This window comes from Nymphaea colorata, chromosome 1, assembly GCF_008831285.2.
Source record: "Nymphaea colorata isolate Beijing-Zhang1983 chromosome 1, ASM883128v2, whole genome shotgun sequence".
NCBI lineage: Eukaryota > Viridiplantae > Streptophyta > Magnoliopsida > Nymphaeales > Nymphaeaceae > Nymphaea > Nymphaea colorata.
Window position 1 is genome coordinate 15,339,200 of NC_045138.2, and position 118,828 is coordinate 15,458,027.

The 118,828-nt window shown below is 39.5% G+C and overlaps 12 protein-coding genes across 14 annotated transcripts; 6 read left to right on the forward strand and 6 right to left on the reverse strand.

Moving 5' to 3' along the window:
- Window positions 1-5,083: 5,083 nt before the first annotated feature.
- On the forward strand, window positions 5,084-7,955 carry LOC116249785 (protein SMAX1-LIKE 3-like). The gene is made up of 3 exons (XM_031623052.2): window positions 5,084-6,387; window positions 6,517-6,703; window positions 6,793-7,955. The coding sequence occupies exons 1-3, from the start codon at window positions 5,222-5,224 to the stop codon at window positions 7,879-7,881; spliced, it is 2,442 nt and encodes an 813-aa protein (XP_031478912.1). The 5' UTR covers window positions 5,084-5,221; the 3' UTR covers window positions 7,882-7,955.
- Window positions 7,956-23,555: 15,600 nt separating this feature from the next.
- Window positions 23,556-25,150, reverse strand: LOC116247590 (probable aspartyl protease At4g16563). Its single transcript, XM_031619776.2, has one exon. It carries the CDS (start codon window positions 25,133-25,135, stop codon window positions 23,762-23,764), a length of 1,374 nt encoding a protein of 457 aa, XP_031475636.1. The 5' UTR covers window positions 25,136-25,150; the 3' UTR covers window positions 23,556-23,761.
- Window positions 25,151-31,198: 6,048 nt separating this feature from the next.
- LOC116268142 (2-Cys peroxiredoxin BAS1, chloroplastic-like) lies at window positions 31,199-35,452 on the reverse strand. The gene is made up of 7 exons (XM_031649938.2): window positions 35,137-35,452; window positions 34,000-34,074; window positions 33,503-33,584; window positions 33,318-33,397; window positions 31,841-31,966; window positions 31,619-31,732; window positions 31,199-31,507 (listed from the first exon to the last, which is right to left on the reverse strand). The coding sequence occupies exons 1-7, from the start codon at window positions 35,344-35,346 to the stop codon at window positions 31,391-31,393; spliced, it is 804 nt and encodes a 267-aa protein (XP_031505798.1). The 5' UTR covers window positions 35,347-35,452; the 3' UTR covers window positions 31,199-31,390.
- Window positions 35,453-39,965: 4,513 nt separating this feature from the next.
- On the reverse strand, window positions 39,966-44,862 carry LOC116262925 (cytokinin riboside 5'-monophosphate phosphoribohydrolase LOG7-like). The gene is made up of 7 exons (XM_031642465.2): window positions 44,600-44,862; window positions 43,709-43,806; window positions 42,805-42,835; window positions 42,168-42,267; window positions 41,954-42,024; window positions 41,299-41,442; window positions 39,966-40,422 (listed from the first exon to the last, which is right to left on the reverse strand). The coding sequence occupies exons 1-7, from the start codon at window positions 44,708-44,710 to the stop codon at window positions 40,324-40,326; spliced, it is 654 nt and encodes a 217-aa protein (XP_031498325.1). The 5' UTR covers window positions 44,711-44,862; the 3' UTR covers window positions 39,966-40,323.
- Window positions 44,863-50,236: 5,374 nt separating this feature from the next.
- LOC116250492 (uncharacterized) lies at window positions 50,237-51,997 on the forward strand. 3 transcript variants are annotated; one of them, XM_031624153.2, is made up of 2 exons: window positions 50,237-50,373; window positions 51,575-51,997. In XM_031624153.2, the coding sequence occupies exon 2, from the start codon at window positions 51,577-51,579 to the stop codon at window positions 51,808-51,810; it is 234 nt and encodes a 77-aa protein (XP_031480013.1). In that variant the 5' UTR covers window positions 50,237-50,373; window positions 51,575-51,576; the 3' UTR covers window positions 51,811-51,997. The 3 variants fall into 3 exon arrangements, with proteins under 3 accessions (XP_031480013.1, XP_031480005.1, XP_031480000.1); XM_031624145.2 differs by having other exon boundaries at window positions 50,242-50,373; window positions 51,488-51,997; XM_031624140.2 differs by having other exon boundaries at window positions 50,262-50,373; window positions 51,478-51,997.
- A 1,162-nt stretch (window positions 51,998-53,159) lies between these two features.
- Window positions 53,160-57,236, reverse strand: LOC116264140 (2-Cys peroxiredoxin BAS1, chloroplastic). Its single transcript, XM_031644174.2, has 7 exons — window positions 56,853-57,236; window positions 55,442-55,516; window positions 54,932-55,013; window positions 54,747-54,826; window positions 53,797-53,922; window positions 53,562-53,675; window positions 53,160-53,445 (listed from the first exon to the last, which is right to left on the reverse strand). Exons 1-7 carry the CDS (start codon window positions 57,057-57,059, stop codon window positions 53,329-53,331), a joined length of 801 nt encoding a protein of 266 aa, XP_031500034.1. The 5' UTR covers window positions 57,060-57,236; the 3' UTR covers window positions 53,160-53,328.
- A 4,302-nt stretch (window positions 57,237-61,538) lies between these two features.
- Window positions 61,539-66,073, forward strand: LOC116246058 (transcription factor E2FA-like). The gene is made up of 15 exons (XM_031617747.2): window positions 61,539-62,070; window positions 62,778-62,967; window positions 63,076-63,135; window positions 63,219-63,304; window positions 63,379-63,467; window positions 63,570-63,624; window positions 64,134-64,186; window positions 64,261-64,311; window positions 64,439-64,487; window positions 64,603-64,668; window positions 64,774-64,850; window positions 64,936-65,164; window positions 65,452-65,515; window positions 65,669-65,836; window positions 65,935-66,073. Exons 1-14 carry the CDS (start codon window positions 61,873-61,875, stop codon window positions 65,806-65,808), a joined length of 1,407 nt encoding a protein of 468 aa, XP_031473607.1. The 5' UTR covers window positions 61,539-61,872; the 3' UTR covers window positions 65,809-65,836; window positions 65,935-66,073.
- An 18-nt stretch (window positions 66,074-66,091) lies between these two features.
- LOC116246059 (uncharacterized) lies at window positions 66,092-67,542 on the reverse strand. The gene is made up of 3 exons (XM_031617748.2): window positions 67,148-67,542; window positions 66,570-66,758; window positions 66,092-66,432 (listed from the first exon to the last, which is right to left on the reverse strand). The coding sequence occupies exons 1-3, from the start codon at window positions 67,430-67,432 to the stop codon at window positions 66,268-66,270; spliced, it is 639 nt and encodes a 212-aa protein (XP_031473608.1). The 5' UTR covers window positions 67,433-67,542; the 3' UTR covers window positions 66,092-66,267.
- A 3,802-nt stretch (window positions 67,543-71,344) lies between these two features.
- LOC116265015 (uncharacterized) lies at window positions 71,345-72,362 on the forward strand. Its single transcript, XM_031645530.2, has one exon. The coding sequence runs from the start codon at window positions 71,668-71,670 to the stop codon at window positions 72,199-72,201; it is 534 nt and encodes a 177-aa protein (XP_031501390.1). The 5' UTR covers window positions 71,345-71,667; the 3' UTR covers window positions 72,202-72,362.
- Window positions 72,363-81,145: 8,783 nt separating this feature from the next.
- Window positions 81,146-82,262, forward strand: LOC116264347 (transcription repressor OFP8-like). Its single transcript, XM_031644494.2, has one exon. The coding sequence runs from the start codon at window positions 81,192-81,194 to the stop codon at window positions 81,939-81,941; it is 750 nt and encodes a 249-aa protein (XP_031500354.1). The 5' UTR covers window positions 81,146-81,191; the 3' UTR covers window positions 81,942-82,262.
- A 13,247-nt stretch (window positions 82,263-95,509) lies between these two features.
- LOC116266425 (uncharacterized) lies at window positions 95,510-96,893 on the reverse strand. The gene has a single exon (XM_031647650.2). It carries the CDS (start codon window positions 96,788-96,790, stop codon window positions 95,591-95,593), a length of 1,200 nt encoding a protein of 399 aa, XP_031503510.1. The 5' UTR covers window positions 96,791-96,893; the 3' UTR covers window positions 95,510-95,590.
- A 17,670-nt stretch (window positions 96,894-114,563) lies between these two features.
- LOC116258562 (probable CCR4-associated factor 1 homolog 9) lies at window positions 114,564-115,745 on the forward strand. The gene has a single exon (XM_031635754.2). The coding sequence runs from the start codon at window positions 114,726-114,728 to the stop codon at window positions 115,563-115,565; it is 840 nt and encodes a 279-aa protein (XP_031491614.1). The 5' UTR covers window positions 114,564-114,725; the 3' UTR covers window positions 115,566-115,745.
- Window positions 115,746-118,828: the final 3,083 nt, after the last annotated feature.

Sequence of the window (118,828 nt, forward strand, 5' to 3'; positions counted from 1 at the left end):
GATATCCATGAGACGATCATTTCCCCTTTATTCCTTCTCCTTTTGGGGTACACACTTCCCGAACACCGTGACCGGACCTCCCAGCGCCCCTTTTCATGTACCTGACCAAATGGAAGTGGGTGAATATACCAAAACAGCCCTCGCCTTTGCAGTCAAAGACATTTTTCAGATGGACGCACTGGAGTCCAGCCAGGACCATGGAAGCATGCTAACTGTCTCGGCTTTTGGGCTTTTGAAATTTGGGTGTTGGCCCACTGTCTTTGCGTTGCGGGTCCTCCTTTTCCTCTTTAAGATCAACGGTGTTCCGATAGAACACACTCTTAGGAGAGATTAAAGGTCAAGTTCCGATATAATGTCTTTAACCTTTTGGTTTATTTGGAGTAGTTTAGTTGCTTGATTAACTTGTCTATGAAGATGAGAAGTTTGTTCTCTACAAAAGCTATTCAATTGTAGTAAAAGGATCTTGGAGAGCTTCGACATCAAGATTTTGATTGGATTTGGAGAGGTTCAACGGAATTTTTTTTTTAAAATTTTGCTTGTACATCATCCCTTTGAAATAAATATATAAAAAATCACCCCAAAGGGCGTAGCATAAATGACTGGACAGACAGACACTGCGTTTGAAGTGTGTCATCGGTTTGATTTCTATAGGTGATATTTCTTAAATCCGTAAATGGTGGTGGGATTGAGATACTTTTTGATAAGTGTACCATACTTCACTCAAGTCGTGTTGGCTTGCGTGACCAATTGTTGCACACAAACCCATACGATTTGCTTATTGATACATTGTTGCTTCGTAGTGAATCATTTTCTTAATGTGCATACTGATGCCTCTTAAACGTCAAATATTTGATGTATTGATGGTCGTTAGTGAGAAATTTTTGGCTGATCTGCCACTGCTTCGGCGGCGTGTTTGCATGTTGATTGGATGTCATGACAGACATGCTAGTCCCAGACTTACAGTCATGAAAAAAAGTTTCGCTTAAAGCACTCCTTCCGGACACCTATTTCTTGCCTTACCGTCATGAAAGTCAGTCTTGCATAACTGTCTCACTCTATAGCGACACTCCGTGGTGTTTGATTGTGGAGATGTACTTTTTGAGACAAAACGTCTCCAAAGTGCGTTACTAAACACCTCCATCCACCCCCATCAAACATGCCCTTGCTCACACCTAATCATGTATTTTTGAAGTAGATGAATTGCGTCTAAGTGGGTAATTGCCTTAAAGCATATAAACTAAAAGAAGATTAAAGCTCCGTAACTACGATATGCATCCGTTTCTTATAGTAAAGGAGGGGCAAAAACTATCGATCGGATTCACATCTATCGGTGTAAACGGTTTGAATATAGGTTAGACTTAAACTCAAGGCCTTTTCTTAAAAGATCGAATGTGAATCCAGCTAACACAAGATACCGACATTGTTAGGCAATTGGGTCAAATCTTTATAAAGTTATAGACTTATGCTTAGCTCGGATTTGAACTCAATTGTGAAATTGTGTGTCATACCTAATCAATAATCATACCTGGTTTTCAGATCTGCTAAATTATTTCATTCCAACTCATTCACAACCCTTATATTTCAACATTTAACAAGGAAATTCACCAAAAATGTCATTAAATTTCAGCACCGCCCTGTACGGCAATAGTGTGTGTATATATATATATATATATAACACCCAAAACATTTAGTCTCGTATTGAACATTATGAGAGATCTTCAAGAGCTTATAGAGAGAGTTTCTGAATAGATGGTTGTCCTGATTCCTAACCTTTTTGAGGTTGGAGCCAAAACTGCTAGGAGACAGGTTGGGATCCGCCGAACCAAGCACCTAAGCCCAAGAGTGGGTCAAGTTGTTACTATGGTATCAGAGTCGGTTCAACACTCGGATCTAAGGTCTCACACATGCGGACGCGTGTGCCTTAAGGAGGGTGGATTGTAACACCCCAAAAGTTTAGTCTCGTATTGAAGGTTGTAAGAAATCTTCAATATGGGATCAGGCGCCCGACCCCAGGAGTGGGTCGAGTTGTTATATTAGCTGGGTTCCTCATCATATAAAATAAATTAATCACCCTTAACTTGTCCCATCAGCAAACCATGGAAGAGCCACTGCGGCAACCATATGTACAAAATTATCAACCTCATGTGGCCAATGCGGAGCAGTCTACAATCTGAACACCAACACACCAAATTAGAAAACTGGTGTTGGCAGAAAGTAACTTATGTTGATGTGATACTTATGAGAGATAGTCTATTCAAAGCAAATTCACTTTGGAAAAGCTTCAAAATTCATTTTAAACTGGTCATTATTTAACTTTTTAAAAGTAGAAATTTATTAAAACCAGATGCCCTTGTCCTGTTATACATTAATGCTTGTCCTGTGGATATGCCCTAATGCATCCCAAGTGGGGGATGAGGAAATCAGGAAGGTGGAAGTCCCAAGTTCAATTGGCAAGAAAACAAAATGGCATATGCTTTCTTTTCTTTTATAATTTTTTTGTTCATATTAAACAAGAGATAGAGCCAACCGAAGAAGGACCCAAGCTCTCCCTCTTTCTCTTAGAGTTTAAGGCTGCTTCTAGACTTGGGTAGATGTGTGTGTAATATTTGCAATTTGAAGTAGTGTGCTAACAAGAAAGAAAGAGAGAAAGGGATAGAGAAAGAAGCAATGATTGGAATAGAGAAGAGTAGGAAGAGTACCAAGGAGACGAACCATCTCTTAAAACACTCTTCTTCATGCGCAGCAGAGCGAAAATCAAGCAAAGAATATAAACGATCATCTCAATCAATTAGAAAGAGATAATATCTCAGCTGGTCATAAAAACCTAGTAGATATTGACAATTGCAACAGAAAATGTAAAAATTATTTGTGTTGTATAAATGAAGGTTCTGCGTCGCGAATTTCAAAATTTTCACCTTCATCATATTAAAACCTTAATCTTTGTTTCTTACTGTCACTTAATTTTAACACATTAAACGAGAGAGAGAGAGAGAGAGAGTAGATTTTTCACGTACATGCAAGTGCGTGTGTGGTGGAGGGAAGGAGGGTGGCCCAGCAACTAAGTGGCGCGTAAGAAGCCATGAAATGCGGTGGAAATTGCCACAACATTTCACTTGGAAGGCAATTGCAAGTTAAGTTCCTAAAGGGTGAAGGCTGAATGGAGCCACCAGCACATCCATCGTCACATTCCATCCTTGTGCCCATCAGGGAAAAAGATGGCGTACGTACTGTCCTCATCCTTTTAATGGGGTTATGGATTATGGAAGCCATGAGAAAGTCTATCGGAGTAGTTAACTACATAGCTTCTGTTGCAAAAAGCCATTTCTGTTATATATATATATATATATATATATATATATGTATATATATATACATATATATATACATATATATATATATATATACATATATATATATATATAGAGAGAGAGAGAGAGAGCATACCAAATTAAACGTAACATAGCTCTAGAAATTGAACAAATTTTCGACATTCATACATAACAAAATTTTGGAAATTTGACACAAAATTCAAGAGGTTTTAACCTTTCTGCTTTAGGAAATCAAGAGTATGGGTTTCTATTTGAGCGTCTGTCTGAGAAGATCCAGTATAATCTTTCAGCCCTTAATATTTCTTCAATCTCTGACCGTTTCTTTTTTTATGATGAGAAAAACCAGTAAGGCTGCCTTCTAGATGTATTGAAATACAAATCGAGTAAAACATGTTTAGCACAGTCCCGTCTGGTTGACTTCCCACGAACACAGACCTAATGCTCTTCAATATCGTCAAAGAAGTAGAAGACGAACAAGAAGAAGAAATAAAGGCTAAAAGATGATGGAACTGTGAATTATACTGTTTATGGAAGACGAAAACGCACTAGGAATTATGGAATCAGGCAAGAATCAACTCCTCCTTTTTGTGAGAAGATTGCCTTCAGTGGTTTTCTCTAACATCATTGGGTGTTGATCACAACTTGAAACTTTCGAGATAATTTCAAAAGAAGGCGTGCTTTTTTGGCTAAACTCTAAACGCGGGCCTATTTTGAAAAGAAAATGAAGAACCTGGTTTGTTTCTTGTTTTCTACATCTCTTCAAGAAAGATCAACACGCTGGAGGCTGATGCTGATTCATGAAGTTGGTGAATTCTGTATGTATTACTCTTGCAGGTTAAACGTGCAAGGAATCCAAGAAAATAAGTCCCTTGTTTGAGAAGTCCCGCCTTCATTAGTTCTACCAAAATGAAATCACTTGCATGAATTAAGAACCAACTTGAGGTTTTTAATCATTTTCTGTCAGATTGTTCCGACGGGCTTTTTGACTGGCACAGCGTAATGCAGTAAATACAGGATCTTTTCCATTTTCATGATTAACAGGAGATGAGAGGCAGCACACAGTGCTTGAAAAGATTGAAGGTAAAGCCACCATCCAGGAGCTTCTTTGGATACTTTGAGTTTCAAACTGGTTTTCATGATAAGCAGGAAAAGTTTTTTCCATTTTTCCGCCTAATAATGGCCGAAATTTGCAGGTCATTTTTGACAATTCAAGAAAGCCAAATTGCGGAAACTTTTTCCTTTGCATATCATCTGTCTTTGATAATTCTGTAGTTCAAAAGATGGCACGAGGGTACTTTTATTTGTACCAAGATGCATAAATGTCATCATGTTTTTATGTCATAAATGCAACGCAAACCAGTGTGCAGATATCAGACACTTGAAATGCTAAAATTTTCAGGGAAAACTTTCTGATACATAAAGATGAAATTTTCTTGATTAATAAGTAATAAAGAACCCAATGTCTTCTTAAATACATCATTTATGTTTTTCAAAAAGAAAACAACAATATTTGTCACTATTCTAGAGAGAGAGAGAGAGAGAGAAAAGAGGGCAAAGAAGGCAAAGTAGCTTGTCCTCACATGCCTACCACTTTCCACTACAAAATCAACTTTGGACCCACATTTTAAAGGAAAAATTGAAAAAGGCAAAAGATGAGAGGGGAAAAAAAAAGGTAGAATCCTTCTCCTCTCTGATGAAGAAAAGCACACACTCCCACAAATCCAAAACCCACTTAAAAGCTCCTCCAACACCAACATCCTAGAAACCTTCAAACTCTCTCCCTCTCTCTCCATCTTCCATTTCCCTCACCTAGCTCATGTCTAGGCGATACGCAGCCTGATCTCTCTCTTTCTCACATGTCCGAAGATCAGCAACAACAAAGACAGTGAACCATGAGAGCAGGAGCAAGCAGCCTACAGCAGACGCTCACCCCGGAGGCCGCCTCCGTCGTGAAACAGTCGGTGATGCTGGCCAGGAGAAGGGGGCACGCCCAGGTCACCCCACTCCATGTGGCCAACACCATGCTCTCCTCCTCCACCGGCCTCCTCCGCACCGCCTGCATGCAGTCGCACTCCCACCCCCTACAATGCAAAGCCCTCGAGCTCTGCTTCAACGTCGCCCTCAATCGCCTCCCCGCCACTTCCTCCACCACCACCTCCACCACTTTCCACCACCACCACCCTTCTCTCTCTAACGCCTTGGTTGCTGCATTCAAGCGCGCTCAGGCCCACCAGAGGCGCGGCTCCATCGAGAACCAGCAGCAGCCGCTGCTTGCAGTGAAGGTAGAGGTAGAGCAACTCATAATCTCCATCCTAGACGATCCTAGCGTCAGCAGGGTGATGAGGGAGGCGGGTTTCTCGAGTACCCAAGTGAAGAATAACGTGGAACTGGCTGTCTCTCTCGAGATCAGTTCCCATCCTTCTCTCTCTAAGCCAAAAGAGCCAAATTTAGGGTTCCCCATTTTGAATTCTGGCCTTAAACAGACTCCTTTCTCTAGCTTGGACTCTGTGAATAATGAAGACGTACTTAGTCTTGTGGACGCACTCTTAAGTAGGAGAAGGAAGAGTACTGTTGTTATAGGGGAGTGTCTAGTGACAGCAGAGAGCGTAGTGAGAGGGCTTGTAGGAAAGATTGAAAAGGGTGAGATTCCTGACCCTCTGAAGAGCGCTCAGTTTCTATCTCTCCCACTTTGCTCCTTTAGTCATCAGTGTAAGGATGACGTCGAGCAGAAGCTGGGAGAGCTGAGGTGTGTGTTGAATAGGTGCATAGCAAGAGGGATTATCTTGTATGTAGGGGACCTGAAGTGGACAGCAGAGGTTACAGAAAGTTATGATGATCAAAGAAGGAAATATTTTTGCCCCATAGAGCATATAGTCCTCGAGATCGGAAGATTGGTGTCTGATTTTGTGGAAAGCGGGAGATTTTGGCTACTGGGAGTTGCAAGTTATCATACTTTTACTAGATGTAAGATGGGTCATCCTTCTCTGGAAAGTTTGTGGGGACTTCACCCCCTTCTCATTCCTGCAGGAAGCTTGGGACTTAGTTTGAATTCAGAAAGGTACTGTTTATCCAAACATTCTGTAAAGAATTTTTGTTATTCCTATACATGTTTTGTTTTCTTTTTAAATTTGTCTCAAGCCTTTGGTTTCCAGGTCTTAATTCTTTGAAGGGTTTGCTATTTTCTCAGGGACATGCTGGGTAAAGGACATGATGCTGGTGCCGGGAAGCAGCTTACTTGCTGTGCTGACTGCCTCAATAAGTTTGAGATGGATGTACAAGCATTAGCTAGAACCATCCACGGCAACCCTACCAACCTACCTTTATGGATGCAGCAATGCAAAGATCAGAAATTGGATCCCCTTAGCAATGATTTGGTGAGTACAGCTCCTTTCTTGAATTTGATGCTGCGGTTCAGTGGAATTATAAATTGAGTCTCATTGGTGTGAGTGTTGCGCTTTGGCAGGATCAGTTTCAAATAAGAGAGCTTTGCAGGAAATGGAACGGTATATGCAATTCTTTGCATAAGCAGCATAAGCAGCAGGCAGAAAACACCATGAGCTTCTTTTTTTCCTCTCCATCCTCTTCCGTTAAATTCTCGAGCAGCTGGAACCATACTGAACTAACCTCAACAAATCACTCCTGGGAGCAACACTCCATCTGCATTCCAGGAAGGCAAGCTACCACCCTCTTGGATCTTCCCAGCTGCAACTCTAGCCCTAACTCAAGAAATCCTGACGCAGACACAATGAAATTCAAGCAGTTCAATGCCGAAAGCCTGAACAGCCTCTGCAGTGCCCTTGAGCAGAAAGTGCACAGGCAGAAGGTCATCATTCCTGAAATTGCAAGCGTGGTCTTGCAGTGCAGGTCAGGGATGGTTAGAAGGAAAGGGTTGAGAACAAGGGAAAGAAAGGAAGACACATGGCTGCTGTTTGAAGGTGGGGATACAGAAGGCAAGGAAATAATTGCAAGGGAGCTAGCAAACCAGATTTTCAGCTCGGAGAAAAGTTTTGTTTCCATTGGGTTGAGCAGCTTCTCCTCAGTAAGAGCAGACCCATCTGAAGATTTCAGAGGCAAACGATGCAGAGAGGAACAGGATGGTTTCAGTTACTTTGGGAAGCTCAGTGAAGCCATAAGGTACAACCCTCACAGGGTTGTATTCCTAGAAGACATAGAGCAGGTGGACTATCACAGCATGATCAACATAAAGAGATCCATAGAGAGGGGGATGGTGTTTGGACCCGACGGTGATGAGGTTAGTGTTGGGGATGCCATCGTCATCATGAGTTGTGAGAGCTTTAGGTCCAAGTCCAGAGCCTGCTCTCCCTGTGTTAAGCAGAAATCAGGGGGCAGCAGTGAGGAAGTAGAGGAGGAGAGACTTAGCAGCGTTGAGTCTGGTGAGAGGGACAATGGTAGCAGTCCATGCATTTCGTTAGATTTGAATCTGTCTGTGGAGGATAATGAAAGCGTGGAGCAGTATTGTGAGGTAGAGCTGCCCAAGTGTGTGGACAGAAGTTTTGTTTTTGAGGTTGAAAGAGCCGAGAGATTTGTATAGAAACGTTTTTTTTTTTGTGGGAATTGTGGATTGGTTTTTAATTAGTATGTAAAAATTGGAACTGGTTCATGGGATCTGGTCCCTCTCTCTCTCTCTCTCTCTCTCTCTCTCTCTCTCTCTCTCTTTCTTGCATGCAAGTAAAAGTTTGCAGGTAGGCAGACTAAGGTGGCTAAACAGATAGAGGGCCATGCAGATAGCAGAGCTGAGATGGGCTCATGATCACGGTCATGTCTCGATCTTGCTTTGTGTTCTATTTTTTAATGTGGTTTTGGCAACGTCGCCATGAAAATTGGCTAATTACTATAAAAGGAAAGAGTAAATATTTGTTATTGTTTAAGCACACGTTAATATTGAAGCATATAATGAGTGTTTACCACACCAAAAGAAAAAAGATTGCTTAAAGAACCTACCAAACGAATTGAGATCATCTCTCTCTCTCTCTCTCTCTTTTTGTTTTCAAATGATGGGTAGCAACTGGTCAGGCCGGATGGCTTCATGTCCTAGTTCTTGTCTTTGGAACCTCATTTTTTGGTTTGAATAAATTTGGGGCAATTCCCCAACAGGTGTTATCCTGAATGTTTTCCCCTTTTTTTTTCTCTCTCTCTCTCTCCACAGTCCCGGCATTTTAGTTCTCCTTCAAAGACATATGTCTTTACTTGATTAATTGACGCTAATTTGAATGTTCGTTCAATGCCAATTTATCATTGTGCAAACACGCAAATGAGTTATTTACATGAGAACCCAAAATAGGATATGCTTTTAATGCTCACATATATATGTATTTGTCCGTTTCTATGCTTTTCCATACCTACAATACTAATTTAATTTGAAAACCTAAAGATCTTGTCGATCGGACAGCACGTCTGTGACATTCAGCGTGTTTTGTTGAAAAGATGTATGGAATATCAAGTCATTCAAATGGAAAAGATGAATCAATGTCAACAATCAGATGGGAGAATATATGAGTTTAAAACCTTCAGAAAAGCATGTCTTCGGATCAGAAATTAGTTGTGTCACATTTAAAACACTTGAGCAAAAGAATGTAACAATATATCAACAAAACAGTGGCAAATTCTTCCACGTCAGCCTGATTGCCTTGTTTGACAAAAATGTACACACGAGAATGAACAATCTTGTAACTAGTTAACAGTACAATATGAGAACTTGTTCTCAACCACAACTGCATGTAGATGAAAATTGATCCGACGGCTAAGATATGATCTATAGTCCCAGTCGATGTCGATTAAAGTTTTGGCAATTATTTTGATGTTTATAAGCTACCTTCCATAGGTGCTGCAAGTCAAAAAGGATATCGGAATCACCGGTAGTATTGACCGGAATGTTGGTCGGCGATAGTTGAGGAAGCACTCTCAATCCATACGTATTCTTTGTCTTCTTTACTGCTTGATACAACTTTGACGTTGTGTTCATTAAACAAGTACCTAAATGGAATTTATGCTTGTCCTTAGTTCAACTTTAGCTGCCTTTATGCTTCCTCTTGCTTCGCTATATTCTTTCCTTCCGTCCTCCATTCGGCCGATCAATGATTCACTTTATGGCGATCTTTTTCATCGTCATAAAGTATATCAGCAACTCAGAGAGAGAGAGAGAGTGAGTAGCGACCATATGAACTAAAGTTAATCTATATCCAGGGATTGGTGCAGTGTGGCAATTATGTTCAGTTGTTATATGGTCAGTGATGTTCCTGGTTTTAAGTGTTCTGCTTTTAGCAAAAGTTCAAGCAAGGTACACCTGCTGCATCAAGGTGGTACTCCTGAAGGATTTTGCCACTGTTCCCAAGAGGGTTCTGGTTTCCCTTCAACTTGTGCAGAAAAGTGGACATAAAGAGACTAGCAAGTGAAGAGCCGTCTAAATCTTGCCTTAAAATTGCTTTAGTTGAAGCTGTGAACCTCTAAAGGAAGGAATTTGATCAGATAATCGATTTTAAGTCATATTGAAGGTCGCATATATCCCACATTCAATTTGGAATGATCAGTCTTCACTCATTATGTAATATGGTAAGAATACGTAATCTGCAATGTTTTTCTCGTTGGCTGTTTGCTTGCATGCCTCCACCTTATTCTAATTACAATTTATACTCTTGATTATATTGGGCGACCTCGACAAGGTGGCGTTGGAGATATGGGAGGACCTCAAGCCTGTGATATAAGTTGAGATCCCCTATTTTAAAATAGATTTCATCGGCCTCATTAGTTTGGGGTGCACAGAGAAACCCACAGCCTAACTGAAGGCCAAATTTGCTCACCTAACCCTCATCCTTTTAAAATATAAGGTCTGCTTGTAGTATCTTGAGATGCCGCCCCCACCATGCTGAACCCTGTAAAGTTGAATATAATGTGTAGAGAAAAAGAATTCAACTTCATATCCGAATCTGAGATAGTCGGTGATCGAGATCACTCTAGCACCACAACCTCTTTCTAACCAGCTAGCTTGCATCAATCTTTTTCGAACAATTAACGCTTGTATTAATACGTCGCACAAGGCCTTTTCCTAATTAACCATTAGGAGCATATTCTTTATCTTTTATAGTTTTAAGTCCTTTCTTTCGTCTCGTTTAAAAAAGAAGGTCCTTTCTTTCAAATCATCAGGATGGAGCTCGACGACTTCATGTCCTATCGATGCTTTGCTTTCACTGTTATGGATGCCATTAAAGAATTCTTAGTGGCCGATATGAAAGAAAGGGGGCGGCTCCTGGTCATGTCGCGGGGCATATGCATGGTGAGTGGCAGGCCCAAAATAGCTCGTATCAACGGGCTCTATGAACGGAGATGACTTTGAGGTCAGACAAATTCATAATATATAACTGCCTCTGTGTAGGCCAACCTGATATCCTGATCCACATCTGTTACAGCAAGTTTTCTCTATCAACCTAGCTAGGTCTGCATAGGTCTGGTTTTGGTCTTATACCTGCCATTAGATGCATATTCAATCTAAAAAATGCATTTGGGCAGTTTCAGGAATATTACTTTTCTCTAGATTTTTGGTTGGTCGGTTACCTTATTGATGATGTGTCTAATTATCGTCATCATGTAGCTCCACGCACAAAAGTGTATGACTTTTGAACTCTGAGCACTTATTGGTACCAAATGCTCTTCGCAGGAAGTATCTATATAGACCATGTTCTCTATATGTCTAGACTCTTGGAAAAAGAAGTTTTTAAATGCCTAAGAATGACGCTAGAATGTTAACATCTTTACTGTATCAATACCTTCCTCTTTGTCTCTCTCTCTTCATATATATAGTTGGCAGGTCCCAAACCATTAGGTCAGGGACAAAACCAGTTTGCTTATCATTCAAATATGAAGGACGAGCTCTAGGTTTTTTATGGCTTGACAAATTCTTAAAAGATAGGTACTCGAATCACTTGGTTCATTACCAAACTGTTTATCAACCGGTTTATTGTCAGACTGTTCCTTATATGGTTCATGTTCAGTTGATTCATTATCGAACTTTTTTTCAGTCGATTCATTGTCAAACTATTATTTTGAATAGATCAGATCGTCCAGTAAATTGGTTTGATCTTTAGATCATTATTTTTATTATTGAGTTTTTTTATGAACTTTACATCCCTACTTTCGATTAGTCTCATAGTCGAGGTAGTAATTATGGCATATTTTTTGCGAAGAGAGCGAGAAAGAGAGCATGAACTAAACGCAAGTATCTTTGCACTTTGGCAAAGAGCTGGCTGGTTGGTGATTTGCAGAGCAGAGTGTAGCTAGAATTCGACAGCGAATGTGATGATGAGGGTAGGGCCAGCAACCGGCCGATGGATGAGCCAAAAAGTCCCAAACGAAGGTAGAAGATGGATCACCAAATGCTCGCAGCAATTAGGGACAAATAAATTCGGGCATATTGCAAAAGGCAAAATTAAGGTATGATTCATAACGTAAGGGCAGAGCAAAGGGAAACCTACTTTGGAAGCAGAAAAGCGAAATCTTCCTTAATAAATTTCAAAAGAGCACTCCTTTTAATGCACCTTGATGCGTTGAAAAGAATCCCTTTTTCCTTCTTTTTGATTTCATAAGCAACATTCTCTCCTTTGGAAAGTGAGTCCCCCTAAACAAAAGAAAAAAATTAAAGTTTTAGTTCAGAAAAATGCGAAAGGGCATCTCCCCTTTAAGCCTCACAAGAATGTTGGCTTTACGAGAAAAGATATCGCCCTTCTTCCAAACAAATTAAATTACCAAAATCCACCCAAGGCAGTGGAAGAATGACATTGCCCCATCTTTATCATAATCTATTCAACTGCATATAACTTCTTACGTTTCTCTCATTGCCCTCAGATTTTCTCGAAATTCCAGAAACCACACCAGACTTGCATTATTGGCCAAGACAACCCCAAACTTTCAAGGAACCCCTTGGCTTTTACTTTTCAGAGGCAAGTGTGCACCAAGTTCCTTTGTAACATTCCATCATCCTGAGTTTTGAAAGTAAGATAAACCAATGCTGAAATGACTTAGCACACTCCTCACCAAACTCAGCTGATAATAGATTCCAATCTGTCCTCTAAAAGTTTTTCGGTTTTAACATGACGAAGGTTAATGACAACTAACTACTTAACAATTTCCTTTATAAATCTTCAAAGATTCTCACAGTTTTCAATATAGGACTAAACTCTCAAAATACAATGGAAGTTATAATTTACCCCCCTTAAGGCAGCATCTGTGTGTGAGGAACCGTAAGTCCGAGCATTGAACTGACTCTGACACCACTGCAACGACCTGGCTCAGGATGGATCCCAACTTGCCCCCTAAAAATTTCAGTTTTAGCATACCTGAAAAAGGTCAGGATCCAAAACGACTAACTACTTAATACCTTCCTTATAAGTCCTTGAAAATTCTTCATTGAAAGTGAAGCATTACAAATATATCATTATGAAATGAGAGTCTGATACTCCTCTTCCTAGAGCTTCTTGCTTCGAATGTGTACGACTGCATCAATTTGTGGAGGAGATTAAGGCCCACGAGAATCCAGTTATATATAGGGGACGCCCCACAAAAACCCAACCAGATACTCACTTTCTACCAATCGGACCAGCTACATATGTCAAACCTCTTAGAGCAAACTGCACCAATATGCTCGTTTAGGGAGCCGATAGAGAAATTTATAAGGCTCGATGACTCCATAATATCCTGAAAGTGATTATATTATGCTGTTTGTAAGTCTGGAATTTGTCGCTTGTGACTTTTAACGAAACTGTGTTCGGAGAAATAACGAATGTTTTGTAAAGTGTAAAAAAGGAGGGGGCTGAGCTCATTCATTCCCCACAGGCCGCAGGCCTTTTCCCCTTTCAAACTCTATTATATATTCCCTTCCTTTTGAGGCTTCCCTCCTTCTTTTGGGGGCTTTTCCTCCATCAGGAAAAAAGGAAGAAACCTGTCTCCTCCCACATGGCTGCTTTTTCCTCTCTCCTTCTTGCAGATGCTAATTCCACTGAACGGCAAGCACCATCGGATAATTTATCTCTTTCTAAGACATTGGTGGGACCGAACGCGTCGGCCACATCCTCCTTTTGTTAACTTTACTGTTCTTGTTTACTCAGTTTTATTTTCATGTCGTTGGAAACTATTTAATTATATTCCTATGCGTGTATACAAGTATGACAATGATTGCATTGCATCTTATGTATATAAGAAATAAGATATGATTGCTCTCCAGTCGGAACACGACACTGGAATAACTGGGATATCAATAGTAAGTTGAACCTTATCATTTATATTTTGTTATGATACATGAGGACGCACATGTTTGTGTTGGTTTGTGTGTGTGTGTGTGTGTGAGGGCGTGCGTGCATGCAATGCTTAATTGAACAAGTGAGTGCATGCATGCATGGCCGATAGAGAAATATTGTCCATGATCAATCTCAATGCATCACGTTTTACTTCTCTCAACAAGTGCCTTTCCGATATTCTCTAACTGAATATGTTATATAATTGATGTTTGAATATACCAACATGTTTCTGCCGTAAAACTAAAATTGAGTGATTTCGTAAAATTGTATATAATGCCAACGGGTCGAGCTCTCTAAGTCATACAAGCGTCAATCATTCAGTACTTCTCAAGTATCTTGTTGATAAACCCAAAATTTGTATTGTGAGGATTAAATTTTATAATTTACACATTGAAAATTCTCATAGATTCATCGATTGACTATATGTCAAGTTTAACACGTACAAAACAGCACATCCAACACTTGCAAACTCAAGGGCAAGCGAGGATCAACATAAACAACGTAATCTAACTTTCTCTCTCTCTCTCTCTCTCTCTCTCTCTCTCTATATATATATATATATATATATATAGATAGATAGATAGATAGATGCAACCCATGTGTATTTGGAAGAATAAATCTGTGCTTGAAGGTCACATGCATTGATTGATGATAGGTATGATTTGGGTGGGACAAGAAGTTGGTGCTTGCCAGTTTTCATGGTAGGTTAGCAATTTTTTTAACATATACTTATAGAGAGAGAAAGAAGGATATATATATATATATATACATAGATAGATAGATAGGTGAGCAGGGGAGCACAGCAATCCAGGGTGGGTACGGTTAAGGAAGCACAAAAAGAAGCGGCCGCATCTGCAGAAAAGAGAAAAGAAATTAAGAAAGAGTTCAGTGTAAGGGGATGAAGGAGGCAGGGGAATATGTGAGTGTGGGAATTTGGGAGAGATTCTCTCCTACCTCCTCCCCTCTCAAAAGCCGGGGACAAGGAAGATGGGAATGGCGATGCAATTTTTAATGCAGAAAGTGGATGCTGCTTTTTAAGCATAATCTCCTTTCCCTTTTCCCCCTTCCTTTCGACCCTGATCCCAAAGCTTTTCCTCATCATACAAATTCATAATCTTCCTTGCTTTTCTTATGTTCATCCCAAACCCTCTCCCTCTCTCTCTTTCTCGATATATATATATATATATATATATATATATATATATATATATATATATATATATATATATATATATATATATATATATATATATATATATATAGAGAGAGAGAGAGAGAGAGAGAGAGAGAGAGAGAGAGAGAGAGAGAGAGGGAGAGAGAGAGAAAGGGAGCTGTAAACAGCATTAGACATGCTTAATTTTCATTAACATGTTTATCCACCAAACCGTGCCTGAATTAGTTTGAACGCTACAGAAAACTTCATTCGAACCATCAATAATTAATGATTTGTTGCTCTTTTTGGAGCCATGTAAGCATGAAAAACGCTTAATTTCTTAGTTCCTTACTAAATCCACTGTAAGATCATATTTAGATTGTTAGTTTATGCAAGAATGCATACAAATTATGACGCCAAATCATGCAACTTTGACTACTGTAACACTTTTCTCCACTCCTTTTTCTAATTGAATCACGATGAAAAGGAAAATGAGGGACAAACTTCGTTGTGGGGAGTTAGGGAGTTACAATATAGTTTTGTGTGTGGTGTGTTTATCAAAATTCAGAACGAGAAAGTTCTATGCCAAATTGGCACAAATATTTTGAAATACTAAACAGTAAGTCCGTCAAGCAGCTACAAATAAGCAAACTAATCAGGAGGTATTCTGAAAAATAACAGTTGAAAGAGATTAAAGCAAAGAATGAGTAGCACAATAAAAGAATAACTAATGAAATATATTTCAAATTTCAGAACTCTGCTTCATTACTAATGGACCGTAAGGTTTTAAATGGAGGAAAGTTGGATCAATGAATTTGGATACAGTTCTACAGATCTACGTCTCTTTGGATTCAATTATACAGGTCTGGATCCCTTCACTTGGATTCTCACATTCTGAATCTAATAGATATGTTACATAATGGTACTAACTGCATGTGGCAATTAACCTTCTCATCACATGGAAAGATGTCCTCAGTGAAAAGAAAGTAAAAAGTGAGATATTTCTAAACATAGTGAAAAATACTCTTAAAAAGGAAGACAAAATGAAGATTTTTTTTTTATCAAAAGCATTCAGTCACACATTTTTCCATCACAACCTTTCCGTGGGTCTCTACAGCAACTCATTTTGCATTTTTGCCTGGTTATATATATATATATATAGGCGGAGAGAGGATTTTTGTAAAAATTAAACGGTCCAATGAACTTATCCTAGTAGGGTCAAACTAAACCCGAATCTAAAAAATACAATACCCAAATAAAAATTTTCAATTTTTATAATGTAAATATATATATAACTTGTACTTGAGGCAAGATTTTTTTCTTGACACATCCTACTCAGATTCAGATGCAAGGCTTGGAAAGGTTCCCTCAAATTATTTACTATATCTTGGTGATACGTGTGCATTTTTTGTACCACAATGGCCGTCAACATAATGTATTCTGAGCCCCAACTCACATGAAGACAACGCCTCTATGTTGGTCATAAATAATTTTCTTTTGTCTTGGCAGAAATGTGGTCAGAAAGGTGCATATGGTTGTATTATATATAGTGCATATATGTGGAAGCACACTCGTTATGTCAATATCCCCAACTTTGTGACAACCAATAATAAGCTTCATTTATTAACAAATCTTTTTTTTTTTAATTTTTGGTTTAATAGACTATATTATCCCTTTCTCCTTTCATCAAATTTGAGGTTCCCTTTTAAAGAAAAATGTATATTATTATGTTAAAATTTTATTAAAAAAATAAGCTACGGGACCTCAGAATATTGGATTGTTGGGTCGGCGGTGCTTGCACACATACATGCCTTTAGTTGCCACTTTATATGGTGTTTCTAGAGCATATCCAACATGGGGCGGCGACATTATTCCAAAAATGTTAAATAATTTCTGCTTTTTTGGGGTAGTGTAAAGGGAAAAAATATGCAAATCTTGAGCTGCCTCCTTTTTCTTTAAAGAGAAAAACAATAAAGATCTTTTCTTTTTGGGCTTTATCCCTCGCATTTGGAGGCGGAAATACTCGATCTTAACGAAAGTTTTTGCATTGTTGGTGAAACATTTTGACTACCAAATATAATTGATCGGCCGTGTCCAATTGAATGAATTGGTCTACTTCTTATTTTCAACTGAAAAACGAAAGATAATTGAATATCATCAATCCTTCTCAAAAACAAGAAAATGATCAAGATTCACATGGACCCTCCTTGGTGTCACTTGGCTCTTGCGTTTTTAGTATTTGAATCCTTGATAGGCATAGTTCGTCGGACCAGTAACTTAATCTTTCAATTTATAATTTTTAATACAGATTCATGAAACAGTAGCAAACTATTGTTAATGTTAAACTGACACAATTGTTTGCTCATATATTGGATTGCAAACCTGCTGCCTCACGAGGCGCATCTTGCTATTTTCATCTTTTAGGGCGTGTTTGAATCAGTGGACGGAGTGTCCACAAGTTTTGATTGAATACTCCATCTCAACCGTATAAGGTGTTAATCAAACACAAGAAGCCACATTGCAAACGAGGCATCTTGGACAGAACAACACAAACAGCCACCCAGTTTCTTCTTTTTCATAAATTACAACAAGAAAACCCTAATATCTCTGGCCTGCACACAAAAAAAAGTATGTTATCTTGTCCCTCAAAAATTTTTTAAAACAAAAATGCATACTCACTGGTATTGAACTCTAGACCGCTTTCTACTATAAGTTTGACAACTCATATGACTAGGGACAGCCAGCCAAAATATTTGTAAAGGAAGGGGTCACATTGCGGTTTCATATAAAATACGAAGGTAGCATTTTTGAAAACTTTCATAGAAGAAATTCAAAAACTTTCATACTTTCTTTATAATAAGTTAAGTATACATGGGTACTTGGACACATTTGGATACTTTTTAGATCGAAACAAACCCAAACTGCTTAATTTACTTGATTTATTTTTTTCAACTCAGTTTTTGTTCTGTTTTTATAGTTATTGTTCATCAACATGTAACTTATTTATTTATATCACTTGTTTATTTAAATGTTGCTTATATATATATATATATATATATCTTCATACTCACTTTTTTTTAAAAGTTGTAGTGTCTACACCCATATCTTGTACCAATGCCCCGAACCCATGTGATTTAGATGATAAGTCACACAAATGGTAATGTAATCTTCGTTTTTTTCTTTTCCTTTTTTTATTCAACCTATTCTTATATACGTGGAGATCTAGGGAATGTTCTTATTTGGGATTGATATATAACCTCACATTATTCTATCAAGACAAATTTGTAAACTGAAAGCATCCCCTGCTTTTTGTCAAGTGTAAAAATCGTTCCTTACTATTTAAAGTCACTGCTGGCATCTTTCAAAGATATTAAACATGGAGACAAAGTTTCCACAGCTTGAAACTTTTACAGACTTTAACAAAAGGCACTGAGAAGGAAACGAAAAGAAAGGGGCTCTAAGTCGTTTTTTAAACCAATAAGGAATAATACCCATTAAATCAATCTCCATTGTTTGTCAAGTACAAAGGAGACATATATACAGAGAGCACTTATACCCACTTATAAAATGTTCGCCATTTTTCTACAAATGATATGTTTTTGGTTCATTCAACTTTATAGATACGAACTGCATACTTGTTTAGAGAAAATCAATTTAAACACATGGTTACAGCATATAAGAAATTAAGTATTCTAATGTGTTGCAAAATCAATTATTCACATTGTTAATGTCTATGACTAGAAAGTTCAAGTCAAAACAACATTATCTCAAAGATAAACACTTAAATAAATATCGTTCAGCATATATAAAGTTTAGACTTCTAGTTATGGTTTTGACAACATTAAAAAAAAAAAAAAAACTTGAAGTATAAAAGTAAAAATGGGAAATTTTTGTAGAAATTTTTTTAAGAGCTTCCATTTGTTTCCCTTGTGTGCACATAAATTGTGGTAAATTCATGTATAGCAACCTCAGTTTCTAAAGGCAAGTGCTCTTCCTTTTGATCATTTGCTAGGCTGTCCTCTTATGTTGATCTTGCCCTCTAAACTTGTAGAATTAACTGACATTATATAAGTAAACATTAATGTCATCTAAAATATTTCAAAACTCAAGTGGTTACGCATAAATTTGCCATATATTGACTTGGATTTGAGAGTTTCTCTATTTGAAGAAAGAAAGTTTTTTAACTTAATTATTTTAATTAAGAACCATTCAAAATGACATGCTAACTAACATTTGGCATAAGCGCATATAGCTCCCACAAAAACTTTATGTATTTCATTACAGTTCTTTTTTCTTTGGGTTTTTTCCTTTAAAAATGATGCACCTTTTATGGGGTGCTTCGGTCTTAAGCAAGGTAGAAATTGGTTTAAGTAAAAGCGAAAGGAAAAGGGATTACAAACTGCTGAGTCACACTGAGTTGTGGTTTTCAATGGCGATAGAAGTTATTCAAGTTTGGTCAAAAGTTGGGTAACAGCAAAAAGCAAAGATAGAAAAGAGAAAAGGAGGAAAGCTTGAACCGCACAAGGCAGATTGTAGATCACAAGAGACGAAAAATTGAATGATTTTGAATAAAGGTTTTGGAAATGATGACGATGCTTTTCGCCATTTGTAGGAGCTTTCCAAATTTTTTTTCTTCTTCTTTTTTTGGGCTTATCATGCATCCAATTATTGGATTTTCGAATGGAACATCTACTTTTTGGCTATGCAACTTTTAAATAACATTTCACACACACACACACACATATATATTCATTTATTTTGTTGATTTAGTAAACAACCTTCTTTACATTGACTACATCAAATGATCAAGACAAGGGTGTGGGATTTTTTCACACATAAATGCTATTCAAAGGATCCAAAGGACCATGTTAATGGGTGTTGTGGCAAACCGTCATGCATAATGGTTGAAGCTTAATTTTTGGTAATTTGCTCATAGATCAAAGCCAAAGGTCTGAATTTTATATTATGAAATTAGAGTTGCTATAAAATCTTGATGTTATATGCAGTGGAGCAGAAACTGCGTGTAAACAGATACAGTATATCGGATTTCCAATCTGATTTCCGATTTTCGATCCGTTCCAGATGGATCTAATAAAGAAATCAAGATACAATCACCAATCACGAATCAAAATCTGCGTCCGATACTGAACTGGGATTCGAAAATGATCTGCAGTGTTTATACATAAATGCCAAGTCAGGTCTGGATTCTGCTTAAGAAATGGGGTTGGAACCCAATCCAATTATGTAGAATGCAATCCAGTTGGTTTCAGTAAACGCTGGATCCAAGCCGAATTCGAACTGTTATCAGAATCAAGAAAAAGAAATGAACAAGACAAAACATGTAGAGTACTTTTGCATGTATGTAGTGGAAATGAAGTTCATTGTCTAGAACATTTGAAAAGGGTCATCCACATTCTTAGTGGGTTATTAATCTTGCATTATTTATACAAGTTTGTGGATAGTCATAGATCTAAAGAAAGAAGTCAAACCATTATATGTAAAAACAACTCCATAAATAAACATGGGGAATGCAACTTTTGATATGGCAGATATGAATATTAGGAAATCTTGCTTTTGTTAATATACCATGTCAGCGAATAAATAGCACGCATGCCGGTTGGATTCCGGCAAGTCGAATTTTGGAAAGAGTTGTAGGTCCGAACTCATTGTTGTATACCTAATAATCAAATCTATAAAATCTGTTTTATTACAGAGAGCACAAGGTTATGAGATCCAGATGGGACGACCATAAGGGATGCACATGCATAATCGCTTGCTAAATTCTAGGTCCGAATCTTGTTAGCCACTCAATTTCATCATGCTAAGCAAATCTAGTAAGATGGAACAAAAGTCAAGGAACTTGATGCAAAGAATAAAACTCGATTTGTTAGTGATAGAAATCTATTCATTGCTCATATGCGTTTCCATAGTGGAAAATCACTAGCTAGTTTGCTTTCTGTCAGCATTTTTCAGTAAAATTATCCAATGCCACAATCGCGATTGCACCGATTTCATTGGAACAACTTCTCAATATTGTGGCATAGAACAATTAGAACACGGCAATAAATGATTGTTCCTGTGACTACCTTGATGAGAAAGATATCTGTAGCATACCTCTTTCATGGAAACCTGTAACTGTGTTCATTAGCAACTCGCAAGAGAAACTCTTTGGAAAATGAAACCGATACATATCATGTGAAAATTTTCGGGAATTTTTCTTTTTTGGTTGGATGGTACCAATACTAGTACAACTACCTGCGTCTTGCAGATGAAATTTTCTTAATGAAGAGGAAAATCTTATCGTCTTCTCTCAGATTCATGTGGTGGGATGGCAATGGCTTCAAAAGTATAACAAAATACAGAAGAAAGTCACGTGAAAGGATAATATATAATTGATACTGCAAACCGTTTTCCTTTTCAAATTGGCAAGAATTAGGCAAATCCGTGCCAGTTTTATGCAGAAAGAAGCACACTAGGCTACTGTTGACCTCCTGCTGGTTGAAAGTTGAAGGGCTTAAGGGCTAAGAACAGTTCTCTGGCCAGATGTACCCAGCTCTTGTTGTGGGCTCTGATTTTGGTATTGCTATTCCATGAAGATCTTTCAGGTCTTCCAGGAAAAGAGGCAGTACCTGCTTATTGATATGCTGTGTCCAGCAACTTCTGTCACGGTTTACACAATCAAGCGTAAAACTAGATGGACATTTCCACCAATAAAATTGGTCGTGCAGTAATGGGATTCTGTAATCATCATCGATGCTAGTCAAGAATCTGCCTTGTGGCAGAAGAGTTGGGAGCTTCTTTTACAACTTTTCTTCAAAGTCTCTGTCATTACCGTTAATAAGTTTGATCTAAAAGACAATTTCATGGTGTAGCATGTTTTACTTATAAAAACTGATCATGATTTTAAGGAAGTCCAATTGGTTTTGAACGTTGAGTTGAGTCGAATTTCAAAGAATAGATGTCTAACCATGAGTCCCCTGCTTTATCTAGTTTCTCATGTTAGGTTACCGACTGGTCTAGTTGCACTTAATATCTTGACCATTCTGGTCATGCTAATGAAGAGGGTTGTTTCAATTCCTTTGCAGTAAGAGGAAACGAAAGCTGTTCCAAACCCTGCTCAATTCAGTAGGTCGATCTTTTTTCTTGGACGTTACTGGAACTTAAATAGAACCGTCGTGTTGAAATTCGAGTATTAGACAGAACAAGTAAAATATTTTTTTTGCACACAGCGAGAATCTTGTAAGGAAATTTTGATCATCTCTTCCATGACAAACTCGATTAAACAGAGAAATTTATTGGTTCGTGAGATCTTTCTAATCAACATATGGATCCAATATTTGCTATTGACCAATAAAAAGGCAAAAGCAAATGCTGTGTTCCAATGACTTGGGAAACAACCTGACTGCTGCTTGCATATTTCATAGCTGAAGAATCAATGAATTACAATGAAACGATTGTGGAGGATTAAGCTTCAGTCGTATTTCTGAAGCTTCTAACAGCAGGCATCAAGATTGAGAATTGACCGCAGTGATCACGGATTAGGAATTTTATCAAGCAGTATTTTGGTACCACAACCCAGAAGCTCCATTTATAAAGGTCTAGTGAAGTTCCAATCCTTAATCCTTCGAGCACAGTAACCCAGTAAGAGTGGCTGCTAGAGTTACCTCCAAATAATGAGCTAGAAGGCTGCAGACAGAGAAGAACAAAATGGCAATAGGAACACAGGCTTCAAGACATCTACAGCGCAATTGATTTCTCAACGACAAGTATACATGCTATTTTTCCACAGTGAAGAAGCAGCATACATGCATACGAACTCTTCTTTCAGTGGAAGTCACGCTTATGTAGTTATAGGGGTATGAATTAAGACCAGGAAGCAATATGAAAATCTCAACTTTAAAGGAGCCATTAAAACTTTTTCTAGACCCCAGAAACAGAAACCAAGTATTTTCTGCCCCGGATTGTTTGGTACTGGAATCGATGATTTCCATAACTGAGGATTGCGCATCCTGATCCACTCTTGTTCCGGTCTCCGGGAAAATGACTTTCCGGTGGGAAGGAACCAGATAATATTTGCAATAGTTCAAATGCGAGCAGGCAAAAAGACAGCACATGGTCCAGACTATGCGCAATGCAATGCTTGTACGCCCTTCCAAAGAGGGGAAGTGGATAATTAAAGCTTGGTCCTGTGACTTCGATGTCTACAGTGAGAAAACTTCCAGAAAAGGGGAAAAAAATTCCAAAGTTACATTTCAAGACATACTAACGGGCATATTATTATTTGGTATACTTAAAGTTCACATACATAAACCAATTTGGCATATCACCAAAAGATTTTGTTTAGGTGCATGTGATACTTGTAGTACAAAGATGCCATGCACTTCCCAACGAGCTAGATGGCACAGCTCTTCTTTAATAGGATAGCATGTGACTGGAGACGGAAAACTTGGCAGCAATTCCGTCTAAAGAGAGTCTAGTTAAGGAACTTCTGTCAGGGAAAGCTTCATCAACCATCAAGGTGGAAAGATAAGAATAAAAAAAGGAAGATGATGACAGGAAGCTGCATCAATTTGGTATCGAAGAAGTGTAGTACTGTCGGAGAACACGCAAAGGATCGGAATGCAGCTTGACTCGAACAGTTTGATGAAAAGCAGAACTCGTGGAACATAATGGAAAACGAGCTTGAAGCTGCTTTTACTGTCGCTCTTAAAAAGACTTTACGGTATGGCTCGGGTTTGGATGCTTAAATGTTCATCAATGTAAACGAAGTATATAAAACATGAGACTTTATAAATAGACGGCATTCAAATTACAGATTTTTCAACTTCAAAAATTACTTTCATGATCAACCCATTTGGCCCTCGAACAAGAAAAATGAACCCAAAAAAAAAAAAATGTACCAATGTTAATAATTTCGTGAACTTAGTCAAGATAAGAACATTTTCGGACGAAGAACGTCCTGAAATTCAGCAGATCTACTGCTGACACGTCTGCGGCCTGAATCCGATCCGCTCCTTCACGATGTCGTACGTTATGTAGTAATCCTGCTGCTGATAATTCCCGAGGATGACCGCAGGCCCCACCGTCCCCTCGCCGACGGCGCCGATGACCGTCAGGCAGATGGCGTCAGTTTCCCCTACGAACGAAAAGTAGTTCTTCAGCGGCAGCGTCAAGACGGCGCCGCCGTCGAAGTGGAGCGCCATCGCCGGCAAGGCCACCGTTTTCCGGCGGCCGACCTCGAAGCACGGCCGCAGGCCAGACTGCTTCTCCACTGCCACCGCCCGCCGGTATCCCCTAACCTGGCTCGCGAACGCCGCCGCCAGCCGATCGTGGGTGCCGCCCTCCATGACGGTGAAGCTCGTCCCGGAGTCGATGATCGTCCCGCCGTTGCCGTCCGGCCGCAAAGGCGGCACATCCACGGCGACGCTGCCCACGGTGACCTTCCTCAGCCCGACGTAGTAGTAGGCGCCGAAGCGCGCCGGGCTCCTCAGGAACGGCGTGAAGGTCAGGCCTCGCGAGGCAGCCGGATTTTCACCGAGAACCAGGGTGCCGTAAGCCCCGCGAACATCGTCGAGGCGGTGGGAAGGGAGGCAGTAGGAGAAGGACCCGACGCCCAATTGGGACGGGAAGGAGGGCTGGCCGCGGCCGAAACCGGCAACTCCGGTCTCCTGGTGGTCGGAGAACACGGAGCAGCCGACAGCGAAATTCGCCACCGGTTTCCCCGGGAGAGACAGGGTCTCCGACAGGAGGATGCCGCCGGTGGCGGCGGATCCGTAAAGGACGAAATAAGGTGGGCAGACGGAGGAGGAGGAGCAGTTGGAGGGGAGACGGCTGTGGATCCAGCGGCACTTGGGGTTGCGGCAGCCGACGAGGCGGGCAGATGAGGAGGACTTGGGGATGAATGGCGGGAATGCAGAAACTGGTGAGCGGCAGTTTCTGCAACGGAAACTGTGGGAACAAGGGAACCAGACGAGGGTGCTGCCGGTGTCGAGGACGAAGGGGAGCGGCTGGGCAGGGGTGCCGAACCTCAGCCCGATGACGTACTCACCGGAGCTCCGGGGGGCGACGTTCGTGGTCGCGACCTCCGAGGCGGCGATTGGCTGCCCATCGCCGTGGTAGTGGTGGCGGTTCTTCAGGTGGTGGGCTCGGGCGAGCGAGAACTCCGCGAGCTGGGAGAGCTTGGCCCATGGGTCGTTGGCTGGGAAGGAGGGCTGCTTCTGAGTCAAGTTCAGGGTTAGAGTTTGCGGGGTGGCGAAGGGGAAGAAGAGGTGGAGGAGGAAAAGGAAGACGGGAGCGGACATTGTGGCCGTTGGTGGTGAACAGAGTGGGGATGGTGGCGGTGCGGCCATGAAAGCGTTTAGAGAGGCGTTCGCCTGATGGGTGGAGCCCTGAAGTCCTTGCCCTTCAATTTCGCTAAAATATCGTGAACGCCATTCCGTCCCTCCAAACGGGTTTCGGGTCGACTCGGAGAATTTGATATTTATAAAAGCGATATCTCATAAAACAACCGGATCATGAATCAGGGAAAACGGTTTAGACGATCCGAGCCATGGGGGATAGGGCAAAGGGGGGTAGCCTAGTAATTCTACTGAAGAGCTCGGGGTGAAGAAGCGACGGCTGCTCTCTGTGTGTGTGTGTCTGTGTGTGTGTGTGGACCACGGATGGCGATGACGTGACGGTGACGTCACCCATCTTCTACGTTCTTTTGTCCGTACGCGGCCGCCGGGAGCAGGAGCATGTGGGTTTTAGAGGGAGTGGTGTGGCCGGAGGCAGTTCGGGGCATGGGGGTCCCCATCCATGTGGATCTAAGACTATAGGATACGCCGGATCCAAGTTAGCCGCATTTTAATATAGATCTAAGATTATAGATGTCTGAATCTCAATCTCATATGGAGGAGCTGGATCTGCTTCACCTAATCCTCTAAAAGTAAAAGTAAAAGGAGTTCCAAATTCACCATGGAAAGTCGGTTCACATTACGGGTCCACAACCTTTTGCCTCCAATGGTTTAAATAATTGCTGGTTAAGTTAATGCCACCTAAACGGCATCATGTGGCTAGCGGGCTCCGACCAAGGTGAGTTCTTGTGTCATTAACACCAAAATTCAACGATTTATTATTATTATTATTGTTGTTGTTGTTATTTCATAAATTTACTTTTAAATTCATGAAATACTTTTTAATGTGTTTCGGGGTAAATTTTGAGGACAATACCTAAAATCCACTTAATCAACTTATTCGAATCGAATATATGAGAAATCAACAGTCTTCCACAGCCGATTTTCTAGAACGCCATGCATTGATTTTTAAATTTTATCTTATAGTTAATGATTTTATTATGTTAAAATATTTAAAAAAAATCTTTTATTTTCCTAAAAAAGTATTTTTTTTTTGTTTTTATCAATAGGTTGGGCAGTGGATTGATCAGCCGATTCGTTTCATGAACCGATTTAGACAACGCTGGGTCACTCTATCGATTCAAATAACTAACTGATGGCACCAATAAATCGGTTAGAGAATCAGATTGATTTGTGGCAGTTTCAATTACAATAAGCCAATTTTGACAACACAGAGAAGAAAAGGAAGAACAGGACAAACCTCCGGCGTCTGTTCCTCCTTCAATTTACAAGTCTTAATTATGGCCATACAAATGTCCGCAAGACCTACGCGTGTTCGGCAAGCTTGAATGATAACATTAATTGATTAGGTCAATGCAGTGAATTTTTTGCGTATAGTTGCACAGTTTATAGAGACCTTTTTAAGAAATTTAGTTTTTCCTCGATGGGTCACCTCGAGTTAAGAGAGATGCATTCACTGAGCTGTAAGTAATTGAAAAATAGATGTCTGCTCTTGAAATTGTAAGCTTTTTTCCACAAGCATAAAACTCTCAAGATCATACCTTTATGCTTCATAAGGTAAACATACATATGATACATCTTTTAAGTCTAGCATTGTGCTTGCTACTATTGATAACCCAAATAACTAATAAAGACAATTAATGTCTAAAAAGATTCGAGCTAAGCAATCGGACAGTGATGGCGGAAGCTTCGTGAAACCAGCGAATGGAAGATCCAAAGAAAATAAGCTCCTTCTTGTACGTGCAGAAAGGCAACGAAGTTAAGGAATAGCGACGGCCAAAACTTTTGCATCAAAGGCGTACGATGTGTCGAGGAAAAGTAATCAAGTCTCCAAAACTTTCAGGTAAGGTTCGTTTTCTTTTTGAATTTTTTGTTATTTTGATCCATTTGCTGATGAGGCTCTGGTAAAAGAGAGATATAAAGGGTGCTATGATAAATCTTTTGTTTGTGATTTTAGTTGCCAAATGTATCTTGAATGTATCAAGATCATCCATGTTTTTTCGAAGAAAAAATTGACAGAAAACTTAAAGTTTTATAATGTTTAGGCTTCTATTTTTAAAATTTTGAACTTTTTCATAATTTTTTCGACTAAAGAAAAAAAAAAGAAACTTCACAAATTAATACCTCGAAAAAAAAACACCACCAATAAAAGCTTGACAAAGACATTTGCTAGCGACAGTGATGTGAACTAGCTTCCAAACTCCGGCTGCAGCATTAAACTGTCATAAAAGAGGGGAAGAGAGAGAACCAAGCCATCTTTACGAGTACTGTGTCCTCACCAAAAAAAAAAAATGAAAGTTTTCTTGACTCATTGTAGAGATTATACGATGAGAGCCAGCAGAAGAGTTAAGTTATAAGACCATCTCATACTCGAGCTGACATTTTCTGATAGTTTTGGAGTTCCAGAAAAGTTACCGATCTGGATCTTAAACGGATTTCGCAGCGGATTTGTTACCTGCCCTACTCTATTGACAGGACATGAACAGAAGATCCATTTTTGTTCCGTATACTGTGTTGGATCTTGATTCTGAACTAGTTAAGGCCATTTCTTCTTCTGCGTAATTTTCAGTTCAATCAATGTTGTTTGGATATCCAACCTCCGATTTCAGTCTTTTGGAAAGGCTCAAAACCTTATTAACGACTGAATGTGTTAGCGACACAGCATCTGCAACGCTTTTTGTGGGGTTGTTTTTTCTCAACTCGATACCGTTCAGGCTTCTCCTATTATTTTCTTCAAATTGTGAGACTACATACCAAGTTCAACCCAATATTTAAAACTACTTTTTTAGATTTTGAATTCTGCTTTTATTTGGCACCTACTCCACACAGGTATTAGATTTTGAATTCTGCTTTTATTTGGCACCTACTCCACACAGACACAGATATGAGGTCAGGGTATGGGAGCTAAAAGTGACAAACCAACATGCACCCACAGATCCACAAGCCACAGACATTATATATATATATATATATATCCAACTCACTCACTCACTCTTAAATGTAGTCTGATCCATTGTCATTGAATATATGTACATATATATTAAGGTGGTTCAATCTATCATAATGGAAGTTGAGATAAAAACGACAAGAAAAACATGTAAACTAATATTAGATAATGAAAACTCATCAATCTTTTCTTTTTATTTTCTCTTAACTATTCTTTATAATGGATTAAACAACTCTCTTGAGTGAACTAGGTGACTAGATAGTTAGAATCATCATCCAAAATCTATATATTTGCAAACGCTGGTTGTGTTCTCCTGTGTCTAGAGTCTGTATAGTCATTTGCTTTGTTATGTATTTCATTTGCTTATGTTGAGTCTTTGATTTATGTTTGAGTGTTCACCTACGAAGCACCCTCCAATCTAGTCCCAAGTGTATGTAATGGGATTCTTCGTTTGAAGTGGTCGGCAAGAATTTTGTAAGTAGCTTCAGCCAACCTTATGTAAGCAATTTGAGATTATTCTCATTTCTTACATCCCTCATTATGTGTACGTTTTTCAAGAAAAATACATTGCGAGTTTTCTTTATTAGCACTATGTGTTCTTTATACACTTTGTTTTCCAAATGATCTCTGTGCCCCTTTTAAGGTTACAGACTGAAGTTGTCAGCTCGTGACAGTCTGTGTCCTTCGACAATATTGGGCCATCCAAGCATCCAGATCCTTTTTTTCTTTTGGGCTCCTAGACCTCTCTTTCTCTCTCTAAAAACATGTAGCACATGACCTATGCATTCACCCTTTCTCTCTGAGCTCTGAGCTCTTCTCTCCCTAGGAAAAATTTACAGAAGACAACCAAACGTTTGAGCCAATAACAAGCTGGCCCTCAACCTTTCAACTACCACAAATAAGCACTTAACTTTTTCAGAAAACTCACAAACAGCAGTTTTACATAAAGAAACATTAAAATGTAAGATTAATTTACAAATCTAACCCTCTATTTTTAATCTATAATCGTTTCTTAAGCAGTTGGAAAACAAGATGTTTAATTTTTTGTTTAGTTTATTGGAAAACCAGATCTAAGCATATGAAAAATCAGAAACCTGCCGGAAAATTGTGCAATGGTGATTCTAAAGCAAAAGTCTCAAAATTTTCTATCGGTTTTGATTCATTTTTGTACTCAATGAGTCTTAAGATAGGTTTAGAAAGATTTTGAAACAGAATTTACAAAAAAACGTTGAGAAATCGATTGGATTTTCATCAAAATCGTGGTTGTCTGTGCCGGATGTGCTCTTCCTCTTTTCTCTTGGCAATTCATGAGTTTTGATGCAACCATGGGTCCATCTTGATTAAATTGGTGCTTTTCCTTGAAGACATTTTGGAATGATTTTGAACCAATAATTGATAAAAAAAAAAAACAACTACAACAATTGACTAGATTTTGGGGCAAAGCTGAACACTGTTACCACCAGTGGATTTTCTCAAAATCCAGGAAAAGAAAACTTGAAATTACTAGCATTATTCCTGTTTGGCTTATCTCTATTTAAGTATGATCTCTAGTATTTTGGAACCATGTTTCTTGAGTTATTGAGTTGATTTGGTCCACAAATTTCATATAATCCCCTCTATTCTTTCTATGCAGCATGGACCGCAAGGTTGGCCACCACACCCTTGATGCCCTTGCTGCCCTGGTGAGAAAAAGTCCCAACTCTCTTCATCTGGTGAGGGTCAACAGCTGGTCGATTTTCCATCACCAGCGACGGGATTGATGATTTTTTTTATTTATTAAAAACTAATTTTGATTTTAAGGTTACATTTGTAAATTGGGCATATATTTTAATATTTCTTTTTGAAATGGAGCTTTTTTGTGATTTTCATGATAGGGCTTGTTTGTGGTAGTTCAAAGGGTGAGGGTCTATTTGTTATTGGCCCAAAGGATGGGTGCTCCCTCATAAAATTTTATGAATTTTCGGATTGAAATTTGGAACATGACCAATAATTAATTGGAGAAAATTACACAGAACCGCCCAACTATTGGACAAATACTAAATGACTGCCCAACTTTTCATGTCTAACGCTTCTCAAGTTTTCCCCATAGAGATCGAATGACTACCTCCAGATAGAAAAGAAAACATGAAGTGGTTCTGCCACTGGTCCACAACAGCTATGGATGTGGATCCAGATCTGGGCAGGCAAAAGGTGTCACACAGGCAGATCGAAGAGACTGATATATCCATTAAGGAACCAGCTATTAACCAGATTAAGTTGGGAAGACAAAAATCAAATTCAATTGATCATTCATCGATCCTGTGAAAACAACGAAAGCAGCCAGAAGTCGTTCACAACCCTACCAGCGCAGTGGAGGAAAAATCTTTCCAAAGGGAAACTCTTGACGAGGAGTTTAAACTTTAAATCAAATAAACGAACACATCAAATTGTAGCAGAAATTTTACTACATACATGAAATGAAAATGGTTGTTAAGGGAAGAAGTTCGGTATTCACTCGTTTCTAAGGTAAGTATATCCCAGCAGCCATACAGGCAGGAAGCACTATCCCAATCTAACATGGCATTAGGATTTCATCATGGATTAAAAACACACACTTCACTCTAGCTAAAGGAGAAGGCGCACAAACAAATGTACCCCAGTAACAATCTGCCACAAACAGATACCCCAGTGAGAATCTGTCTCATATGCGCAGGTTTGCCCTGTTCTCGCATGACCAGATTTATTCTCCTAACAAAGCGTCTCAATTAGAAGGCCAAGAATGAAGCGCCCTGTGGCCATAGCCTTTTCGCCAGACGTACTTCGTGCTGCCCAATCCAGTTGCGACTCGCTAATAGAACCAGGCATTTTCTGTCGAGCAGGCTAATTTCAATAGTTGGATAGTAGCCCACGGAAAGAAAGAAAGTGGCGGCAGTCAGATCTAGGGAGACCAGTTTATCCAAGCCGCACAACACTAAGAACAATCATTGAGCGAATGGGACCAGCATTGCCGTGAGCCCCACCATTATTGCCCATGACACTTTATTTCATTTCAAACTTTACCATCGGATTTATTGAATGAACCACGAGAAGACAACAGCAAATCATCCTCAGTGAGGTCACACATTCTCCCATAACAAAATTCTTCTTCCAGAGTAAAGAGAATTGAAATGCCGATGCTTAATAGCCCAAAGTGTTCACCAGCTATCAAAGTTATTACATCTAACAGCCTGGGGATTTCGTGACAGCCATTCCCTATTGACAAACGAACTGGAAGACAACAAAATTCCTCGGGGACTTCAAGATGGAACTTTACCAAAGTGACATTAAATTGCTGCAAAATATTCCTTACTGAGCTTCGGGTCTGGCTTCATAGATTTCTCTCCAGGCTTCCACCCAGCTGGGCAGACCTCATCAGGATTGTCTTGGACATATTGCAGCGCCTGTATAAAGAAACGGAGGACATAACATTGGTCCAATGTAACTAGCGTGAAAATCAATTTGAAGCCTTAACTTCAAGGGAAAGAGGAAGAAGAAGAACCGTTGATCCTAACCTGCAGTGTCCTCAGTGTCTCGTCAACACTTCGACCAATAGCAAGATTGTTTATTGTTGAGTGCTGAATAACACCCTCCTTGTCAATGATAAAGAGCCCCCTCAGAGCAATGCCCTGGCAATTAGAGAAAAGGATTATCAAATTTATCCACGAACAGTGCCAGAATAATGATGGCATCTGAACACTCCAAGGTGCCATAAAGCAACACCCACGGCCCAATACCTGATCTCGGATTAGAACCCCGTAGGACTCTGAAATCGATTTAGTTACATCAGAGATAAGAGGATATTTCAGATCACCAAGACCGCCTGACTTTCTGTCAGTCTGAATCCATGCAAGATGGGAAAACTGTGCCAAAGATGAAAAGAATCAGGAAGTAGAACAGGGCCAGACTAACATGGGCATGCCCAAGATCAAGTTGAAAAATGTAGAGTATGCAGAATGCATCGGTGAGAGAGAGAGAGAGAGAGAGTTTCTTCACAAACATGATTAACCAAATCTCAATGTAGGCACAAACAGAATAGAAAGCTAAGTGCAGAAAATAGGTTCTTATTAAAACCAAGAACCGTCTTGCCGACTGGTGTTAAATTTTGATATAACTCATATACATGGTGTATTTTGATATAACTCATATACATGGTGTCAGAAACGTTCGTCACTAAATAAGCAGCCAACTGTTTTACGCTTCTGCATGCATAAACTTCTCATTCCTTAAAAAAATTCTCAAAATTCAATAGCAGGAGGTAACACATAATTCTTTTACAGCAAAACCACGTCAAAGTTCTGGAGTATGCAGAATGCATCGGTGAGAGAGAGAGAGAGAGAGTTTCTTCGCAAACATGATTAACCAAATCTCAATGTAGGCACAAACAGAATAGAAAGCTAAGTGCAGAAAATAGGTTCTTATTAAAACCAAGAACTGTCTTGCCGACTGGTGTTAAATTTTGATATAACTCATATACATGGTGTCAGAAACGTTCGTCACTAAATAAGCAGCCAACTGTTTTACGCTTCTGCATGCATTAACTTCTCATTCCTTCAAAAAGTTCTCAAAATTCAATAGCAGGAGGTAACACATAATTCCTTTACAGCAAAACCACGTCAAAGTTCTGTTGCAGACAATTGACCAAGCATTTATTAACAAATATAAACTTATTATCAACGTCTCTGAAAACATCAATCTTTTTTCAAAATGTGTTTTTAGAAGAGCTATCTCATGGCCACAGCAAGACAGTGAGGATGTAAATAGATCAAACTTGAGTCAGGTCTAGGCCTTACATAGCTTCACTTAATCAGATTTACGTTCAGGCAGACTTTGATATGATATTCTGAAGCCACATCCAAGTTAGATAAGCTTAGCATCCAACATGCACATAATCACATGCACTTGAATCTGGTTCAAGCTCAAATTCATATCTAGAAGTAAAACAATATGACATACAGAAGAGGTTATTGATCAGAAACTATTTCTTTGCCAAGTGTGTCTAATCAGATTCAGTGCAGGTGCCTGTCCAACCCAAACCTATTCAGCATAGCCCCAAGTAGGAAGACTGACAAGGACACACTCCATTTAGTCAAAAGCCAAAGCTTGACAAATCCAAGTTTCCAACCATTTTTATTTCACAATCACAAAGTTACTGTTCAACAAAAAAAGATTGAGATCCATAAACGTGTGAAAGTTGAGATTTTAGAAACTTACCACGCTGTCAACTGAAACACCCAGTACTTCTGTGTTTAACTTCTCAAATTCAGAGTACCGGTCACTGAATGCAGTAATTTCTGCAAAATGGATAGCGTAAATCCTTCAGTATGATGTGCATACCCTAGCACGGTACTTGTCAAATATAGACAAGTGATTCCAAAAGCAAGGTATGCCAAACTTGCCTGTCGGGCATACAAATGTGAAGTCCAATGGATAGAAGAAAAGGATGACATACTTCTTCCCAATGTACTCAGAAAGCTTCACCTGATGACATAACCACGGTCTTAATTAGTTCAGATACAAAACAGAAAACAATATCTTGGCCTTATTTAAACTAACCAGATATAGGAAGGCAAAAAAAGCAAGGAAAGAAATATGGAAATGTTTAAAAACCAAACCAAGAGCCAGAAGGCCTGATAGTTTTCATCACTGGATGCTGTTAGACAATGATCGTTGAACTTTTTCACTCCACATGAATAAATTCATTAATCAAAAATTATATTTGCTGCTTTTAACCTAGAAAAAAAAATGACAAAGCATGTGAAGAAATACGACAATGTGATAGATGACCCTTTTGATTCTGACTAATAGTCTAATACTATACACTTAAGTCTCAAGCAGCATCTTGATATCCTTTAGACTTTTAAAGTTATCGATACAAAGTAAGAAGGTAGCTCACATTGATAAACTCCTGGTCAAAGACAGCCTCAGCTTCAAAATCTGGTGCTTTGTTTCCAACTAGTGGAGCCTGGCTCTGTCAAAATTCCGACCTTAGCAGGTTTAGTACAATAATATGTGATCATATGATGATAATAAAGTAGAAAAAGACAGAGATACACGAACCCACAGGAAAAAGAATATAGCGATGTGCCTAATATTAGATGTCCGCCGCCATCAGGGAATATCATGATCAGGAACGTTAACTTAAAACTTCCATTTTTCATTTAAATTAGAACAAGAGGAGAATAGAAATTGAAAGCCAAAGTTTTACATTTCCTTTTAAGCATTTTCTTCATCTCCAACGTTTTGGTTATTATCCACTATCTAAAGTTCCGACTATCATGATCTCCCACTTCCTTGTTAAACCATATCAAAGTCCAACTTGTGGATACGTAAACAACCACAAAACAAGCGTTACCTTCAAAAAATGTGCAAAAATCAGATAATGGTTCACATGGCACTCGATGACAATTTCAGCTGGGATGAACTCAAAAAACTGAAGGTGATAGAGAAGACCTGCTACTATACAACCTTAAGTGGCAGTAGAAAGATGACCAGCCAACTAATGCCAGACGCTATTGATCACTAATTCTGATGAATAGAAGTGCCGCTTAATAAACCTGGCCGTAGTAAAATTTCTCGATTTTGTATCAAACCAAACGAGAATAACGTCCGCTCAAGCGAACTGCCTATCGCTCATAATCCAGAGGGTCAGCCCAAGATTATCCTGCTTGCAGCAGGAGAAGGGCCGTTTTCAGTTGCGTATCTTCTTCTCTCCCACATTCTCAGATGAAATATAGAAAGGCAAATTCAGATATACAGGATACAGTAGTAAGCAACTCTCAAGAACACACATTTCCCCAAATTCGACACATGAGCACCGCAACAATCGGCGCCGCGCAAAATCCACCAAATCCAAGAAATTGAATTCGACACGAAATAACCAGAAAAACAGGAAGACGGAATTCTCAGAACCAGACTAAGATTTCCTACAAACTCCAAATCCACATACATTTACTATGAACTACCAGAATCAGGGGCAATAACGCTCAAAAAATCGACCTGTATAGAATGCGGAAAGGAGACCGATACTCACAGCCTTCACCGAGAAGCTTCTCCGCGAAGATGTCGAGACAGGAAAGCGGGACCTGACGGTCTTGGAACGTAGGTCGACGGCCTTGCGAAGGCCATGGAAACCCTGAGGGATGACGGAGCGCTGAGGAAAGAGCTTGTTGGAGGAGACGGCCGCAAGGGGATTGGAAGAGAGGAGGGAGGAGGAAGCCGGCGCCGCCGCCATTGCCGCCATTTCGGGAACGCCCGTAAAACCCTAGTAGCTGGCTCCTACTGGCTAGGCTTCTCCGCCCTTTGTAGCGACTCCACTCTCTCCCACAGTCCAAGTGAAAGGAGGGAAATGCCGGTAAGAGGATAAGGAGGGGAAAGGTTGGTGGGACGAGGATCAGCGGCCCTATGCCCGATAAATCAATTACCAATCCTACCCCTCAGCTTTCCTGGTAAAGGCATCGAGATGGTAAAAGAATCGTTTTACCATCTCAGTAAATTGATTTCCTTTCCGATTAAATTAGTAACAAAATTAATAGATGTTTGATTCCGAACTTTTTGTATACAGAAGAACATGTTTCTCGTATCTTTGTTCCCTTCTTATGGTTAACATGTAAACTGCCCTGGGTAATTTAGAAGGTTATAAAATGATAGAAACTTATCCCGATCGGGGGTGGAAGGTGAACTACAAGCTCGGGTCGGGTTTATTCAAGGCCCCGGACCACAGTCAGTTCTCTCGAGCAAGCCTACCTTTTACTAAGGCCGTAGAAAAATGCCTACAGTTTTCTAACTATGACCTGCCCAACCATGTACCACCTTTGGTTAATATCCGATTATTTAAATGCCACTTTCAGCTGAAATAAACCGTGGTGATTCCGTTCCAATAATTTAACGTAGAAATTTTATCAACAAAAAATATGTGTTAACGAAAAGGGAAAAAAAAAAGTTTTAATTTCTTAGACCGAGATTCTAGAAGCAACACATGGTAGAATCGCGCAGATCCATAAATAGTTTAATTTCATTCACAGGATTTAGATCCTTACCTTCCGCGTTCCACTTCATATGACAGGAACATTGGGCAACGGGTAATAAAAAAGGCGACAATCATTTCCGTGCCACCAAGTTATGCAATGTAAATAAATACTACCATGAATGTTGTTTTAATAAAATTTCGTCACATATATGTGATCTACCAAGACTAATTTGATAAAATTGGCCGTTTAATTATCCGTTCACAATCCAAAGATATGTTTTTCTACATCACACATTGTGTCCTTATGTCAGGATCAATTTTGCGCCTCATGCCACTAATTTAGCATTAATTTTATTATATATATATATATATATGCGCATAAACACTCATGCGTTCCCTCATTAACTGAAAAAGGTTGGCTTCCAACTACCAGCTATCTAAATTACATCTGTATGAAATTTTAAGTTTGTTTTTACAAAGAGATTGCGTAAGGATGGGAGACTTTTGTTGCTCACCTAGTGGGGCGAAGCTAGGAATTTTTTAGTAAAAAGGCCAAATTATATATTTCAAAGTCATGACTGGGATCAAAGTATAACAAAACAAATCCTTTTTTTATCAAAAAGAATTTTTTTTTTTTTTTTTGGTGATGAGGATCCTTTGCTCACCCAAGCGCATGAAACCGAGAGGGTAGTGCTGTTTTCATGTTTCATAAAGGGGTCATTTGGAAATGAAACACTTTGTGAATGTTTCATGAATTTGCTCAAAAGATTATATTAGAATTGTGGACACCTCGTTCTAATGCTCCGTGAATCTAACAAAATCTTTAAGGTAGATTTATAAAACATTCAAAAAAGTATTTTAGTGTTTCAATTGCCAAACGACCCTAAAAAAAACTGAATTACATTGAATTTGGACGGTGACTGCGTTCCAGACTTGCTTCAACTGTGCCAACTTCCTTCTGCCATTGAATTATGGTGTGAGACTTAAAGAAAACAACTTGTACCTGTACAATTCATGGATTCTTGTAGGAAAGGCTTTCCCTAGAGCCCTACTGATGTAATTGTCTCAACATGCCTTCGCTTAATTTTATGCAACCTAGTTTTTTTTTAAAAAAAAATTGCAGCTAGGTGTAGGTGTGCCAAACAAGAAAGTTCTGGATTCCCCTGAAACTCAATAAATACTAAACTCAATAGGTCTTAGGCCTAATCGTAAAAGAAGAATCCTGATAATTAAGAGTTCAGTTGGATCGACCGACTCCAATTACGGAACAAGTGGGTGCCGGTTATGAAATATTTATGAAATTAAGCAAGTTCAATGGCGTAACCCTAGTTTGGACCCACAACATTGTCATGTAAAACAAATCGTGAAAGAAATTTTATAATGCATGGATAAGTTCTAGCTTTTTGCGAAGTGAACAAGTCTTCTCTTGTGAGAGCTCCTAATGGGTCTCCGATTCTAGATCCAGTACCAGCACCATCAACCCAGTTTGCGATATAAGCCTCTTGGAGGGGGGAAAACTTGGTGCTGAACTTGATTAATTCTTATGTAATTAGATTAGCTCGTATTCGAACCAAAACCATTTATAGCATGAATGGTAGATCCAGATCTATCCATTTAAGCACTTTGGCAATGATTGTGTTTGCAGAAAATATTGCTCCATTGGATGTTCTCTACAGTGCAACCCAGCTGGGCTCTTGCATATATATGAACTTATTCCATGGAAAGTTATACTGTTGAAGTCAGCCTTTCGACTCTAATACCAAAGTTAGTAACATTCTTCAAACTTGTTTTTCTGGACCTCACATTTCCTCAAGTTGGAGAATAGAGGCCTTTACATAACACCATTATCCATTCGCTTTTACTAAAGGTGAGCTAATTAATCGAATCAAACAGCAACAATACCTTTGATGTGAGCCACAAGTTTGAAGCTTGCATTGCCTTAGATGGAAGAATGTTCCTTGCTTTTCTTCTTAATGGCCGTGAATCCTTCAAGGATAAAAAAGGATCAGATGATTTAAGCAGATGATCTCCACCTTGAGCAGTCAATAACAAATGAGGACGACGCAGAGGAAGAAGTGAACTCAATTTCGTGATAGAGTGCGAACTTGATCCAAGGTCTTCGATTTAACGCTATCTGCAACTTCGGTGCTGCCTTCACCATTTCGAAGAAGAGAGTGCTGTCTCCTTAGGCAGCGTTATCAGCGTCGGCTTGCATGAGCACAAAGCCGAACGCATATTCCCATCTTCAAGGACCAGACATTCAAAAGCAGTGCTGCCATGTTCAACTATAGTTTGATAAATACAAATGAACTACAATCATATAAAAAGGAACATAAAGGGGGCCACATCCTCCTTATTAAATAAGTAGCAGAAGAAGTAGTAAAACCTTTAGCTAAAGTTCCACCTACCAACCCTACTTGACCAAATTGGTAGATCAATTAATTGCATTAGACCGGCATTACGCTGCAGAAGATGTAAAAGGAAGTATAAATCAATCAGACCTAATCCACATCTAGCATGGTGAATAATGCCTTTCCTTGCTAGTTAAAATGCATCACATCGTATAATTGAAGTTTGTTTGTTCAGGTCGCTTTGTGCCACAAAGTCTGGGCTTCTAATCGCGGCCTTCGAAAACGCCAAATGGAACTGAATATTTTGCATCCGGGAATTGAATTGGATACATGAAAAGAGTGATGAATAATGTCCACTAAAGCCAAGATTTCCGATCTGCTCAAGCTTTGAGCGATTGTTTCTCTGCCTGTTTGGCATGTAGCATGTCTTCCTTCTAGAATATGTCTCTATTCTTTGAGACAGACAATCTTATTGTTTGATTCTTTGTGCCTCAATTTTATCCAAACAGTGGATGGCACACCATAAGAATAAGTGGCATCTGACTAGGAGCTACATACATGCAATTGTGAAGCTGTGCCATTATTGGACTAGGAAGACCCACATATTTCGACCAGGTAGATCCATAGGACACTGTTCGGGATGCCCGTGATCGGCGGGTCCTAGAGCATCTTTTCCAATATTCTAACAGCAGCATGTCCACCTCTCATGAAAAAGGAACCGGTTTTCCTATGAAACAGGGATAGGGGAACGAAACAAACACCCTTCTTGAGAAAATTTCAAGAGCTTTTCTTGGTGATGATGGGCGGTTCTTGCGCCCACCCTTCATCATCGCATGCTCTATCTTTCATATACGATTTCGCGTTTGCAAATTGGTTCAATCCAATCTACAATCTGCCATCTCAAAAGTGCAGCTATCAGATCAGAATAAATAAAAAAAAACTTCACTAATGAGATGACGACTACACCAATCAGTGGATCTGGATCTTGCAGCTTCAAGTCACTCCGATTTCACAAATAATAGATAAAACGAAACTCTAAACGTGGTTGGCAGGTTCAGCACTTCCCTTGGGATGAACATAACATTCAGCCAATGAAACCGTTGGATAGAAGCTGGTTATGGGTAATAAAATCCAAACCAAGCCTAACATGGGTCGTTCTCATCTTGCATTATATCAAACCTCACAATGGGATATTGAATATTCATGAGCATTTGACAGTCCCCTACAAAAGCAGATAAAGAAACAAGTAAGAAGATGCAAGATCTTAAAGATAGTCGGCTTTTGCCCCGAACCCACAAGAATCCAAGATCTTACATTATGTATTAGCCGACTCACAAATTTTTGTTTTTCCTTTTCATAGATAAGGTACAGATACAGTCTGGGAAAGTGCCAAACTTTTCCCTAAGCGTGCTAATCTAGGTTAGTTAGGAAAGAAATGGACATGGAGTAGGCCCAGCCTCGCTAAATGCCAAGATGACGCATCGATTGTCTTTCTTATTAAGTAATCCATCATGCCGCCAAGTCAACAACCAGCTTTTAGACATAAAATTAAATAAGGGCTAGAATACAAGAAGAAAAAATCCAAGAACAAACACCCATGTACAAGAGCAATAAGTCTAAAGGGCGATGAATGTTAGACCAAATAAAATGGATTTATAATGCAGAGAGCAGACAAAATAAGGCCCAAGTTGACAATGTTGCCGACATTGATTCTATACCATTGACAAAATGTTGATCTTTCGATATCAGTTCCCTTTCTTCTTTGAAAACCATCTCCCCGTTTTTACATGCCATGTACATAGATGACCAAAATGTGTGAGTTTTTTTATCTACTCATGAGATTGGTGCAGGGAGCGAGATGAGTGCAACCGTTAGTCATGAGCCATGGCTTAGTTTCCGATCAGCTTGCAACGCCGGACTGCTGCCGCGCGTCGTAGCCAAGAGGTTCCACTTCCCAAATTAGCTTGGACACGAACGGATCGAGCTTAGGTTCGTACTCCTGCATGCAAAAGATAATGGCAGTCGTCATTCACTGACAAAGCGGTAACTGAACCCATAATAGATTAACGCAACTGAGCTCGCTTAAGCAAGTGAACGACCAAGTCTGAAAGTTTTACGATAACTCAAGATTCGAACAAGAGACAACATATGAAAGTTTTATGGTAACTCAAGATTCGAGAAGAAACAACATGCAGCCAACTATTTACGTCCGGTTTAACTGAACTCAGCTTTAACCCTGCAGCAAGGAATATCCATACTTCGTATTTCTAACATCTTGTCACTTGGTTATGTTTTATCTATAAACAGGCCTCCATCGGTTGGGTAGACCCCTCAAGGGCGTCAGAGCTTTTATCGGCTAGAAAAAAAAATGTGAGACGAATTGAAGAAGGCTTCATCAATAAAGAGAGATGGTGGAAAAGACGCACCGTTGAGGAGATTCCTTTTATATATATATATATATAGAGAGAGAGAGAGAGGCGCTGATAGGTAATGATAACTCGGTGGCTTGACGATGTGAAGGAATGTCTTGGCTTTCCTAACAAATAACAAGTGAACGGTGAGGGAAAGGCGATGGAGGTGGCGGATCTCTCCGTCGTCGGCGATCTTCACTTTTAGACGTACCAACGTCCACTCACAAAAGTGACATTGCTTTACAATCTTTTCTTTTGCATGTCAATGTCATTTTCTTGCAGAATCTTACCTCATCCCCCTCTTTCTCTCGCAGAGTTAGAAAAGGAAAAAAAAAAGAAAAAAAAAATAGAAAGAAAGAAAGAAAGAGGTTCTTCTTCTCTTTCCCTTCATCTGCATGACACTGCGACACGCACGAAATTTTCTGTTCATTGCTAGGAAAGAAGGAAAATGATCTTACTCTTACCTCTAGCTTCCTCACTAATTCTTTGGCCGTTGGTGCAGAAACGATTATGTGACGTGCGGATTGAGAGATGAAACCTTCGTCCACTGCTTTGTCAACGAAAGACAGTAGAGAGTTGTAATATCCGTCCACGTTCAAGAGCCCCACCTGTTCCAATATGAAAACGCAAACTTGTTCAACTCTCAGTTGTTCCTTTTTGACCGGACATATATATATATATATATATATATATATATATATATATATATGCACACGCATATGTGCAGCAACAAAGGCTTGCTTGTTGCTTGCCGTAGATGTTTGTCTTTCCGGAATTTCTTAAAGAAAAGGCAACGCACGAGTTGCTACCCGAGTCAATGGACGTGATCCAAAGCTGGAAAAAGAGAGTCTGATTCTTCACGCATTTGAACAAGAGAATATTTTAGCCATTTCAGCCATGCAATCTAAAAACATACTGCCTCCTTAAGGGTTTCTGCCACCCATTTCCTTGCAATTTCCTTTCTTTAACAAATAAAGGTGTCGTACCATCTCAACTTGCATTCTTCTCTCCTTATATTATATATATACATATATACAAAAAGTTCCTTATATATATATATATATATATATATATATATATATATATATATATATGAATGAGAGAGAGAGAGAAACCTACAGGTTTATTATGGATACCAAGTTGTGCCCAAGTGATGACTTCAAGAAGTTCCTCCAGGGTACCATATCCGCCTGAATGTTATTGTTTTACAGCAATAAAAACAAATCAGGAAAGAACTCATTTGAGATTTTTGCGTGAGCGAGTTTAGAAACTGAAAGATACAGAAATGGAGGGAGACAATAATCAAATCGATAAAAACTATACGTAGGAGTACCAGGGAGTGCTATAAAGGCATCAGCTTGACGAGCCATCTCTGCTTTCCTTTGGTGCATGTCAGAGACAGTTCTCAGCTCCCCTACTGTCTCCCCACTTATCTTTAAAAGAAAGAAAGAAACAAAAAAGGAACGGATCAGTGCATAAAATAAACAGCAACTAGCGATGAATGATTTAAACAACGCTGTCTGAACTTCGTTTTTTTCTTTTCTTTTTTTTACTGCTCCCTACTGTTCAACACTTTTTTTCATGTTTTTGTCTTATTTGTTTCTCTCTCTTTGTGTGTTTGCACTCGAGTGGCACCGAGTCAAGAACTGAAGTCGACTCGGTTTGATCATTTCCATTTTGAATCATTGCAGACTTGAAATCGTATTGATCTCATCTACCTAGGCTGAGTCTGCTGAGTTGTGACTTGTGAAGTTGTGATGCTCAGAAATAGTACCGAACAAATACACAGACATTGGTTGTTGCCATATGCTGGCTGCAGAGACAACCTGCAGTTATTCCCAAGCTGTGTTGCTGAAAAAGAAGGACTGAACCCTACGGCTGACTCACTGAGATTTCGTGAGACTATGAGAAAAGATTCAAAAATCAAAGAGAGCAGAGAGTCTAGTCACTAGTGCAGAAGGAAGTGTTACCTCTCTGGGCATCAGCGTCTTGGGGATAACTCTGCCAAAAGAAACAACAACCACAAGAAGAAAATTCATAAGTACATGACAATCAGTGACTCCCCACCAGCATGATCAGCAGTCCAGAAAACCCATCTTGTTTCAATCAGGCAAAGAAGTCGAGCCATGATAATGATGAACTATCTGATGCAAGACTGTGAAGCTCAGACTGAAACAATTGACAGTTCATAGCCCAACATTCATCGAAGTTATCAGCTTTACATGAAGGACACATGAGGAATGCTTTGTGACCAGCAGTTCTTGGTCAACAAACAGCAGAAAAAGCAAAAGAATTTTGTCATTTTATGGTTGGCTTCTCCCTTTTTATTTCCATTTCATGGCTAAAATGAGATAAATTTCGCAAAGATTGACAGAACCTGCGTATGATGTTCAAAAGCAAGATCCTTCGTGCAAAATGATAAACGAAAAGAAATCAAGTACTTTTAAGATAATCATCGCATCAAAGTTAATTCTTTACGATTGTACACTTAGAGTATAGTAATCTAATTATCAACGTTGTTAACAGAAAAACATATGTCAAAGGGGTGAAAGAGGCAAACTCTACAAGTATACACGGATTAAGGACCAAAGTAGTTAATGGCAAACTCCATTAATGAACTACCAATGGCAACAAACATTGTTCAATTAAACAAAGAAACCAGAACTGGCAAGGTGGTCGAAGAATATCCCTTATTGGTCCTTCGATTTTTTTCTTCCTTTTTAAACACAAGGACTTAAAAGCCAAATATATTCCTTAAACTTCACATCCATAAGAAAACCTCTCGGAAATTATCAACACAGTGGAAGAATACGAAAGCGGTAACTAATTTTTCTTGGAAATTTTTGGCATGTCATAATGAGACTCATTACTCACCCCAAAACATGGCGCCCTCCATCATGCACAGCTTGTGAAACGAGCCCCATCAAACCCACGCTTCCACCTCCATACACCAAATCGATGCTTCTCTCCACCTGCAAAAGCAATCAAACACGTGCCAACGAAGCTCAATAAGAAGTCTTTCTCACAGAACTCGCCAATAGGCAAACCTCCTTTATGTGTATCCGAGTGTGCCTTCATGCTCATAAAACCCTAGAAATATTTATAATCCCATGGCTTCTAGCAACCCATAATTGAGCAAAGCACGTTTGTTTCCTAGGGAAGAGCAGAAGGAGAGGATGGGGTGCCTCAATTGTGATTCCCCACAATTTTTTTCCTTTTAGAAAAAAAAAAATGGGTCATGCGAGAAGGGTGTGGAATCGCCAGGCAAGCAACAGCTAGCCAAGCCCTCATGCCAAAACTCCTAAAACCAAACTCGCCAATAATAAGCCCACGTTGAAAGCTTGTTAGTTACATCGCCAAGTTAGAACCGGACACGGAAGATGTAAAAAAAAAAAAAGAACAATGACAGAAGGAGGTGGCAACAAAGATGAACGGTGGGAGATGAGAGAAAGAGAAGCAAAATTAGATTGAACCAGCTTGAAGACCTAATTTGGCTATCAAAGAAACAAAACCAATTTGAAGGAGGACGATGAAAAACCAGTTTTAGCAGAAAGAAGATGAGAACCAGTGTCGATAGATAAGAAACTATTTATCCATGGAACATTAATTACGAACCAGGAAAAAGAGAAAAACAAAAAGGAACCGTCGTTTTGTCTCCCTTACATGCCTAGAATTGACGTGAGAATCAGAAATGGAAAAAGGAAGGAACTTAGATGTGGTTCGAAAGAACCTCTGAAGAGAACAAGTTGTGGATTGCAGACATACCATCTCCTTGCCCAACTCCACCGCAGCCTCCTGATAACTCATTTTCTTTCCCGGGCTGCTGCCGCAGAAGACACAAATCCTCTTGAATCTGGACATGTGAAGCTCTTCCATCCCGGCCTGCCTCTCCCACTCTCCCCGCCTGCCTCTCTCTCTTTCTCTGTATGGAGGGATATTCCTGTCCAAGAAAGGAGGAAAAGGTATATTTGGAAACGAATACTCCTTTTCGGTGTGCACAACAATGGAGACCAATGGCTATTTATACAGTAAGCAACTGGACGGATACAAATCATATTTAAAAGACGATCTCCTTTTTATAGGCCAGAAATAGTGCCCCTCTCCCCTACCACACTACCACCTACGAGCTATATGGGGCCTCCCACAGCAGCATTTCCTAAACTAAGCAACCAGTTAGTACGTAATATTAAAATGGATAGCCATTCGTCTCCTTTGCCTCCGGGCCTAATTCTTTATTCCTGTTGAAATCAATTTCAAGTCGAATGTCTTCACTTCTTTCTTGCCTGGATGAATATCAGTGGGAACTGAAGTGGGAGTACTTCCCCATCTACTGCTCCTCTTTAGTCTCCAACAATTTTCTATACAATTTGCCTATTCCTAGTCAAGGGCATGCTGAGCAGTTTATATATATAAATATTATGCATGTTCTCCTTTTCTCCTTTATTTAAGCACCTAACTTCTTACTTATCCTATTGGAATAAGGGCCCCAAGGTGAAATTGTCATTGAACTTCCTTGTAGCCTCTCATGACATCCATACCGACACAACCCAAGTTGTATTATGTCAATACTTTACCATTACTTGGTCGGGGATGCATTATTTTCTTCCTTTTAATAATTTTGTGTGTGTGTATGTGTAGAATAAGGGAATGAATATCCTCTCAGCTAAAGACCATAAGAAGCAAGAAAGATAGCCCGTGGGAGATCCACGCGTACGTTCTTCATTGATATGGGAAAAATATGGGACGTACAAGAATATAATGCATTAAGCAAAACACGCGTAAATAAGAAAAGAAAGTCATGGCAGATGCTCCTAATGAACAGGAAAATATGTTCCTCCTTTTCTTATCCACCTGTTAATAGATCCAAATAGATCCAAATTTTAATTAGTGGGTGTTGGATTAAATCTGACTTGTAATTTTGATATTAGATCTTTAGAATTGAGATTCATGGGTTTAATATCTACCTCTTTTTACCCCAGCCCTCTTTTCGGCTAATCACAAGTGTCGATCTTGAGTCAAATATGAGATGAACAGTTTGATGAATTATGAACTTTAGTGTGTATCTTTTGCTAAAATAAACGAAAAAAGGCCTCATCAGATTCATGGATTGAAGACAAGAGGCAATTAAATATCCCCCTGAGTGTTGTTACGGACTGCCTGTCATGGATGTGATACTTGGATCTGAGATAAAATAGATCCTAGCTAATACATTTATTCACCAAAAACTTGAGATGTAAATCGCTCTTTTGTTCAGTCAGCATTGATCAGATGCAGATCTAGATCCAGATCCATATACAAATCCAACAACACATATATATATATATGGAGAGAAAAGGTCGAAAACTAATTGGGATAAACTATATTTCTTTGGGAAATTGTTGGTTCATGGTGGGGACTTGTCCACCATGAACATAAGTGGTTCCTCACCACTCTTTGTGATATCTTACCTAATTAATCTGTCACTAAGTACCTTGTTCGATATTCTATTAAGATTTCTCCAGCCAAGTTGGAAATGGGCATTCATTGGAAGTTGGAACTGGCGTTTCTGGTGGCGTTATGTTTCCTAACACATTGCGTAGAGGGTTCAATCGAACCCAAGTACTAAATTGGAAGGGGACAGAAGTTGAGTTTGTCGATTGGCAGAATTTAAGCAGGACCATTGCACCAAAATAATATGGTATTGTTTTTTGAGATTACCGAAATCAGCAGGCAGTGGTTTAAAAATTTTCAAACCTGCCGCTTATGTTTGGTTTTCTACAAAGCACATTCTTGTTTATGCTAATCTGAAGTTACCAAGGGAACATAATTAAAGACCAAGCTATCTTACTTGTAGTTTCTCTTTTTGTTTTAACATTTTGCTTTAGGCTCAGGCATGATAAGCGCTTCTTTCCCACTATACAGGCACAGCAGCCAATGGTCAGTGCAATGGGCTCATTAATGGCGCAAGGAAGATTAAGGAGGGAGGGAGTTTGGGGGAGCAAAGTGGTGATTCTCTCGACAACCTGAGACCCTGGTAAGGAGAAAGGGCGATGTTGGCTGGCCAAGTCTGGTGGGGGTAGAAAGGATGATCTCAATGACTGTTGGCTCCCAAGAGAGTGCTTAGTTGGGACGTCAGGGGACTAGTAAATCTGGCTAGTCAAACGGACCTTTGGATCTTGATGCTGCAGTTTAATTAACCCTGTTATTTCCTTTTCACTGATTTGATGCAGCACAGGAGAGATTAGATGGTATTGATAAACGTTCTGTTAACAGAAGATTCTAGAGCCACTTTAGATAGTGCAGCCCTGGAACATGAGTGCGGTCGGTAGACGTGACAAGAAATTGTTTAGGTTCTATCTGCTTTGGGATAACTATCTAGGCTACAGGAGAATTATTGATAGTGTGTTTGGCAAGTGGAACAAAATTAGTAGACTACAAAGATTGAATGAAGGCCAAGAATGAGAATTGACATGCCTGCAAAGAGGTTACCCTGACAAATGATTAGCATCCGGAGGGAAGGGAGGCAATTGGTTAGCGGTTGTGAACTGTGGGTTTCAGCCCATGTTGGAGATTAGAGAGGGAGAGCGGCTGGGTGAAGGAATTGGCATCAGGTTTTATGGATGAGCGGATGTGCTGCGGGTGTGAGGTGGATTACTGTTGAGAAACAAAGGCTGCAGGATGCTTCTGGTTGGGTGATATTATTGCATCAGCTATTTGAGAATGTTATGGTGGGTGTGGCATCCTGAGTTGAATCTACGGATCAGTAGAAGATTTAATGATCAAGGGAGTAGTGGGAGGGGCTCCATGCATATGCATATGTTGAATTTCAGGAAGATTTTCCTTTTCGGGGGCAGCTTTCTCTGTTGAGGCTATCTATCTGCTGGTTGTAGCAACATGATTTGTTTGGCTGTTTGGCCTTTCCCCTTGGAATGTCGATGAGGCTGAACTTCTTCACTCAAGGAGACCTGAAAATCAAGGAAACTGTTGTGGAAGACAATAAAAGCAGATACCAACTGTTGTTTCCAAGAGAATAGCATGGAAAATCGTCCACGATTCTAGAGGGTTGATGGAAAGCAACCCTCTTCGAATGTTGAGGAGAGTTGTGATTCCGTGGACTTAGGTGATTCACACACGTGAACGTTTTGGCTTCCTCTCTCCTCTACGGCAATTTTGAACTCCTATGCGGCATACCAGACAGCCTTAGCTTCATTTTCCCTATATAATTCGTATTTTATAAACCTTAAGTTAACAATTGAATAGATGCACATACCATTGAGAGACGGCCACCAATCCGAATTTAATCGAATCGGCTGATTCTGATAACATTGATTAAAAGATGTGAAATAGTTCCAAAAGGAACACTGCATGCAAGTTTTAGGCAATTGTTAGGTCGACATAAAAAGAAAAACCGTGTAGGTGCGATCTGATGAACCTCACCTATTCGTGTCTACAATAATTTAACACAAAGAACCTGCATCACATTAGGCATGTTACATATGCCATATTTTTTTAGTACGATCAATAAATTGAATCATTAATCCATTCAGATCGCATTTATAAAAAGTCGGCTGATTATGACTCGCCACTCACCAGTCAAATATCACCGAACCCATGGCCTAACCTTCCTTCGACTCGAGTGAGGTCCGGAGTTCGAAACTCAACCATGGGTAAAAATGAAAGGAAGGAAACGGGGTGAATATGGGGTGGGCCCCACAAGGCGCCATTCACTCGGTATTAGGAAAAGGAAGAGGTGGTCCCGTACAGATGACGTGTCGAAGAGGGAGATTGCTGGCTGGTCAAGGTCGACGGGTCGTTGTCCGTTGAGCGGCCTACGTGGACTGCCCACTTGGCAGGTGGCGTGGAGCCCACACGCGTGCTTTTTTTTTTTTTTTTTTTTTTTTTTGAGAAGAAGGTGTTGTCGCGATCGCACGATGGCAATCATGAGGGCCGTCCGCACGCCGACCGCTCTCTCTCCTTTTCGGAGACTGGGAAGAAGTTCCCCACCCCCTCTCGAACTTCGCATCTCAGCCGTACATCATGCCTGGGGATCTTCACCCTGCGGGGGGAAATGAATGGCCGCCGTCGGGTAACATGGACCGGACCCAGTTCTCGACCCCATACCCGATTCCCAGTTAACCATACCAAGACTTGTTGGTTTGGATCTGATCCGGATCCAGAACCAGAAGCATACTGCCTTATCCGGGTTCGGGTCCGATAGATCCGGTTGAGGGTAGGCCGGCCGGCCGGCCGGCAGCAGACGTGCCGTACATGTCGGCACGTGGGAGTGGGGTGGGGGGAACACGAGGCCTCCCACACCCCACGTCTTTCCCGCCGCTTCTTCGTTCTCTAGGGCCTAGGCTTTCTCCTTTGGCGGCAGCGACGTGGTTATTTTTTATTTGATGTCGTTGGTGTACTTAAATCTGGATTTGGATTTGGATTTGGATTTAGATTTAAACCCATTCATTTCACTGAGAACGAAGATGCATCTCGAAATCTAAAAGATGCGAAAACTACAAAAACAAGGAACTATCAATTTACAAACATATATTATACCTTATAAAAATATAACATTGGCAAATACATTTGTGTATAGTTACAATATTTTCAATAGGAGCACATACTTTTGAATGTACCCCCGATTCGAAGCACGACTTATGTGCAAGGGAATATAACAGGGGAGAGGGGAGTAGAGGCTACACATTGCTCAAGGCAGGACTTGGCTGCTCACATGTATATAACATAAAATATTGGTTAATGTCCACCCTTGGACCTCGGCTTACATATGCCTCCCCAGCATTCTACAGCAGTCATGGGCACGTATTCTTTTCTAATTTGCCCAAACCACCTCTACTACTCCATGCTCGCTCTTCAATTTAGACTCGACTATCCATTTCCTTCCTGTTATCGGTTCATCTTTAATATATTTAACTGCCTTAGATCCGACCCGTATTTCTCGCCCTCCTCCTCAACATTTCCAGCCTTATGGCATTAGAAAACAGCGTTGGAAGGCTTATCGAGAAATGAGAATTCATTACTGAGCTTCATGTAACGCTGGACTGTCGATGGTGCCCTTACTTTTTTATCGGTTAACTTCACTGCAGAGCCCAAGGTTTAGAGAAATTGAAATATTTTATTGAGCCACTGATATGGTCTCTACCAAATTTGGTTAACTCCATATGACCTGGAATTGCTCTCACCTGGCCCCATTTGACGGTGGAGATTAAGATCCGACTTTGAAAGTTGAATTGGATATGCAAAAAAATTGTTATCGCTATCCCATTTTCTGACTCTGTGTGATGTTGCTCGAAACCATTCTGTTCCAAGTTGTATTTGGATTTCAATTTTTTTCCCCCGTCTCGCTGATTAAAAGTGATTGGATTTGGATCCGTGTCAAGTCAAACCGGATCCGTGACATCCCTCCATTCACTCCGCGTTGGGGATCGGACTTCCAGCCGGTAACGAACTCGATCCAAACCGACCCGCCTCTTGCCGTAAAAGGATTACGGGGCGAGAGATGGAGAAGGGGAGGTGTGTGTAGGGCATCGTTTCTGGGCATCGAGGTAAGCGCTTCCTCGATTCTTGTTTCTTCTCTTCTCTCCTCTGCTCTCTGGTTCCAGTAAATCTGCTCTCTGGTTCCAGTAAACAATCTCAGGTTTGAAAAATTTTTCCTCTCTCTCTCTCTCTCTCTCTTTCGCGTCCTCTGGTTAGGACTTCTTCTGGTGGGTTCGTATCGGTTTCAGGCCAAATGGGTGAATTCTAGTGGATATGTTCCTGTTGCGCTTTTTCTTTTGGTTCTGTTGGGGAGAAATAGTTTCTTTCGATTGCCTAATGGGCACCAAATATTCGACAGAATGATCCAGTGAAATGTTGTACCACGTTCTGCTTTATTTCTACTAATTAATTGAACTCTACGATTCGAGGGACGGTATTGAACGCCTTAATTCTTCTTATATGGAACTCTTGAGAAACTGCTGTCGCTTTGCTACTGTTCCACGAAAGAGCTCGGAAATCATGCATCAACATGACCACTTTTCCTCCCATTTGAAGGTCAATTTAGAATATGTGTGTGTGTGTCTCTGTGTCTGTGTCTGTGCCGGCTCAGGTTTCCTTTTCCACTACTGAACAGGCCTTCCTGAATTGAGCATCTGTAAAGTATCCCTTAATGTGGTGCTTTCCAATTGTTATGTCATAGATGACCAGCCCATCGATAAAATGCATTCTAAGTGTGTTCCTCACAGTTTACCGGCATTTACTTGCCATGTCTTCCTCTTATGCTGTGTGTTGGCCTTGTTGGGACTTCGAAGAACGGGAATTGATCTATGACTGGTTTTTTTCCATTAATCAAATCACACGGATCACCTGGTTGACTGCCTGCCTGTCGTCCTGAATTTGTTTTTCACCTTAGCTAATGTTTTTCTTTCCCTTTTGAATGAGTTGTCAAGTCTTTCATGCGTGAATTGAGCATCCTGTCTTTTTGTTAATCTGAAACATGTTGCACTGTAAGTGATTCAAGTTGTTACTCTCGTAGATGCATGTCATGTGTTCTCATATGCGTGGGCTTATCTCATTTGTTCTAACTGCTCAATCTTGCCCATTTTAATATTCACTGGTGTTAATTTTTTAGTTTATTACTACAGCTTGTGATATTTTTAATCCTTTGGTAGCAATTGTCAGGGAAGCTTCTCTGAATTTCTGGTTTTTAAAAGCAAGTCTTCTGACTTGATGCTTACTCATGCTGCACTATTGAGTTGATCTATTTAGACATGGGGAACAAACCGGCAACACCAAAGAGGGATGAGATTCTTGTCAAAGTCATGCCTCCGATTGATCAAACTTTGGTTCGATGGATTGCTCGGGATGTTGATAGGATTTATGGGTTTGTTCCGAAGAAACCGCGTGCAATAAAACCACCTGAGCATTACATCGAGTACATGCGATTACAGGGATGGTTGGATGTAGATTTGGATGATGCTGAACTGGCTCGCTTGTTAAAGTAAGAAGCGGCATTTGCGTCCTTTGGCAGGATTTGTCGTTCCTTTCTATTAGAGTTTCCAGAGAGATGTAGTTGCAAGATGGGTGAACCATGTTACACCACTAAATAGAAAGAAACGCATTGGGCAGCCTGAGGTTTGCGAAGATGACTTGCATTAAATTGCTAAGAGAATATTGTTTATTTCTTCCTCATTGCTGAGTTGTTCTCTTCTTTTTCATCTTTCCAGTCATTATTTACCCATCTTGGCCGGAGATGTTTATATTAGACAATAGCGTATGTTTATATTAGACAATAGCGTATCACTCGCTAGGGATGTCCCGGCTGTTACGGCCTTTTTATGGCCACATGCATGGCCACATGCCTAAGGATGTGAAAGGGGTAGGTTCTTATTTGGAGCCCGGGCTGCAGCGTTCATAGTGGGTTATATCCATAAAACAGAACGATCATATGAAGTATCCCTTCGAAAATCAGGATTCTCTCTGATGTTCTGCTTATCTGTTTCGCATCATAAGAGGATGTGAAAGGCACCTGGGTATACTCTAATTTCTGTTGTAGCTCATTATACCAACTGCAGATCATGTCATCCGATATTGTAGATTTCCGATTACATGTTTGGTGTACTATGCATTGATTCTGGTTCCTACATTGGAGGCAAACTAAAATCAGAACTGAATTCAGAGAAATAGAAACTTGAAGGTAATCAATAAGCAGGTTGTAAGTTCGTATCTCTGGGCTGAAGAATGCGATTGCGAATAATTATAAGCAGTTACCAGACCTTTTTGTATGACGTATAAGAACCATGTAAGAGGCGGGAGGGGAGCAGAAGGGGCGGAAGGCAAGTATTTCTAAATGTATTTTAATTTTTAAATGCCCCAAGGGGTATAGCTCAAATGGGTGGGCCAAGATGTTTTATGTTCAACTCGCAGGGACCTATGCTTTTGTACGAAATAGAAGGGTAGGCCTCTACAAGCTTGGTATATATTTTCTCATAAAGAAGCATGTCAGGTAGAGGGACCAACAAAACAAGGCCCTGACGACCTTTTGAGTTTGCCAGACATGTACTAACCGCCCAGTGCACATTCTTAGAGCTACAGCACGTACTTTGACTCGCTTTAAGAATCAAGCATCTGGTGCCAAGCAGGCCAACTTGGATATCCTGAAGATAATCCATCGAAGGAAATGTAGCAGTTAAGCATCGGCGTAAAAATGGGGAAAAAGTCCCTTCAAGCTCATGAAATTATCTGCATTCAAGCTTTATTATCGATTTGTAGAATGACCAAGAGAAAAGAAAATACTGGATCACCTTAGCGTGTGGTCAGAAAAACGAAATTCTTCTTCCAGAGTGGAGCAAGCTAAGGAAGAAAAAAGCGATGCTTGATATATCAAAGAGTGGAATAGCTATCAAAAGTTACAGACAACGCCTGGTTGATACATGGCTCGAAATCCCCATGAACATACGAAAATTGGAAATGAAACAAAACTTCCACAGGGATTTTGGAGATGGAAGTTTACCAACGTGTCATCAAATTGCTGCAAAATATTCTTTGCTCAGCTTAGGGTCTGGCTTCATGGATTTCTCCCCAGGCTTCCATCCAGCAGGGCAAACCTCATCAGGATTTTCTTGGACATATTGCAATGCCTGTTAAATGAAATGGAAGATATGAATTTTGTTCCATGTAACTAGCGAGCAAATAAAGTCGAAGCCTCAAGGTCAAGGGAAAGAAAAGAGGAAGAACAAGAAATCTTAAACATAACCTGCAGTGTCCTCAGTGTCTCGTCAACACTTCGACCAATAGCAAGATTGTTTATCGTTGAATGCTGAATAACACCTTCCTTGTCAATGATAAAGAGCCCTCTCAGTGCGATGCCCTGGCAATTAGGGAAAATTAGAATAATTTCTGTAAGCCACAGACGATCCTAAGAATTATAGTGTGAAAACATCATAAGGTAAATGTTCAGGGGTGCCGTTAAGCAACTCCCATTCCCGTACCTGTTCTGGGATCAGAACCCCATAGGACTTTGAAATTGATTTGGTTATATCAGAGATAAGAGGATATTTCAAATCACCAAGGCCACCAGACTTTCTGTCAGTCTGAATCCACGCAAGATGGGAAAACTGTAGCAAAGATGAAGAAAATCAGGAACTAGTAGGTCAGAATACATCAAAATAAGAATGCGGAAGATCAGGCTGAAAAATCTCCCAGAGAGGCCAGACAGCTATCATGCACACGTTTTATTCAGATTTCAAAATAGAGAGTAGAGACCAATTGCAAAAGATACTACACTTCGGAAATTTGGATTCTTATAAAAGACTAGTGCATGATAGCTAATGGTGTCAAAAACACTCGTCTCAAATAACCAGGTGGCATTTTTAGGCTTCTGTAGATATAAAACTCCATGCTCAGAAAGATACAAAATCGTCTCCTTCAAAAAGTTTCCCACATTCAGTGGAGATAAGGGACATAATTCTTTATCACAAAACTACATCCAAATTCACATTATTAGAGTATGTACTTGACAACAACAAAAAATTGACTACATTTCTGCATTTAAAACATCAATCTCTTTCAAGATATGCCTTTAGAAGAGTCAGATCACAATCCCAAGCATGACAGAAAGGATGTAGATGGATCAAACTGCAGTCAGATATTGGCCCTACCAAGTTTGACTTAATTGGATTTAAGTTGATGGACTCACAAATGATTTTCTGAAGCCAAACCCAATTTTCAAATGAGTCTAATTGGATTTGGTCCACGGGAGCCCAACCAAAACTCACAAATTCCTGGTAAGAAGACTGTTAAGACTTAAGACAGACATCATCCAGTCAAAAGCCAAAACTTCACAAATTAAACAGTTTCTAGAACCACAGAGAAAATTATAGTTCAGAAAATAACAAGTGAGATTCATAAAAGCATGAACAGTGAACTTTTAGGAACTTACCACGCTGTCCACTGAAACACCCAGTACTTCTGTGTTTAACTTCTCAAATTCAGAGTACCGGTCACTGAATGCAGTAATTTCTGCAACATGGAGAATGTAATGCTTCAGTATTACATGCATACTCTTGGAAAGTTCTTGCTAAATATAAATAAATGATCCTGGAAAGCGATGGATTTGAATCTTGCCTGTTGGACAAACAAATGTGAAGTCCAGTGGGTAGAAGAAAAGAATGACATACTTCTTCCCAATATAATCAGAAAGCTTTACCTAATGACATCAATAAGTTTTTAACCGATTTAGACATAAAATGCAAAATAATGCATGGGCTTTATGTAGATAGTGAAATAATAACACTTAGAACGACGATAAAAAGCAAGTAAATATCATTATGTTTGAAAGCCAAATTCGTAAGAGGCCTTTCACTGATGCTGATAAATGTTGATCATTGAACTTTTTGACTCCATACTGAATATTTATTTACATTAATCTAACTGTACATTTACCTATTCTAGGCCTCAGGAAAAAAAAAATAAGTAAATGATGAGCAATATCAAACCGCAAAGGTATAATAATGCGATGGATGATTGCTTGAGTTCTGAACAATATTGCTCCACTTAAGTTTAAGCTTTAAAGCACTACCTTCTAAACTTTTAGAATTTTGAAGTTATTAATAAAACCATAAGTAGGTAGCTCACATTGATAAACTCCTGATCGAAGACAGCCTCAGCGTCAAAATCTGGTGCTGTGTTGCCAACTAGTGGCAGTTGGCTCTGTCATAATTGCAAGGTTAGCAGATTTAGTACAATAATAAGAACATGATCATCATAAATAGAAAATGACAAACAAACATACATACACACAATATAGAATATTTTTAATCGGAATTAATGAACTAAACAATGTTCTAGATATTTACAACATTGCTTAGTTCAATAAATGAGATGGAATAAAACCAAAAAGAAGTGGAGAAGGTGAAGACCTCCTGCAACCTTAAGTGGCACCAAAAAGCTGATGATGGTTTAATTAAGAGAAATACCGAACGCTGTTAAGCACTAATGCTTATGAACAAAGAACATCTGGTTTCACCACAAGCTTGTGTACTGGACCAAATGACTTGCATTAGTTTATTGAGCTTTAAATACGCTCGGGTTTATTCATTCACTACAACTCCAGAAGTATTCATCCACTCATGTGGTCGCATTTAAAAAGGAAAAACAAGGAAAAGATAAAGATGAGTAAGACGGAGAAGTTCAGCAATGCAGCTAACATCGGTGAACAAGAAATTATCGCCATCAATAACATCGTTGAATCTCAACGATAAATGAAGATAGATTCAGCTTGTCCTTGTCTCCGTTAATTGCATTCTAGGGAATGTTGAGAGTAACACTTGCCAAAATAAAAGGCATCCTAGAAACAAATCTGGACAAGGTAAAGTTGTCCAAATCTGTACACTCTAAACGAGAACATCAGGCCGCTCAAGCAACTTGCCAACTTAGGGTCCAGAGTTTGGCCAACCCGTGAGGCCAAGACTATCCTCGTATTCTCCTTCCAAAAGGAGAAAGGCCGAGGGCGTTTCAGATGTCCACACTCACTAAAATAACTTGTTTAGAAACCAACCCAATCCACCGATCATTCAAAAATAAAAGAAACTTCGACGGTGAGTAGCGTATATATATATATATATATATATATATATATATATATATATATATATATATATATATATGTATGTATGTATACGCGGCACGTCAACCTCTCAGCCCCTGATCCTTCTTCTTCCCCATATCATCATCTTAAACTTGGACAGCAGTAAATTCAGATATGCTGAACCCATGTAAGCAACTCTCAGAACGCATATTTGACAAATTCAAATTACTTCCGCAACAATTAACACACACCGCACAAATTTTATGAATTAAAAAAAAAAATCCAACAAGGAAACGAATTCCACAAGAATTAACACTCAAAACATGAACACCAAATTCAAAGCACCAAACTGAGTACTCTGAACTCTAAATCAGCATGCATTTCCTAGCTACCGAAATCAAGGGAAAGAAGCACACAAATCAACCCTGTACACAGAGCGAAAAAGGGACCGATACTCACAGCCTTCACCAAGAAGCTTCTCCGAGAAAACCTTGAGACAGGAAGCCGTGATCGGATCGACTTGGACCGTAGATCGATGGCCTTGTGGAGACCGTGGAAGCTCTGGGGGATGACGGCGCGCTGAGGGAACAGCTTGGTGGAGCAGAGGGCGCCGACGGAGTTGGAGAAGATGAGGGAGGACGAAGCCACCGTTGTCATTGACGCCATTTCGGAAGTTTCAGTAGAACCCTACCACCACTCCGCTCCGTAATTCCAAGAAATGGGGAGCGTGAATCTCACTATCACCGCGCGCGAAAGAGAGAAAAGGAGGGAAACGCTGGTGGAAGGACAAGCGGTCGGACGGAGAGGGAGATATTGCCAACAATGCCCCAAATATTTTACTGATAACGAATAGAAAACGAAAATGGTCCAAAATCAATTTTAAAACATGTGAACACCGCATCGGCTCGCGTTAGTATTAGATCCGACTGGCCATTTCACCGCGATCATCGCATGGGTTCATATTATTGCGTTGTATTGGTGGAGGGATTGTTAATGTATTTGGGCAGGATGGTGGCGCATTCACTTTACATCATCAGTTTCATTATTTTTTTGGGCATTATTCTTGCACCTCACATTAGTGCGTTATAAGATATTAATATATCTGATTTGGATTTGAATAGCATAGTCAACCAAATCATTTAGAAAAAATCAGATACGAAAAAAAAATAGTATTTGATTAAAAAATCAAATCAGATTCAAATTTAAGAAATGACATCTGTTTAGATTCAATTTTGGATTCCGCATACATAATATTCAATCAGATTCAAAGTCAGATCCATATCGAATTTATCACACATTCAATGCTCTTGCATTTTAAAAATGGCCAAATTAGGCTCAAATCGGATTCAGATATGTATGTAAAAATCAAAGTTATATCATATTTGGATTGTGAAACCATATTTTAGATTTAAATATGGATGTCTTTTTTTTGTTCGTATCCAAATCCGAATATGTGAATGCACAGATCCAATTAAGAGTATATCCAATTCAAATTAGATCGAACATCCCTAATCCTTTTTCTCACCTGTGAAATTGATGGACGGCTTGTTTTGATTTGAAAATGGGCTTTTAGGATTAATTTTGCCTCATTAAAACTATTTGATGTAACTGGTCGTACATCTAGCACCAGAGTCTAACGTTGCCTTCTAGCAATGAAGTCTCTCGATAGGGCATCCAAAATTCACAAATAATTTTTACAAGTATATAGTGCTTTACTCATGGATTACAAATAATTTTTACAAGCCATTTTTTTCAAAACAGTGTTCTCTTATTTGCTTTGGTAAATATTTCAATAAAACTTAATTGTAATTGATGCTCTGAGCTATTATCGTGTTTTGATTGTCAAATTAATTCACAGATGTGATTCATTATCAAATTAATTCACATATGTGATTCATTATCAAATTAATTCACAGATGTGATTATTATTCTTTTCACTATCGAATACTTCAGATGGTCTTTATGTGCATCTCACATCATCAACTTCTATTGAAATTCAAGCGTACTTCAGGTGGTCATTTATATATATATATATATATAAAATGCTCCTCACATATTCAAATTGTATTGAATTAAAATTGAAGCATACTATAGGCAAATAAATTATTCACGGACTAAAACCCACTGGTTGGTCAAAATCTAGCCAGCAAGGGTTGAGCAGCTGGCGCAACCCAACCATTTGAAAGGGTGAGTAATGAGTATCGTTGATGGTTTATCGTCTCCGTGGATTGCTCAGTGGAAATACCATTTGTCGTTAAATCAATGAAAAAATCATGATTCAAGCAGCTTGCAAATATTTATTTGACCGATGATTAAAGTGCATATCTAAAAGCATATAGTCGCTTCAAAAATAATAAACATCACCATGGCACTTTTCAGCTTATTTTCAGTTCTTTTCTTTTAAAACAACAATAATAATGTTAATAAGTGCTTATAGATAATATTAATGAAAGTCTCTTATGGTTTACAAAAGAACAATATAAAACTCTTTTGTCATCCAAATAAAGGCAGAAGTGGACTCTGCACTACACCAACAGTCGTAGGTTGAAGCTGGCCAATAGTTGGCAGTACCAAAAAAAATTGCTAACAAATGACCTCATAAAAAATTAAAAGAATATAGCAGAATGCATGCACTCAAAAATTTTACCAAGTTCAAGAAACAAGTGAAAGAATGTGTAGTTCAATAAAACCCACCTTGAAATGAACAATAAAGGAGTAGCAATTCATCTCAATGAAAACCCAAGTTGAAATAAACAACAAAGCACTAGCACTTCATCTAAGTATACACCATGTCTTATCCAAAAGAAGATGCTCAGTGGAGTACTTCTGAAAGGAATCCCACGAGTTCAGTGTTCATCAAGCTTTAGTTTCAGGACAACATTACCAGCGACCAATAAGACATTTTCAACACAGAAAACCATCTATCAGTACACATGCAAAGGAAAAACAAGCACAATGGACAAGCAATGCATTTAAGAGGCACTGTGTCTTTATCCAAAGGCAGCTGCTCATCTGTATACTACTAGAAGGAATCACGAGTCCATCGTTGTCCATGTTTATCATGGAGGTCCGACATTAGTAGAAACCTGCAAGAGATCTAAAACATAGCTTAATAAAAGCTAAATAATAAACATTCAAGCACATAAAATTAATTGGAACTCATCTATAAACATGGAATTGGCAACATTCCAATTACTCAACATACTGACTGAACAAACTATAGTTGCAAATACAAATGTAACCTCCATTCTCATGAGCACAGGTATCAATTCATCTCAATGAAAACCCAAGTTGAAATAAACAACAAAGCACTAGCACTTCATCTAAGTATACGCCATGTCTTATTGTCCAAAAGAAGATGCTCAGTGGAGTACTTCTGAAAGAAATCCCATGGGTTCAGTGTTCATGAAGCTTTAATTTCAGAACATTACCAGCGACCAATAAGACATTTTAAACACAGAAAACCATCTACCAGTTGTTCCACCATTCAGCGTCAAGAAACCACTCTCCTCCTCCTTCAGTTTGATCGCATCGTACTAGCTTTCGAATTTCTATAATCCCTTATCATTCTTCATCGAAAGCTCAGGGCGCCATTGGGCGGTGGATTCTGAGATCACAAAGAGATAAAAGGGCGGGAAACAGAAGAAGGCGGAGATCATCTGCAGCAGATCGGTGGATGGAAGAAACAGGCAGGATCAACTAGTGCCCGATCGGAGAAGAAACGGAGGGGGATTGAGAAGGAGGGGAAAGCGAGGGAAGGATGGAGGGAAGAGTGGGGAGGTTGAAAAAGGCTAAGAGAAGAAAACAAGGGGAAAAACGCCGAATTAAAAGTCCACTGTGGAGGGAAGGTGAGAAACGGCCCAAGCGGGAGAGCAATTTAAAAAACGCTTTAGAGACTTGTATTTATCTTTTTAACGTTAATTTTACCGAAAAAGTGTCTCCTTGACGGTCTTCGCCTTGGTTTTTCTCTCGCCGAAAAAGCACCTCTTTGCCTTTGCAAATTACGAAATATCATCATGTGGTGCAGTTCATACTTGTTCCCCAACTGCTCTTCTAGTAATTATCGGCTTGAAATACGCTTTAGTTCGGCAAAAATATCGTGATAACGTCCTTTCACATCCGATTTTTATCTTACAATTCTCTTTCTAGATAATGGCTTTTATTTGAGAGATTAAATTTAGAAGTTTAAATTGAGATATTAAATTTTCCCAGCATAAATGTCGTTGTACACATGGAGGAAATAAAATATTTGTTTGGTAGATTTGGTTTTTGTGTCGGTCCCTCAAAACAAGTATTCATGACGCCATTTTAGATAAAGATTTTATTTCTTTCGTGTATAAAACAGCATTCCATTTATGAAATTGCCTGATAATAGGAAAATGAACGTTAATAAAGCAAGCACATCTCAAAAACAAAGAGAAATTCTAAAATGTTTTAATCTAACTATCATTAAGGGGCATCCCCAACAAATTAACCTGAAAGCACATTACAATGTTTGAATGCTCTTTTTTTTTTTGCAATTAGACAAACATGATAAATAGCCAGGATTCATTCACATAAACTTAAGAAACATCACTTTTTCCTCAAATCAAGCTGGGGCAAAGAGTATTGACTCCAATAATAAATTAAATTTCCAGAAAATCTTGAAAGATTTTTTAGGAACTCCAGTAATCATGTCCCTGTCATACATGTAGAGTTACGAATCCAATTATCGAGACAAATAATTCCAAATCTGCTAACTCATAAGCTGGAAAAAAGAAAGAACATCTCACACAGTTAAAATTTCATCTCTCAAGTCAAACCTTCTCCTTACTGGGAAAGTTTTATAAAAGTCAATCCACAGAAAGGAAATTGTAAGATACATTTTGGATGTGAAAGGGCATTTAAAAAAGCATCACGATATATTTGCGGAACTAAATCGTATTTAAAAAAACATCACTAAAAGTACCATCCGCATCACTTGACGATAGGATGGCATTTCGTAATTTGTAGGCAGACGAGGTGGCTTTTTCGGAAAGATAAAACTCCGATGTGGGGAAGGAAGAAAACTTATCGGTAAAATAACGTCAAAAACGTTAAAGAAAAATACATAAAACTTTTTTGTTTCCCACTGCTCCGCGGTTTCTCACCTTCCCTCCATGGGCCTTGACTTAATTCGGCGTTTTTTCCCTCGTTTTCTGCTCTACTCCTTTTTCAACCTCCCCACTCTTCCCTCCTTCCTTCCTTCGCTTTCCCCAACCCTAAATCTTCTCCGATCGGCACCGATCGATCCTGCCTGCTTCTTCCACCAACCGATCTGCCGCAGACGATCTTCACCTTCTTCCGTTTCCCGCCCTTTTTTCTCTCTGTGATGTCATAATCCACCGCCCAATGGCGCCCTGAGCTTTCGATACTAAGAATGATCAGGGATCCTGGAAATTCGAAGGCTAGTGCGATGCGATTCAATTGAAGGAGGAGGAGACGGGTTTCTTGACGCAGGATGGCGGAACACCGTGGAGTCGGTCCCCTTCAGCGGCAGCAGACCGGGCCCATTGCGCAGCCTCTCAAGAGGCACTTTCCTTTCTCGTCTTCGAAGCCACCATTTGCAGGGCTGAACGATTACCACCGGTTCCCTGACGGTAGTCGCAAGGGAGTTGCAGAAGAGGAGGAGGCTGATGCGATCATCGTGAGGACCCCGGTAATTGGTGAATCTGTAAAATGGGTTGTTTTTGGGTTTTTTCCCTTTTTTTTTTTCCTTGGTCGTGCCGATTCTCTGTTGACTGAAGGCATCCGAGTTCAGATATCTACTTGTTCCCCAGGCTGGACTAGGTTTGGTGGAGACTATCTTGATACGAATGGCTATGATAGTTGTGTGTCCAGCAGCTTAGATGGTAGCCGCGTATGTAGAACTTACGCACGTATACATTTTTCATTGCTTGTGTAGTTATTGAATTAATGGCACTTCACGAACGAAGTCCATGAACATGATCTTCTCAGATTACTAGGTAATTAGGAGGTAGAAGAATTAAGAAGTAAGGATGAAAATAGAGATAGGCTCACATTTGAGCAGGAAGCTTATTGCAGCATTTTTATCTCTTTCGCCGCGCAATGTCTAGGGAGAAAAAAATAGGAAAAAGATAAACAAAAATAAAAAAAATTAAACTTTACTGGTTCAGGTTCAATAAATTAATTAAAAGGTAGCATTGCCGTAGTCAGGAGTTAACTATCTTTAGGTGAAAACATAGATACTGAGACAGCCATCAGAGCTATTTCTCAAAAATGTTAGCCTTTATATTCCATTTGAAATATGAAGTGGTTATACCTAGCTACATTATGAATAAAATCACCTGAGATAATTTCTATCCTTTGATTTTGTATGTTTGATAACTTTATTGATTCTAGCAGCTCAAACGGAAAGCTCAAGTGGAAGAACATGAAGCGGAATCTAGTGATTACACAACTGGTCAAGGTTACTCTGCGGTCAACAGTCCCATGCACACACCTGTATCAGGAAAGGGTGGAAAGATTCATGTTAGGGGAAAGGTCTCCAAGAATTTGAGATTCGGGCCACAGACCCCAATATCTCCAGATGCTGGTGAATCAGACCGACATTCTCATTCTACCCGATGCTTTTTTTTTTTTTTTATCAAAATTAAGAATTATAATGTGTCATTGATGAGGAGCCTTCCTCCATTTCTTGTAGGATCACCATCTACCAGTGGACTAACACCTGTGGGGACATGCCGTTATGATAGCTCTTTAGGTAATCGAAGAGGCAAAGGCTGAAAATTGTGTAAAAAATTATCTCTTGGTATTCTCCTGGTTTAGATGCCTCATTGCTTGTAGGTCTTCTAACGAAGAAGTTCATCAATTTGATAAAGCAAGCTGGAGATGGTGTCCTAGATCTTAATAAGGCAGCAGATACCTTGGAGGTAACCAAGACTAACTGTGACTTCTCATCTGCTTACGGAAAGGTACTCAACCGACATTTATTCCTGATGTACAGGTTCAGAAAAGGCGGATATATGACATCACGAATGTGCTAGAGGGAATAGGACTCATAGAGAAGAAACTAAAGAACAAAATATGTTGGAAGTAATAAGTCTTTCATTTTTATTTTAAAACTTATTCTGTCTTCCCATATTTCCTTATTTCTCACCATAAAAGAATGTCAGCTTACTTCATAACAATACGCAGGGGTTTTGACGGTTCCAGGCCTGGGGATGTTGACAGCGACATTACATTTTTACAGGTTTGAGGAGTTTTCCAAGTCATTGTTTATTTACTCGACACCTGTCAACTGAGTTTGTTTTGAACCACCAGCCTATAGAAATGCAGATGAAAGGTAGAGGTGTGGATAGCATTGCGGCATGTTGTCCTCCCCTGAAATGCCTTACCAATTATTAGTGACTTACAGTGCAGGCAGCGAAAGTTTAGTAACAAACGAAGAGTGGCCTTCGAGGCAAGAAGACCAATGCAGGAACAGGACAACCCCAAACGCAAAATTATAGCCTTTGGGTCAAAAGTGATGTTTCACTTGATTTGTGCATGTCCTGTATGCTTTTGACAATAAAGCGCCTCATGCATGCCAAAGCAATAGTACTGTGCTTGGTGGAGACCAAGTCTTTGGTCTTTTAGTTCTGCCATTGAAGTGGTTCAGATTTGAGACCTGATTTCCTTTTTTTCCGAATGGCTGACATGTTTAAAGGCATGAGGTCAGATGAAAATGTTTTGATTCATTACATTGTTATTGTGATTTAGGCGGATTTGGAAAATCTTGCCGTTGAGGAGCGTAGGCTAGATGACCGCATAAGGTTTGATCAATTGCTAGCTGCTTGGATTTATGCAAGAGAAAGTAAAAAAGGAACTAACACCCTGTTTCTCACAGTGAAATGCAAGACAGATTGAGAGAACTAAGTGGAGATGAAAACAACAAAAAGTACTCTCTCTCTCTCTCTCTCTCTCTCTCTCTTCACACAATGCACACTCAGAGGGGATTTAAATTTTCTTCTCCTAAATTTTGTCAATCATTTTTTTTTCCCAATGTTAATCGTCTCACCTGTCAGGCTGCTTTATGTCACCGAGGAAGACATAATGGGACTTTCCTGCTTTCAGGTAATGATATTCATCTCTTGCCCCATAACTTGAACATCCCTCTTTCTTCAAAATTTCAGAGACTGGATAGCGTTGCAGCTTTTGAGTTGCTTTTACCATATTTTTCTTTTTATAGAAGGGCACTCTGATTGCAATTAAAGCACCTCATGGCACAACACTGGAGGTTCCGGACCCTGATGAGGTGGGTAGGAGTTAGGACCATTAAAGATGATAAGGCAAGATGGCTCAGATCAATATTCGTTCGCACTAAGCTACTATTATTCATTTCCATTAAGTTTGTTTGCAGGCTGTTGATTATCCTCAGAGAAGATACAGAATGGTCCTTAGGAGTACCATGGGACCAATCGATGTTTTCCTTGTAAAGTAAAGCATTTTTTCTGTCTCCTGCATATTTCTAATAGCAGATTTGAATAACTCTGACTAAAAACTACTGTAATGTTGTTCTTAGTGGTTATGTGAAGTTTGAGGAGGTGGATGGTGTTGTTGAGCAGCAGGCGCTACCACCTTTAAGTGCTCCAAAGGCAGTTTCTACTGTCCGTCAACCACAGATGTCAACAAAACCAGACATGGAAACAGATGTGATAATTAAGCGCCAAAACTTGCAAACGACTTTTCCTGAGACGAATAGCACACAGGATCCTGGGGGTATCATGAAGATCGTCCCCTCAGATATTGATGTAAGTTAGTTTCCTTGAAGCCAATATGGAGCGTGGAGGATACATAGAAGTATGATGTATATGTTTTGAAGAAGCATTTCATTTGAATATTAGAGCACATGCATTTACAACTTACAACTTGATACCAAATAAAATGCTTACTGCTAATGGTACCCATTTATGTAAACAAATGCACCCCTGAAAAATGTCTTTTTTTAACTTTACGAATCCCACTCGTTCACTTCGGAATGTTCAGCATAGTATACTTGTTTAAGGCCTTCATTGAGGACCTCATTTTCACTTTGTAGAGTGAAGACTATTGGCTGCACATGGATCCAGGTGTAAGCATCACAGATATGTGGAAGACAGATTGTATCCTTTTATGTCCGTCTGTTAATATTTACTATTGTTTTCAATGATTTCCAATTCCTTCCGATCGCAGATATACATACCTGTTTGCTATTTGTATCACTGATTTCCTTTTTATGCCATATCTGTTATTGTTTTACTTCACTCGTTACCCAGCTGAAATTTGGGATGAGATGGATAGCTTGCAAGCAGACGGATTTGGAATCGACAATGTCAGTTCACCCCGGCAGCTTCTATCTTCTAATTTTATTGAAGAGCCACATAGCTCGCACATCCCTACCCCAACTAGAAGATGAAGATAAAGGCACAAATTGATCCGGAAAGGTTGGCATCTCTTTGATTTATCTTGGATTATCCAACTTAATTTTAAACACAAATGGGTGTAACGAAGGAACCACCTATGCTGCTTGTGATTTGGACAGGATTTGCTCGACAGCATTCAACCGCTCTTCATGTCTTCTTCTCGTGGTGTGATGCGGAATTTTAGACGAATGAGATTCGATTACTAATGCAGCAGAGAGTGGTGCCTTTTGGAGTTGACTAACGAGAGTCCAATATGAGTTACTTGAAGACATCACAAGTTTAAAGTCCTTGGTTCATTCACTTGCTTAGACTGATTTCCAGTTGGGCTTCTTGATAACAAGAAGCATGAATTAGATAGAATGAACACGAATATGCGAAGCTGAGATGCTTATGGGAAAAGATATCAAGGTGTACAAAACAAGATGAAGTGCAGAGGAGTTGCATACAAGTACTTATTGCTTCTCTTCTCCCTTTGCGTTCTTTCCTATCCAACCCGCAACAATGGGAGTAAGGGCTACTGTTGGCGGAAACCTGATAGGAGATGCAGCCTTGTGTGCAGCATATGCAAGTGCAAAAGTACCAACTTTTTCTCCAGTCTCGCCCGCTGATATTCCAACCTGCACAGGAAGTTATTCTTTTTCATGATGTTTATCTTGTCTAGGAGCAACATTGCTGCACTATGGGTTTCATATGCAATGAAGGTGTCCATACATCATATATGTAATATCTATCTGATGTTTATTGTATCTCATACCTTCTGCAGCAATGCTTGTACATCAATACCGGCACTCACAAGCACGTAACAGAGTCCGAAAGACACTAAGGAGAGAGAGATTGATGTTGCTAAGTATGCTCCTCCATATTTTGCTAACAGCTCTTTAGCCTCATCTGTCTTAGATTTCTTGCTATTTCCTTCTTCATTCTTGTCTTTAGAGCTAAATATCTAAAGGAAAGAAAAGGGAAAAATAAATCAGGCCCAGTAGGTCGCATCGTTAGAAGCTCAAGTTTGGAAAATAAGAAGGGTGGAGAACATTGCATCGGAAGAAGTGTGGAGAATTTGGAAGCAAGGAGGAACCGATCAGGGGGAAACGTGAAAATAGGAAAGGAACAAAAAAGTAGTTATTCTTCCAACATTCGGCTGGCCAAGTGTTTGCAAAATCTACCCAACTTCATGAATTCCCTTGTCTGTCGCTCGTTTTTGCAATTGGAAAAAATAAAATTGAAAAGACATCGTGAAGTTGGTTTCCGCTTGGCATATTCGACTTACCGGTGAAAACACACTCTCTTCATGTACTAATCTTCAACTAGAGGCTATTTAAGCTGTGTCCATACCTTCCAGAGGCCAGCTTCGAGGCCGTACTTTTGGGTGACCTCCTCTGCGGTGCTATCCGTCTCTTTGGTATCCTGAAGAGCCCGGCACCTCAACAGCCTCCTTCCCTGAGCCTTCCTCCTCCTTGACGTTCTGTGAATGGCATATGACGGAGACGGCAATGAAGCAGTAGAAGAAAATTGAGGAAGGCTGGTCGAGTGAGAACGATAAGTTTGATGGGCATGCAGAGAGGGGGAGCCATGGCATTCGAGAAATGAAGCAGACAGAACCCTGGTGCAGGAAGCCATGGCCAGAGAGAGAGAGAGGGAGAGAGAGAGAGAGAGGGTTTTAGTGATTTAGTTACGATGCATCTTTTCCGTTCATTGGAGTGTCTGTTAGTAGGAAAGCTGATGGCGAAGAGAAGGGATACTTGGCGGAAAATCCACCGAGGGCACAAAGGATCGAAGAAAGGGGGGGATTATTCTCCCGATGGGTATCGCTTGCATGCGCCTCCCTTTCATATAAGTTTGATGAGGCACTGTCTCATCCACGCTCATAAGCATTAAATATATTAAAAAACAATTGACACCTGAGACGGGGCAGGGCACCCCTGGATCGGCCACAAAAGCAAATCGGTTTGCACCAACTGCTACTGTTACCAGACGGGTCGCAGAAACAAGCACAAAAATCCACATAGCGGGAAAGCGCATCTGCTCCAATACTAATTCATTCTGAAGGCCACCTCCTAACAAGGATCGATCCAATAAAAGGAATATGCAAACAAACATTAAGTATACAGTGTCTGTTAGTAAACATTTTGAAAAATATAGTTGGGCTCCTGTTGAAGATATGGTTTGGTCTGTTTAAAAGAAAATTTTTATCTCCGCCTCTGGTTTGCTACAGCTTTTATATCAAAGGCAAGTATCTGAAAGAGCAAATTGGAGATCTCCCCACCGATTGATGGTAGACCCTCAACCTAACTTTTTTTTTTTTTTGAAAATATATATCACAAAAAATGAATCCCGCACGGGGATATGAACATTTACTAAGAAATCCTAAAACAAACTCACCATAATTAGAGATCAGTAGGCGGCCTATCACTTTCCATCCACATGGGCTCACTATATTTGTTTGTGTTTGGCAGAAGTAACAGTATGTTAAAACTCCCGGCATCATGTATAGAACAATAGCAGATACGTAAAATAGTAACATAATATAAATGAAAGGATATTGACAAAGTAACAGATACATAACAGAATGTTAAAACTCCCTTTCCAAATAAACGCTGAATTATTGAGGGATCCCACCCTGCCGTCCATGTCATATCTCATGGTTCGACAATCATATAAAATATATAAACAAAATAAACGGGAAGAGAAAAAGCAATGGAAGGCGCATCCACTTCCGGAAAATGCCAATAGAGTGTCCAACGAACAACACATTTCTTTAAAAAGATTTTTTTTTTTTTTTTTTTTGAAGAAAATGAGGCGTATGTGTGACACGCTATACCAGCACCACCACTACATTTATCAATCACATTATTAAAATACTAAACTTGGTTTAAAACATTGAATTGATAATAACAGAATTATTAATTCTTTTCCAGAAAAACCAAAAGGGCAATCTAATTCCGGGACATGTTGCCGATGGAGAATGAGACAAAGGCCTGGCTGCTCCTTTTTTTCCGGGTAGTCGGCGCCACCAGCTAAAAGCTCATGGACGCCGGGAACCTGACGCCGAGGATGACAACGGGTCAGTAACATCCCATTGCCGAACCGAAAACCGACCATTTTAGTCGGATCTGGAACAAAATATGGATACCAATGCTAATCGAACTTTGTCTCGAATATCTGATTTTGAATTCAAATCGAATCGGATTTGGGTTCAAGTTTAAAAATTCAGGTCCTAATCTGAATCAAAATTTGGTAGTATTCAGGGGTGGAGTTCAATTTTTTCTTTTATGAAACATTAAATATATAGTTAACATTTTCGATTGAACTCGAGTCAATGACCATGGGGCTGACCCATATAACTGGACCTAGGTATATCCAAATCCAACTATTGAAAATAAGAATTTAGAGTTGACTCCCTACGAAGACCCTACTTATCTTAGATCCAGCTTACACCCAACGGTTTGGATCACTGGCCACAAAATCATGGGACCTCGTTTCTCTCCCTGCAAAATCCCGTAGGAAAAGGACACCCATCAAATAGGAAATCATGTGTTACGCATGAAAAAGTCCTTTCCCCACAAATTGTTCCATTATGTGGGTAAACTTTTTCCTACCGTGAAAGGTTTGACGCCGAGGATCATAGCATAGTTGGTTGGTCTGAGGAACGCGCAGTTGATGCATTTTAGTTTGATTTCTATGGGTGGTACTTTTTTACACGCCAAAAGTATTGAAAAGTGTACCATAAACCATTCATGTCCAAAAGCAATCAAAGACTAGGGAGTAAGAGAAAGAGGGAGGATGTCTCTCAACTCTTGCTTTTTGTCCCTAAGTGAGACTTGATTTTCCTACCTTGTTTTCTTACCTGGAATAACGATAACGATAACGATAACTACGTGGAAAGGCCACTCACTTTTTCATGTAATAATCCAAATCAGTCTCCAAGCTGAAATTGGAAAAGTATGTCAAGACCCTTGTTGAGAATGTGTTCACATGAGAGAAAGTGAGAGGGGGTTCAATCTTCTTCGTACAACTTTCGGGAAAGTTATAAGCAAAATTCTAGAAAAATCTTTTCTAGCTTTCTTTTTTAAGATTAAGATTCTGAGGCTGATTCCAAATCCTTAATTAGATCCTAAGTTCTTTACCAGATCTTACTAAATAAATTCAAAATCGAATAGATAGTTTAACATGTTCAATATATTTTCATTGCTAGAGTAATGTTCTTCCGCCAAATTTTCATCCTATTTCCTGTGTTTTATAGTTTAAAAACTAAAAACATTTTAAACTAAAAAAAAAAAAACATTTTTCTACGTCCAGACGAATTGCCAACTCATTCCATCTAATTTGTAACTTAAAAAGATTTTGCTTTCTGAACGACAATGTGGGCCTTCCTAACTAGTGGATTCTTTCTCCTTTCCTTCGCTTTCCCGGGAAATAAGGATCCCTCAGCAAACGGCCATTTTTCTTAAGAAAGAACATTTTGCTTGGAATAGAGGGAGAGATTCAAGATTTCTATTTTCTCAGGTTTCATTTTGCGCACTTAGTCCCTGAGTTATACGCAATTGACACATTCGTTCCTCAATTATTCAGCATTTTTACTTTTCAGTAAATAAATCTTTTTGTGAACCATTTGCAGCGGGCTCTATTATGTGCTGAAGAACAGGCATTTTATTAGGCATGGTGGATTTTTTGTTTGATGAAATATGACTTCAGTGTGAATCACAGCAAAGGCCGTGCACATAAGATCCTTCACATTCAAATATACTTTAAACAATTTAGCTGAGATTGTTCTTGTTTCACCATGGATCCGTGATATAAGTTCACTAGGATCTCAAATCCACGGATTTAACCTTAAATCCCTGGTTTTTAACATGTAAAGTGGATTTAAGATCTGAGGCTAACAAAAACAACCTGAGTGCGGATTTCATATCAACTTCTGACCTTCTCCAACATACCCATAAACAAAAAGTGGAGAAGAATTTGTTAATGGAAATGTGATGCGAATGAATTTGTCAATTGCATAAACTTAAAGCAAAACCCTTTTTGTTTTTCGAAAGAAACATTTTCTTGACAGTCTATTCACTTTAGAAAATTCAAATTGTTTTTAGTGGCATAGGATCAAAGTCTTAGCATCGAATCGAAGCCTCAGATCTCGTAGCCTATGACATCTCAATCATCTAGGGACCATGCAATTTTTTGTTCGGAGACACGTGATGAATCAAAGTCCATAGATTACAAAAGTTGATGAGACATCACAAATTTAAGACCTATCACCACTCCATCAAACTAGCAACATCGAAACCATATGCACTTTTCCCTGTTCTTTTCGACAAATAATTCCAATCAGTTTCATAGAAATCAGCTCAACCAATCAGTCTTGTTAACTTCAAAGAATGTGAAGTTCATATCATATATACAAATTTTCGTTCGTTATTCTTCTTATTGTGAAAAGAAGGGAAGAAATACCTTTTTTTTTTTCCTCACCCGAGCTTGGCTGATCTTAGGGAAGAGATAATGGAGAAATAAGAAAAGCAGGCTCTTATTTAGCGTTGGTCAGCCAAACGCTGGATGTGTATCGGGAATTTCGTAAAAATCTGGGACTCGTTCTTTAGATTATGCACAAATGCTTGCGCCTTGAACAAAATTTGGCATAAACATTTATATCGGGACAGTTTCCCGATTACGGTCCACCCCCTTTCTCTCTCTCACTCGATCTCGCGATCGTCAAACATGGGACGGCAGATTCCCCCAATTCACAACTGAAAGAGTCGAAGAGCAGTCAATCTTCATCGGATCCCGGCGAATTTCCGGCTATCTCCCACATAGCTCCCTACCAGGTACGGGAAACCCGTCTTACTCTCTCATCTTTGACGATGGTAGCTGTAAAGGTCGGGCCTCTGGCGCCTCTCCAACGGCGGAACACCATAACGGCGGTGGACTCTCGCGACACCAGCATTCCGATCCGGCCGCAAAGCTCGAGCTTCTTCGTCAATGATAGCCGGAACGGCTGCCACACGGAGCTCGCCGATTGGAGCCTCATCTCCATCGCCCCTTCCTCGTACACGAGTCTGAAGGACCTCCTCCAAACGGCACCCTATGGAACCCAATCGCCGGTGGCCGGAGACCGGTGCAGCTGCTGCTGTGTCACCAACGGCGACGGCCGCGAGATCCCCATCCGCAACCGGCTTGTGAAGCAGGCAGCTTGGGCGTACCTCCAGCCGATGGCCGTCTCTCCGAGCAACTCCGACCGAAACCTTTTCCAGCAGCTCTGGTCGAGGTTCTCTGCCCGCTACCTCGAGGTTCCTCCAACTTCGTGCTTCGGCTTTCTTAAGGAGTGGTTCTCCGCTTGGCTCGCCCCGGCGCTCCATCGCCTCCTTGGGATCCTCTGGTTCCAGACTGCCCGATAACGGTTAGTGTCATAACCGCTAGCGGCTTACACAGTTACACTCACTTCTCCGCCTATCTTTTCCAAAAGCTTATTGTTTCATCAAGGGTCTTTGTGATGATAATTTGGCAATTGTAATTATTGGTTCTGCAATTAGAGAAGATCTTGTTTGTTTCTGATTGAGTTTCTGATTTTGAGAGAACCCTCAATCGACTAACGTTTGGGATCTTGTAGACCCTTAATTACAGGCCCTGGTATAAATTGGGGCTGGTAATGAAGGAATCAACTCATGATCTGGTTCAGTTCGATTGATTAAATCTTGTACAGGAAAGAACTAAGTTACCCTTACCATGATCTCAAAAGCAAGATCAGGGAATAGTTTAGGCTGCAAACTAGTGGGAAAGTGAGTTGGCTCCATTCTTCAGGCTGCAAATTACTCGGACGGAGACTTAGTCCAGATTCTTCTTGCTGCCTGTTCTCTAGTCTTGTTATGGTAGTTTGTATTTCGGACGTAAGCTTAACTTATTGGCATAAAAATCTCGGTGCGTTTAATAAGTTTATAGCTACAGTGCCGGCAGATCAACGTGTCATCACTTTAAGATATAGAATAATTCATATTGTTTCCTTTCACGCACTTACTACAACATTTATGATCATAACCTGCCTAACCAAATATACCAAATCATAATAATTACTGACTTTATAAATCTACCGGCAACTCTGATGGTGATTTTATGAGCTTTTATTTTGCTCTGTTCTTGTCTGATGTGAGTATTTAGTCGAAGCTCTCTGCCATAAAATAGTGGCCTTGTGGACTTGTTGTTGTCCATTAGTCAATTGGATATTAGGAAGTCGAAGGGCATCGTTGTCGCTTTTGTGTAGTTTAAATTTTATGAAAATGTTGTTGTAGTTTCCCAACTTTAAGAGCATATTTAGAAGTTAGGAGCCCACGAACTGGCCTTAGCAGATGGTTTTTGTTCATACATCATGCTACTAGCTGCATCACCTCATATAATCTCTGCAAAGCGGCCAAACATGGTGCCAATATGTACGGCACATCCCATAATATACAATAAATATTTGACGTAAAAAATTCCACGTAATAAGCTTATGTACCGATTGGATTGGATTCTCTTACTTTTTCAGCATACTTGATAGATTGGAAAATTGCCAACTTATAAAGTAGTAATTATTGTTTACCTTTTTCAATAATAATTTTGCTCATATTCATTTGCAAAATTACTAAAATATAAGCATTGCTAAATATGAGCAATTGTGGGCACTAATTTTAACCATTCAATCAATATGATCAGATGATACCAAATGGACAGGTGTAAAGTAACTTTTCAAAAAGTTCCATTGTAGTTGGGCTCTTGAAATATAAATATCACCAAATATGATCAGTTATGCACTTTCCTTAACCATATGTTCATGGTCGGATGATTTACAAATAGCTTACAATCACCTTTCTGCGTTGAAAGCTACTTCTGTTGGTAGTTTTCAAAATACACATCTACGATGATCTAAGCGTTAAAACTATTGGACAGAAGGGTTAATATTCACCGATGTTCATGTTCTAAAAACCCTATAGTAGTCAGCACTTTAAGTCGATTGTTTTTTTTTGTTTTGAGGCTGGAAGTATTAATCCATCTGATATCATGTAATTAGACAGTTGAAGCCAGAGCATGCAATCGCATTCTTATATTGCAAAAATTCTCCATTTTTGGGCCGTTGGATTACAATGGGATGAAAATGGAGGATTCATGATAGCGCTCACATTTCTCAATAAGTCTTCCAGGAAATCTGAAGATTAGTAACACAACTTCAAGATGCTTTGCTCATTATGTAACACATAGTTATATTCTTACTTGCAGAAAAGAAATTCATATATTTTGAACTTGTAACATCTTCTGCGCTTGGCAACTTTCGTATAAAGAGTGGGGCAGCCCCTGCTTGGTCAAGCGCAGTTTGCTTTATCATGTGATGTGGTTTCTTATGTGGCAAAGAATTGTCTGCCACTTTGCCTCGAATTGACTTCTCCATCACTCTGGCCCCTTCCTCTTTGCTCACTACTCAATCATCATATTGTTGAATGTTGTTTAGTAACAATGAGTAGTAGATTCTTTTCCGGGTTGCTTCATGCACGTTTCCACACAATTTCGTAGTTGTCAATTTCATTTTCTTTCCAAGATTTCTCATATTAAACGTCCTTTGCTTCATTCTTCAGTAGGGTGCTTCTTCCGTCACTTTGTCTTACTCACTGCAATTACATACTCATTTTAGCAAACATTTCACTAAGTACGGCGGGGCCTTGATCCTGTTCTGCCCAGTCTTCACTTCTATATCCTTATCTACAAGTCTATACAGAGCAAGATGCAAAGGGTCGGTGCAGTGTTGCTGGCCATGGCTCAACTGTGCTCTAGTCCCCTGTTGTAAAAAAGCAAATAAAAAGTGTGCAGGGGTTCTGAAACATATGCGTAGGGGCTTTACCAAGCTGTTCTCAAGAATCTGAAATTTGCTTTCCTAGAGACAGATGTCCAAATTGCGATGAGTTTCTTGTCTGGAGGCTAGTGGATCTCATATACAGAGTTACCAGGCAAGCTTGAGCAAACAGATAAATTTAGCAGGATATATTGCGAAGAATTCATGCTCAAATATCATGTACCAACTCTCTATGGGTTGGCAACATGGGGTCCTGCAAAGACCTACTAGCAGAAAGAGAAAATTCTCTGTTATTAAAAGCGTTATAGACCTATCTGACAAGCTGAGAATCGGCCATCTGATCTGGCTTATGATGATTCAACCTTACGCTACTTTTTCTCTTCAAGGTGGACTACCAGGGATCATGTTTTTACTGAAAGCAATTTCATGTACAGAGATTTCGAAAAGGAAGAGGAAAACAATGGAAAAGAAAAGCACTATTTACTTTCAATGAACCTGCCACTAGCTTATTTTTACTTTCGAGTATAGTTTAAGGTGCCCATGGAACTACTAAATTTGTTTAGGATGGCCACAGTTAAGCTATCATTATAAGATTGGAAATAAGTTCTCCAGTATCGAGAAGCCATGCCTAGCTTCTTTCAAAGTTGAACAGAATTGGTTTCTGCATACGTATAGAACCGTGTGAAAGCTTATGCAAACTACATATACTAAAAGGGTCACCACGTAGATCACCATGTACATGTGAGTGAGCAATAGAGAGATGATGAACAGTTGACCTGTTCTACAAAGCTCATAAAGCAAAGCCGTCAGTAATTTCTGCCCAGACTTACGATCTACTAGAGAAGGCACTTGTTATTAGGCGAAAGCTCCAGCTCCTTTCATATTCCATCATCAATTACCATAATAGTAATTCACATCTATGTTGTGATCGATACTAGTTTCGCTGGATCCCTCCACAGCTAAATAAGAAAGGAACACTACCAATTGGAGCTTGAATTTTTTTTTATATATTATAAGATCGAAGCGGACGTAACTCAGTAGCTCCGAGAGCAGTGTAAAGTGGTGTGTAACTCGGCTGATCCAAAGTGAACTGATGGCAAATTGATTCAGTTCTTCCGCTAAAACAATGGTGCGATGCGTCGTACAACTGCTCATTTTTTATTATGTCCTAAATATTTGTTTCGTAGAGTTGCAGGCTTGTTTGATTACTGAAGCTGAGACCAAGTGAAATATTTACCCTCCATCATGGCTTGTTTGTGACTCATTTGAGTACGTGAATATAACTCCAATGTCTGCGGCGTGTACGATTTTAAGACCACAGATTCACAACACAGCTGTAGCAAAGATCTATCTAACAGTAACTGTTGATTATGTTTCAACTGAATGAAGCACATGTCTTGCTAAAGTTCTGTTTGAGCTAGCCAATTCTCAGCTGACTTTGAGATTTGTAGAATTCACGCATGAAAAATATTGCATTCCTCGACGGCAGGTAGAGGGCAGAAGACTTAGCAACCCTCAGTAGAAAGAAGTAACTAGGCAAGTCTATAACCAAGGTAAGAAGCTCGCTATTAAACAACTAACTGATATATGCGGATAATCCCTTCTTTAGACTGAAGAAAGATATCTGATAGATGAGTGGGCCAGGTAATATCACAACATTTTTGTTTCCCGATTGGCAGGCAGACCAAGAAAGCATGCTTCTATTCCCATCTTTAATTTCCTTTCCTCCATAAAAACCCTTAAGCAAAGACAAGCACCACTGCAGCAATACTTTGACAGAACACCCACAAGAGAAGAACACAATGGATGGCATACGATGCTTACCAGTTGTAAGGTAGGGAAGAATGCTTTCTTTAGTGACTGAACGATAGCGGAAAGACACGCATTTGCTGATAGAAGCTTTCCACATATCTGATTTTTGTTTTAGCAAACGCTCATAAGTCATAAGGTGCGGATATAGTTTCTTCGACTATGCTCTTTGAGAAGCGCCAGTCGATGGCATCAAGTTTCCCACCAAATAAAACCAATTTAGCCAGAAATACAGAAACTCGGCACTTTAATTTGTTGCTCCTGTTCTGACGGTTTTACTGAACTACCAACTTGAATTTCAAGCCGTTTAATCTTTTTGGTAGGGAAAATAAGATTCCATCAATACTCCAACTTCAATTTTTACACACTTTTCCCTCTGAATTTAAAATCCAATCAGAATAATTAATTTTCCTTGTATGTAAACGTCGGATCTTATTTGGCAACAGGGACACTGTAAAAGTCTTGTGAATCTTCCTAAAAATTGAGCCAGATTCATGGACATTCAGAGAGTGTCCTTGCTACCAAACAAACTCTTAGACCAATCTCACGTTCAATTTCACAAAGCTACGTCTTCAGGCTAACATGCATCTGAGTTTGATTGTGCTCAAGTTACACAGCTTAGGAGTGGTCGAACCTGACCTGTTTTATTACATCCTTATTGTGAAGTTGAAATAAAACCTCTCTTTCATACCACTGCAAATGAGCTAAAAGTGAAACTATCAGTTGAGCGCAAGCTCTGCTCATGGTTTTACGAACAGAATCAGCTGCATCTTGTGTGGATTTTTCTTCTCAATCGCTGACATTTAAGAGGCATTTACGTGACCCTCTGAAGCTCTCTCAAGGCGCCTCAGGCCCTCAACCTTCGTTTGAGTTCACACTGTAATGAGTCATGGTTCAAATGGGGAGGCCTCCAAACTTGACTGGGTCTCTTAGCATTCACACCCGTCAAGTTCCGCATTTCGGCCGGCCATGTGCTCCGCCTTCAAAGTACCAGCCATTGGCCGTTCTCTTTCTGATTCATTTATTTTCTGTTGAAATGAGGACAAAACTAAGGAGAAGGACAATCTCAGGCAATAAAGTAAGAAGTTGAGGTTTGATTCGATGCCTTCTGACTTGACACTGTTTACATTTCTATACTACCATTTGCTCACTGTGCTCTATTATTAGACTTTTACTTAATAGCTTGGGTCTTGTGGGGAGTGATGCTTGTAAAAGTTGAACCATTAAGTGCTTGGTTGCTGCAGTGAGCATGGGATCATAAATTTTTGGCTAAAGGACATTCATTTAAATGAATCTCAAAATGATTAAGGGGATACTAGGAAAATAATTAAAGGGCACACGATATATAAATGAACAAATTGTTTGAAACCACCAATATGAAAATAAATAGAATTTGCGAGACTGTGCGGGCAACTGCCCACACATGCTCATGTGTGGCTGTCCCCCTTGGCTGCGAGTTTGCCATTTTATTTTGATAAATAGTTGTATTCGGCACGTTTGGAACAAACGCCAAATTATTGATATAGAGAGAGAAGGAGCGCGACATGTATACCAAATAAGTTTCAACATGTTTCTCTTTCAATAATAGAGTATGCCATCCATCAATTGTTCTCTACCTTCTTAGTATTATTTCCAGTCCTTACGTACAAGGAAGGAAAAAAGAAAAAAACTCATGATGTGAACTCTACCGGAGCCAAAACTGTGGTTGTTGCAGGCAATTATAAAATCTGCTTATTTATATTGACATTTTATTCCTTTTTACTATAAACTATATAGATTATTCACGGTTATACAAAGAGAGAGAGAGAGGTAAACTAAAAACTCTGCCATATTAGCTACCGGCCGGCAATTCTCAACCTATACTGTGAGGATAGCATTCTCCAGAAATCGAACAATGAACATTAGTTTACGTACCACCCAGTCGAACCGGTTGTTGTGAAAAAAAGAGAAAAAAGAGATGCAAGTTGGTTGATTTTCATGATAACATTTTGGCTGCTAATGCTTCAAGTGAAGGCGGGAGAAGGAAGGTGGAAGGGCTAATGTCCAGCCCACTTGAACGGCAGGAATGGCAGCCTTACAGGTTTCCAATCATGGCGTTTAGGGGCAGCTTAAATTTCTCCATCTCCATCTCTGTAAGGGCCATCGTTTAGCTAGTGGTTTCTGCATCCCTTTCTTTGACCGGAATCCAGGAAACGTCTGTTTCCGGTCAGACGGCTAATTTATGGCGTTGTCAGGTGGTTCAAATCCTTTAACAGATCAACGCCAACATCTCAAGTAGATAAATCAGATACCACATTCATCTTTTCTTCCCCCGACCTACTGCGTTTTTACATGGCTGGTATTCAGACCCAGATCCCAACGGAATTTTAACCTTCCAGCCGCTCCGGCCTGAATCCGATTTCACTGTGACCTTTTTCGCAATGCTCCAAATGGGCATCATTGCAGAGTTAAAAAGCCAGATTCGACAAATGTCGTTAACCCATTCCCGTGAGTCCTCAAAAATTTATTAAAGATTTTGAGTGTGAAAATCACATGATTTTGAGAAAATTGTCGTTTTGGAAGAGATATAAAGAGGTTTAGAGGATGCGCGCTCTGATAATGGCTGGTAGGCAGTCAGTCACTAATTTAAGCCATGACAACTTAACCATTTTCTGGGGCAATGAAAAAAACTCTGTTCATTTACTTTTTCTAATGTTTACTCAGTGAAAACAGCTATAAAACCCTCAAAGACAAGTTATTATATCTATAAGATTGAAACTGAATAGACTTACAATACATCCGAAAAGGGATGACGATCTTATTTTGTGACATTTTTCACGTTTCCTCTCCTTAGAATCTACCTATTGCTTTAAATGGCGTTATTTTCTGATCTTACTGCCGAATACGTTAGAAAGCAAAACAAAACTCTCAATTTCCATCATGCATATGACAGATCTGGTAAAGAAACTGTGCCTGGATTCGAGCATCCGACTAGTATCTGATAAATATCCGGTAGAATGTCCTAATTAGTTTTACTATAATTGGAGTTAGATTCAGATAACATGTCAAAAGAACTGTATCTGGATTCGAGGGGATTTAGCGTCTGGGAAAATGAAGTGACATTGCAATGAATAATTGAATCCTTGAAACTTTGCAAAACACAACAAACTTGCATAATTGAAAATGCCAATGAAGAATGATTTTGTGGATCTTGATCCAAGGTGCCTGAAGATGGTACTGCCAAGCGCAACCACCTACAGCTCATACTGCCTAAATATATTATATAATAATCCAAAGAGTTAAACTGGCGTTTATGTATATAGCAGACAGAGATATTGCTTGTTTAAGTCTTTTACATTATAACCCCATAATTTAATTTGTCATGGGAATGCCAATCTTTGTCATTCGCTTTTCGTTGCATCTTATATAATAAACACGCTCAGTTGGCGGGCATGAACCGGCTGGGGACTCACTGAGCTCAGCCTGAGTCAACACCAAAAATGAGTTTAATTCAAGCCTTCTCTCTCTCTCTCTCTCTCTATACCTAATATGTTTCCAGGCCGCAAAGAGGTCGACAAGCCGTTTTAAATTCTTAGATTGGGCCATGCAATAATCTCTCTCTCTCTCTCTTCGACCTAATAAACACAATGAGAACTCAATATAATTGAAAACAAACATGACTAAGCTTCTGCACAACTTAAAAGAAAAAAAACCATTTCTATCTGTTCAACTTGCATGATTTCTTAAACCCAAAGATTGAGTTAGTGAACTAAAATGGTTATAATTAGCTTCTTGAAGATACACTCAGCATGTCATTTCCCTCCTAGTTTAAGGACACTAAAAAATAGAGTCTACTTAAAAAAAATATAAAACCTTAAGATGGTAGTTGGTAGCAGGTTGTCATGTAAACAACACATTGTTAGTGCTAATTTGATTTTTATGGACACTACTCGCTTGGAGTACAAACTGTGACAATTACGACACTTCAGTTGACGGGTGTATCACAAACTCACCCATGTCTCTCGATGTAGTCTTAAACCCTAGGGGTTATGAAAAATAAGGAGAGATATTAGTCTCTCATCCAGGCAATCGGTTCACCTCTTGCTCATCTGAAGTTCTTTTAAGATGAACATATACTTTTTGTACACATGTTCTTATGACACATGAAATAATGTCATTTAACAAATAAATGGTAGATATAGTCACATATTGTTTCTTCCAAAAGAAACATTGAATTCTTAGAATATATGTTGCTTGTCAAACGCCTCGTAAAACTAAGACCCTTCAACCCGAAGGCATATGGTACCTTCATTCAAACATACCAACCTTTTGTGCCCCTTGAAGTTTTTCTCAAGCAAAACTTTTTCCATAACACGGCAGGCAAAATATTTCCGTAGAAAAATTCGGTGCTAGATTTTTTTACCATTTAAACCAAAAGCAAGTGAAACATTATAGGAGAAATATTTCCACCTCGTTTGAGATGGGAATGCGCGGCAGTTGAAATTTCACCCCATCCGTCATATCTCGAAATATATCCGGAACATCGGGTGCCTCGTAAGCGGGAAAAACATTACCATACATTGTGTCTCGTGACAATTGATCGTATCCAGACACGGGGCGTGTGAAGGGGAAAAAACAGAGCAACGTTAACAACGAGATAGATTGATGGAGCAATGAATGAATGCTCTTGACGGAGGCCGACTCACGTGACTCAGATTTTCTCGCACGTGCCATCCCCTGATTTCGAGCCAGCCCTCTCCCTCTCCCCTTCTCACACATCACATGCTGCGACTGCGAGTGATTTTAGAGAGAGCCATCGGCCATATAAGGGAGGAGCGAGGAAGGAAGAGTGAGTCTGATTCCCCTCCCGCTCTCTCTTCTCTCCTTCCCTCACCAGATTTCCGCGAACTTCCCGAGAAAATTAACAGAAAAGAGAGAGAGCTCCAGACGGAACTCGGAGTTTCAGAAAGGCGAGGAGGGAGCGTCATTCGGTTCGCCGTCCTGCCCATTTCTTCTAGCCGCCGGGATATATCACATATGTCGACGCGACGGAACCCGCTGCGACACCCAGCCGTCGTCTCGATCGGCTGCAACTGCCGCCGGCCGAGAATCGCGGGCCTGCCGGTCAAGAAGCCGAAGCCAAAGCCGAAGCCGAAGCCCCCTCCGGCGGCCGGGAAGAAGGGGACGTCCCCGCCGTCGACGTCGTCTTGCTCGTGGGAGCGGTTCTTCTCCGGGGACGACCTCTCCACCAGCACCGCCTTCTCCTCGTCCAAGGCCAGCCGGAGCTCGCCGGAGCGGGGGCGCGGCCTCATTCCGCCGGCGCTGGGCGGGAGCGTCGCGGTGGTGAAGACGTCGGACGACCCGTACCACGACTTCCGGAATTCGATGGTGCAGATGATCGTGGAGAACGAGATCTACAGCCGGGACGACCTGTGCGAGCTGCTGCGCTGCCTCCTCTCCCTCAACTCCCCCTTCCACCACGACGCCATCCTCCGCGCCTTCGCCGAGATCGTCGACGGCTTCTTCCCCTGACCCCCGAATTTACCACCCCACCCCTGCGGTCGTGACAGAATGACCGGAACGACCTCGAATTCACAAAGTCACGAAAATGCCCCTCTCCCTCTCACCGTCACGTTCCCTCTCCCCCCCTCCCTTTTGTTCGTCGAGTTCGAGGTGGTTTCTGTCATTCTGCTCATAGGGGCTTCCTCTTGTTCCTTTTCTTTTTAACTTTTTTTTACTTTTCCTCGATGTAAAAAAATATGGACTAGCAAGCAAGTAGTCTAGTCTGGTTGATGTATCTCTAATTGCAGACCGTTTAATGAATAGCATTAAGTAGTTTCATGCTAGAAAATATATCCGTATTTTTTCGAGAGAGAAAGAGTAAATGCTGCGAAATGATAGTGGTAAAAAAGAGATGAATGACATGAGACGAGATGGTCTTTATTGAGTTGGCAGGACTCGGGAAATGGAGGTCTTTAATTTTTGCGATCGTTTGCGTGCGTGCGTGCACACACGCGCCGGTGTGAGTGGTTTACTGTTTTAAAAGAGAGACTAGTTAATGAGAGTGGTGTTTGAGAAGTAATTGTAGTCCTATTTGTTGCACCGACCACTGTATTTCTTTCTTTTTCTTTTATGAAGGCAAATGCCACAAGAAAGCTGAACATGGTGGAAGATAATAATGGCGAAGTCAGAGCCTGACCGGCCATGATTACTGCTATTTTTTGCGCGTCATGATTCTCTAGACATTAGGGTGTTGGCAGCGACAACTTTTCCTTTTTCTCCCTTTCGAGAGTGAGAGAGAGCGAGGATTGTATCTTTTCCCTCAAAAGTTCACGAGAGAGACAGGGCCCTTTTCGTTGTTCATGAACTGAAGCACTACTTCTTAATGCATGAAAGAAGAACAGGAAGTTGGGAAAATCATGAAGAGCCTTCTACATTACCCTTTGTTTTTCAACAAAACAAAGATTTAAGTTTCCTTTCCCCGTTTACCTTTCTCGTTAGGCAAAGAAACGACACTTTAAATAATGATTAAACTTGGGCTTCTTTTGATGCTAGAGAAAAGGGAGATTTATAAGGAATCGACTTTTGGGTACACCATCAAATGCACTTACTTTTCTTTGCTTCAATTCCATGAGGCTTTTAAGAAACTATGTTTTATTAAATCTGTGACAATTTTTGTATCTATGACAAGACAATACGACTTTTCTGTGAATAAGCTAGAGGGGTGCAATATTATTCATTCCATCTTGAAAACAATGTTCTTTTTTTTTTTAAAGTTGGATTGATCAAAAACCCAGTTTCGATGGTCATCTATACACACCTTAACATCATTTTTAAAGAGTTTTTTAAAGGGCATTTTGACAGCAGGAATACATTATAAGTAAGAAAGATTATTGCAGATTCATAAAACACTAGTTCGAAGGTCTCTTCCCTTTAAATCTGCATAAAACATTAGTTGTAAAAATACAATTCATGCCAATGTTGTAAATATTCCATCTTGTGCTGCATCGGTTTTCTCACCAACACGACGTATGGTTATCGTTCGGTATCGACCCATGTAAGATGAAGTTAGGCAGACCGTAGCAGCTATATATACTTCACCTTCAAGTCTATAAAGTTTAATCCCAACCTCAGCCACAAGGGCCAACTTTTACATGCAGAAAGATAAGTTAGAGAGGGAGAGGGAAAACATATATATATATAGAGAGAGAGAGAGAGAGAGATCCAAATAGAGACAAGATATTCGCATCTCTCTCCCTCTACCAAACTGTCATTATTCACATGCCACCATGGAGTCCCAGAACTGTTATTTTAAATCTCCTTTCTTTCAACAGTTACCCGGAGAGAAAAAGAGAAAGACAGAGCTTCTTTTTTTACAGTACTTAAAAGAGAGAGAGAGAGAGAGGGAGGTTGAATGGGAGTGATTACCTTCAGTTCAAGTTCAGAGGCCATTGAAGGGGAAGAAGAACAATCGATGGGGCACAATGAATGCTTCTTGTTTTTCAGTCATGACAAACGCTCAGCCACTTTCAATTCCTCTTGTTGTAAAGCTGCAATTACTAGCCATCAACCTGCAATCAATTCACCTTTACATAGTGCCCTTCCCAAACACAGCATGACAAAATTTATGGGGATATTGATTTCCTTATTTACTGCCTCCTGTTTTTTTAATTTCAACAGTATGACTACGTACCATATTTGTCCTATGTTGGCTATATATATATATATATATATCCGGCAAGCTAATAGATTCCTGCATTTATTTGCCTTCACCTTTTGATTCACAATCGATGCTTTAAAAAATTCATATACCGCTCATGAATAAAAAAAAGTACAGAATATGATTTTTGTTTAAAAATAATGGAAATCTAATGCCGATATCCCATTTATTAGTACCGAAAGCTAAGGTCATCAATTCTTAAAACCTTGTAAAAAAAAAAATTGCATAAACTTAGAGCTCAAACTTGTCCAGGTTTGAGAGAAGTACTTAAACAGATGGAGCTTGGTTTTAGAATTATATCAGATAATAGTACATGGTTCAGTAGTTCAATTATTGAAACAAAGTTGTGCTATAAATTCCTAGCGAAAGGCTCAATAACGAAAGGTCCACTCTAGAATAGTGCTTAACCTTTGCTTTCCGTAAGACGTAGGAAGGAGGACTTAGTGGAAATCAAAAGATTGGAGAGTGATGTCAACCATGTCGACATTATTAGCGAGATAGCTTGTATGGCTAAACATTTTGGAGCTTTTGCTTTGATATCATCGAAAGTTGGATAAGTATGGTTTGAATAAAACGGAGTGCACAACAAATCTGATTGCAAACAATTCCTTGCTGAAATTGTGTTGTTCTCTTAGTGGGCTCCTCCAAAAAGTTTTCCCCTATTACAAGGAAGAAAATGACATTATAGGAAGCAGAAATAGAAGAAAAATACGTCTTTCATCAAAATCATGACCTCATGTGTTTGATAACAATAACATTAATCTATTAATTTTAAACCATATGTTTCGAAAGCATAAATTCCAAAAAAATTATGGTTTTTTTTTTCCCTCAAGAAACATGGTGTGATTATGAATTTCATGATAAGAAAACAATTTTTTGTTCTAGAAATCAGTTTGATTCCTTGGCAAAGCCAATTATGCCGAAGAAATTGGGAAGTGTGGATGGTTTCTTTGTTTTGTGAGAACTTAGGAGCGAACTTTCCTTGGGCCCTTTAACAGAAAAGGTCAAGTCATAAAATGTTTCAAATCACTTTTATGAGGTAAAGAAGTCTCCACTGTCAATCTTGATGAGAAGGCTATTATCATTATTAAATTGAATATGACCAAGGAGGTTGTATTGATTAGATCAAGTATACTTCATCTCTTTCCCCTTAGTAACAATAAAATAATGTACAGGTAAGTCTCATCAAGTACTGTGAGGCATGTGAGACCCACCAACTTCAGAATACTTTTATAGAGGTGACTTAAATACTCAATTCCAATACAAGATAAATGATCTTCTCTATGAGCTTTCCTTGGGCCTTTTTTCAAAAAGATCAAATCATATAATGCACCAAACCAAATCATTCTTATGGAGGCAATTAGAGATGTCCCCTAATTGTCAATCTTGATGAAAAGGCTATCCATTGTCCAATATTTGTTCTCATCATTATTATCATTATTATGATCAATAATCACACAAAATTTTTTGATTAAAGAGGTTACATGTATACTTGTTCTCTTCTGGTAACAATAAAGTAATGTAAATGAGTTCATCAAGCACTGTGAGGCGTGTGAGGCGTACCAAGTGTCCAATATTTTTATAAATATTATGCATGGTAGAAGAACCATGAGTTACCGACAGGGGCGGTTGAACAACCCACAATATAATTCTGGTTCTTGCATGGCTCCCGAGCAGAACCTGATAATTTTCGTGTGAGTTAAGCGGCCTGTTTCTGGATATAAAGAGCGTTGATTGCCATCTAAGAAACAATGTCCCCTTCCCAAAATGCTACATGGTTTTGATTAATGTCGTCTAGGAGTAGTTTTCCATTACCTAGTGCTGGTGTTTGGAGTTTTGGGGACATTTCTGTGATCTTGTCTGGATGTCTGGATGTGGAATCACATACTTCTTTTCTGGTGTACGGGCGGGCGACACATCATTTTCGTGCCACCAGCACGGAACAGCTATGCTATGCCACTTGGGACGTATCACTTCCATTGTTGAAGATAATTTTTTTTTTTAAGGGTAAGTGCTTCATTCCACCGCCCATAACAGAAGCCATTGTTGCACTCTGTGCCTGTCCCTTTATGTTCCGAGAGAATGCTTTAAGGCTTTTTACAGTCCTGAGGTAGAATACACTGGACGTGACAGTAACCACTCCAAGATTCAAATAAAAGTCCATAAAAGAGGTGGACCACCTTGCCGGCCAGTACATTACGACCCCTTGAGGTACCCCTTGAGGTAAAAAGGATTTTTAACTTGAAATACCTAAAATCTTTGTGTTCTCTCTCTCACTTTCTCTTTCTGCTATTTGCTCAATTGATTGCTAAACTGGCTTCGTTTTTAGCCTGATCATGATGTAAGAAAAGAGAGAGTAATGCACGCATCCAGTTAACAATTTGTAGATGAAGAGCCATGTAATCTCTTAAAAAATTGAATACAAGATACCGAGTTAATTAATCTAAACAATCACAGCTCCATGAATGTATATTTCTGAGATGTAAGTGCAAAATCGGCGCTCCACCTTGGAGGAAACCACATTCCTTCACTTACTATGCATGTGAACTGAGAATGCATATGGCAAATGAAACAAAAAAAGAAAATGTTTATAATAGAGGTACTTCTCTGCAAGAGATAATCGCTTTGATCTTTCCTTGCCACCAACCGCATCGAAAGAGCTCACATCATATCAAAGGACCACTGCTGAAAGGCACAAACCCTCAAGTGGATCAGCTGTCGATGGATGAAGAAGACGATGCACCCGATCCATGCCAATGGCTTTTTCTCCTTGAGTGAGAGATGGGACTACTCTCAGTAGGTGGGATGCATCGGCACTCTCTGTTTTGGATGCATTGTAGCTCCTCTTTATGTAGTAGGACCTAAACTACTCTCCCCTGTTCGTCTCTTATGATGGCCCTGTTAATACCGATCAGATTGCATTTGATAGAATATTTGAGCCAGAAACTGGCTCGCCTTTCGTTTTCTCATTCATAAACTCCATCTGTTCATCGATGTGACTTCTTTCCTGCTTTTGTTGTGTATTGAAGGTAGTGTCATACACGTTCGATGTTGGTAAACTTAGTCGCCTCATTTTCTTTTGGTGGTTAACATAAAAAGCAGTTGCTCTTATAAGAAATTGCTAATAATAACTGCTCCCCATTTCTTTATTATTGCTTAATCCTAACACTTGAGTACAAAAATAGAAAAATGTAGCAGTTCTCTTTCAATCATTGAAGGAAAAAAATGTCAAAACCGAAAGAGAAATCAAACCCAACTGGCTCAAAGCGTGTAAATCGAGTTACCTTTTGTGTATATCCAGATTGGTATTCAAAGCCCCACTTTGAATTGAAGTTTTATTATGAATCCAAATTGATTTCGATGGTTGGATCTAAATATGATTACACCTACGATGTTCTCACATCCCTACCCATTTAATTGCCAGTTTCTTGAGAATGTAAGTTTTCATCACAAACATCTAAAAGTTTTGGGCATCTAGATTTATATTCCCACTTTCATAAATCCCCAATGTTTCTTCCTTCTCTTCCTCTTTTATTTTTTTGCAGCATTGGATGCTGGGTATGGGGCCATCGGCCCTTCTTGGCTGCATACATTTGTGTAGATGCAGGAAGTGGGGTTTCCTAAAATAAGGCTGACAATGACCAACTAAAATCCATAACAATTGTACATGTGAGGAATCCCATCATGATCTAAGGTAGTTTTCTTGACATATCATCTTGAAAGCAATAGCATATAGAAGAAACCAAAAAACAAAATGGGTTGTAGACAAAATGGATCAAAGTGATGTACAAACACTAGGAAATGAAGATTTACTGCATAAAGGAAAAATGTCAACAATCAAAAGTTTCCTTTAAAATATTCGTGGCAATTAGATTTGGAGCCTTTAAGCCTACTTTTTGCATATGATTTTAAAAGGGAAGCAAATTTTCTTATAAAAATTGTCAAAGCTACATGGGGGCCGATGTGGGCAGTCATCAAACTAACATTATGATGACTTAAAAATGCAGAAATATCCAGGTCTGATAAGGTGAGTGAAGTAAGTGAGTTAACTTTTTTTCTTCATATTTTAAAAAGCGAAGGCATGAAACGGATGGCCAGGGTACAGTGAATGGGATGGAAATTTCATCTACCAAATACACTGTTGAAATTTATCTCTAGACTATTACACCCAAATCCTCACTAAAATGTTTGTTTTATGAAGACTTTGGTCCTTTGGTGGCCACAGGCAAAGAGTCGCTTTCCTGTTTGAGTTTGCTTTGTTGTTCAAATACGGTGCAGATGAGGGTAAGTGACAACTCCTCTTTGGTAGCAGAGGCATCTAATGGCGGCTGCGAAACTAACAAAAATAACGTGAGCAAGCACAACGAAGACACAGTGAATCGGGCCCTCACGTCAATGGGTCGGTAAGATCTGATCAAGCATGGGTTAGAAACAGATGAAAGAAATGAGATTTCATTTTCCTTTTTTGAGTATCAGGCAGTGGTAGGACCTCAGGCGAGAACCTTCCCGGAAAATATGACGTGAAAATACTGACTACTAGAAAAGGCTGATAAATGCATCTGAAAGATTAATAAAGAGTCGTGCCTGCTGTGGAGCTATCAACATGCATTTTTGTGAACGTATTCCTCCGCAGATTATAAATGTCCCGTCTGGTGTTGCTGCAGGAAATAGACAATAGAATAGGCACCTCTGATAAATTCATCAATGGGCAGAAGAAGACGAAGGGGTTTGATTGCACATCTCCTGCGCTTACACTTTCTTCTCTATTCCAGAACACTTTGACTGTGGATTCAAATGCACAACTTGGCAAAAAGCTTTTTAAAATGCGATCAGAAATGATACTTTTGTCGATTTTTTTTTTGCCCTCAGAGCTGGAAAGGCTGCGCTGGGCCGACCCACCAATAAATTAAGATGGCTTTTACTTCTGTCCCTGTCGGCCTCATCTAGGGCAATTTTGGTGGTAAGTTTGACTGAGAATCCTAAGGAAATAAGATGGCAGTAACCTAACAGTTTGGGCGCTGTTTGATTGATGGCACAAGTTTTGCATTGGACAGTTTTTGTCTCATTCACTCAAGGAAGAAAAAATTGCCTCAATCTTAAAAAGGAAACGAAATGGCTGTAAAAGTTTGCCATGATAAGAATTTAGCTGTGTTCGTTGGGACTGAAGAGAATGAGCGACACAAATGACATTTTTTCTGCAAAAGATTACTGAAATGGAAAGATTTTTGCCTTCAATGGAAAATGAACATAGAAGGCTAAAGCAATGAGGTGAGTTCGTTCTAGTTTCTAGATGGGGGTGTTTGACAACAGGAACACTGATGCAGAGTTCGTTCTAAAGATTTGTATTGTGTTTGTATTGTAGCAGATTGATAGCATTTTATAAACCTACCCCAATCTTCGAAACATATCTATAAAATGCTGTGTTGGTGTTCCTATTGCTAAATGGCCGCTTAAGGAAATGATTAACGTATATTTTTAATGATTTAAAGAAGCTGGTAGGAATCAGGCTTGATCATGCTTGTTTGAGATACGTTGCCGAAACTGCAGCTCTCAGATTTATTGTTTATAAATTATAAGAAAGTTAATCCGCACACGAATATAATCTTTCGTGCTCAAATTTTGGAATAAAATGTTTGAGAATTAAAGAAAAGAAGTTCTACTTGGTTGAACTGCTTGGTTTATAAGTGGAGAACTTAATGGTTAATTAGTACATGGTTTTTTGAATTTTGACATGGTGGATTTTAACTCATTATGTATTTAGCTTAATCCGGGATCTTTTATTGAGGATGTAAATGGATCAGATTTCGATCTGGATCCTAGCATAATCACATAACCTTAAACCAAGTCGGGCAATCCACATATTCTGGACTTTGGAACAGATTTGGTAGTGTTCCCCATACATTTCCTCATCTTTCTTCACTGGATCGTATTTATATTTGAAATTGGATACAGTATTATGTTTAAAACTGTACATAAGTTCAATACTTATGGTCTCTAGTTCTGATTCAAATTCAAATTCGGACTCGCTGCACATTTTTCTGAACAGATCCGGAACGACTACCAAGACCCAGCCCATATCAATGCTTGCTAGTGGATTAGATCTTGCCAATCGTGATGCCAAGATCCATTTCCACGTAAATGGGTTTGAGACAGAGCGGTTTAGACTTTATCATGTATATTATATATCCAAATCATATTGAAAATCAGTTGGATTCAGATTCAGGGACGCCAAATCTGGATCCAATTCTGTTTGTTTTTTTGTGGAACCCAAACCAGGTCTAGGAGAAAACAGATATTGTCTTCAAATCCAGGATGTCCCAAGGGACAAAATTTAGAAGCTTCATGTGAGGAACGGCACAGAATCTTGTTGCACTGAGTTCCATGCCACGTTCATCTGACGGGACCCGGATTCATGAATTAAACCACATTTACTATTTCTCATCATGATATAAAATTGAACGACTAGCTAATTCATTATTATATCCTAATTCACATTAATATCCTCGCATGGTGCGCTACGGCGGCCACAAATCTAGAGTCAGCGCTCTTTTGAGGCCAAAAAGATCGAGTCTGATTTGATCCAAATCATGAATCCAGATCTGAATTCAAGAAGCTGTTGGAATTCAAATGGCTGGACTATGCATTGGTACTCCTTATAAACATTGTAAAGCACCAGTGCAGTATTGGCCAAAGGAAAGGGCTATTATTAATTTGCTGTTTGTACTTAGCCTCTTAGAGGGTGTTTGACTACAACTTTATTCAATGAAACATGATGTAGTTATAGATATTATTTCTAGAATGAACAATCAAATATTAGATGTATTTACATTATATCTCTTTAAACAACAATAACTTTAAAATCACATGTTATAGAAACATGCATGATGAGAACACAATGTTCTCCTTGCCAAACTGCCTCCAGGGAGCACAAAGTAACAAAAATTAGGTCGTAGTTTCCACCCAGTTACTCCAGTTGTTTCCCTAGTTGTTTGATTCGCAAACTTATATGTTCTGGAACACTCTGTCGATGACAAGCAACTTGAAGTGTGTATATATATATATATATATATATCCATGAATTGAGATTAAAAATTGTTCAGTTGATAATAATAATAATTTACAGAGTTGATGCATTCAAGTGGAGGTCAGATCAGTACAGTCCATGGGTAGACCTGACCTGGATTCCACCCTATATGGTGCTGGATCCTGTTAGACTGACCCAGATCCAGTTCCGTATACAGTGGACAGCCATGAGATTAAATTATAGGCAAAATTCACAAATATTTGGTCGGCCATTAGCATAATTACACATAGAGGCCTAACATTCTAAAATTTTACGAATACTGCATGGGCTTTTAAATGGTTTTCGTACACTTTTCTCATATTACCCAAGCTGGAATTGTCGCCGTTGAATCTTGCTTCTTGGTTTATTTTTAATGCAGTTACTTTAATATCCCTCGTTCAATAATGTGTACTTGATTTTGAGCCAACTTCATTTCGGGGAGATATTTGGAAGAGGTTGAAGCTCTTTCGGTCATCGAGTTGTTTTGAAACTTAGGTGGAGAGTGATACATCAGTCAACTAGAGTGCCGCACATCTACCATTTGCAGTGCTCATGGAAATCAAACTTAGTGAGCGTGATTCTTGCTAACGGGACTCGACTAATATGGTTAAAGAGTTTACTGAGAGAGAGAGAGAGCCGATAAAATAAAAATTCATGAAATGAAAGAGAAACAAGAGAGGAAGTAAGAAAGAATTAAGATGTAAATTGGCGAGTATATAAATTCCGTGGATTCTTCGATTTAGTGATTCATTTGAAATAAGTTGTAAATCGATAAAAAGTTATTATTGTACTTGTTTTATCATAAGTTTAAAACTCTAATATACTTACGAAAAAAGAAAGGACAGCCACTGAATCAAATCAATTTGCTACCACCAATTCAGATTGATTTTTATATTATTGCATACAAGTGGATGGGAGGTTGGTGGTCAGAAATATAAAGCAAGGCCCAAATTATCAGAGTCGGCCCGTAATTATTTTTAAAGATATTTTAATAAAATTTTGTTTTCCAATATTTTGATACATGTTTCCATTGATTTTTTTAAATTGAGTTTTTTTGGCTCATTGGCAAAAGATTCATCTTAGTTACTTATCGTTATCATAACCCTTACTTTTTTCATCCTCAAGATAAGAAATTTACGATAGCGAGAAATGCCATACCCATATATGACGGGGTAGTAGTGCCTCTGCAAATATTGTTGTTTGGATCGTAGTTGCCTTTGTTTTGGATCTTGTCAGCCAAACTCAGACCCGGTTCCATTATGAGCTGACAGCTTGAGGAGTACGGTTTTGGACATTGTCATACTTTCGAGAAAGATCCGACCCAGGTCCAACATGCAGCATCCAAAATGAATCTGGACATGGGACAAGGAGTCCAGCGGTGGTCTGACCCCGACCTGGACTCTGGCTGAGCTTTAATCAGGTGGCACGAAGAAGAAAGTTCTGCACCAACAAAACTATGACGCCTCGATAATTCGTATTTTTTACAAATAATCAGGGGAGGGGGGCAATAGCCCGAAGGAGTAGTAGGTCAAGTAGGCACGTCATCGGTTCAATTCTCGTAAATATTATTCCCTTAGACTTTAAACAGTGAGATCACGATACTTTATTTGACAGGTATCTACCATATCCACTCAAGTCTCAATGCGGTCCAGTAGTATTTCCTGTCGCAAGAAAACTTTGTTTGGATTTCACATACAGTTATGGGAGCCCATCCTTGGAGCGTCACTTCATAATCGAGTTAAGTGAGTCAAGCTCGAGCCTGACTTTGTATAATCGAGTCGAGCTCGAGCTTGTGTTAGGCAGCTCGACTCCAGTTCGAGTCAAACTCGACTCGGCTCGTGTGCAGCCCTACATACAGTGCTGCATGTGTCTCAAGTTTGGCATAAATAAAGTTGGCATTAAGTATCTTACAAGGTGAATAAACGTTCAACATTTGCGGAATTAAACAAAACGAGCGCCTTGTGCAAAGAAATGCTGTTACGAGAAGCTGGTTTTTTCAATTAATTTACATATACGTTTCCTTTTATTTCTTGAAATGCTGAAATTGACCGTTCGCTGTGTGGGCAGCCTGGCGGATTCCTGTTCAATTTCCGATATTGATGACAGCAGGTAAAACATTCGAAGTATCGTAATCAGTGAATAAGTATGCCAAATTTTATATAGTCACATGGATACTGGCATGGGTACGGGGATATTGATATACACACGATAATTTTAAAAATTTATATGCACTTAAAAATCCCACTTAAAAATCCCACAAAGTTTACAATTCCAGATGAATTATGCAAAATGTCTTGCCATATGACCCTTCCAAACTTCCAAGCTGTTTTAAATTTATTTTGGTATGTTCAAAGATTATATATATATATATATATATATATATATATATAGAGAGAGAGAGAGAGAGAGTGATGTGGGGCTTGACAACTCATGTGCCTGACATGGTAGAACTTCGCTGATGCATAAGCGTACACAGAAATAAATGTGGGTAGTAAAGTTCTTAAAGTGGCGCTTAAACTGTTGCAGATTCACCAGATGTTGGTGAAACTAGTTTCCTTCGATCAGTGGCAGATCAAACATGGTCTTGATTCCACAAGTAAAAGCATCTTCCTACTTGCAGTAACTTGGGAGTGCATAAACAAAGTTAATGGAAAAGAGCACTTGAATTTTGAAGGGCTAAGAGCAATTCAAGACTCATATAGCACTGATTGGATGCAAATTAATTTCGATTAAAGAGACTTTTAAGAGCTTGCCGGTTGAATATCCAAGAAAAATCGGAGAAAAACACCCGCAAGTTCAAAAGCAAGGCGATAGAGCTACTGGTCCTGCTAGTTTATCGGAAGGCAATGAAGAATATTTCGTTTTTAGCTAATAAATGTGATGCAAATAAAATAATTTTTAAATAACTATTTATGGTCTCCACTAGGCAGAGAAGTGTTGAAGGCAGGTTGACGCATTATGCTGGTAAGTTGTCGCATTTGCTCTGATTATATCACAGAAGTCATATTTTTATTTCATGAAGGCGATGGGGAAGCTGTGTACTGTAGCAGAGCAGTTGGAGCTCTTAATGGCAACCTCCTCTTATACTTTTAGCTATTACTCGATCATCTAAGAGTTAATCTAGATTCCCCTATGAAGGCATTTATTTTTAGATAGTGTTTGTACCGAATCTGCCATATGAGGTACCAAATGAAGTCCAATTGAATTAGTTTATATCAAATATAGTTTTCCGGTTTTAAACTGTATCGACACAGTTGTGTTTTTAACACATTTTTTCTTAGAAAAAAGAAATGCTTTTTATGTGGCTATGGTTTATATGCATGATGCGATAGTACAGAGACATATAAAGTAAAAAAAAAATGGGGTTAAAAAGATAAAAGCATGCAGTGATTGTTAATTTGCCGTCAGATTTTCATAGTTTCTAACTTTTTTTTTTCTCTACATTGGCCAAAACTAAGAAAATAGAATATTGTTCCGAGGTCCCGAGCACAAAAACAATTTGTTTACGATTCAAGAGAGACCAAAACACTTTGGACAACAAACAGTTCCGAATTCCGATGTTTTTTTTTCATGGAAATGGCTTTCCACACGGATGTGCATGAGATTGACAGTTCCTACATTGAATTAAATTATCAGCCATTCTCTCTCCTTCCCCTTCAAGTTTAATAATAAACATTTAATAGAAATAGAAACTTGTTCAAGTAAAATTAATAGTGCTAGAACGAAGTTAGAAGAGATTGAGAGAGAGATTGTGCTACCAAATTTCATTACATGATCAACTCACAGCATGGTTGATTTTTTATGTTTTTTGAAGCCTTGAAAAGTTTGATCTACAACTTGGGCTTGAAGGATTTTCTTTTGAATGCATAAATTCATACAATCCTATCTCAGATATATATGTGTATGCAATTAAAGTACTTACTAAAACTCGTGAGAGAAATAACTCAACCAGAATTTATACAGCGAGGAACCAACCAGTGGAGGCATGTGGAGACAAAAATGACAACTTAACAGTCCATTACCCAATATGCATGCTCCAGATATTGTTTAATGGAAGCTTCTCAGTTCATCTGCCGCATCCGAGGACCCACTGCCTGCCAATCCCCAGAAATGCCAACAACCAAGCTTAAGTTTGAGCGCACGCGGCGTGTGCATGTGTGTGTGTTTCTGTCTCTTGTGTGTGTGAATGCGCGCGCGCGCCACCAACCATTCATTCAAAAATCAACCCAGTGAAAGTTGCAGAACTCCATGGCGAGCAAACGGGAGAGACAGAGAGCGAAGCAGATTAATGCTATAGAGATAGACAGAGGGAGAGTCTTGCAACAAACCTCGCGTTTTTTAGGCATTCATCTAAAAAACTAATGATGTACAAACAACAATATCAATCTTCAAAAGTTTTTACAGACAATCTTCACAATCTTCTGAGGATTCAAGATCGTCCTCATGAATTTCACAGGAAGAAGGAGGAGACACAAGCGACAGAAGCAAATCCACGAAGGCACCGACAATGTAGCCATGGGCGCTCTTGCCGTTCACCTTCAAGTACCAGACCAGCATCTCCTCCAAACACCCCCAGTCTCTCAAGTCATAGGCTTCCACCATCTCCTCCATGGAAAGCCTAAAATCCATGTAAGGGTCCTCCGAATCCAGCACCATCATCAAGCTCTCCTTGAATGGCAGAACCCCGGCATTCTCCTCCACACCCTGGAAGCCACCATCTTTCTCCCTCTGAGGCACACTCTCCATCTTCTCCGTCTCCTCAAACATCAAGACGCCATCCTCCTTCTCCCTCTCACAGCCAGTGCTTCCAACCGTCCCATCTTCCAGTTTTAATGATGGTAATTGCTTCTCGTCTTTCTCGCTCTCCACCATCAAGTGTTCCCGGAGAGTCAGCACGGGACCGCTGATTTCTTTCGTCTTGTTCTCTGCAAGTCTGCCATTGATTTCTCTCACAGAAGCTCCCCCCACCTTCTTATTTTCCTTGAACAGCGCCTTCCTCTCACCTTTTTCTCTATTCAGACCTCTGCCCACGTTCTTATTTTCATTGAACGGAGACAACCCAGTTTCTTTTCCTTTCTTTGGACCGCTCCCCATCTTCGCCGAGGGCAGGGCGCCGCTTCCTTTCTCCTTTCCTTCATCTGATATCGACTTGGTGCAGTCTGGTTCGAAGAAGAACCTCTCCGAACACAACCCTCTCACCAGGCCCTCCAGCACCAGCTCCGGCATGTCGCCAGAATCCTCCGACGACGAAATCTCGGACGTAGACGCCGCGGAAGAATCTGTCTCGAACCAATTGCCGAGCTCGGAGATCGTATCGTTCCCATCCGAATCGATGTACACGGAGTTGATGCTCCTGTAGATGTCAACTGCCGCTCTGAAGGACTCGGTTTTGGGATGGTGGCACACCCACATCTCCTTGGGCATGAGAAGCGACTTGAGATTCATCCCTCTGGCCATGGAATTAGGCAGGACTCTGGAGGCTGCTGGTTTTTGAATTTTGAGTGGGTTGTGGACGATGGGATGGAATGAAAGGCTTGTGTGTTTTTGTGTTGCGTGAAGCGCCGCTCTGCTGCTGCTGCTGCTTCTGCTGCTGGGCATTGATGGTAGTCCGAGAGGTAGGCAGAGGCTTATAAAGAGGAGGGTCGCTACAGGAAAACTGAGGTGTGGTGGCGGAAACAGGCTGCTTGATGCCCGGTGTTGAGAGTCGTGGACTATCCCAGGTATGCAACTATTAATTTAATCAATTCAATAATTTCGGTGTGTCAATTCGGTTCTCTATCACAGATGATATTATTTTTTGCTATTCTATCTTATTATAATCGCCCATCTGTATATTATATTCATTGAGCTGGTCAGTTTACAGATGTTCTCTTTATGTTTTCTTTTTCCCTTATTTTAACTTGTAACTCGTGTGGGGAGGCCCAGACAAATAACTATTGTTTAAGAGACAAGTTTGGTCCAAAAGAATCCACGGAACCCAACTAAGCTGTCCTGCTTACATTTAGAAGTTGAACTTCATCTTACTTTAACTAGAGTTTTTACCACCATAAATGTTTGGTACTATTAAATAATCAGCGGCACTGGACTAGTCGTTGCGGCCTGCTGGGCATTGGTGGGTTAGATCATCTTTGAGTGATAACAGTCAATGTTTCCGACCAGATAGCTTCAACTTTCAACTGTTAGTGGAAGTAGTCATAAAACAACTATCCCGTTGAGCTTCGACCCTACCAACCGAGATCATGAATCATGTAGAAAGCTGGTAACTTTACGCCACAAATTACTGTTCTTCGACCGTTCATGAAGGGGAACAGTGAATCTTTTAGATTAGATAGCTGCAACTTTTAAGTTTCAACTATTCTTGTTGATCAGCTACCAACCAAGATCGTAAATGATGTAGAAAACAAGCTGCTAAAGATTACGCCATAGATGAATGTAATGACGTTTAATTGTTAATGAGGGTCGGTACTCTGTGTGTCGGCGGGGACTGTTGATGGTCGTCTGCAACTTGGGAAGTGGGCTCGTGAATCGACCCATGACCAACCAGTGCTTCAAAATTCAAAATCATGGAGGGAGGGAGGGTGGGTCACGCTTGGCTGCATGGTTGCTCAAAGAAGGGAAGAGGAAATGTCGGAAACGCCATTGATCCTCGACACCTCGCATTAATGGAGGCCCAGAGGGGGAAGGTGGGTTCGTTGCTTTGCTCATTAAATGGGAAGGAGGGAGGGGCGCTGATGCAAAAGCATGTCGCAATAATTGCTTCACTCAGGGCTCTCTGTCATCAATCACCCAACGTTCCTATTCCATGAAATCTCATGGCGAAAGCTCCCAAGTTTTTTCTTTTCTCTCTTTCGCTCTCTGCAATTTTCTGACCCATCGTTGTCTTCTTCTTTCACCATGAACCAAACTTCGGTGGGGTTAAAAAAGCATTTAAAAAGAAAAAGAAATGAAACCTGAAGATCTCTCTCTCTCTCTCTCTCTCTCGTTTATGACAATTGTAGAATCTCATATTGAGTTGATGAATGGTCCATTTTCAGTAACGAAATCAGATCACGGATGTCATGACAACTTCCATGCAAGTGTGGTCCCGTCCCCATCAACGCCTGCCGTTTGAGTGAGACTTCTGGTGTCTGTGTTCTTGGGGAGATTTTACCGTTAAAAGTTTAAACATTTCTACAGATTGCCGGGAAGTTGTCTCTCCTGTATTTCTTTTTCCGTAAGACTTTGTTTTCTGCAATTCTAAAGAAAATGATTCTGTAATCGGTGATATTGCCCCGATAACTGCAAATTATTGTCATCCCACCTAAAGGCTATCAAAACAAGAAACTTCCGGTTTTCACCACCATATAACTTTTTATGCTTGAAATTGAATGAAGAAACTGCGAAGAGAAATTATTTTTTATCAAATTAAAGGCACCACCCCTTATCTTTAGGAGTTTAAGCTTACAAGATGTGAGAAGCACTTGTAGGCAATTCGATTGATCAGTATGTTAAAATGATTTACAAAGAATTTATACATTTATTTGTTATTATCACAATGACGACCTAACAATTTGATCCAATTGTTGCAGTTAAGTTCTCATTTTTGCAGGAATATATATACTTCAACGGTCCTCATGTCCGTCGTTCACCGCTACTATTTGGATGATAAATGAAGAAATTTAATATGAACTAGAACGTTGGGGAGTGCTCATAATTGCTGATAATTAAGTTAAGAGGAAAATTTTAATGAAAAAAATAGTTCCCACATTTAATTGAGTCATGATACATTTGACTGTATATGTGGTTCCTCGTCCAATGCGTCACTGAAGAGCTCTTTTTTCTTCTTCTTCTTCTTCTTTTCTTGAATTTAAAGATGGGATAGAGGGAGAGCCACACGCCGCTTGTGGAAGTGAATTTCCTTTGATTCTGGGAATATATACCTAACGGCTGCTTTTTAATGTAATGTAAAGAGAGTAAAATAGATGTTGTCTCTGTACTTATTCTGCCATTGCTTAGAAAAATATCACTCCGGAAACACATCTGAAGTTCATCTAACAATAGCATGGTGCTGGTCAAAAGAATCTTTGCTTTTCTTTCTATAGAAAAAATTATCCACCCATTCGTTCAAATATACCAGCATTTATGGCCATAAATGCCACTACTTTCTCCTTTCTCTTACTACAACATCTCTACCCCAAATTTTATATATATATATATATATATATATATATATATAAACCGGGAACATCTTTATTCATCAAGAGATGGGAGAAACTTTTCTTCAAGTGAACTCTTAGTGATGTGTTGCAGCATGGGAAGAAAGAACACCTGTGTCCCATCTGTAGGCAAGTCCACTAACAATGCAGTGGGGAACACATTTTATGCGCACCTCGTCGTTCCACCAAAACGGTGGAACGGCAGAACAGAACGTCGTCGTGCCTTGTGAACATCGTGTTCTGTACTTTGCATCAAAAATCCCGGCCCTAAGTTCTTTGTCAGTCAGACGAAGTTCGCATCCATGGCGTCCGGTTAGATGAAAAGAAAGAACGACACCTCGTCAAGTAAAATCCACTCTGTTTTTTTCACGGTGGACCGCGACGTATTTTTCCTATATACACTCACATCGACTCCCATGTGATCCGCTCAGTAATATTAATTTCTTTTACATAGTCATCCTTCATGACTCTCAGAGACAGTAGAAGCTTAATTTCACCAAGAAACAACAGCTGTCTTGTCTGTATTGAGCTCAGTTGGTGAGTCCAGCAGTGCTTACACCCATGCATCTTCCAGGACACACTCATTAACTCTCTCTCTCTCTCTCTCTCTCTCTCTCTCTCTCTATATATATATATATATATATATATTCAGTTGCCCGTGCACATGCCCATGCCGCATGATTGCTTACCTTCTGCACGTATGGGGGGATCCAGTCATTTGCTGGAAATATAATTGAGAGGGAGGAAGCGCAATTGAAGCGTGAATAACAACTGGTGGCAAGTTTATCTAGAACAATTGAAGCATGAATAACAAGAAGCAGAATCTTTGTCATTTTCTGAGTAGGCAGATGCAAGTTTATGTGGAACATCCAATACAGAGAGCTTATCCCTGATCAGGTTACCTAGAGGAATCACATGAAGTTCTGCCACATTCAGAAAACCTACTCCAAATTCGAACCTGGTATTTTTGACAGCTACCATTTGTGCAGCGAGATGATTATGAACTTCTTGCTTACGAGTCTCTTCTATCTCTGCACAGTAATCTCAAAATTTGCAATCCCTTACGGTCATGTCATGAATCGGTGCATATCATAAAGGGTAGGTACCATTCAAACAAGCAGTACATTGAATTGGGATAAATTTATTCAGACAAATCCAGCCAAGGATATAAAAGTTTAGCATAATTGACAGGAGACTCGAGACAAATCGTCAAAAGTTGATGGGAAGCATCCTTGATGGTGCCTGTTTGTCTAATTTTGTAATCGGATTCTGCACGCTTGGACACTTATTCCTGGATCTTCTTAGTTGTCCTGAATTATCCTCGATAGAGTACCACGGACTCGAGTTGGATTGATCTGGTGCTCTAAACCATGTGCCATCTATCTCATTCCAGCCCCAATGCCCACACTACATTGTTCAAGAAGAAGCTTCATGGAAGCATTGTGGGGAGGAAGAGAAGCAATATTAAATGAAATATGAGGTAGCCCTAGCTGGGTGCTTCATTTGTCCTGTTCAAGTACAGCACAGAAAGCAGAAATAATATAAATCTCTATGCCCATGTGCTCTATGTTCCATGTAATAGCCCGATATATCGGTTCAAGTAACTTCAAGGAAGCATGAAATTAATCTTTATTGACTGTGCTGACAACAACGCAAAGTTTTGTGAAGCATCGACGGTGTCGTCTTTAGAGAGAAACTAAAGAAAATTCTTCTTCGTCTTTTGAGTTAACAGGATAAGAAAGAACCCAAAAAGTTCGCACAAAATACCAAAAAGATATATACTTAATTATGGAATTGTTGGTTGTTGTTGACAGACAAAATGTCATTAGATTCCAGTGATTCTTGTGCGATTGCTTGGAAACAGTAACCTCTATGAGATGTTTCTTAATGTTCTTGTTATGGCTTTTCTTAGACAGCCATATACTAGTTTAGTGTTTTTTCCGTAATTATAATAAAGCAACCAACCGCTCTTCACCAACCATATTCTTTCTTTTCCTTGTTTGTCAAGAATGACTATTATTGCGTAAGTCTGGTTGTCAATTGATCTGTTTCCTAAAGAGCATAAGAAAAGTGAGTGGGAAGTCGATCGATAAGATATGTGTATGTACCAAACTACCAGAAAGTAGACTTCTGAAAGGGGCTCAACTTTGTGCAGCCTTGGACTTGATTTCCTTATTTTAGATTTTAGACGTTTAGATGCATTAATATATAGTAGCAGGACCTCTTTAGACACATTAATGAGCTTCGGGGTTTGAGTTGGACATACTTTACATCCTTCAACTCAAGTGTAGCACTTGCTTTGAGTTGGACATACTGTACATTCTTCAACTCAGGTGTAGCACTTGCTTTAAGTTGGACATACTGTACATCCTTCAACTCAAGTGTAGCACTTGTCACTGTTTGTAATGCAAAGAAATGATACACTGTAGTGTGACAACGACCAAGAGAGCCCCTTGCCTGTGCCTCGGAGGCAAAATAACCTTAAATATAAAAATTAACTTTGAATTGCAAATTACCAAAATACACATTGTTTTGATCAACTTATGAACTTTCTTATATAAGTAATTAGCTTATGATTGAATAAGTGATGGGGAAGAACTATCGATACATGTAGTTCGGGTGTGCAAGCCAGCGGAGTGGGTCATCTCTAGAACCAGATGGTTGGAGCTCAGATTCGAGTAAAGGGTGCAATTGCCCGATTCCAACCTGCCAAATTGGATATATAATAATATGGATAGTATCCAAATTCAGTTGAGGAAAATGTGCGAATTAAAATAATTTTTCTTTTGGATTCCTTGAATGCAATTTGGATGCTGATTGTAACTCCTATAAGATCAACTACCGGCAATATATGGCCCAGATTTTTTTTTTTTTTTTTCTGAAAATGTAGATACATTTATGAAAGTCAAACATGGTTAGCGAGGGACTTGAGACATTTCGTCGAACTTTACGGTGCATCATTAGTGGTTCTTGTTTTTTGTATTATTATTGGGTTTCTCACATCTAACAAAATCAGACAAATCTTCTTAGGGGTCATTTGGCAAATGAAAAGTGTTTGTAATTGATTCATGCATATGCCCCAAGGTTTGAGGCTGATTACTTATTGAGGCGTATCCATAGAACAGGTATATACAAACTGTTCCTTTAACCAAACGGGCCCTCAATTGTTTTACATCCCCTCACAATGCCATAGAATAATGCTCAATGGTGTTAGTCCTGGAAATCCATGAATTCTCTCCAACAAGAGCTCCATACATTTGATTAATTAGGGGGCTTAGGCAAAAGAACTTGAGTGATAAAAGTTCAACAATCAAACTGCGTCTCTTTCCCCATGATCTGCAATACCTGGAACATAGTGTTCTTATTCATGAACTGATATAGGCTCCAGTTCAGGTTCGAATCTGTCAAACCCAAAACTCAAGTCAATTTGGGATTGGTCTTAGCATAATCCAAGTCAGAACTTGCCTAAGCCCTTAAACTTGGTTGTTATAAAAAAATTAGATAAAGCAAGAAAGAAAAGAAAAATGTGCGCTACCAGTCTCATGGCCATACCTACACCTCTATGAGTGCTCTACATTATTGAAGAAGAAGCTTTCTTGGAAGCATGGCAAAAGGGATGATCAATGGTGCATCAATAAAAGAAATCTGAGGTAGCCATATACAGGTGTCCAGTTTTTCTTATATATAAAATATAAAAGGCCAAGAGTAGAACAGTACATCCATGTGCCGTGCATTTCATAGCAAAGCCCAATATCTGTTGGCTCAAGAAGCTTCATGGAAGCATGGAAATATGCTTTATCTGTTGACTTAACAGCCGCATAGAATATATGCAAGCGTGTGGCAAGAGTATCATCTTGGAGAGAGCACAGAAATTCTCCTTCATTTTAGTGGTTAAAGGATAAGAAAGAACCAAAAACTGGTTGTCCTTCTTCAAGTACAGAGGAGGTACCATGGTAGAGCTGTTCCTCACGCCAGGCATGGCGTCATCTCAGAATAACTCCATTTGGTGCTTTCTGCAGAACTTGGGGATCGTTGGGCAGTTCTCAGAAATCAATGGCGAAGCTTGTCGAACTGTTGTTTGTTGTTTGGAGACAATGGCAGTCAAACAATGGAGTGCCCCCAAATACTGATCAATTGGGTAGCTGTTTAGGGACATTATGATTTATAAAGATCTTATGGCTGCTCTTTGGACAGCCTGATATTAGTTTAATTTCTTTAGACATGATGGGCAACCGATCGGAATCCACCAACTTCTTTGTAAGGTTCTTTCTTACAGCTTTGCGTTCGAGAAGAGCAAGATTCTTGAACAGCGCAAGATTCATGAACAAAGCTACTTCTTGATCGTTCTCTTCACAGCAGATCATGTGCAAACTGAAAAAATAGTTAAAGGAAATCATCTCTCGCCTCTGAAAATTGAGTCTAATTTATGAAACTTTAGGAAAGAGATTCTCTTGTTTGTATGTTAAAAGAGGCTAGTCTCATGCAATTTATTTAAAGACAACGACCCTATTAGTGTCCCTTGTACACCAGCTACCTACCAGTACCACTTCATTTTTTTGGGGGTTTTTTTCTTGGCTAAACTGGTTCCGGAACTCGATTTAATAATCAGTTATTTATGTAACGAAGAACAAGAAATAGGAAATCGTCATTTCCTGATCATTAGGTCTCACATGAGAAGGCCTACTTGTGTTCTATTACAAATTTCGATATTTAAATAGTTTTCTCTGTTTTTTTTTTACTTTCTATTTTATCAAGTAGCATAGGACAAAATTTTCGACATTTTATTTACATAAAATCTATATAAAGTCTTTGTCGGGGGGCCGACTGTTGCACACGAGGAAAGAGGGATGCCTTTTGGGGAGGGAAAAAGTTCACACTTTGCTCGCCAGGCGATATTTATTTTCGCATCTAAATGAGAGTAAATGAAATTTGCAGAGATTTGTCCTGGGGATACATGGGGTTCGAATTCCAACAATCTACGTTGAAAATCAAATTCTCTAGAATATGTTACAGCAAATTATTAACGAAACCAAACTCATATCTCGACAATTTACACAAGTTAAATTTGAATTTGGGTCCTGTGGAACCCAATCAAGATTCGTCCAGGTCAATGATAGAGCCAGTCTGAAGAGAGGGACCCCAATGAGTCGATGAACACAGTGCTGAATGGGGTTTGAGTTATTCGGACTCACTTGACCATGTTCATCCTTTACAGTGAAGAAGTTAAGAAAAGATTACATGCAAAAGTTTGTGAATAAAGTTCATGAAAAAATCTTACATAGTTTACGAAACTCGCAGCAACTTTGTCGATGCTGCCACTTATTACCAACTTTGTCTTTTGTACTCTGCAATTTTTCTTTTTCTTTGCTGCATGATTTTTGTCACTTCCAGTGACGGCTTGTTAAGTATTTTGATAATTATTATTTTCATTTCGTCGGGACATATTAGCAGTGGTGATTCTTTCGCTGACATTAGAATCTATACTTTTGACCAATATTATTTGCTGTCGGATCTTGTCCTTAATAGAGGATTATGGAATAATACTAACACCGAGCTACTCCTCTGAACCCATGTGCAATGTTCCTCATGCCAAGATCTGCAGTAAGCTTCTGAGAAGCACGCTAACTGCACTGCTTCAGTTTGAGCAGGAAGGTTGGGTGAGTACTTTGTCCTGTTCATGAATAATACATAAAATATAGATGACCTAGAAGGCTAGAACTCTATATTCATGTACCATATGTTCCATGAAAAAGACTATGGATCCATGGCAGAAGAAAATTCAGGGAACCATAGCATCTATTGTTTATTAATCTGATATACAAAAAAGATTTGGAAACATGGCAGGTTTCATCTTAGGGAAACAACAATAATTTTTCCTTGTTTTTCTGCTAAAGGACAATTAAAAGCCTCGAACTAGTTACCCGGCTTATCTTGTAGAAAACATATATAAACCATGATGAACTTGTTCTTGTTTTATGTTTGGCATCATCTAATTAGAAACTTCCTTAGTCATTCTGCAGGAAAAATTAGAGCCTTCCAAGAAAATATTACATGAAATTGTTGTTTGCAGATTGCAGACAAGACAGTCAAAAGGAAGTGCCTTTATATTATATATTAATGGCTTTGGCCTGGTGGATTAGAGGCAGTAATCTATGATTAAGTATCTCTGGTTTCTATGGCATGGCTATTCACAGGCAACTGGGCATCAGAGGACAACGATGTTATTCCCTGTTTTCCCTTCATGTCAAAAAGGTTTTATTCAAAATGCATGCTAAGACTGATTCTTCATTGTCTTATGCAGATGGAAAACATGTTCTGAGTTTCTAAAAATTAGCAAATTGCTGGTTGTATAAGAAACATGTGACAATCTATTGGCTCCCTACTTAAAGTACAGCAAACCTGCTTAAGACATAGCTTGTGGCCCTCGGATCAGAAGACACCAGCAAGTAACCTGTCTGCCTCATGATGCCAAATCCCCTTGGGGTAACAAGTGTTCCACTGTTAGGTACTCATTGTTTAATTGAAAGAAGTAAAGTTCCGATGAAATTGAAAGAAGCAAAGTTAAACGTAGAGGATTCTAAGACATTCTCATTGAACATCGAAAAGCTTAATTGCTTGCGGCTTCCAAATTGTAGAGGATTGTGGTACATTTTCCTGAACAACAACAGGTCCACGGCATTATCTATACTCTATGATCAACCTCTGCAACAGGTTCCTGAGGAATAAATCACTTTCCACTAGACTACATCTCTGTAGCTAAATATAACAGAGCAATCTGTTAATGATCTCCATAATCTGCTCTGCAAATCAGATTCCGGTAGCTCCTGAATCTGTTCAGGATATTTCAGTTCCAGTCTCAAGCTGAATCCTGCAATAATAACTGACGACTCTTCATGAAACAATAGACATTCCCAGCCACCATTCTGCATGAACTGCTGCCTTTTGAATTACACATGACCAAACAGCACTTCCATTCTTCTCAAAGCTTCGCCACATCATGCAATTGTCATCTATATGATCAAGAAAAATTTTTAGTCGAACTGAACTAAATTCAAATTCTAAAGGAATCTGCCTCTCCGAAGAAACTTAGGAACATTCCCGGCTGAAGTTAAAATCCCAAAACCGTAATCTAAAGATTTAAGCCCTTACATGGAGGACACTATAATTAACTGTTGCATTCCTTATAAAATGTACATTTAGGATTTTGGATTTCAGTACAAATGATTACCAACTGCTAACATTTCATTACAGATCTCACAACTTTAAAATGCCAATTTGAATACCAGATTGTGATGTGAAATTCTAGTAGAATTTGGAGGGACATTTTTGGACGTGATGCGTAGTTTTGTGATCTTTTGGCATTATTTTTTGAATGTATTCTGCACAAGGATGAAATCCAATATCATCGTTTCTGTAGCGCTTCACTGCCAGGAAAGAGATTCTCTAGTTTGAATATTAAGAGACGCTAGTCTCATGCAATATATATGCAGACAACTACCCTTTTAGTGTCACTTGTATATTAGCTAAACCTAGCGGTACCACTTTCTTTTTGTTTTCTCTTGCCTAAAACTGGCTCCAGAACTTAATTTAATAATCACTTATACATGTAACAAAGAACAGGAAATAGGAAATCATCATTTCCTGATCGGTAGGTCTCATCATGAGAAGGCCTGCTCGTGATCTATTACAAATTTTGATATTGGAATAGTTTTCTCTGTTTTTCGTTCTTTTCTGTTTGATCAAGTAGCATAGAACAAAGTTTTTTGGATATTTTTTACGGAAAATCTATATAAGAGTCTTTGTTGGTGGGGCGACTGTTGCACACGAGGAAAGAGGATGCCTTTCGGGAAAAATAACACATTTTGCTCGCCAGGGTATATTTATCTTCGCATTTAAATGAGTCTGAATCAAATTTGCAGATTTGTTACGGGGAAGTGTGCGCTTCAAAATCCAACAATGTGCGTCGAAAATCAAATTCTCTGGAATATGTTACAGCAAAAGATTATTCAATGCCAAACTCATATCTCGACCATTTACACTAGTTGAATTTGAATTTGGGTCCTGTTGAACCCAATCGAGATTGCAGAAGTTTGCCAATAAAGTTCATAAAAAAATCTTAGGTAGTTTGCGAGACTCGCAGCAACTTTGTTGATGCTGCCACTTATTACCAACTTCGTATTTGGTGCTCTGCAATTTTTCTTTTTCTTTGCTCCATCTTTTTTGTCACCTTCTAGTGACGGCTTGTTAGGTACTTTGATAATTATTTTATTTTCATTTCGTCCGGACTTATTATCAGTAGTGATTCTTTCGCTGACATTAGAATCTATACTGTTGATCAATGTTACTTGCCGTCGAATTTTGTCCTTAATAGAGAATTATGGAACAACACTAAAACCGAGCTACTCGTCTGAACCCATGTGCAATGTTCCTCATGCCAAGACCTGCACTAAGCTTCTGAGAAGCATGCGAACCGCACTGCATTAGGATGAGCACGAAGGTTGGGTGAGTACTTTGTCCTGTTCATGAATAACACACAAAATATAGATGACCTAGAGGGCTAGAACTCTAAATTCATGTACCATGTGTTCCATAAGAAAGCCTGAGGATCCATGGCCGAAGAAAATTCAGGGAACCATATCATCTACTGTTTACTAATCTGAAAATTAAACCAAGCATATATAAAAAAAAGATTTGGAAACATGGCAGGTTTCATCTGAGGGAAACAACAATAAATTCTCCTTGTTTTTATGCTAAGGGACAATTAAAAGCCTAGAACTGGTATCCACCTTATCTTGTAGAGAATGTAGACGATGATGAACTTTTCCCAACTTTCATGCTTGGTATCATCTAATAAGAAACATTCTCAGTCATTCTGCAGGAAACGTTAGAGCTTCCTTGAAAATATTGCATGAAATTGTTGTATGCATATTGCGGACAAGACAGTCAAGAGGAGGCGCCCTTATTAATGGTTTTTGGGTTGGTGGATTAGAGACAATAATCTATGATTAAGTATCTCTTGTGGGTATGGCATGGCTATTTACAGGCAACTGGGCATCACAAGGCACCAACATTGTTCTTTGTTTTCCCTTCAAGTCAAGGAGAGTTGGTTGAAAATTGATGCTAAGACTGATTCTTCATTGTGTTATGCAGACGGAAAACATGCTCTCATGTTTTAAGGCATAGCAGATTGCTGGTTATGTAAGAAACATATGATCAATGATCATCTGCTTCCTACTTAAAGTACAGCAAATCTGCCTAAGGCCGAGGAAATTAGTCGCTTGCTTAAGACATGAACTTGCACCCCGTAGATCAGGAGACACCAGTAAATAGCCTCTGTCTGCCTCATGATGCAAAACCCCCCTGCGGCTACAAGTGATCATCTCTTACTACTCATTATTTAAGCAAAGGCCTTTATACTCGTTGTCTTTTTCCCGTAATTATATTGGTCATAGTACTTTGCTCGCTGATTTTCAAAATTCACTTTGGCAAGAAGTAATGTACAGAGATTGAAATCCAAAGTTTTCTGTGGATTCCTTAGTCAAGAAAATGCTCAGTCAAGTCAACTCTGTCGAACACTGTGAGTCAAAATAGTTTTGAAATTTCGAAGTTAGAAGATGTTTGTCTTAAATGTGATCTCTCAAAGTGCTAATGATATTGAATTTGCTTGAATGTGATAATTAATTGCTAGAAACAGAACCACTTTCCACCATCCTTTGTTTGGATCATTTTCTAATGAAAGAAAAGAAGTCATTCAAATTGAAAGAAGTAGCGTTGAACTACGAGGTTTTGCACTTAGCATGACATGTTTAATAGACTAATTCTCAAATAATTCTTACTCCCCAGTTATGCAACTAAGAATAATAAATTTGAAAAGTCATTTTTCTGTTTTTTCTTTTCTCAAAAGCAAAGGTGGCCTTGCATAGTTACCCATAGTTGGTACTTAGAAGATCTCTCTTCTTCTCAGCATTCTCTTCTTCCTACCTCTCAAAAATGGAATGTTGCAATCATGGTGTAAAAGGTATGACACAGAATGTCTCAAGGCCTCTCCACTATCTCCTTCTGTCGCAATCCTGTGGTTGAATGAGGAGCGTATGGTCGAGGGAGAAGGTTTTTCTAAGACATTCTCCTTCAACGTCCAAAAACCTAGATTGTTTGCGGCTTCCAAAGTGTACTTGGATTGTGGTACATTTTCCTGAACAAACAACAGGTCCACAGCGTGATCTATACTCTACGATCGACCTCTGAAACAAGTTCAAGAGGACTGATAGTTGTGGAAGTAGACTGAATCACTTTGCAATAGAGTACATGTCTGTGGCTAAACATAACAGAGCACTCTGTTTATGATCTTTGTAATCTGCTCTGCAAATCAGATTCCGGTAGATCCTGAATCTGTTCAGAATATTTCAGTTCCAGTCTGGAGCTAAATCCTGCAATAATAACTGCAGACTCATCATGAAACTAGACCTTCCCAACCAACCACCATTCTGCATGAAATTCTTCCTTTTGAATAATACATGATCGAATAGCTTCCTTTCTTCTCAAACCTTCGCCACAACATGCAATTGTCATTTATATGATCATGAAGAAATTTTTTTTTTTCGTGGAACTGAACTCAATTAAAATTGGCTCTCTGAAGAAAACTTAAGAGCATTACCGACTGAAACTAAAGTCCCAAAACCGTAATCTAAAGATTTAAGTCCTTGGATAGAGGACATTATCATCAATTGATGCATTCTTTATGAAACGTACATGTTAGGATTTTGGATTCCAATGTACATGACATAATGATCTTCCAATTTGATGACCCAACTGCTAATACTTCATTACAGATCTTAGAATTTTAAAATACAACCAGATAGTGAAGCGAAATACTTGGTAGAATTTGGAGGGACATTTTTGGACGTGATGGTAGCTTTCTGACCTTTTGGCATTCTTACCTGAATTTAATCTGCACAAGGATGAAATCCAATGTCATTTTCTGTGTAGCGGTTCGCTGTTAGATCATCCATCTACAACGCCGAAGTGGGCAATACATGAGAAATTCTGGATACAAATAACTCATTATTCTCTATATTATGTATATATATATAAGAGTTGTGGATTTCTTCATTTAAGTTTAAATGAAGAAAATCCCCTAGTCTCTCACAACACATGGCCCGATGTAATTGCCCACATTGCATCGAACTGTGTGTTCAGTCCGATGCAATGTATCATTGAATTTTCTGTCGAATGAGTAAATATTGAAGAATTGTTGTCAAAAGTACCGTGTCTTACAAGCATCAGCAACGGCTTAGGATGTAAGAAAGGTTAAGAGTACTTTTAACACAGTTTATGGTGCTTACAATGAATGGGTTTTAAATATTTACAGCTGTTGTATTTATTATGTGGCCTCCTTCTTTCCAAGGATACAATGATAAAGCTGGCGTCTGAAGATAAGTTCAACAATGCAATGGACGAAATTTGATGACAGATTGTGTTACTAGAACTTGCCAATCACAAGAAGGAGAGGAACTTCGGCTTCCTTTCTCTTTCAGGTGCGAATGTGTTGTCTTATTTCTTGGCGACTTGCATTTGGATCGGCATGATAAAATCCGACGAACAGTAGTTCTGTGCACGATTGTACAGAAAATGGTTTTCCATTTGATCACAAATAGGATGACAAATCAGGCCGAAGATATTACTTCAATGATGTGACGTCTTGAAAACGATAATAATAAAAAAAGTCTTATCGCGGCACACAAGATCTCTTCGTTCAAGTGGTCATAGACTGCATCTTTCAACTTGAATGTCGCACATTTGATCATTGGCAGATTAAAAGAATAGCACCCACATAACTTTTAAGTGCTTCTCGAAACAATTAAAAAAATAAAATAATGTCTCTGATGCCAAAGCAGATAAAAAAATCCATGACATTAGAAAAGTTGCACGGGACCTAAAATCTTGATGAAATTTATGTCATTAACAAAAAATGTTTTAATTTTTCCGACTTCGTATGAGATGGGGTCAATTCGAGGGAATTACTAAAGGTTGAAGTTGCATCCGGATCTCGCCAAATCGTTAGACGCAGGTGAATTGTGAACTTTGGATTTGATTTGCCATGTTTTTACGTACGATTCCTTATCCCAACAACTATTGCAATCCAAATTGGTTTTTTCGCTTTACATTCTATTCTAGGGGCAGATTCTTCTCTTTTCTTCTTTGATCACAGAAAAGTGGCACGCGTTTGATGGATAAATTATCTTTCATTTCATGTGAGTGGTACCTGGCTCTCAAACACAATTTTACCCTTCATACATGTTTTAGAGGCAACTTAAGGGGATAATGAGTAAAGATGATCCTAACATTTTTTTTCGTCAGTGTTATTAGTATCCCTCCTACCGTATCGGCCGATACATATTCATTTGTGAACCAAAACGGCGAGATTCGGTGGATCAGCTAAAAATATTTAAAAAGTTATTTTCAAAAACAAAAAAAAATATAAAAATAATAAAATAAAAGTAAATTGGAAAATTTGTAACATGGTCGAGAAGTGGCACTCGAGATCAAATTGGGTCGAGACCAACTGTAACTAAACGGGCTGATTCTGGCCGATTCGGTTCACATCTGATAACAGTGCCACACATCACATTGGTTCCTTGCTGGCACAGCAGAAGACTTTTCATTTACGAATCGGATGAAAATATTTTAAATTATTTTTTGTATTCATATAAACACAAAAACATACCAAAACATTAATATATGACTACAAAAACAATATATGCCGATGGCCCCGGTATATAAAAATAGGCACAAATGAAGGTTTTCTTTTCCATGAAACATTTATTGACAAAAAATGGGGTGGCGTCGAGTGGGTCGTTGGGTTTGGCTCACCAGTCTTAACGAACAAATAATTTATCCCAAAAATGAGAGGAGAGCTGAATATCTCTGTTCAATCATTTGCAGAGAAATTTGTAGCATAGAAATGCACTTATGATAGTGAAAAAAACACACCTAACTTTTCGATATTATTCGATATGTCATCGACGCCTTTCATCCTTAGTAAAAATAAAGATTTAGACAAATTTCGCCGATTTTCGCCCGAGTAAACATCTTTAATTAAAGACTCAAACATGCAAAGATTTCAATTATCTTAGCAAATATATAACACATTGTCGGCTCGAGTGTTACTTTTTTGAACTGCAAACGGTGCGGCCAAAGGAGGTAAAAGGGAGATAGTTTGACTTCTCGGGCATCACCTCCAAAACCATATGCACAAATAGGTTGAGGATGTTTCAGCATTAAAGTTGGATGAAATACTCTTCCCCTTCATCCCGACTGCTTGCTTTTGAATAATAAAATCTAATCTAATGATCAACCAGTCAAGCTTTTCTTTCTTTCTTTCTTATTTGGTGTTGAAATGTTCAACAGCAATGGTGGTGGCCCCGTTTGGAGTTTGTGACTTTGGGGTTTGGTTTCAACACCTTCCTGGTTGAGACGTGGTGCTCTTGACTTCTCCAACTGCAACCCAATCCGTGGAGCTCTTTGGCATCGATCGCTGCTCAATTATTGTTCTTCATGTTAATATGGGACCGGCGATTTACTTTGGAAAATTTGTATCTAAAAGTAAGTTGCGATTAATTTAATTCACATTTTTATCTGAATAAGTTGAAAGAAGAATGGGTTTCGGATAGATACAAAAATTCAAATCGCAAAAGCCAAAATCTGTTCGTTCGCACATGACCCAGTTACTTTAGTTCACTGAACAAAACACTTTCTTTTCAGTGTTCTCAACAGCTGTGTGCGTGAATCTGTGTTCATCGCGCCGGCCACCGTCGTATAAGCAAAAAATTAAAAGGCTTTAACGAATCAGCCAAAAAACATTAAAAAGTTATTACAATTTACTAAAAATAGAGGTATTCACAAAACAAATAAAAAGATAAGAAATTTTCAAAAATATCTTCAAATAACTAGAGACCAAAATTGGTCGATTCACGCCGATTTAGCTTTTTTTTTTTCTGAAAAAAAAGTGACTGGGAGTAATGAAATGTTCAATTTTCTTGTGTAATTATATCTAATGCTGCATTAAAAAAAAAGGGTGTGCACCTAGTAGATTTACAGATACAAAACGGTATGTAATTGTTTTATGAATATGATGAACTTCAATTTTAAAACAATTACAATTCCATTTAAGAAGAAGAGAACAAGTAACGGGTGCTTGATATTTAATCGGCGGATGTGAGTTCATGGTGATCTCATAAAGCTTGCTCTATTTTTTCATTAATTCCAGAATTGGCTGACGTTTGATCCATGGAATCCTTTCATTGCCCGATGACTAAAAAATAATGCAAAGAAAGAAACATGCAATGAACGCATCGTCGGTTTCCGGAAAGAATTGAATGCGCACCGAGTTATGGAAGAGAGAGACCGACGACGGAGGAAGCGGCCGACGCATCCGTGAACTTAAGGTGGGTCCCACCGGTCATCACAGGGCTAAAACCCCATTTTGACCCCGTCTCTGGTAACCGCAGGCCGCCGCACTGACTCTCATCCCTGCCGTTCGTGCTGGAAATCTACGGTCAAAACCGAAGCCTCCTTCGTTCAAAACGGGAGCGCAGGCTTTTGACTTTGACTGACCTGAGTGTGCGTTTTGGTAATTTAGCACCCCATCCACGTAGACGCAGAGCGGACGGGGGAGGGAGTCGCGTCGGCCAGTGGAAGTGGAACTCCTCGGAAACACGGTTTCCACGTTCCCCCTGATGTGGACTCACCACTTAACCGCAGCCAGGACGTGGGCCCGCCGGTCCTTACCAAGTGGAGTCGTGGGTCAAAGTTGAGCTGCGTTCAGCCGCACGCCTCTTACTCGAGTCGACTAAGATCCGTCACTTTCTTTTCTTATTTTACCAAGTAAAACTGGTCCTGAATGCGAGATTTCATTGCTTTTTCCAAGTGTAAAATCTATTTATCTTTTGAGATTTGAACCAACTGCTGGGATCATCATCATCATGCTTAGTTTAACTTGATCGTAAGAGCTTTCGATCGAGCCGACACCCAAGTCGGCTCGAAGGGCGGCGCTCCGTATTATTGTGCCCCTCGTGCCGGTAGTCACCCTCCCTCTTCCACCACGACGACAGGGTCCAAGCAGTCCCCGCCCCGTTTTCCGCGAAGAAACGTTCCAGTCGTCCTCGTCCCTCCCCCCTTCCTCCCTTCTTTGCTCTGCCGTCTTCCTATAAAACGATCCGCACCTGGCCGCCTTCTCTTCACCACCACAGGAGCCATCGCTCAGAAACTTGTACAGGATTTGCAGAAGCCGCTGCTCTCCTTTGCCACCAAGCAGCAGCAGAAGCGCAAGAGGGGAGGAAATGAAGACCGGTTTGGACGGGTCGACGGGGATGCCAACGGCGAAGGAGATTCGGGTGAGAGAAGTGTGGGCGCACAATCTGGAGTCGGAGTTCGAGCTGATTCGTGAGTTGGTTGACCAGTTTCCTTTCGTTGGTATGGACACCGAGTTCCCCGGCGTCGTCATCCGCCCCCCTGCCAATTTCCGCCACCGATCCGACTGCCTGTACTCCACCCTCAAGGCCAACGTCGACGCGCTCAACCTTATACAGGTGGGGCTAACCCTCTCCGACGAGCGCGGCCGCCTCCCCGACCTCGGCGACCCCTCTGCGTCCTTCATCTGGCAGTTCAACTTCCGTGACTTTGACCCCTCCCGAGACATCTACGCCCCGGACTCGCTCGCCATCCTTGAGCGCAGCGGCATCGATTTCGCCCGTAACCTCACCGACGGCGTCGACTCCGGCCGCTTCGCTGAGCTTCTGATGTCGTCCGGCCTCGTCTGCAACGAGGCCGTCTGCTGGGTCACGTTCCACAGCGCCTACGATTTTGGGTACTTGCTCAAGCTCCTCACCTGCCAGGCGCTTCCTGCCAGCCGCCGGGACTTCCTCCGGCTGATGAGCGTCTACTTCTGCAACGTGTACGACCTCAAGCACCTTATGCGCTATACGGCCAGCCTCTACGGCGGCCTTAACAGGCTCGCCGAGTCGCTCAGCATCGAGCGGCGCGTTGGAAATTGCCATCAGGCCGGCTCCGACAGCCTGCTCACCTGGGAGGCCTTCCTCCGGATGAAGGACGACATCTTCCGCGGGGGGATGGAGAAGTATGCAGGGGTGCTCTATGGACTAGAGGGTGTTTGCTATTGATAATAAAGGAGGACAAAGAATCATTCCTTCTTTTATTTTCTTGTTTCTTCTCTCTTGATCTTGTCCTGCATCTCTCTGTTTTTCCGATTTTGTTGCTGTCCACTTAATCGATCGATAGAGTGGGCAAATTGTATAGAGAAATTCTTTTTAGATAAATGGTAGTTATTTGTTTAATCTCAATCCTTTCTCAACTCCTTCAAATTTTTGGGACTTTGATCTTTCTGCTGATGCCAAAACTATTCCTTGCCGGTGGATTGTAAACCCACCTTCGTTCTGGTTTCAACTCGATGGATAGTCCTCATCTTCTGCAATTGTGCAAGCTTTCTGTTGACTTCTCCCATGGTGGTGAAATCTGCTGCTCCTACCATTCTTCAGTTACAGAAGCACATGCAGGATCAGATTTCAGAGTTTCTCTTCTTCATCAGTATAAAGAGAATAAGGTTTTCGTTCCACAAGATTCCTTTTCCGAGTAGTTTCCTAATTGCTTTTGAAGACTGCGTGCCTTTTATGGGTTACCGAAGCTTTTTGTCTTCTTATGTTTATCCAGCAACTCCCTACTTTTTCTCTTTGAAAACTACAATCCTAATTTAGGTTAAAAAGTAGAACCACATCCCTCTCTGATCCTATGTTTTGATTACCGGCTTCCTTGTTTTCTTGTTCTCTTTTAGACGACTTTCTTTCCTCGCGGCACAATCTGCAGCTGCGCATTAGGCACCAATCAGCCGTAGAATAGTTTTCTTATCTAATTTTATCCTTTTTTCCCCCTTTGGTGATGACGATGGAAACCATTTATTGAAGCATCATGCTTCCTAGTTTTTGGCCTTCTGTTTGGTCATGCTAGTTTCATTTCTGATCATATACTTGTGCTTTGGTTCTCATAAGTCACCAAATTCATCTTCCCAAGTCACAACATGATGTAAGCTTTCCCATGACTTATAAATTTGTTCTGAGTTGATCAAGCTTACCTCATCGTTATTGTTTGAAATTGATCATTGTTCGGATCCATTTCCTTCTCCTCCGCTAAAAACTCCACATTTTCCTGATTAAGCTCAATATTGTCAAGTTAGCTGAGGTTGCATTCAAATGCTAGTGGGCCTAACCATTCTACCTGCCATTCTTTGAGTTGAAGCCAAACACATTAGGAATTTAGGACCTCTTCCAACCATTACACTTTATGCAATTTTTCAAACTTTCTGTCTGTGGAATCTAAAAACAGATCTCACTTTCTAGTTTGCAGCTCCTGCTATGTTAACATGGTTGTGCTAAATCAGATCTCAGGCTATCAAGTGCACCCTTAACATAGTTTATTGCATATTATACTATATGTGTCTTACAATCTTCATTCTATATTTCTTTGCACATGCTCTGATTCTACTTGAACCAACACAATATCCATACAAGCTGAAGATTTCACTTGTTTAATATTTTTTTTTTCTTGTAAGATCTTGCAATTATGTGTTTTGTGAACAGCTATGTTCTTACATATCAACACTGTTCCCCTGTCCTCCAACCTTACCCTACTGCCCTTCACTTTGTAAAACAGAATCACATATAAACCGATTTATGTCGGTTCATGTTTTGTCCTGGTAGTTGTTTTTAAAAGAGAAAACTCTAAAATCTAGCTTTCTTGATAATTTTCAAAACAATTAGGTGTGGAACTACCCCCTTCATCATAACAATTGTTGTACCAGCAACCAAATTCTAGTCTATACATGATATTTTAGAATTTGTCAAGATCCATGATTTTGGGACTTTCATTTTTGAAGTATATTTTAATAAGCGATTGAAATTGACTGCCTTTTCTAAAGTGGTTGTTGGCATGACTGCTGCAACGAACTTGCACCTCATTCATTTTATAAAAGAATCTGTCTTGCTTAGCTAATTGTTGCTTTACTGAAGTAGTATTATCCAAGCCATCAACCTCAGCATAGTCACGGTATGAGTCAATAAATTCTCAACAAATAAAAAGCATAAAAAATAATAATTAAAATTAAATAAATGCGCCTGATAAATTAAAAACAACTGGAAACCATATGTACATGATATTTTCTCTATTTTTATTTTGCTCCAAATGCCGATAGCAATTGGTGAGTTGGTACAGTTTATCTTTTAGCCAAGAACATGAAAGAAAAGTGCCAAGTATGGTGTAGGCCTCCTAGCTTAAAAATTTGAATAATTAGAATTAGTGCTTTGTATCGCATTTGTAATGCTAGTATTAAATAACTAAATAGCCAAGAAAAACCATGATAACAATTATAATGCCAAATATACTTTAGAATGACATTAAAATATATTAACAATATATATGAGCGCCAATGCACAACCACTGTCTAAAGATCAAAAAAAGGAGAAAAGGATAGGCAAGGATGGAAAAGTGTGTTTTTAACGACTTGCAATTTCCATGTCGGCAATATAAGGAGAAAAATTATAATAAATGTTCATTGGTTAGAAAGGATCATAGAAATATTTGATTATATCTATATATCTATTGGACTGCAAGTGTAATGTATCAGTTATTAGTTTGATGGAAATCTCACCTTTGGGGAGTCAAGCAAGCCTTTCTTACCAAGAGTCTGGCCCTATTAAGTGGTCAGATACTTGAAGAGTGCCTCGTTATTAAGAAACATGTTTTACGAAAATATGGTTAATAGAGGGCTGCACGAATAGAAAAACTTTTGTTTACTTGGTGGTGATTTACCATAAAACCCAGCATACTTAGATTCACACCATCTTTCAAGTTCGGTAGAGAAAAGTGGCTTGAGTCTAGTCAGCTAAAATAATTGCAAGTGTTTTATAGAAAAATGCCTTTTAAAACTTCACCGAAAAGTATGAGAAAGTACAAAGTGAACGCGACTTAAGTTTCAGTTTCGGGTAGTAGAAATCACGAGTGTTATTCTGAAGTCACAGCAAAAATAGTCCCTAAATGAATAGAAAAGTTTACAAAATCCAATCAAAAGCAAAGCAGAACCTTAATTTTTGGGATTCTTTGGAAAATTGAGTCAGCCGATTCAGCAAGAATCACCTTGCTGAATTGGGTTGTTCATTTCCCAAAAAACTTCTTAACCACATGTTACTTTTTCTCAAGGCATGAGAACAATCCACAGAAACACAAATATAAGCTTCAAGATCATGACCGCATGCATCTGATCTCAAGTTCATGGATTTTGACAGGGACCTTAGGTTACTTGTTTGAAAATTGCATAATGACAACCCAAGAATCCGCAATCTATGCATCTTCTTGGATGTGAAGTCAGACTCCCAGT

Excerpts from the sequence above, each read along its gene's own strand:
- LOC116247590 (XM_031619776.2), bottom strand. The coding sequence starts at position 25,135 with ATGGCCGCACCGCCACCATCCCCACTCTGTTCACCACCAACGGCCACA.
- LOC116266425 (XM_031647650.2), bottom strand. The coding sequence starts at position 96,790 with ATGCCCAGCAGCAGAAGCAGCAGCAGCAGCAGAGCGGCGCTTCACGCA.
- LOC116246059 (XM_031617748.2), bottom strand. The coding sequence starts at position 67,432 with ATGGCTTCCTGCACCAGGGTTCTGTCTGCTTCATTTCTCGAATGCCAT. Across the intron at positions 66,759-67,147 it reads TCGAAGCTGGCCTCTGGAAG|ATATTTAGCTCTAAAGACAA; the intron begins GTATGGACACAG and ends TCTTTCCTTTAG. Across the intron at positions 66,433-66,569 it reads TACAAGCATTGCTGCAGAAG|GTTGGAATATCAGCGGGCGA; the intron begins GTATGAGATACA and ends CTTCCTGTGCAG.
- LOC116262925 (XM_031642465.2), bottom strand. The coding sequence starts at position 44,710 with ATGGAAGAGCTTCACATGTCCAGATTCAAGAGGATTTGTGTCTTCTGC. Across the intron at positions 42,268-42,804 it reads AGACGCTGATGCCCAGAGAG|ATAAGTGGGGAGACAGTAGG; the intron begins GTAACACTTCCT and ends TTTCTTTTAAAG. Across the intron at positions 42,025-42,167 it reads TGCCTTTATAGCACTCCCTG|GCGGATATGGTACCCTGGAG; the intron begins GTACTCCTACGT and ends AATAACATTCAG.
- LOC116246058 (XM_031617747.2), top strand. The coding sequence starts at position 61,873 with ATGGCGGAACACCGTGGAGTCGGTCCCCTTCAGCGGCAGCAGACCGGG. Across the intron at positions 62,071-62,777 it reads CGATCATCGTGAGGACCCCG|CTCAAACGGAAAGCTCAAGT; the intron begins GTAATTGGTGAA and ends TGATTCTAGCAG. Across the intron at positions 64,488-64,602 it reads TGGGACTTTCCTGCTTTCAG|AAGGGCACTCTGATTGCAAT; the intron begins GTAATGATATTC and ends TTCTTTTTATAG.
- LOC116250492 (XM_031624153.2), top strand. The coding sequence starts at position 51,577 with ATGGGGAACAAACCGGCAACACCAAAGAGGGATGAGATTCTTGTCAAA.
- LOC116264347 (XM_031644494.2), top strand. The coding sequence starts at position 81,192 with ATGCTGCGACTGCGAGTGATTTTAGAGAGAGCCATCGGCCATATAAGG.
- LOC116264140 (XM_031644174.2), bottom strand. The coding sequence starts at position 57,059 with ATGGCGTCAATGACAACGGTGGCTTCGTCCTCCCTCATCTTCTCCAAC. Across the intron at positions 53,676-53,796 it reads GGGTTCTGATCCCAGAACAG|GGCATCGCACTGAGAGGGCT; the intron begins GTACGGGAATGG and ends CCTAATTGCCAG. Across the intron at positions 53,446-53,561 it reads AGACACTGAGGACACTGCAG|GCATTGCAATATGTCCAAGA; the intron begins GTTATGTTTAAG and ends TTCATTTAACAG.
- LOC116249785 (XM_031623052.2), top strand. The coding sequence starts at position 5,222 with ATGAGAGCAGGAGCAAGCAGCCTACAGCAGACGCTCACCCCGGAGGCC. Across the intron at positions 6,388-6,516 it reads CTTAGTTTGAATTCAGAAAG|GGACATGCTGGGTAAAGGAC; the intron begins GTACTGTTTATC and ends CTATTTTCTCAG. Across the intron at positions 6,704-6,792 it reads ATCCCCTTAGCAATGATTTG|GATCAGTTTCAAATAAGAGA; the intron begins GTGAGTACAGCT and ends GCGCTTTGGCAG.
- LOC116258562 (XM_031635754.2), top strand. The coding sequence starts at position 114,726 with ATGAAGACCGGTTTGGACGGGTCGACGGGGATGCCAACGGCGAAGGAG.
- LOC116265015 (XM_031645530.2), top strand. The coding sequence starts at position 71,668 with ATGGTAGCTGTAAAGGTCGGGCCTCTGGCGCCTCTCCAACGGCGGAAC.
- LOC116268142 (XM_031649938.2), bottom strand. The coding sequence starts at position 35,346 with ATGGCGGCAATGGCGGCGGCGCCGGCTTCCTCCTCCCTCCTCTCTTCC. Across the intron at positions 33,398-33,502 it reads CACATTTGTATGCCCGACAG|AAATTACTGCATTCAGTGAC; the intron begins GCAAGTTTGGCA and ends TCCATTTTGCAG. Across the intron at positions 31,967-33,317 it reads GTGTTTCAGTTGACAGCGTG|TTTTCCCATCTTGCATGGAT; the intron begins GTAAGTTTCTAA and ends TCTTTGGCACAG.